Source organism: Balaenoptera physalus (genome assembly GCF_965194825.1).
Source record: "Balaenoptera physalus genome assembly, chromosome: 15".
Taxonomy (NCBI): domain Eukaryota; kingdom Metazoa; phylum Chordata; class Mammalia; order Artiodactyla; family Balaenopteridae; genus Balaenoptera; species Balaenoptera physalus.
Window position 1 is genome coordinate 38,072,611 of NC_138894.1, and position 144,179 is coordinate 38,216,789.

The window sequence follows — 144,179 nt, forward strand, 5'->3', positions numbered from 1 at the left end:
TCATTCTGCAAGGGCCATCCAATCCCCTTACAAGTCTCCCAGCTATGGCTTCCGAGGGTTTCACTTTTAAAAATCCCTCACCCCTTTCCCTCACTGAGAACACAATTTCAGTTTCAGCTGAGGGCTACGTATCCCCAGTTTGCAAACCTTGTGAACAATAAAGCTGTCTTTTTGCTTCAAGATAACCCTGATTCTTTTCTGGATGTTATTTCTAATTTAGGACAACACAGTTGTAACTTTAATACTTTATTAAAGTTTTTAATAAAGCTTTTAAAATAAATATAATATATAATAAAATAATAAAGTTTTAACAAACTTTTCAAAGCTTAAAAAAATACTTCTGCTATGTCCATAGGAAGGAATTTTATTTGGAAAAAAAAAAAAGGAATGAAGTATTTTCTTTTAATTTTGGTTGCGTTGGGTCTTCGTTGCTGCACGCGGGCTTTCCTTAGTTGCATCGAGCGAAGGCTACTCTTCGTTGGGTGCGCGGGCTTCTCACGGCAGTGGCTTCCCTTGTTCCGGAGCACGGGCTCTAGGCTTGCGGGCTTCAGTAGTTGTGGCACACGGGCTCAGTAGTTGTGGCTCGTGGGCTCTAGAGCACAGGCTCAGTAGTTGTGGTGCATGGGCTCAGTAGTTGTGGCCCACTGGCTTAGTTGCTCCACGGCATGTGGGATCTTCCTGGACCACGGCTCGAATCCGTGTCCCCTGCATTGGCAGGCGGATTCTCAACCACTGCGCCACCAGGGAAGCCCAGGAATGAAGTATTGAAACATGCTATAACATAGATGAACCATAAAAGCATAATGCTAAGTGAAATAAGCCTGTCACAAAGGACCGCATATTTTATTATTCTGTTTATACTGATGAAATAATATTATTTTTAAGGCAGGACAAGAAAAATTTTAAACATAAAATTCTCTCTCTGCCTGTTTGGGCTACTACCCCTCTTGCACTGTACATCTGTATGATCCATTAACCAGATCTCTTTAGCAGATGTAGGAATGCCTGCTCAACCATAAAAACAATTTTTTCCTGGTGCCAGCAAGGTAACTTCTTAGGATATAACATTTATTTTTTAATCTTGTAAGGGGTCACCAATTACCCACTTCTTGCCTTACACAAGGAGATCTGAACTACATAGACTGTCAATACATCATTTGATATATAACCTTTTGTCACCAAAATGTATATAACTGTGCTTTAACTTCTAAGGGGCAAAGCAGTCCTCAGAGCTTTCTGAAAGACTGTCTTCTATTGGCTCGAATAAAATTCTTTATTTCCTTCTTAGATTGACTACTAATAATTTTTCATAGACATTTGCATGGCATAGCCAGCAGGATATCAGAGATACCCATCAGAGGACAACTGGAGACTACCTGAACTGGTTGTTGTTCAGTACCAGCTCAGGTCCTTTGAGTTCCACTGGCTTCTCAGTACTTAGCAGGTGTTCCAGTGAGCTCTCCTGATATCCAGATCTTATTGTTTTAAGTGATGGTCCTACAAATTTTATTCAAGCTGATTTTACTTAAGACTTGGAGTCTTAAGGAGCACTGGTACATTTCTTAGGCAGGGACTTAGGGGTATCTGGGTGGGAGGCTCAGGGAAACCCAGATAGGTGGCCAGGTTTTTGTTAAATTTGGCTTAGTTGAAAAACAAGTAGATACATGGTCTGAACAAACGGCTAGTGAAATGAGAAGCTGAATTATTCCACTCCGAAGAAAAGGGACATTTGCTCCTTCTGGCCACAAGGTGTCCTCAGGCAACTGAGAACTTAGCGGAAATGCCTGAGGATTAATCCTGGTGACGTGGAGCAGTCTCACAGGGAATCCCAGTACAACTATTAAGTCATTTCTGCTCTTCCTGAGACACATGATGTAAAGACTGATCATCTAGTGCTCTGAGCAACCAAAGCAGTTTTAGACTATCAGAGGGAAAAACAGAGACATGTAAAGGAGTCAAACCAATCCAAGGTTAACTCTCTGAGGAGCTAGACTCAGAAGCAGCACGTAAGCGATCCACCACACTGTTCTCAGAAAGGTGTTGAATTAGGCTACCAAATTAATAATGGGAAATTGTTCCTCAAAGGCCAAACAGCTCCCTGACAGACAGGCACCTATGGGAACCCCAGCTGGGCTTATGTATCACACTTATGGAACTGATACCTGCAAGAGCTTACTTAGTTAGGAACTGTGGAAAGTCACGCCCTGAAAATGACCAAGATGCAGCTCTTTTTGACATTCCCAAACTGGCTTTGCATATGCAGTTATATAATGCCAGCTTGATAAACATCTTCTCAGAATTCGGACCCTAAGGGAACAAGATCTTCTAGGAGGGACTTGCTTTTCTCTCCCTATGCCTTGAGATGTAAATGTTCTACCAGGACTCTCAGGAACTCTTACCTTACTCTTATATAAACCATCTCCAATTCCTGAGACTGAGAGGAAAAAAGGTGGAAAAGAAGCCTTTTTAAACTCATGCAGATAAACTTAACTTACTCCAATTGTTATTTACAAACTAGTGAGTTTATATTGTAATACCTGATTCATGACTAGATTTGAAAATGAAGCTATGAGATCTTTGGTTGTGTCTGTCTATACGTGTGTACGTTATAGATATGATATATCTTTACTTTCAGATGGCTTTATCAAAATTAAAAGCCAATTAATGTAAATTAGCTCTATTTAATTGGCTTAAATAAAACTAAGCTCTTGTGTAAATACTCAGAAATATAAAAGAAACTAACCCAAATGAATTTCAGGTTCACATGATCTGTAAAATATTTAATGTTAAATTAATATTTGGTATCAAAATTAGTTTAAATTTTTTGGTTTAACTGATAACAGATATGTCTGTGGAACCATCAACATTAAGTACTAGGTTTACTAGAAGTCAAATAAGATCTTATAATCTCTGTTAAAAAATTTGCCAGCAAGAAAAAGAACTTGATTTGATGAAACCAAGTTTCTTTGTCAATTGCATTGTAATTAGATCTTTAACCATACCTTTTTTTTTTTTTTTTGTCTGTGTTGGGTCTTCGTTTCTGTGCGAGGGCTTTCTCTAGTTGTGGCGAGCGGGAGCCACTCTTCATCATGGTGCACGGGCCTCTCACTGTCGCGGCCTCTCTTGTTGCGGAGCACAGGCTACAGACACACAGGCTCAGCAGTTGTGGCTCACCGGCCCAGTTGCTCCGCGGCATATGGGATCTTCCCAGACCAGGGCTTGAACCCATGTCCCCTGCTTTGGCAGGCAGATTCTCAACCACTGCGCCACCAGGGAAGAACAAACCATACCTTTTAAAGTCTTTTTATCATTTACGGACAGCTATTGTTGTACTCCGATGCTTTTGAAAAAAAATGCTTCATCTTCAAGAATATTCATAGAAAGAACCTTTTGACAAGTACAGGTTTCTGATATCTTTCAAATCATACCACTAATCTGGGTAAGAAATTAGAGTTCTAATGGAAAACCAAATGGCTTCATAAACTGTTAACAGATGATCAAGATCAACAAGGATTAGCTACTTAGGACTGAGTGAACTGATGAATACGGTTATAATTTTTATGGCTTTTTGTCTGAAATATTTTTGGCTTTTAATCTTTGTTTTCCAGTTTTAAGGAAATCTTTCCTCTTAAGCTAATAATGACTTATAGCAACTTGGTAAGTTGTACGTTTTTAAGCAGAATTGAAATATTTATCCTTTCTCTCAACTTAATTACTCCAGAATTTGGAAAGTCTTAGTGAATATTCTTATTTTTAGGCAATACAGTTATTTGTATAAGTTCAATAAGAATCTGTTCTCCTTATAACAGGACATAATTGGAAACATTGGTTATATTACCATGGTTTTGACTGGAATGTTGTATTACAGAATATGATAGAATCAGATATGACCAAATAACTTTAAAGAACTAAGGTGAACTTTATGGAGCTATAAAGCCCCTTGGAAAACAACCTGGTACCCTGCTTTCAGTGTTCTCAGCAGCCTTACCAGGTAAATAAAGAAGTCCACCTGCTGGCCGGTGCAGGAATCTCAAGATATTTTGGGGACCTTGAGAAGAGAGGAATTCACCCAAATCTATAGATACCACAGGCAGAATCTGATAGCAAGCCCTTGATGTGGCTTGCCCACCCTTGACAGGCCTTTTAAAAGTTTAACCTGAGATTCCTTATGAAAACTTCCAGCAAAGCCAATTTAAAGAGCCTATATAATCAATTACACTTATGTAAATAATTAAGATGTTTATTGAAGCCAGGCTTATTTTGCAAACAAATTAGTCTTAATTTGGCTATATTTGGTGGAAATGAGGATAATTTTAGAGAGAAAAATTACTTGTGGATATTAAATTCTAGTGCTGTTCGTGCCTTTGGGGTTTTATATTTACTACCTAAGACTCACTTCCTGAAGGGCTCCTCATTACTATGTTATATTATTGTAAAGTTTAATTAAATTTTTAAAGGACATTCTAAGTTTCTTTCTGAAGCTTATCCCAGTAGTCTGTCTTTGGGCAAAGATCAGGTGCCCCATGACCTGCAACCAGGCAGATTATGCATACTGGGAAAGACATTATTTAAAGAGCCATCTCCAACCTAGATAGAAAGACCCTTACCAGGTACACTTGACTAGCTCATACACAGTAAAACTAAAGGAAATTGACTTTTGGATTCTTATTTCCCACTTTAGAAGGCCCCTGCACTGGGCTGGTCTATAGAGAAGACTGCTGACCTCAACTCACTTTAAAACAGTACTCAAATAGAAGAGAAACTACACCCACATTAGGACAAGAAGACAATGACATCAGAAGTAGACAGCTATCTTGAGATGCTGGACCTGACTTATATGATTATTTATAGTGTTTTATTGATTTCGTGGACTTTTGCATATATCAATTTTTTTCTATCATGGGCACAAAGCCTAAGTAGGGTTTAAAATTAATTCAATTGTTGGCTTTACAGTCAATAATCTACGACTGATTCTTCTGGGTGTACCTTGGTGGATTTCTTCTCTCCAAGACTCTAACTGGATGGCCCTTAGAAATTTTATTTTAGAAGAAAGATATGCTAGGACTGTGCCAGCTACCACTGATATCACTAAGTGGGAACCTCTTATTCAGCCAATTAATGACATTTGTTCAGAACCTGACTATAAATACTCCTTTTCACTAGATATTAAATATGTTACTTAGGGCTTCCCTGATGGCACAGTGGCTGGGGGTCCGCCTGCCAATGCAGAGGACACGAGTTTGAGCTCTGGTCCAGGAAGATTCCACATGCCGCGGAGCAGCTAAGCCTGTGAGCCACAACTACTGAGCCCACTTGCCACAACTACTGAGGCCCGTGCGCCTGGAGCCTGTGCTCCGCAGCGGGAGAGGCCACTGCAATGAGAAGCCCGTGCACCACAATGAGGCGTGGCCCCTGCTCCCCGCAACTAGAGAAAAGCCCGTGCTCAGCAACGAAGACCCAGTGCAGCCAAAAATATAATAAAAATAAAATTAATTAATTAAAAAAAGAGGTAATGGTTATAAATTTATATATATATATATATATATATATATATATATATATATATATATGTTACTTAGCGCCTACTAGGATCCAATGGATTTATCGAACAATTTTATGGCCTTGGCTCTCCCCAGGTTGGTTAGGAAGATGCACAATTGGTTTTACTCATGCGCAAGGTCACCTAGAGGTAGCCTTTGAAACTGTCCCTGCCAATTTGCCTTTAATGTGAACACACTGGGATCAATCAGTCTTCCACTGGTATGATCGTTTGGCCACAATATTTATCCCTTCACTTGGAATAGAAGATGTCATTATTCACAGAGGCTTTAACAAAATTCACCCAGCAAGCCTTAAATGATAGTAACCAAGCCATGAGCTTGCTCAATTTAGAAGTTTCCACGATGAGAAAAGAGGTCCTATAAAATCACATGGCCCTAGATATTTTAACTGCTTCCCAAGAGTCTTCTAATATAACCCATATTGTGACACATATGAAAACGCAAATTTCCACTCTAAATGATCTTCTTCCCAGTTTAGGAGTAATACTAGGAAAAAGGTTTGGTTTCGGGGGGGTCCTGCTTTAAATCTTTACTAATGGCATTCTTACTCCTGTTGGTAATTTTGACTACAGTTTGTGTAATTTATAAAGTGATGGTTTCTTGCATTTCGTGCTATGTATCACCAACTTCTACTAAAATAATATCTAAACTGCTTGAAACTATTGATTACATCTATAGTTCTCTATAAAATAATGAACATGCACAATGCACATGCAATGTAAAATTGACATAAGTCCTATTGGGCAACTTGGAATTCACTGTCAGTCCTTGACAGACATTACACCGGTACAATCTCCCTAAAAGGAAAGAAAGAACCAGGCTTTTAGAACTGGGAATGGAAGGACATGACAGACCCAGGGCAGGTAAGCAACCACAGGTGGCATCAGGGGACCAAATATTTGATCATCTAATGCTTTCTATCAAAACATTAATGATCAAAAGAGGGAATTGATGAAATAAAACTATTTTTAAGGCAGGACAAAAAAATTTTAAACATAAAACTTTCTCTCTGCTCATTTGGGCCAATGCTCCTTTTTAGTGTGCACTGTGCTTCTACAATTATACATAAACCAGATCTCCTTAAAAGACACAGGAATGCCTGCTTGATGGTAAAGAGCAATTCTTCCTGGCACCAGAAAGGTAATTCCTTAGGATATAACATGAGGGATCAGACATAACATGAGGGATGAGGCAGCATTGAACATGGGGGTGTTTTATTTCTTTTCCTTCTCAACTAAACAGGGTTTTCACTTCCAGCTCAAGTGTATTTTATTTTATTTTATTTTATTTATTGCTATTATTTTTTGGCTGCAGCACACAGCTTGCAGGATCTTAGTTCCCCGACCAGGGATTGGACACAGCCTGGGCAGTGAAAGTGCCGAGTCCTAACCACTGGACCGCCAGGGAATCCCCACATTCCTTTCTTAATCCTTAATCAAGATGACTCACTACTTGCCTTGTACATGCAGATCTGGACTATGTAAACTGTCAATACATCATTTGATATATAACTCTTTGTCTTCAAAATGCATATAACTGTGCATTTTCTCTCTCTTTTTTCAAAGTACAGACATCCCAGCAACAGCACATGGTAAGCTGTTGCTGAGGGCATAGGTCTTTTATTTATTTATTTATTTATTTATTTATTTATGCTGTGTTGGGTCTTCGTTTCTGTGCGAGGGCTTTCTCTAGTTGCGGCAAGTGGGGGCCACTCTTCATCGTGGTGCACGGGTCTCTCACTGTCGCGGCCTCTCTTGTTGCGGAGCCCAGGCTCCAGACGCGCAGGCTCAGCAATTGTGGCTCACGGGCCTAGTCACTCCGCGGCATGTGGGATCTTCCCAGGCCAGGGCTCGAACCCGTGTTCCCTGCATTGGCAGGCAGATTCTCAACCAATGCGCCACCAGAGAAGCCCCGGGCATTGGTCTTTATTGGAGGAGGGGTACAGGCAGGGCATGAGGAAGTTTCCCCCATTCTAAGAGGATGGGAACAGTCCTGTCTGCCCCACAGTGGGTTGTGGGGGGGTCTCTGGCCAGGCCACAGTCCACATGGGAAGACACCAATCAGTCACAAAGTCATGGGAATGCCACACAAGCCTGGCTGTAGGCCCAGGCACCATACAGGTGCCCGGGGCAGGTCCCCTGCACATTCATTGTTAAACTATACAGGATGAGGCTGTACATGAGTTAATTAAAAAAGAGTCATATTTACAAAAATCTGTACACACATTTGAAAAACTCACAAAATTGTCATCTATGTATTACAAGTTGCTAAATGAAAATAATTAAAAATGGAATAAAAGTATACATTTCTTTTCTCAATTCTTTTCAAAAGGATTAATATTTTTAAAGCACATATGCTACTTTCCTTAGCAAATTCCACAAAGAGACTGAGCAGCCCAGCCCTCCTTGAACCCCAGAGGACTTGAGCTATAAATGGGCCTGGCCAGGGGACACTGCCCAGAGTCGGGGAAGGGGAGCCAAGCCCACAGTGCAGAGCAGAATGCTGAAACACAAAAAAGGAGGAAGTTGTCTCTGGCTACAACTCTGGCATTAAATAAAAGAGGCAAACAGGATGGAAACATGCAGCCCTGCCAACCAGGTTGGGGCAGAGTAGGGGAACAGGCGGCCTTGAAGCCTGGCTCCAAGAGAGGTGGGAACCAGGTCTGGGCACGTACCTTGATGGGAGAAAGTTGTGTTTCAACCAGTTGGGTGTGCCTACTGGGCCTGGCAGGGAGTGCATGCATGAAAGAAACAGGGAAGGGCAGGTAGGCCACCTTGGCCACAGCCAGCTCATCCAGTAACTATAGTGGATGTAGTACAAAAGTTGCAACCAAGTACTATGGACATGCTGCCTGCTTGCCTTAAGGGTCATGTGGCAATGTTGGGCCAAAGGCAGGACCTTGTCCTTGTCCTGGGTGCCTGGGTCCTCAGCCACAGAAAGAGCCCCAAGTTTTCCCAATGTGTGTGGGTCAGGGGAGACAGACCACTCTCCCCTTACATGTTAGCCGAGAGCTCCTGGGTCCAGGTATCAAGGCTCAGAGTTTGTGCTTCTCTTTGCAGTCTGTGTCCCCTGTAGGCACCAGCAGGCTGAGAATGGACAGAGGAATATCTGGGCCTCTCACCCCATGGCAGAGCACCCAGCCTGAGCTCCAGCTCAAAATATCACAACAGCCCTTCCACACTGACAAGGTGTCCAAGAAAACCCACAGGGTGGCCTGCCGAATAGGATGCGATGCACAGTTCCATGGGGCAGAGGGGCATGGGTGGTGCTGATCCTAGGGGAGCTCCGTGGTCCTCAGGTGTGCACCAGTCCTGGGAGGGCCATAAATGATCACCGAGGCAATGTGGTTGTTCTGCATGACCTCAAAGATCACCCGCTGAAGACCAAAGCAGAATGTGGAGCCAAAGGGGCTGGTGTTGTCTGGGGAGGAGGACCTGTGCAGGGCAACAGGCTTCTCCACAGGATGGCCCAGAAGCTCTTGGATGTTGCCCCCCCTTGCTGTAGGTCATGCATGTTTCTGTCTGACCATCTGTGTTTTCTCTCTTTACAGTTAGTGGGATCTTGAACTCACAGTGGTGATAAATGTTAAAATTATAATGTCCGGGGTAATTGGCGTGTAGGACAAAGTTCTTCACTTTGAGTGTATTCGCGTCAAAGAGGATGTCCACTCCAAGAGTGAAGTAGTTAAAAAAGTAGTCATTGCACTTGGATGGAACTTGCTTATCAGGAGAAGGAGAATGAATCTTCATTTTGTCTTCTGACTTGTAGAAGACCTTGTGTGGAGAGCTAAGCATGCTAAGAACATCTTGGCAGGAATTGCCAAAATACACTAAGAATTCAAATACCCACATCTTGGCATCTGCTAATACGCTGGGTCCGCAACACGCGGCAAGTAGGCGAAGTCATAAACCTGAGGGTCCAGTTCCATCTCAAAGAACATCTATACTCTCAGCACACACATTGCCCAGGAAACAGCTCAGGGGCATCATGGGAACCTTGGTATCCTGTAGGCTGTTTCCACTGTAGATGTACATTCGTTTCACAATTGCTTCTTGGGTTGTCTGGAGAGAAGCCAGACCATGGGCAAAACTGGGTTCGTACTTGGGAGCCTCGGTCCATGAATCTAGCTGAAAAGAGAAAGACAGTCTTCTGAAGTTGAGGTGGAAGAGCTGCTCAGTGGAGTTGTACACTCCAGGATGGGTTGCACCGAAAAACTGGTCAATCTGCTCAGTGGTGGGAGCTATGGCTTGAGAATTGAAATGCACACCACAATATTTTAACTTTACTTTAGTCAAGTCATATATTTCAATCACCTTAAGTCTCTGATAGTTTGATCCCATCCTGAGCCAGGTTAGAGGTGAGGTGATGGCTTAGAGGAGACCAGTGCAAATTCCCATTGCTCGTTTCCCAGAGGACGCTGAGGCACCATCTCCACATCCAGCATTGGTTTGGTTCGCTGATCCGGCGGCCTCCCTGCCGCAGCGCAGACAGACCGGAGCTCACCTGACCGGCAGCAGCCTCGGGCGGCCCTGTGCGGCCCTGTGCATTAACTTCTAATGGGCAGAAAAGTCTTCAGAGCTTTCTGAAAGACTGTCTCCCGGGCTATAATCCTCAGGTTGGCTCAAATAAAATTCTCTATTTCTTTCTTAGATTGACTATTAATCAAATTTTTCATGGACAATATAATGTCCAGAATAGACAAATCTGTAGAGACAGAAGATTAGTGGGTTGTGGCGAGGGGTGGAATGGGGAACAGGAAATGACTTCTAATTGGTAAGTGTTTCATTTTTTGGGGGGTGAAAAATGTTCTAAAATTGATTATAGAGATGGTTGCACATCTCTGTGATTACACTAAAAAAACCACTGAACTGTACGTTCTATCTTTATACATTTTTTTCCTTTTTTTTTTTTTTTTGCTTTTTGGCTGCCAGCTTGGGGGATTTCAGTTCCGCGACCAGGGGTTGAACCCGGGCTGTGGTAATGAAAGCCCGGAATCCTAACCATTAGGCAACCAGGGAACTCCCAAACTGTATATTTTAAATGGAAGAAATGTATGTTATGTGAATTACATCTCAAAAAGTTGTTTTAAAATACTATCCCCTATTAACATTTGTCTTATTCATCCCCAAAAGACTAATATTTGATATCTTTGAATAAAATCCCAAGAATGTGCACCAGATTCTAAAGACAATTCTAAAAATGGTTATCCAAAAGTATCGAAGTCTAAAGGAACTAGTCCAAAGAAAACACCACATTTTGGGGCATGTACATTTTCCAATGTTTAAAAACTTTTACATAACTTATAAAATGCAATACAAAATACATAATGAGTATACTGAAGTACATTTCAGAGCCCTAATTTTTCTGCTTCCCTGGAAGAGGGCTGAAATTTGTATATATTCTGAGTCAGTTGGTTTTAGAATTCTTGGGACCTATTTGCATTAAATAACTATTTCTTAAATATTTTCCAGTATACGTTGAATATACCAAGGAAATTCAAATATAAAGAAAAATTCCGCTAAGATCTAGAAATACATTCCAGGCTCTCAAAAATTTGGTTAACACCAAGAAGACAAATTCTTTTAACATCTTTATTGGAGTATAATTGCTTTACAATGGTGTGTTACTTTCTGCTTTATAATAAAGTGAATCAGCTATACATATACATATATCCCCATATCTCTTCCCTCTTGCTTCTCCCTCTCTCCCGCCCTCCCTATCCCACCCCTCTAGGTGGTCACAAAACACCGAGCTGATCTCCCTGTGCTATGCGACTGCTTCCCACTAGCTATCGGTTTTACATTTGGTAGCGTATATATGAAGAAGACAAATTCTTAATGAAACTTTTTGTTTTTTGGCCACGCTGTGTGGCTTGCGGGTTTTATTTCCCTGATCAGGGATGGGACCCAAGCCCCCTGCAGTGGAAGCGCCGAGTCCCGCCACTGCACCTCCAGGGAAGTCCCTTGAAACTCTTTTAAGTTAAAAAAAAAAAAATTTTTTTAATGAGATTTTTTTCCGTACAGAAAAAGCAGGAACATCCATTCAACTGTATCGGAATGAGAGAAAAGAAATCATTTCTTATATGAAAAGTAACAGATTATATGGACTCTCAATTAACTTTTATTTTTAAATAAATAAACAAATCTTCCGGGAATAAACGTTTGCTTGTACGTAATCCTAAAGCATTTCAGCAACAGCAGTTTCCGTGAGCGCCGCTGGTGTAGTGGTATCATGCAAGATTCCCATTCTTGCGACCCGGGTTCGATTCCCGGGCGGCGCAGCCAACTTTTGTCCTTCCCTTAAATAATTTTTATAATCTTTCTTCTTCTGGAAACACTACTTTTCATTTCCATGAAGATTTATATTTCACTATAAATTACTGTTGACACATTCGAATCTGGAGGTGGAATTCAAAAAAGTTTACTCAAGTCATGAACTAGTTAACCTTTACGCCTGCGCAATCTGAGACATCCCCGAGCGTCGCTGGAAGAGCGGCTGCGCAACGAGTGAATATAAGGACTGAGGTGCAGCCTGGCGGCCAGAAGGTTGAAAGTGCAAGATTCTTCTGCGCCTGCGCGGCCCGGGTCACTTCGCTGGCTGCTCCAAGGCTCCCGGCTCGCCGCCATCTTGTGTTGGGGCTTCATTGTTCGCGCTGGGCCGGGTGGTTTAGTGTAATTGCCGCCGAAGCAGGGGGCGGAGTAACCTCTGGTCGGCCGAGAAACCCCGCTATTTCACAGACATAGCAGCTCGAAAGATTTGTGAGGTAGTAAAGGGTAGAGAGCTGGACCCGGAGGCGCCGCCGCGACAGCAGCAGCCATGGAGGACGAAATGCCTAAGACTCTGTGAGTCTGGGGCAGCGATGAGGGGGGCGGGATGGTGTTGGTCCCGGAGCGAAGCTTCGGCTCTGCGCCTCTCCCCAGCCTATTGTTCCCCGCGGACGCCGCGATATCATGGGTTCCTCTCCTTAGCGCTCACCGGGATGCCTAGGGACCGAGACCCGGGCTGTGAGGGGACGAGATGGACGGAGACGGGGCTCAGCCCTCTAAATTAGTCCCTACACCGTAACTACCCCACAGCGTGGCTTTTGGCCTCGTCCCGGGCCCTCTGTGGTCTTAGGCGTGGAGAAAAGATTTTCATTCAAACCCGTTTTTAGAACTCGGCTAGCCTTTTTGTTCTACGCTTTTCTTCTCTCCCCCCATCCCCCTCTCCCGCTTCTCGATTAACCTCTTTTGATTTTTACGGCCGTCTCCCTTTCACTTTACTTTCATTTTCTCTAGAAACTCTTTCTTTCATTGTCTTTCGTTGATAAGAATTTTTGTCTTGAAAATGCTTATACTGATTTTCAGGGACTTAAACTTTATTCTCGCAGTTGCCAACTGGAAAAAAGCCAAATGTTTCTTCTTGAACTTCTCTGTGGCTTTCCTTCTGTGGCACCCCCTCCCCCGATCAAAAAGCCCCAAATCGGACCCCTTAAGGATTTTGAAACTGCTTTTTAAAAATGGAACTCGACCCCGGAGGTATATATCAACTGAGGGGAAGTGGATATAATGCATTTTTGTCGTCGCTTGCTACTTTTCTGATTGACATGTCGTTGAAGGAGCGGGGAGTTTTTAATGAAGCAACAATTGATAAGTACCTTAACATATTTAGTCACCTCTGAGAGTTTTTAGACTTAGTGTTAAGTGATCTTAGTTTGGGATCTTTTCTTTGTCGTGTTGCTCTCCCCGCCCCCTCTCCTTTGTTTTTTTCGAAATATTATCCGCTGAGGTGATCCTGCCTTTGTTGCTTTTCTCGAAAAGAAGAAAAAGCCCGATGAGTTTTTGACGTAGCTTTTTTGTTTTTGTTCTTAGAATACTGGCAGTTTGAGAACTCAAGGCAATAAAAATACACTCTTAGGTTTCTTTTTGCAACTCTCTGGATATCACAGTTGTTACGAAGTACAACGTAATCAATTATTTTTTTCGCCACCAAAATAGTTTCAGTTTTGTAATCTATATGAGAAATATAGTCACTTGTTTTCTTAATGAATAGGTAAACTTTTGATAGTTTATCTCATAATGTTAGTTACATTATGTGTCTTTTTAATAGGATGCAGCAATTAGCGCATGACTTTTGTCTTTTGAAAGATTATATCTGTAGATGAATACTCCCTAAAAAATCAGCCCCATAGAGTTTATGGAAACCTTTTTTCCCTCTTGCCTCTTCGCTAGAAGTATGATAGCCAGCAGCATATTGGATTAAGAACTCATCTTTTGTAATGTCTTTAAGATTCTTATTTTGAAATTTTTAATTTCAGAAACTGCCAAAAATAATCTGAGAACTTAACCTTTTTAGTACGTTGATTTGGGAGTATCAAATAATGAAGACAACTTAAGCTTTCCCAGGCCAGTCTACAAAAGCAAGCAGTACTAGCTTGGGCACAGGGGACCAACCATTGCAGGAGAATTAATGAAGTTTTATTTATTTATTTATTTTAAATTATTTATTATTTATTTATTGACTACTTACCGTTTGCCATGTGTTCTCTGTTAAGTGCTTTATGAGCTTGTGTAATCCTCATCAGAATTCTGCAGTAAATGGGTCCATTTTACAGCTGAGGAAAAGCTAAGCTTAGAATTTAAGTAACTCATCCCAAGTCATATAGCCTTTTGTTCATCATCCTGCAACTCTGCTGTCCTCAACTCTTGACACTTACATTCATGACTAATTTTGCTTTGTATGCTTTACTAGAACACCCCATCCAAAAATCTTTTCCCCAAAGTAGTCCATGCTTCAACATTTCCTATTATCCCCTCCCTCGCTTCTACCTTTCTCAACCAAAACTCCCATTCTTCCAGTCAGACCAATCTTGATTAAATATGAGTAGGTGCTCATCCCTAATTTTTCCCAGCAATGTTTCTATTCTTAATATAAAATGTTTGTTTGAAAAACCTTGGGAGTCAGAGGCTTTTTTTTTTTTTTTTTAGTCAGAGGCTTTTAATATGTTCTTAGCAATGTCTGGTCCATGGTAAGTGATCAATAAATTTGTTTTAAAAACTGGTACAGTTTCAAGCAGTGAATCAAGATTTTACTCATTCTTGAGGGTAAGATACAGTCTGAATTTCAGTATTACCTGTGTACCTGAATGGCTCAGAGGAAGTGCCTTCCTTTGCCACAAATGAGTGTTCAGCAGTGCCTTGTTAGAGACTGCCAGTATTCAATTTCTTGTCAGCAGTACTCTGGAAATGTACAGTTGACCCTTGGACAATGCAAGGGTTAGGAGCTCCAGCCCTCAAGCAGTCAAAAATCCATGTATAACTTTTACAGTCAGACGTCTGCTTCTGTGGATTCAACCAACCGTGGATCATGTAGTACATATTTAGTGAAAAAATTCCATGTGTATAAGTGGATCCACGCAGTTCAAACCCATGTTGTTCAAGGGTCAACCGTATTGTGAGAAGTGGTTTGTTTCTGGAAATGTTTTGAAAATAGAGAATTGCCAGTGGTTTGGATGTTGAATATGAGAGTGAAGTCGGCAATAACTTTAATTTGCAAACGTGTAATTATCAGCCATCTAGAATGTTAGTTTGTTGTAAAATATAATTAAAAACGAGAACTGTCCTGAGAGCATGGATATCTTATTAATAAGTCTTCTGGGCATAGTGTTAGATACTTCCGTTCAGACTGGTTTATGTACAGTTGGCCCTCTGTATCCACTGAAGTGGAACCCTCAGATATGGTGGGCCAGTTGTAAGAAACCTGAGCATCCATGGGTTTTGGTAACCATGGGAGGGGGCAGGTCCAGGAACCAATCCCCTGGGAGTACCAAGAGTTGGCTGGCTGCATATGGTCTGATCTCCAAGTGAAGGAGGTGCTAGCTGATAAAATAAGAGGGTTTCAGCTGTCACGCAACAGAGTGTCCTTTGTGAAGAGTAGACAGTTGTTAAATAATAGTAAGGTTGGGGCTTCCCTGGTGGCGCAGTGGTTGAGAATCTGCCTGCCAGTGTAGGGGACACGGGTTTAAGCCCTGGTCTGGGAAGATCCCACATGCCGCGGAGCGACTAGGCCCGTGTGCCACAGTTACTGAGCCTGCGCTCCTGCTCTGGAGCCTGTGCTCCGCAACAAGAGAGGCCCGCGCACCGCGATGAAGAGGGGCCCCCACTTGCCGCAACTAGAGAAAACCGTCGCACAGAAACGAAGACCCAACACAGCCATAAATAAATAAATTAATTTAAAAAAAATAGTAAGGTTATGATGGTGGTATATAGTATTTGTATTATGTACAACAAGCATTTACTGTCATACATAATTTCTTTTTTTAAATTGAATATAGTTGATGTACAATGTTATATAAGTTACAGGTGTACAGTATAGTGATTCACAATTCTTAAAGGTTATACTCCATTTATAGTTATTTTAGAAAATATTGACTGTATTCCCTGTGACATATAATATACTCTTGTCATAATTTCATAATTAGTAGGAGACATACACCTTTTCCCCCTGAACTAGAGTGACTCAGGCAAAATGGGTTAATTCCCTAGCAAATTGCAAATGTTCAAAAGTAATTCTGAGAGAGTACAGTTACCTCTTTGACAAATATTTATAGAGCACTTAAATATTCCAGGCAGGGTTCTAGATAGTAGATATATAGTATGAATGAAAATAAAAATCTACTCTTACAAAATTTATCATTAGATTAAAATGTATTCATGTTTTTCACTCAGATTTTCAGAGGCCTCATATCAAAGTCTGCTTTTTTTTTTTTAAAGTCTGCATTTTTATACAACGATTGTGGCTCATAACAAACCCAATACAGCATTCTGCCTTGTAAATTTTTCTTTGTAGCTTAAATTTTCTAGAGCTGTACTAATCAAAATGAATATTTAAAATGTTTTGGATTCCAATGTTATAACTGTTTGAACTTAATATCAGCTTTTAAAATATATATTAAATTACATGAAATCCTATCCCAGAACTGTCAAGTTTTCACTAGCATTGATGACTTTTTCCATTGAATTTTCTCAGGAAGCTTTTTTTTAGATTTATTTATTTTTTATTTTTTATTTTGACTGTACGCGGGATCTTTGCTGTAGCATGTAGATTTCTTAGTTGCGGATGCATGTGGGATCTAGTTCCTCGACCAGGGATTGAACCCAGGGCCCCTGCATTGGGAGCACGGAGTCTTACCCACTGGACCACCAAGGAAGTCCCTCAGGAAGCTTTTTATTTTGAAAAATTTAAAACCTATGGAAAAGTAGCAAAAATAGTATGTTGTAGACTTAGATAACTTTCATGTGGCTTTACCAATTGCTAATAGTTAGCCAAATTTGCTGAACCATTTGAGAAGACATCATGACGCTTAGGGGCTAAATACGTCTAAGAATAGGGGCATTCTCTTATGTAACGGCAATATAATTTTCATATTAAGGAGACTACATATTAAGGAGTCAGCATTGTTAACTAATAACAGTTTATACTCATATTTTATCCAGTTGCCCAAGGAGGATGTTTACTTTCCAGTTCTGCACAAGATTGGTACATGATCTCAGAGGTGATATAATAAATATCAACATGGGATACTTCAGTCTATGCTGTTAACAAAAAGTTCATGGAACACATAGAAAGGGATATTTTAACGTTCTTGAATAAAAAGCATCTTGAAAAATTAAAACTACATAAATGTAAGAAATCTACATTTTTGTTTAGTAGTCCAGTTGACATTGTGACAGGGAATCTTGGCTTACAACTGCTCCAGTATCAATTTTTGTATCACTCAGAATTTTCTTAAACGCAAGCTGCAAAAAAATTCAGGCATAAAAGAAATTTGTTTAAAAAGATATTGGACACTCCCAGAATTTGCAGGAAGGTTATGGAACCTGGCTTAGAAAATGTTCAGTAAAGAGAGACAACTAACTGTCAGGCCTACAGTCCTAATCAAGCCACAGACCATCCCAGAAAGGATACTACTGCCACACCTACTGAGGACCTGATACTACAGCTTCCACTTTCACTGGGCGTGGAACTCTGCGGCTGTTTGCCACCAAAGTGGATTCTCTTCAGCCTCTGCTTCTTTCACCCCATCTTTGTCTTCTGTGTTCAGGACTGGTATCTGTAATTGAGATAGCCCAGATCACATGCAAGGGAGACTATATAACCATATTTAGCCTTTTCATCTTCTGAAGAGGAGTCAGGCTTTGCCACAGGGTGAGGATTTCTCTAAAAACAGGAAGATATTTGGCAGCCTAAAAAAAAAAAAAAATCTGTTACACAGGTAACTTAAATCCATGCTGTTAAGAGGAAATCCTTTCACTTCAGAAACAGAATAGTATGTGACAAAGTATGGGACAACTAAAGAAACATTTTTATATAAAAATGGGAATGAACTACAAGTATATATGTTACTTGTAGTTTATTGTAATGGTGTCGAAGGTTGAGAGCAAGTTGTGTAACTTCCTCTGAAGAGACTTTCTCTAAACAGCTGTGTGTAGAGTTAATTGATAAAGCCTCCTGGAACATATAGTATATAGCAGGCCACATTAAATAAACAAATATAAAGGCCATACAGACCTTAGTGCTTTTTGAAGTATCTTTTATTATTATTATTAGCTATCTTCAAACTACGTAAATCACTTAGAAAATATTTCTGAGAAAATCTTAAAGTTTTGCAAAGAGTAAATGATAGACTCCGGGTTCCCTAAATACTGTTCAACTTGTCACTAGATTATCTACCTTTAGCAAAGCAGATGTTAGAATTAAATTTTCAGAAGAGCCATTTTTTTCATTTAGACATATGCAATCCTTAGGATTTCTTATAGGCACAAGAGTCGGGTAAGAATAGATACAGAAGAGTTGCAGAGATAGTACAGAGTTCTCATTTGACCTTCACCCAGCTTCTCTTAATGTTAACATCTTACTTATATAACCATGATATAGTTATCACAACTAAGAAATTAACATTGGTACAGTACTGTTAACTACAAATTTTATTACCATTTCCCCATGCCACTAATGTCCTTTTTCTATTCCAGGATCTAATCCAAGATACCACATTGTGTTCAGTTGTCATGTCTCTTTCCTGTAATATGTAAGGAGATATCTTTCATTACTGTGGCACTTTTGAAGGGTACTGTTTCTCCACTGTACACTGACTACTATTTTTCTCGACATACTCTGTCAGTTAGAATTGAGTCACTAAGAGTAGCCGACCCTCAAGGAGAGGGAAATTAAGCTTCACTTCAGAGAGGGAGGTGTATCAAAGAATTCTTGCCAGTAGCGATTATTACTAAGGTGTTTTAATGGTGATTTCTCTCATTTCTTCTACATTTATTAATTAGAATTCTATAAGAAAAAGCTATTGCCCCCCCCAACCCTAATCTAGAATTCAGTCAAGGATTATTCATTGTATTAGGTTGTCAGTGTCTTTTAAGTCCCTCTTAATCAAAAACAGTCTTCCCCTCTTTTTACTTTTTTTTAGGACAATCTTTTGAAGATAATCAAATAAGTCGCCTTATATAATATCCCACATCTGGATTTGTGTAATTGTTTTATATGCCCAATATCCTGTAAACTTAGATCTAAGTTTAAGCTTAGCTAGAGTCAATTAGATATTTCTGATTTGAATACTTCATAGATGATGATATATAATTCATATTGTACACACAATGTCTCATTGTTTATCCATAAAATGATTTAAAGTTTGAACACTGGGTCAAAGTGGCCAAAAGCTCTCACTTTTAAGGTGGGTTTTCCGTTTGCAGTTGTTAAGTGATCTATGTGATAACTTAGGCACCTTGCAAATATCCATTTTCTTACCAACCTTTCACCTAATAGTTTTATATCCATTAATGGTTCATGCCTGAGTCAGTTTTTCAGTCGGGCTTACACATTGCTAATTTAATGCTCTCTGTCTACATTTATTGACTAGCATTTTTCTATAAAGGAATTGTTCATTGTTCCTTAAGACTCAGCACTTCTCCCTTTGCCATTTTAACCTATACCTGTGCCTTCACAGTAAGCATTCAATATTCTGTTGAATGGGTAAATGGAAGGAAGGAATTGAATCCACACTTTCTGGCATGTATAGATGTTTATTTTTCTGGGGAGAGAGGCCATACCTTTCATCACATTCCCGGAAGGATTCTTAGCAGAAGAATGAGAAACTACAGTTGTTGGGAGACAACATTCTCTGATTTCAGAAGTAATAAACCTCTAACTCTAACATGTCTGGAGGTAATCTCATTTTAAAATCCCATTATTTATAAACCCTTTAAATAAGGATCATCCCCCTTCCCCCAGAAAAAGTAAGGATCATCCCAGTCATGTGGTCTTATAATACATGATTTACACTAATTAAGTTTGTTAGTCACCACTTCATATTATCTGTTAAAAGTCTCTCCTAGACTCTTTCTACTCCCTTTCTATTATCACTGATCAGTGGAAGGTTTCCCATTGAAAGGTTTCCGATTCTTTTGTGAGCATGTACAACACCTGATAAGTGATTTATCCATGATTTTTCAAAAATATGTTTACTGTGTAAGCCAAAGTTTACCTAAATTGGACAGTTTTAGGGAAATCATGTGAATTAAAAATTGAAGAAAATTTAATGTTCTCAGTAATACTGTAGAAGTAGAAATAATTGCAAAGCTTTCCAGGATCGATTGTATAAAATGTTCTACATATTTAATGATTCATTTGAGAGATTTTAAGCATATCTTCCTAAGGTAAGCCTAGAAACTTAGAAACAAGCAACAGGTTTTATTTGTACAACCTTGAATAAAAACACAGACACACACTAGCTTCCCCTCTGCTAACAGTGTCTCATTAATATATTTGCAAGTAACATATCTTCCATATGTTTTGAAAGAGATTTTGAAGTTTTCACAAACTTTTAAAAAGTTCCCAAATAGTAGATCCCAAATAGTAGATCCCAAAGATCTACCTATTCCCCATATTCACTCTCCAGTAATCAACTTTAGGAACTGATAAAAAAGAAGCAAATTTAAAATGATGAATTGTTTTTCTTTGTGTTTCAGATATGTTGGTAACCTTTCCCGAGATGTGACAGAAGCTTTAATTCTCCAGCTCTTTAGCCAGATTGGACCTTGTAAAAACTGCAAAATGATTATGGATGTAAGGGTATTTTACTTAGTTAACTTTCTTTTTTTTCTTTTCTTTGAGGTTGTCCGTGATACATTATTTAAATCCATTACTTCCAGGAACTCTTAAATTGGTTTATACAGTCTAAATTCATAGGGGTTTTAGTAAATTTGTAATGAATCCGTTTTGGCCACAAAGTTTGTTTTAGTAAGTAAAGAAGAGAATGGTACTAATCATGTCTAAAGCAGATGACAACTATATGTGGGCTCTTGTTTTAAAGTGTATTGAGGCATCAGAATTGTTTGTTTTATATGTGGTATCAGTTGATTGGCTAAACTAGAAATTCAGTTATTACAATTAAAATGGGAAATTGGGTAAAAAAAATAATAGACTTTGATACTGTGAAAGTGTTTTTAACTTAATTTTGAAGGTCATGATGCAAGTTTTTCTTGTATTGTGGCAGTGCCCATCCATCAGACCTTAATGTATAGAAAAAACATAGAATTCACTCATCTAATTGGTATTATTCCTGAGTCATAATGTGTGTTAAAAGGCACCTTAAAATTCTTTTGATGAGAAAAACAGTGCTAAAGAGAAATCCTTTTATCCCTGGTCTCTCCTACCTTTAAACTTTTGGTTTTCTTTTCTCCAGGAAAGAAAATCATATGTGTCTGTATCTACTACTTTCTCTTCTATTGTATTTCAATTTAAGTTTTTTTTACTTGGTATTTTTAAAAATAATTATTTAGCCAGTTGGCTTTGGTTTGTTGTCTCAGATTTTAAAATGTCAAACCTTTCTCCTGGGATTTCCCTGGTGGTCCAGTGGTTAAGACTCTGCCTTCCAATGCCAGTTCGATCCCTGGTCAGGGAATTAAGATCTCATCTGGCGCAGGGTGCAGCCAAAAACCAAAAAAAAAAACTTTCTCCTAATGTGGTAGGGTCACCTACATATAATATAGATGGATTCAACAGATGTTTTTTGTCCTTTACACTCTTCTAAAGTGTTTTCTTATCACATTTAATATCTGTATGCCTTTAGATAAAGAAGAAAAGATTTCTGTACCCTTAGAGAAAGACAAGAGGGAGAGAGAGGGGACTATGATGGAGAATTTAAAACCAATCTTTCATCTGGGGCTCCTTCCTTATCTTAGTGATAGCATTTATGGAATGCCTACTGCCTGTTATTTTAATGCTGATGCCTTATCACAAATGCTCAATAGAAACATTACAAAGCAGATGTTATTCCTTTTTTTTATTATTTTATTTTATTCATTTACTTTTGGCTGCTTTGGTTCTTTGTTGCTGTGCACGGCTTTCTCTAGTTGAGGCAAGACGGGACTACTCTTCGTTGCAGTGTGCGGGCTTCTCATTGCGGTAGCTTCTCTTGTTGCGGAGCATGGGCTCTAGGCACACGGGCTTCAGTAGTTGTGGCTCACGGGCTCTAGAGCGCAGGCTCAGTAGTTGTGGCGCACATGCTCCGCGGCATGTGGGATCTTCCTGGACCAGGGCTCAAACCCATGTCCCCTGCATTGGCAGGCAGATTCTTAACCACTGCGCCACCAGGGAAGCCCTTCCTATTTAATATATACAGAAATGGGGCAAAGCAAGGATGTAAACCCAGATTGATCTATTCTCTCCATAGGTCTGTAGGCTGCTATTCTCTCTGTGTCTGGGTCTTTCTAGATATTTGCCTATTAAAGATCACTAGGCAAAATGTTAATGACTGCTGGACCTACAAAAAAGGCTAGCTAGGTTACCTCTGCCACTTTGTATAAATTTTGGATTTTGGTCACTCAAAGGCTTAGATTAACTATTCCTTCTCCTCCTCCTTATCATTATTTTATTATTATTAAAGTCTAAATTCCAGTCTATTCACACTGATGCACTGATGTTCATATTTAGGAATTTTATACTCCCTAGAGTATAAAGGCTGATAATGTATATGCTTAGAATTTTTTTTTAATCTAAAAAGTAGTTTTTTTTTTTTTCTGGGTACAAATTAAGTAAAATGAACATTCTTATTTATTTGATTGTCCTACTCTTAGGTGTAAGCCACTTTTCTAACCACATTCTGATGCCTGTCAACATTGATCTTGGTAATAGAATTCCCATTAAATATAGCATTAGTTTGATTATACAATTTTAAAAACATTTTTATATTCTCTAATGTTTTTAAAATAAAATAATGGATAGTTTCAATGTCATCAATTTTGTGGTTGCCTCCTTGCTCTAAAATTCTTTAAAATCATTGCCAGTGACTTTTTTTAACTGTTAATTGTGCTTGAAACAAAATGGCATATTTCTTTCTTCTGTTATCATCCTAGTCTTTTCAATTAGTTTCTTATTTTAACAGTTCTGCTTAGGAGATTATGGAAAGAATTAAAAAGTCATTTGGTATTTTGTACTGATGGGTGTAAAATATTGGGTGTTTTTTCTGCTTCTTTAATTTATCAGAAAACATCCAGGCTTCACCTGTCATCAGACCTCAACTACTTGGAACACCAGTAGAAAAGAGGAGAGAGGTTTTTTTTTTCTTTTTTGGCCGCATGGCGGCTTGTGGGATCTTAGTTCCCTGACCAGGGATTGAACCTGGGCCCCTTGCAGTGGAAGCGCAGAGTCCTAACCATTGGACTGCCAGGGAATTCCCGAGAATTTTTATTTTTTAAAAGATTTCTAAGCAGGCAAAAATTTTGATGTCAGAAAGTCCACATTCTAAAACCTATTCTAAAACTTTACTTACCAGAGAACCTCTTCAGTTTTCAGAGCCTGTTTACTTACATTTTAGTAACAGGTTTAAGAAGGTTAATTAGAACACTTAGTCATTAATAAAAGATTAAATTATATATAGTAGTATAGTATAAGCTGTTGAAGAAGATAGCTTTCTATAAAAATAGTTCATTTTTTAGTGTTTACTGCCTTATCGAAACATTTATTTGCAGAAAAGACCCTTCATTCTCCATGGCCTGATACTGAGATGTATAAAACTTTGTATAGTTTTAAGGTATTGGGAGTATAAAACTTAAAATTGGCTTTTGTGTTTCTTCTTCAACAGACAGCTGGAAATGATCCATATTGTTTTGTGGAGTTTTATGAGCATCGTCATGCAGCTGCAGCACTAGCTGCTATGAATGGGCGGAAGATAATGGGTAAGGTAAGCTGTCATAATTAAAGAAGGTGACTTGCACTGGAAAATTCTAAGTTGTATACGGTTTTGTTTCCTTTTTAGAAGCATTGTATTCGCTTTACAGAAAATGATCACATTAATATTAAGAAGCTGGGATAAAGCATTTAGAGGGTATGTTTATGTTAGTATTCTTCATGGTGCCTTGCACATGGTAAATACTAAGACATTTGTTGAATTATTCAAGCTTTGATGAAAGATCTAGGAACATTGGATACTAATGGGGAAGAATAAAAGAAAAAAAATTTATTGGTACTTTAGAAAGGTTAGTTGAATGTTAACAAAGAAGTATGTATAGTTAGGATTTGTTAACATTATTTGCATAAGTGTACGTTAAAAAATAACTATTGAAATTTTGACCAGAAAGTTTGAATGCTTCCTCTCAAACATATACCTATGTGTTCATAGATGCAAATCTTGTAATATCTGATTATTACCTTTATTTTTATGGAGTATAAATGTAGAAAAATTTTTTTAGGAAGTCAAAGTGAATTGGGCAACAACCCCCAGCAGTCAAAAGAAAGATACAAGCAGTAAGTATATTTTATACTCTTTGAACTTTTGTGTTTATTGTACATAGTAGTTTTATTGTAAAGCATATAAACATCATACATTTGCAGTAATGTTTTGATCGTTATCCTAAGATATGATTGAATGTGTTTGTGTTAATAAATTTAAGAACAAATCTAATCTTTGTCATCAGGTAGTACCGTTGTCAGCACACAGCGTTCACAAGGTAATTGTATCTTCTTAAACATAAAATGAAATCTCTTGAAAGGGTATTCACTAACCACCTGAAGTTTTTTTGTTTGATATTGGGGGGAGCGGGGAGGGAGGGGTCGTATTTCTATTTGTCTCTCTGGCAATATTTTTCCCCCTTTTTCCCACTGTTGACCAAGTGTGGTTTGTCCACTACTTTGGTGGTATTTTAAGTTCTCTGATCCCCATTGGTAGCAGCTGATGCCTTAGAAATACTTTCACCACTGAAGGGCAGGATACCCTGTTTCCTTGAGGTCATGATCTGTGCTTCATACCAGATCTTCTGATTGCTTGAGTTGCTCCTGAAACTGTGTTTCCCAAATGGCAACCCAATATGTTGCTTAAGGCCTGCCAAATAGGGGTAACTTTTCTTTCCAAATATACTTTGTCAGAATTGATATATATGTCCATTTAAAGTGTTGATCCAACTATTTTGTATTTTTAAAGTGTTTCTTTTTTTTTGAGCATTGTCTTTTTAAGAAAACTTCACATATGGGAACGTTTTTTTCTCTCCAGTGCTTTTTTAATGGCTCTGATATAAAGTGAAGGGATTACTGTTTTCATTCTGTTGCCTTCAGTCTTAGTTCACTTGCACATGGATTCACATAAACTGAATGGTGTAATGTCTGGGCAACCAAAACTGTTGGCTTTTGAGAAAACTGTCAAATACTTTAACATCAAACTGTTGCAATGCAAGGTATTTCTTTGATTGTTCTTCACAAAATATGGTTAAACCAAGTATATCACATAGGTAAACTGAATAAATGTAAATAAGTACTATTAGAATGGTAATGAAGTCATAAATATATATATATATTTTTTGCAAAACTTATTATTATTAGTTTATTTTCTTAGGCCAGTATAATAATTGGCTATAAGTAGAAATATAACTGTCAGTTTCCCATTAGATATATCACAGTCCTTAGGAGAATCTTTCCTGTATTGTCACCTTGATTCATTATGTTTAAAACTGATAGGATTTGTCTAGGTATAGAATAGTGTTATACTTTACTATAATCCATAAATTATTTTAAGAATACTTTACTGAATAGATTTTAGCATTTTTTAAAATTCTAAAATTATGTTTTTCTTTTCACTTCCCCTTCCTTCCCCTTATAAGATCATTTCCATGTCTTTGTTGGTGATCTCAGTCCAGAAATTACAACTGAAGACATAAAAGCTGCTTTTGCACCATTTGGAAGAATATCGTAAGTAACAGAAGATAAATTTTAAATGCTTTATATTAGAAACAATCTTACGTAGAAGTAATTTGAAAATCTATTGTGAATTTTGGACATTAATTTTAACACTTGAATGTGATGTATTAATATTCACTTGAATAAGTGTACTGTTTAGAGACTATTCAAGCAGTTAACAGCCAAAGATTTTTTTCCCATTGATAAATAAATCTTTGGTCTTCAATTATCTTAGAAGTCTTTTTCAATTAGCATTAGCTTTTAAGAGACAAATGTGCTGTTGTGCATATTGTTTCTTATATGAGTGTCTTGCTAGCTTGGTCATAATCTTTAGTGAACTTGTGCTATGACTAAGGAATTTAGACCCTTTGGCACTTCTATGATACCATGCATTTTCTGTTAATATATTTTAACAAAAAGAAACCTTAACAATTCAATCTAAAACGCAGTTATTAAATGTTAATTCCCAGGTATCTATCCTTTTGTTGTTGTTGTTGCTATTAACAATAATAATAATGCCTTTTAGTGTTTTGTGAAGCACTGTCTTGCTTGCATTTGTTATTAATTGTATAGTTTAGGCCTTTTATAAAAAGCTCACTCAAGGAGCATTCATTATAAAAGAACTTTATATTTTGAAAAGCATGCCTGTAATAGAGTAAGAATAATAAGTTGATGATTGCACGTTCTTAGAAGTAATCATTGAATTTAGAAAACAACATTTTTAGAGTTTCTCGTTGCTTTATTATTGTTATTCCAGCTAGAAGAGTAGGAAAAAGGAAATGTTAGCTTTGGTTTGGTTTGATGAACAGACCAACAGCAGAGATGAGAAGGAGACTGGACAGTAAAAGCTGGTGGTATTGGTGTTGAATTTTGGAAGTTTTCATTTGAATAGTTTTAGTTCATTGGTAGGAGGATGAAAATGCATAGTGACCAAGGAATGACCATAAGTAAGGGGCCAACTTTGAAGGCAGTCACACGATTAGGGTTTACAAGTGGACTCTTCTGTTAGGTGACATTTTTCTTTGTCTCTTAGAACTGACTTCAGGAAAATAAAGTTCTAATTTCTTGACTGTTCCTTTTAATCTGTTTTAGGGCTTTGATTATGGTTAGCTGGAGCTGGCTTTCTAGCTGGCTTTCAAATATCTAGATTGGAAAGGTCTTAACCTTTGGCCTCTCAAAGTTTCTATAAATCTCTGTATGCAAAATTTTATGCTTGTTTTCATTTTGGTGTGGAGTATTCTTTGTTAGTTTTATCCTATTTTCAGATTAGTCACAGGACCATAAAAGATAAAGAACTCTGATATAGATCTTTGCTGCTTCTTCCTTAGAGAATCCTTTCAGATATAAGTAAGAATTAAATATATTTCAAGGCTAACATTCCCTGAAACTTACCTTTAAAAAGAAAAGGCTTTTCTAACATTTTAACAGATTAAATGCTATTTTATTAAATGTTTCGATTTTGATTGCAGTAGCTTTTCTGAAAGCATGGGAATTTTAGTTTGGCATTAGATAAAGATTGTTTAACAATTGGTGAGTTTAAGTTAAATGACATTCAAATTTTAGTAATTTCATTACTTTTTAATCAAGGATCAATAATTTCTTTTTGTTAAATATGTTGGTATCATAATTATAGTCTGTAGATTTTCTTAGAGTCAACTATGATTACTGATGTATATATCATTTTTTCTTGGTAAGGCCTTTAAGTTTTATAATTTTCAGTCGAGATGGTGTCTAAGTTTTAGGCTACCCAAAGAGTTAGTGTTTCTAAATTTGAAGGAACCATTTTCAGTTGGTAGCATCATTTCCTGATTTTTTTCAATTAAAGGAGATAAGTTGATAACTATATATATTGAAAGGTTCTCATGATAGTCAGGTATTCCCTGTAGAGATCCTACAACAGTGCTTGATTTATAAAAGGTGTGTAGTAAATGTTGGCCTATTAAAATATTTAGTATATAAAATACAGTACTTTCTTTCCCTAATTTATATAGCTTAAACTTTTCCTGTTCCTTGAGTTTAGGGTAGTCTAACAAATTTTGCTATAGAAATGAATCAGCTACAAATTAAATGCATGTGTACCATACAGATAATTTTAATAAGTATTTTTACATATTGAGAAGTGGCTTGCATTAGTTTTCCCCTTTCACCTTCACCTCTTTGTCATTTTGACCCTAAACACTTAATAAATCACTCCTAAATTGATCAAAATATGCTTATGTATACTTTAATATAAAATTATATTGCATGGCTTTCTGACTTGGGTTTTTGTTGTAAAAGTGCCTGTTTTGTTCATGTGTCCTGAGAGAACAAGCATTGTGACATACCTGGCTAACTTAAAAGCAGATTGCCTGTGAAGCACAATTTGAGTCCAATTTTTTGAGGTATGGAGTTTTAGCTATCATGGCTGGGTTTTTTACTCAATCTCAAATAATAGGGCTCTGGTTATTTTGCAGAGTATCTCTGAAGAATGGACAGAATTGCCCTGGCTAACTACAAGCTACGGTTCACAGTGGATAAATGTTGGCGTGCTTTTTTACTTTCTGACTTTTTAAAATTTTGCTTTTATATCTTATAGTTTCCAATCAATCTTATATGATTGCTATTTTAGAATTTAGTATAAAATCTTCTCTTATATAGTATAAAACTAAAGTGTGTGTCTAGTATTTTTCTTCAATGATTTAACGTTTCTGAAAAGTCAAGTTCTCAAAATTTACCCTTAGTCCGGAATGGGGGTATGAACTGATCTGAGAAAATGAAAAAATTTAATTAATTTAGGGAATATACAACTTTTTCATTCTTTTAGTTTCCAGTTTTCTATTTTAATTTTTTAATGATTAGGTAGTAAGTATATAGTATCAAATAGCAAATTATAAATTGCATGGTTAAAGAAAGCCATTCATTTAGTGTGCCTGTGAACCCTATAAGTTAAGTAAAATTCATGTGAATAGCTGCTTTTACCATGCTTAATATTTAAAATTTAAAAAATTTTTTGAAGTGGGAGGCAGTTTCTGTACAATGTATACATGTATATTTAAGAAGTTATTGATTTGCATGTTTATAAAATTAAGCCTCATTTGCTAATACATGATAAATTTTATAGAATAAAAGGTGAATTTACATTAAAGGTTCGTTTTAATGAAGATGAAACATGAAAATGAGTTGTGTATGAAATTCTCACTTGATATCCAGAGGAGAGTTTGCAAACCTAAACTTGCGATTGTTTCTGATTTCAGAGATGCCCGAGTGGTAAAAGACATGGCAACAGGAAAGTCTAAGGGATATGGCTTTGTCTCCTTTTTCAACAAATGGGTGAGCTAAATAAAAAGTGCATGTGTAGTGCTTTAAGAGTAAAGGATAAAAATATTCATTCTGTTTCGATTGTTAATCATTTTCCTCATCTGCCATTTGTTCATTTCACTGATAATTAATACCCTTACTAGAGGATATCTTTTTTCTCCTGTTTGGTCATTTAGTCAGCATTTATTTAGCACCTGATGCATGCAAACTACTGATAAAATGTTTTCAGAATATAGAAAGTAGAGGTGTTTAAATCATCAGCCAAAGTTAGATATTGATAATCTCATTTATATATTTAATTCATTACGTCCCTGTTTCATATTCCCATGGTAATTCAAAAGTAGCTAATAAAATGTTCCAGTGGGTAGGAACCTTTCTTAAAATTGTATGTTAATGTATTTGAAAATGTCTCATCATTTCCTTCATTCAGTAAACATTACTGAACATGAATTTGCATGGACTTGAAATTTCTGGGTTTTGCAGAGAAAAGGAAGGATAGCGCATTTTGTCAAATGAGAGGTGAAAGGAAGGTATAAAGAAGGAAAAGGCTCATATGTAGTGTGACGGCTGGATAAAATCTTTGGTATGTTCTCCATACAATATAATACTGTGCTGTTGTTTACAAAAAAGAAAATGAATGAGGAAGCTCTGTAAGTACTGGTTATGGAAAGATTTCCATGGTATATTGTCAGGTGAAAAAGCTCTTTTGTGTAAAAAAGAAGGGAGTGTGTGTGTGTGTGTGATTTCTTTTCCCCCTTCAGGGATAATAAGAAACTTGTAGGGTTTCCTGTTTGGAGGGTAGGTAATGAGAGTTAGGCAGATGGGCAGCAGGGCAGGAGGCTTCTATCTGTATTGTACTGTTTGAAGTTTGAACCTTATAAATATTTACAAATTCAAATAAATAATTTTTTTAGTGTGATAACTCAAGGTTCCAAACAATTAAATGCAGAGATATCACATTTCTAAAAATACAGGGACGGATGGTAGGAGAATTTAATGCACTAATCTTGGAGTATACACTAAGGTTTCATTAACCTTAGATTTTATTGTATTGCCTCTATGTTACGACTGTTGTTTGCCAACAGTTACTACAAAAATATTGTACTTTCTGTGTAAGAGTACCTTAGAATGAGCCATTAAAATTTTTGATAATATAAAATGTATTTTAGAAAGGATTTTCTTACTTTAGTAAATGGAGTATTTGAAATAGATATCATTTCTTGATGACTTCAGGTCAAATTTACGAGCATCATTCTGAGTCTTTTAAAAATACACCCGTTCGCAGTTATGCCAAATAGTGTCAAATTGTCTTGTTTTTTTCTAGTTCCTGTGTCTGCTTACATTGAAACTGTTTGGTTATTCCTCCCTATGAACTCTTACTATCCAGATACTTGCTATAGCAGCCAGCTTGCAACTATTTTGCCCCAAATTTACTTTTCAAATAAAAAAATCTGCCCTAAAAATGTTTACATGGCTTGTAAGTTAAGGCAAAAGAGGGTAGAATGCACTGTAATGGTATGTCCGCTGTTTGCACAGTAACATCATATCTTGCAATCACATTGTTTAAATGTATAGCTATCATCTTCCTCTCATGAAGTGAAAATGTCTTCTAAGAAGTAGGTTAGCCTAAGAGGTCAGGAAAAATCTGTATATTAGAAGAAAACTTGCACATGGTAAAGCATATTGAGAGGTGAAGGGGTAAAAGCTCCGTCATGTATGTGTCCCATCTACCAAGTATAAGATGAGATAAGAAAATAAAAACTATGAGAATGTAGCTGGTTCTCAAAGCTTTACTGTTAATCACAGCATAATATTTAGGAAAGGTAGAAAAATACCTCATACAATGGATTGATAGCCACAATTAATATGAGTTCCTTAAAGGATTGATAAATAGGATATTAGTGTCTTGTGCTACTTGGGGAAATAGGTTGAGGGCTTTGGGTTGACTAAGAGCTCATTTTTTCCATTTGAGATTATGGAATATATACCCCTGCTGTATCAAAGTCACTATTTAATGCATATTTAGTATGAAAGTCAGATAGCAAACGATGTCTGTGTGTGGCCTCTGGAGTTAGCCAGAGATGGATTGTAATCCTGACAATCATCATATGATAGGTGTAACTTTGAGTAAGTGATTTAATGTGATCTTCCCAAATTTATATTTCAATTTCTGTACATTTGGGATATGTGATTGGTAGGCATTCTCAGTGCCACAGCGCTGACTGAAATTACCCCTGGCTCCCTTGCCTCTTCCTGTGTTGTGTGTGCTAGGCAAACTCCAGTACTGGTTGAACATAGCCTCTCTGCCTACTCTGAAGTAATTCAGTATTGCTAGAGAAAAACTGAGTCAATGGTTTTGCTTCTAATTTAATGGTCACACATTAGATGAGTACATGTTACTGTCTTTGCAAACCTGTATTTCTCTAGCAAATTTGATTTCCTGTTCTTTGATAACTATTTCATGCCCCCTCATTTCTCCTCGGATATTCCTCACTCTTTTCTCCATCACCACCCTGAGCTTCAGCTGAGAAAATAGAAGCTATCATACAGGAATTCCCTGAGCTTTCAACCACCAAACCTACATTAAATGCACTCACCTTCTCCCTCTTCCTCCTATTACAGTGGAGGAAAGGTCCTGTAAAAGACCAAATCACTTATGATTGGGGTCCCACCACTCCGTCCTTTTTAAGGACTTTGATCACGTGGTTATTCTGGTTTTTTTCCCGACTAAAGCTTTATTGAGATATAATTCACATACCATAAAATCCACTCATTTAAGGTATATGACTCATTGGTTTTTAGAATATTCACAAAGTTATGCAGCTATCACCACAATTTTAGAATATTTTCATGACCCTGAAAAGAAACTACATACTCATTAGCAGTCACTAGCTTTTTTCTTCTACACCCTCTCCCCTCAGCCTTGAGCAACTATTAAATCTGCCTTCTGTCTATATAGATTTCCCTGTTCCAAACATTTTTTATAAATGGAATTGTATAATATGTGCTCTGCTTGTTCTTTTGTCCTGTGTCATCAGTCTTTCCCTCTTCACTGAATCATTCCCATCAACCAAAAAACATGTTCTGATATCTCTTAATAAACTTAACCCCATATCCCTTCCTTATCTATATCCCCATTTCTCTTAATAATTCAGAATCCAACTTCTCAAAAGAGTTGTTTGCATATTCTTCCACTTCTTTGTCTCCCACTCACGATACACATACACCCCACAGAAAAAATTTTCCCTCTTCTGTGAGCAGGTAATTGTATTTGTTTTCTAGGGCTGCTGTATCAAAGTAGCTGAATGACTTAAAACAACAAAAATGTATTCTTTCAAAGTTCTGGAGGATAGAAGTCCAAAATCAAGTTGTCATCATGGCCATGTTCCATCAGAAGACTGTGGAAGAATCCTTCTTTCCGTCTTCTTAGTTTCTGGCAGTGACTGGCAGTCTTGGTATCCTTGGCTTGTAGCTGCATCACTCCAGTCTCTGCCTTGGTCTTTACATGGCCTTCTTCCCTCTGTGTGTGTCCACGTTAGCTTCTCCTCTTCTTACAACGGCCCTTCTTAAAGGGCCCACCCTAATTTGTATTGACCTCATCTTAACTAATACATCTGCAAAGACCCTATTTCCAAATAAGGTCACATTCACAGTTATGGGGCAGGGTAGATAGAACTTCATATAAATTTAAGGGACACAGTTCAACCCACAACAGTAATTAAACATTGTATGGAGTTCAGGCTTGTTAGTGTGGTAAGCAATATTTGTTTCTTTTTTAAGAATATGCATTTCCTTTTTGTGTCTCAAGAACAGCTTTTAGTTTGCCTGTTCTTTTGTGCTGGTTTAAGCTGACATTTGACATATGCAAACCAAAGCTGAATCCCATCTACTTTTCACTCTACTCTTTTTTTTAATAAGTTTATGTATTTTTTTGTATATTTATTTATTTTGGGCTGCGTTGGGTCTTTGTTGCTGTGTGCAGGCTTTCTCCAGTTGCAGCGAGCGGGGGCTACTCTTCGTTGCAGTGCACGGGCTTTTCATTGCGGTGGCTTCTCTTGTTGCACACCATGGGCTGTAGGTGCGCGGGCTCAGTAGTTGTGGCTTGCGGGCTCTAGGTGTGCAGGCTCTAGAGCGCAGCCTCAGTAGTTGTGGCGCACGGGCTTAGTTGCTCCGTGGCACGTGGGATCTTCCCGGACCAGGACTCGAACCCATGGCCCCTGCATTGGCAGGCAGATTCTTAACCACTGCGCCACCAGGGAAGTCCCTTTCAGTCTACTCTTAAGGTGGCTTTTGTTCTTACTCTATACCAGCACTACCCTTTTCAAGTTCACCTCTTGACTTCTGCTTGCTTGACTCTGACAGATTTTTGAGGGTTTCTTCCTTCATCACTGGCTATTCCTTCTTAGTCACCTTAGCTAGTGATCTCTCCTTTACCCAGATTTCAGATTTTGCTGTTTTTCAGGACTCTATCCCAGGATGCTTTCTTTTCTCTCTAGTCTTTCTTCATGACTCTGAATCTTATATCTCCAGCTCCGTTTACTTCACACTAACAAATGGTCTTCATTTGGATGTCTTACAGATATCTCAAACTTAATGTGTCTTAAATCGTCTTTGTTTCTTCCTCAAACTTGTTGCCCTCCTCCCTCCCAGGCTTCTCATTTCCATTAATGCTAGCACTATCCTCCCTACTGCCCAGGCAAAACCTAGGAATTATCTTTGATTCCTCCCCTTTGACTTACTGTGCACATCCCTCCCCACCAGTTCTCTTGACTCTTCCTTTAGATTACATCCACTGCTACTGCATTAGTCCTGGTCACCGACTTTTTTTTTAATCTGGATATTGCATTAGTCTCATAAAGTGTCTTTTTCCTTTTACTATCTCCCCAAACTGTTCTCCTTCTTAAAACATAAGAATGGCCTTCTTAAAACATAAATCGAATCATGATAATCTTTCTTAAAATAATCAGTTTTTTCCTCTGGCACTTTTCCTTTTTTGCACACTAGATTCCAGTAAAACTAGTCATCTTTCTCATGCTTCTTTAAGATGCGTACCAAATACTTTCCTGCCTTAACACACCTTGCAGTGCTTTTCCCTCTACCAGGAACACCCTGGTGTTTTGACTTTTCTAGCTCCTCTTCCTCTGTACTTCAGCTTAAATGTCATTTCAGAGACCTTCCCTAATCATGCTGCTCTAAAGTAGATTCCCATGCCTGTATCTCAGCATGGGATATTCTCTCTCTCAACCTTTTGTTTCTGTCATGGCATTTACCACACTCTGTAATTACTTTATTTGTCCCCCGCAAAAGAATGTAAGTTCTATGGCAGCAGAGACCATGTCTACCTCATTGACCAACGTTTCCCTAGCACTTAACCTGCTGTCTAGAACATGATAGCTGTTCAGTATTTACTTGTAAGATGAATGAGAAACCACTGTCATTAAAAGCATGTTGGATTGTATAAAGTGCAATTTTCATCCATAATAGTATGGGTTGTTCCATGAACTTTACAATGGCTACCTCATAAGGGCTTTTGGGCTCGAGTCTTTCAGGTGATTAACATTCCCAAAGTCTGATATCCAAGTAAAAGAAAGACAGTTTAAAAGCACCATTGTGTTTTAGGAAAGCTGTCATATATTGTGTATTTCACAAAGCATTTCATTAAAAAAACATTTGTGAAAAGCAACCATGAGTTTTCTCTATTGCTAACAATTGTTTAACGTCAACTAATAGTGGCTTCTTTGTCATTTCTAATGTTGTGTGGAACAGGATGCTGAAAACGCCATTCAACAGATGGGTGGCCAGTGGCTTGGTGGAAGACAAATCAGAACTAACTGGGCAACCCGAAAGCCTCCAGCTCCAAAGAGTACATATGAGTGTAGGTGAATTGGAGAAGAAAAGGAAATGTGGAATTTTGGAGGAAAATACACTAGATTTTAAATGTTAGAGCTGTTCCCGGAGACTTATTGCAGAAATAGATGAGAAGCAAATCAAGACTACTGTTCAAAAATGTACTTAGTTTTCATTTCTGTAATTATAAATAATAAATTATATCTCTAATGTCAAGTCTCCTATTAAATAGAGAATACTGAGTAATTTTTAGACATTCTTGGGGGAGGTTTAATCCTCAATCAAATGTAATATGTATTAAATAAGCATTTTGATCAAGGTAAATATTACCATTACAGTAGTGTAGTTAACGTTGCTTTACTCTTTCTGAACATTTTATTTAATGAATTAAAAATATTAAATTTTTCCTCCCCAGCAAACACCAAACAGCTATCATATGATGAGGTCGTAAATCAGTCTAGTCCAAGCAACTGTACTGTATATTGTGGAGGTGTCACTTCTGGGCTAACAGGTATGGGGGCTTTACCTATGTGGCATCTTGATATTAATTTTTAAACTAAAAGGCTTGGTATTTGTAGGATTTTAATGCAGGTTGTTTTTGTTTTTTGTCTAACAGAACAACTAATGCGTCAGACTTTTTCGCCATTTGGGCAAATAATGGAAATTCGAGTCTTTCCAGATAAAGGATATTCTTTTGTTCGGTAAGGGTGGTTTTTAAAAAAACGTTTCCCCCCAGATCATTTTTGAACATTTAACTTAGTGGTTTTCTTTAAAATTTACTTTGGTTATAAAGAAATAGAAATTTCTCTAGTGTTTATCATATTTGCCACTTTTTTAATAGCTCCCTCCTTCCAACACAAGGCAAATAAAACATTCTATTAAAAGAAGTTTCTCCAGAACTATAAGATCTTTGAAGGGGAAAAAAAAATGAAAATATTCCATTTTATTGATTCTTTTATATTAACTTCCTGTTATACTTCAGGCTCAGTTTGATTTTTAAAAATAGGTTTTATTCATAAGCACTTTAAACTATTTATTTTTAACATCTTAACATGTTGTGTTAACATCTTAACATGTTGTGTTAGTTTCTGCTGTATAACAAAGTGAATCAGCTATATGTATACTAAACAATTTATATTGGTAATTCTTAATATTATTTTCAATAGGTTCAATTCCCATGAAAGTGCAGCACATGCAATTGTTTCTGTTAACGGAACTACCATTGAAGGCCATGTTGTGAAATGCTACTGGGGCAAAGAAACTCTTGATATGATAAATCCCGTGCAACAGGTGAGAAGGTTCTTGACTTTGCAGAGTAATTGCTGGGCTAATAGGTATTTTTAAATGAAATTGTTGATAATCGTCGTTAATGCTTCTAGCTAAAATGATAGCATATAAGGGCTCTTCATGTATTATAGTTCCAGAGTAGTGGTTCATGGATGCAGGGGTGACATGATGAATGTGACCACCTCAATTGATTCATGCTCACACAGTGGATTTTAAAATGCTGCAACAAACTTAACAGGGTATTAAATTTTTTCTAATACTTAGTAGATTTATTTACATACTATTTGGAGAACTCACAAGCATGTTTTATTTATTTATTTATTTATTTATTTACCCATTTTTGGCTGCATTGGGTCCTTGTTGCTGCGCGTGGGCTTTCTCTAGTTGCGGCGAGCGGGGGCTACTCTTCGTTGCATGCACGGGCTTCTCACTGTGGTGGCTTCTCTTGTTGCAGAGCATGGGCTCTAGGCACGGGGACTTCAGTAGTTGTGGCACATGGGCTCAGTAGTTGTGGCTCACAGGCTCTAGAGCACAAGCTCACTAGTTGTGGCACATGGGCTTAGTTGCTCCGGGGCATGTGGGATCATCCCGGACCAGAGCTTGAACCCATGTCCCCTGCATTGGCAGGCGGATTCGTAACCACTGCGCCACCAGGGAAGTCCTCACAAGCATGTTTGATTCAGTTGAAACAAAAGCTATGAATATATTTAGGACGTTGGCATTTTCTTCCAGATTTTGCTGCCTTTGTTTTTCTGGGCAGTTCTAGTGGTTAAAACTTGATCCCACAAACATTTCTATGAGGAAATGGAGCATCAAGATAGGAGTAAGAAAATCCTAAAGTATATAACTTTGTTAAAGTAAACTGAATATAGGAATAAATAGTCTTTATCTTCCCTATCTTCCCTAGCTAAAGGAAACAGTCATATGGATAATTTACAAAACACCTAAACATTATCCTGAGTTTAATAACCCTAGCCCTAACCTACTGCCTTACAAAGAGTATGCCATTTAGAGCATCATTGTAGAGTTAAAGCAGTATAACCTCACTTTTTTTTTTTATTAGCCGTGACTTTATAAACTTTTCTTTGTCCTTCAGTGGTTTTTTTTAAAATATATATATAAGTTTATTTATTTTATTTATTTATTTTTGGTTGTGTTGGGTCTTTGTTGCTGCGCATGGGGTTTCTCTAGTTGCCGCAAGTGGGGGCTACTCTTTGTGGAGGTGCACGGGCTTCTCACTGTGGTGGCTTCTCTTGTTGCAGAGCATGGGCTCTAGGCACGCAGGCTTCAGTAGTTGCAGCACACGGGCTCAGTAGTTGCGGCTCACAGGCTCTAGAGCACAGGCTCAGTAGTTGTAGCGCCCAGGGCTTAGTTGCTCTGCAGCATGTGGGATCTTCCCAGACCAGGGATCGAGCCTGTGTCCCCTGCATTGGCAGGCGGGTTCTCAACCACTGCGCCACCAGGGAAGCCCTATCCTTGAGTTTTAATTGTAATGATGGCCCTATGTGTTATGGCTATGTATTTGTGGTATATTAGGACTGTATGTGCACCTATAACTTTAAATAATATTAAATTATCTGTTACAATTTTACTTAATAGCAGAATCAAATTGGATATCCACAAGCTTATGGCCAGTGGGGCCAGTGGTATGGGAATGCACAACAAATTGGCCAATATATGCCTAATGGTTGGCAAGTACCTGCATATGGAATGTATGGCCAGCCATGGAACCAGCAGGGATTTAAGTAAGCATACTTGTTCTTTTCCTTTATTATTAGCCTTTGAAAATGTCAAGAACTTGGGAAGAGATTTTAAGTAATTAGTAGGTAATGTGCCTTCTTTCTAAAGCATAGCCTTTGAAAGACTTAGAGAGGTTTTTACTTTATAGTTTTAAGTGTATATCTTTAAAATTTTGCCTAGAAATGTGTTGTCTTGATTTATAACCAGCGTTATGAGAATTTTGGTAATGCTTGGCAGTGAATCAACAAATATTTAAGTAAGGAAATAAGAACTTAATAGTTGCTAGGCTTATTGGATACAGTTATTTTGATCCTAGTTGCTTTATTCATTATGCTTTTTTTTTGTGCAAGAGGGTTTATTCATACATTGTTATATGAAAGCTTCTTTATACATCCTGAATTACAATTTTACTTAAATTTCTGAAAAACAAACTGGAAATTAAAACGCTTTGCCATTTTTATTAAAAGGAATCTTGTAATGTTGAAAAAATTTATGAGCTTACATATACTAATAATTATCTTAGTTTCTTCTTTGAGTAATATAAATGCAAGTCTGTATCATACCAAATGATCACGTTTCCTTCAGGTAGTGGCTTGTTCAACATATGTCAAACCCCCGATGGACAGTTTTCTGAGATTAGAGATGAGTTTTTCTGAGTTCAAGGGAATAAATGTTTATAGATAAAGGATATTTTCTTAGCTATAGTTAAACTAACAGAATTAAACTGTACAAATTAAAGCTACAAGGATGCTTGTTTTTAAAAGAAAAAACCTTTTGCCTTTGCTTTCTCTGGCATAACAATTATTCTTATATTTGGGCTTAAGAAAAAGGATATTTCCCACGTATGTGTTATTTATTCTTGGCATTACATTTTATTTTAACCAGTGGATTTCCCCTCCCCTCTGCTTCTTTCACGTTCTCCACCAGTCAGACACAGTCTTCTGCACCGTGGATGGGACCAAATTATGGAGTGCAGCCGCCTCCAGGACAGAATGGCAGCATGATGCCTAATCAGCCTGCAGGGTATCGAGTCGCAGGGTATGAAACCCAGTGAAAAAGGACTCCAGAATCTAAAGCCAGTGGCTTAAGGCTACAGGGAGTGTAGTAAAGCCGTTGTTTACTTAAAGATTTATCAAATCAGTCAGTGCAAATGTCAGATACAATGTATTTATTTAAAAGATTCATTTTTTAATCATGAAATTACTTACCATCCGCATTGTTTTAAAAAGAAACAATATGCTGGATGTCTGCCAATTTTTGCCTTCATTACCTTTTTTGATAAAGTTTCTCAAATCCTTGTTTCAAATACAAATGCAGGGATTGCTGCCACTTTTTTAAAATTGAGGCAGAAAATTGCACAATGTTGAACTTTTTTCCACTGAAGTAGTGTGCAGTTCTAGTTTGCATTCCTGATATGATTTAAAACATGTAATATAAAGATGTAAAAAAAAAAAGAAAAAAGGAAAACCAAAACTGTGCAGAGTCTAGAAGTTCTTTGTAATCTTCAGCTTATGCACAATTCTATTTTAGGTTTTTTTGAAATAGGCATTGTTTGAGCTGTCCCATCTCCACTGTTTTCCCTTTGGGGTTTTTAAATATAAGTTATTAGTTTACATCATTTTTGTATCTACATTTTTTTCACAAATTTGTCTTGCCTTATTAAAGTTCTATAAAGTATACTTAAATGGAAAAAAATGATCTTTAGATTGAAAACTTTTCTCAGATGGATTGATAATTGCATTCATCTTGTGTTTTATATGAGAAGGTGCCTCAAGAATTCCCTGTTGAATTTGTTTAAAAGGGTTTTTATCTTCTGTGATAAACTTTGCTGTGTACCAGGAAATATAAAAACAAAAACTTGTTACTAAAGAAAATCTCTGAAATGTGATAAGTTCTTATGAACCCATGTTAATTTCATGTGTCAACTTCTACATTTACATGTATCATTTCATTATGTAAAATGTTTTAGCAATTTAATATTTTGCACAGTTAGCAAACTTTGTATGTCATTTCCTCCTTAAAGGCATCATGCAGAGTTGACAGGAGATTTATAAGGTTTTGTTTGCATGTGAATATCAAATACACACTTTGGTAGTCTTTGAATACAAAGTCATCTGCTCTTGTTTTTCAAGAACTTTGAGACACAAAGTTGTATGTAAAGAAATACATTAATTTGCCATATTCTAGTTATATTTACTCAAAAAGAGTAAATCAACTTGATTTTAATATGTACAAATGATAGCTGTGAAACTGTAGAATATCCTTATGTCAGGCTTGGAGTTTCTTGTGAACTCCAAAATTAGCCTGAATGACCAGCCGGGCAAAGCATTTTTTAAATGTTCAGAGGCCAAAAGATAAACAAACAAAAAACCGTGAAATCCTACCTCCTTAAACAGCCTTCAAAGAGGAGAATCCTCAGTGCAATCATTACTTTGATTCTTTTGGTACCTGTTTTCCTGGAGTTCCCAATTTTATTATTTTGGGGTGGCTCCGAGCATTAAGAGGTTTAATCTTTGATGGCATTGTTCTAGTTTTGAAATTTCTAGTATATTTCAGTCTCTTAGAAGAATTGTGGGAGATTTTGTTTTGTTTTGTTTTCAGCGAAAGTCACAAACTCTCCTCTTCTTTGACTCACAAAGGGGAAGGGTCCCCAGTATACATATTTGGATGCTTCGTTGTTTTTAAGACCAGAGAGCTCCTGGTGTTTTATTTAGGAACAGAAAAGGCCCATGGAATCCTAAGAGTTCCCTGGCCTGTATCCTCCAGGTAGGAGCAGATGACTCGAAGCTGGTCTCTAAGCCAATACTCCTGTAAACCAGAGCCCAGGAAAGACAGCTCATAAATGTATAATTCTCTGGAGCTCAATTCTATGCAGTTGTACTGATGTTTCATCAAGTCACTGTGTATTTTCTAAGTGTTGATACATTAAAAGTTGCTTTATGGAAGATGAGTAAATTTTTTAAACACTTGGAAATTTTATTTCCTTGTTAATTAACCTTCTACAGATCAGGGCACGCAACCAAAAGCAGCTTAAATACTCAAAAAATAAAATAACAGGATGCTGTTTTTAGATTCTTCTGGTTTATGTTCCTATTTTAGGACCTTCACTTTTCTCTTATTCAAAAGTATTTTATGTCCTCTACATCTGTGGATTGCAGGGTAAATTATTTGGGCATAAATAATCCAAGTAAAAGTATAGTTTTTCTTTCATCTTGACTATCTCAAGAAATAACACTTTTTATTAGCCAATATTTTCTTATTGCACAATTCTAAAATGTACATTGACTACTTTTTGAGAAGAAAGTAGCATTACTCAAAGGCTTCTTACTACTGAACAAATTTGCAATTCAGGAACATTGCTAACTTTGCTTTAAATCTTACTCTCAGTGTTAAATCATTTAAAAAATTTACAGTCTAAAAATCATACTGGTATTAGTATCAGGTAAGGAAATTAAAGTTTTTTAAATGGATTCATTCTCTGCAATAAGCATTCAGATTTTACTTTAAAATACATCTGGTACTGTAAAGAACCTAAAGTGGTTCACACTTAATGGGTCATTAATCCAGTATTCTTTGCCCTGACTGTTTGGATATTAAAGTTCCTTTATGTTTTCTATAACCTTTGGGATCTTCTTGCAGTGATTATTGTGTGTGAGAGATTTTTTTTTTCTTTTTGGTCTAGTCATATTGTTATATTCACTCAGGTATTTGTTAGATTTCTTTTTAATCTTATTTCAGAAACCATGGTTTGCATTGGGTTACTGTTTGATACCACAAAGAATTGCTGTAGATTTAACTCACTATGAAATCAGGATCTCATTTTCCTTGTTAATATTCTCTCCCTGTTGAAAATGAGATTCACATTCTAGTTTTATTCTTCTCCTGTTTTGTCCCTGTGCTTACTCAGCTTCCTTTTGTATGTATTAGAGTTCTGTTACTTTTGAGAAGGCAGTTGATAAGGACTAGTTTGCATACACAGAGAGAGTTAAGTTTACCAAGAGCTACAGGGTGCTCTTGAGGTTACAGTTGAATTGGAAAAATAAAATGTGTTTGTAGGAAATAAAGAACAAACCCTTTCAATGAAAGAGTGATGATTTCTAAAAACAAAATCTTTTTGTAGGGGGTTGTTACGTTTTTTCCAGTCACTGCATTTTGACTATTTAGAACTTGAAGAACATACCTCCAAAACAACAAATTTTAATTTAAGAGCCTTGATAAAATGTATGTGAATGTTTCTGAGTTGAATAGGACTTTACGCTATGGTCTCTAAAGTTGAAGGCTGAAGTTATTCTGATAGTAATTCACCTAAGAAAGGGAAAAGTAGATTTCTGACTCAGGGTTAATAAGCTCGGGTGAGAGGCTGTGCAGAAAATAGTTATTAAGCAGTTTTATATACTAGATAAATGAGATCCCTAGCTCCTTATTTGTGTTCAGCTCTAGAAAACCAACAGCCACACTTAAACACACCAGGCAAGATTTGGAGGCTCCTACTGTGGAAAAACTAAGCAACTCTTGAGTGAAAAGACAGATGCTGACATTTGAGGGTCCCCTCCAAATAGTAACTGGCCAAGAGTCCCCTTACAGTGGAGCATACCAATCAGTAAGCCCTGCCCACGTACACAAACCTTCCAAACAGGTTTTTAGTGCTTCACTTCTAAATAAAGACAGCCAAAGATCACCAGAAATTGAGAAAAACTTTGATTGTAAAAGGTAGAGCTAAATAAAAGCAACTCTCAAGAATCAGAAAACTTCAACAGCTATCATATCCTCAAATAAGATACTGTACTCAAGAAATTAGAACAGAATACTAATAAAATGTCACAACAAGAAATTAGAATATGAATAAATTCAGTGAGAGTATTAAAAGATGATCATGTTCTATGACAAATCAAAAGTATAGGGAAAAAAATAAATATGGGTCAATTCAGGAGGTTTAATATTAAATCAATAGGAGTTCCAGGAAGAAAACAAAATAGAGGATTGGGTAGAATTTATTAAATAAAGGAAAATTTCCCTGATGAAATTTTGAGTTTCAAGGTTAAAAAAAAAGCTAATGTTGAATTTGCACAATAAATATAAAAGACCCATACGAAGCCATACCATTATGAAATTTTAGGATGCCAGACCTATAAAGAGAATATTCAAAAATTTACCAGATAGAAAAAGGATCGAGGAAAATACTCAATGGCAACATTGGAACCTAGGGATCAATGGGGTGCTGTCTTCAAAAGTTTGAATGGGGCTTCCCTGGTGGCGCAGTGGTTGAGAATCTGCCTGCCAATGCAGGGGACACGGGTTCGAGCCCTGGTCTGGGAAGATCCCACATGCCGCGGAGCAACTGGGCCCGTGAGCCACAACTACTGAGCCTGCGCGTCTGGAGCCTGTGCTCCGCAACAAGAGAGGCCACGACAGTAAGAGGCCCGCGCACCGCGATGAAGAATGGCCCCCGCTCGCCGCAACTAGAGAAAGCCCTCGCACAAAAACGAAGACCCAACACACCCCAAAATAAATAAATAAATTTAAAAAAAAAAAAAAAAAAAAAAAAAAAAGTTTGAATGAATTATGTCTTAGGTGACAATAGAAAAAAGACATTTTTAGACATGCAAGTTCTCAAAAGATTTTCTTCTTGTTCACTGATTCTCAGTTACTGGATAAACTCCATCAAAATAAGAGTAAATCAAAGAAAAAATATGATGTAGCGTCTAGAAACAGGATCAAACACAAGTGAGATAACGGGAAGTCCCAGGATTGCAGCTGTGAAGCGACCTGGCAGCCAATCCAGACTGATGGTCAGAGGGCTAGACTTAAGGTTATCTGAGACGCCAGCCTGTGTGTTGTGAGATGTTTTATGGAACTATGGAGCATGTGAAAAGACTAAATACTGGAAGAAAATCAGGCAAATGGAAAGAGACAATTGTCAGGGAAAGCATTCTATAAGAAAGGAAACATTCCCTGAGCCAAGTACAAGCATCAAGGTAATATTTCATGTTTTCCTGAATTATATTCACAAATATTTGTATCAATGCTATTCCACTGCTTTGGTTTTCTTTGGCAATTCCAATTGTGTGTTGGATTTCCTCTGCCTGACATCGGTTTCTATCATTTGTTCTTAATTATTTTTATCTTTTTGTTTGCTTTTTTCATTTCTAATCTCCGTTCCTTAATATGCTTCCTGTGGTATCCAGACTCACTTGTGTTCCTTTTAATGTAATCTTCATTTCTGAAAATAAATTTTTTTTCTGTTTTCTAAATTCCACCAATTTTTGTTTGACTTCAGGGATGTCTCTTCCCTGAATTCTTGTTTTTCTTAACTGCACTTACTTCATTATATTTTTAAAATTCATATTGGAATGTCTGTATTATTTTCAACTGCTTTGTGGGAACATTTTTCCTGTGAGTCTTCTCCAGGGAAACTCTAGGTAAGTTTTGCTGTCTTATTTTTAATTACAGTATCTTGGTACAAATGCTGTGCTTATTTCTATTTGTTCATATTTGAAACAGTTGGTTTTTCCTAGACCAAGTACCAGCAGGAGGATGAAGGGGAAAGACCTTGTCGAAGTTTCTCACCTCCCTCTGTGGCTACAATGAGTTGTCTCCCTAAAAGTGTAGCCATGGGTCTTCTCTGGGATGTGATCTTGTTCAGAAGTTCTGTGCCAGCTCTGAGCTCCCTTGGTTCCTTCATCTGCTACATTAAGGGACCTAACTCCTGTCTTCAAGGAGATCCCCTGACTTGCTTTCTGAAAGACATCACCTCTGCACCCCTTAGGCACTTCACACACCTTCCCTCCCTGCCTCTCCCACACTCATATGCTTGTTCAGTCCTCCCCACAGCAGGCTCCACTCAGGGTTTGGCTCTCTTCTCAGAGTGAATATTTGCGAGTGATTTCTGAGATCTGCCACCACCAGCCCCCTCCTCACTCCCTGTCCTTCCCCCATGGGACTCAGTTGGCCTCCCATCCAGTACCACGCTTCCACTCAATGTGGAATGTATAAGTTTTCTTTGCATCCCTAGTTTCACTTAAGATACTGTTTGTGGGAGTCAGTTGGTCATATGTTTTCCTTGTCGCTCCCTGTGGTTTCCAGGAGAAGTGGAAAGATCCAGAACCAGGCTGCTAACATTTCTACCAGAATCAGAAGACCAAAGGAATCTTTTAACAGATGTAAATCTGATCATGACACTCCCCTGCTTGAAAGTCGTTGTTTCAAATTATATTTAGCAGTAATCTAACATCTTTAATGTGGCCTGCAGAGCCTTCTAAAGTGCAATCTGTGCTTACCCAACTTCACAGCAAGCCATTCTCCAGTCTCCCATAAGCCCTTCCGCTCCACACTCATCTTTCAGTTTCCTGAATAAGTAAACACTTTATATCAGTTAAGGTCCAGTCCGGAGACAGAAGCCAACACTAAAATTTGAAAAGGCAGATTTTAATGTGAATAGTTGTTAAATAGTAAAAAGTGGTTAACTACTAAAAGGGATCCAGAAATTGCAGGTGCGAACAAAAGCAGCTACTATTTATGGACAGAGTGGACAATGCAGAAACGAAGGGTTTAGGAGAGCACTGAGTTTCTCACCTCTTCAAAGTGGGCTTGATTATCATAGGAACGCGCCGCCTGGTGAACAAACATGCCAGAGGGCGTGGGCCAGAGCTGGTCCTTAGAAGCTGCCTACCATTGGCCAGAGGTGGGTGGGCTGGAGATGGTCTTTAGAAATGGTCCACCAGGTGGGGGAGCTAGGGTTGCCAGATTCAGCAAGTGAAAGCACAATCGCAAATATTGCAAGAAACATACTAAAAGTTACTTGTTGTTTAACTGAAATCCAAGTTTAACTGGGTGTCCTGTATTTTATCTGTCAGTCCTCGAGAGGGTTGCAGCCAAAGCTGCCATGGAAACAGCTGCAGGTAAGGAAAGTGTGGCCTGAGGGTGCAGCCGGGGCAGGTCCAGAGAACCACTGACGGGAGGGCCACTGGGTCTTCTGTACACTGATCCATTGGCTTGCACACTGAATAAAAAGATAGAACCAGAACCCATAAGGAATGTGCCTTCCTGTCACCGTCACCTTGCCATGTTCCCCCAGTGCCCTCTATTGACAAAGCCTAACATTGAGCCAACTGGCAAAGAAGAAATGTTTCACAAAGCAAGGCCAAGAAGGGTGGATTGGGGACCAAGACTCCCATTGCAGAGCCCTGCCATGTGAATGCCTTTTGTCTGCTCTTTGTCTTCAGCTCTCCACTTAAATGTCCCTTCCTCTAAAATGCCTTCCTTTCTTTACCCACAATATAAATAGTAGCCTCTCAAGCCATCTTATGTTTACTTCTCCTTTATAGCATTTGTCATCATTTTAAATTACGTATTTGTGCGATTATATCTTTGAAACCTGTGTTGCCCACTAAAAGCTGGTGACTGTTCAGTGCTGTATATACCCAGTAGGTAGTAAATCAATCAATTAATTTAATTATCTCAATCTTGTTTTAACCAAATGGATTTCTACCATGTGCTGATAGTACTACCAGCTGGAGTACTGGGTATGAGGTGATAAGAGCTAAAACTAAAGGACCAAACCAGGGCCAATTCTTTATGCCATGCCAAGTAATTTGAACTTTTTTTTATCTTAAAGGTCCTAGGGAGCCATTGATCTAATTTGTTTTTAATCAAGATGTCTTCCAGGTTCCTGGCATGAGCAATTAGATGGATGGTTGGGGCTAGTTACTGGGGTAGGAAAAGGAAGAAGAGCAGTTTGTGAGGGTGAGTAAGGATAGATGCTAGTTAGAGGGCAGAAGATGAAAGCTAATGAGGTCTGCCTTTCAAAATGTGGCGCTTGGACATGTGTGACATTCAGGTAGAAATAGCCAGTAGGTAATGATATGGAATTTGGAAGGGAGATCCAGGCTGACATAGAGATGGGAGTCATCAGCATTTAGGTGGTAGTTCAACCCATGGAGTGGCAATCACCCAGAGAGACACTAGAGTGAGGACTGAGGACAGAACTCTTAGGTCTATCAGTATTGAAGGGGGCAGAGACAGAGAAGCTTGCAAAGGAGAATGAGGAAGAGCTGCCTGACAGGTGGGAGAAATACTGAGGGTCCATGATGTTGCAGAAATCAAGGAGGAAAACATTCAAGGAGTAGTCAAGAGTCAAATATGGCAGAGGGGAAAAATACAAGTTGTGAAAAAAAGTCACTGGATTTAGCAATGAGGAAGTAGTTGGTGACTTTAAAAATGAGCATTTTCAGTGAAGTAGTAGGAGCAAAATGTGGACTGTATTGGGTTAAGGAGTGGGAGGTGGGGGATAGTTAACTAGTGCAGACTGCCTTCCCGATTCAGTGGGCTATAGACGGAAGGAGAGAGGAAAGAGGAGATGGGTTTAAGAAAGCAATAATTTTTAAAAATCTCAATACAATAAACTATGAATAAATCACAAAGATAAGTGAATGACCACCAAAAAAAAACAACCCCACTCTTCACTCATTCGGAAATACACAACAAAAAACATTCACCTCCGTTTTATATAGAAAATCAGAACAGTTAAAGAATGCGTTTGTGTGCATGTGTGTACTGTTTAGGATACTCAGAATTGAATGATGGATTAAAGAATGTAAATTGTAAAAATTGTATGATATATGTTGTCAAATTATATTGGTACATTATAATGTACAGCTCTTTATAACGGTACAGCTCTTAAAAGCTGTACCATTTTACACTCCAACCAATAATGTCCGAAAGCACTCGTTTGCCCCCCTACTTTTACTAATGCTGATTGTTATTAAGCTTTTATTTTTGCCAATCTGATGCATGTAAAATGATCTCTTTTATTTCCCTGATTGTAAGTAAAGTTAGTGATTTGTTCCCATGATAGTTGGCTGTTTGTGTTTCTTTTCTGTGACCTGTCTGTGTCCTTTGTCCATTTGACCTCCAAGGACTTTTAGACATTATAATAATCACATGTTGAATATGTAATAACTATATTTCATATGTCTTTAGAAATAAAAGATGCAGTAAAAATATGAGCAAGGAAGAAGTGACTATTGAATGATTAGGCAGAATTTTTAAAGAAACTAATAGAACCTCTAGAAATTAAAAACACAAAAGCTAAAATTAAAAATTCAATGGACTGACAAAACCAAATTAGATACAGCTGAAGAAATCTGAATTGGAACAGTACAACAGTGCAGAGACAAAGAGGTAGAAAATATGAAGAGAGCATGGAGAATAGAATGGGAAATCTAAAATATATTTAAACTGGAGTTCCATAAAGAGAGAAAACAATTTGGGATGGGAAATATTCGAAGAGATATGGCTGAGAATTTTCCAGAATTATTGAAGGGTAGGAATTCTCAGACTCAAGATCCACAATGAATCCCAAGAAGGATAAATAAAATGAAGTCCATGCTTACATATATAGTCAAATTGCAGATTATCAAAGACAGAGAGATTTTAAAAGCAGCAGAGAGGGGGAGAAAAAAGAAGACTACTACAATGATATGACAATTAGATTGACATCAAATGTTTCAACAGCAAGACGATAGGCCAGAATTCAGAGGGATATCTTCAATGTGCTGAAAGAAACAACAACCTAAAGCAATCATACAAGAATGCGGTTGAAATAGAAAAAGAAAAGCCAAGAGAATTTGCCAACAATAAATCCAATACTAAATGAACTTCTAAAGCATATATTTCAGGGAGAAAAAAAATCCCAAAACAAACGTCTGAGCTGCAAAAAGAAGTGGTAAGCAAAGAAATTTATACATATGTAGTTTAATCTAAAGCAACAATAATAGTGCCTTCTTCTAAGGGAGAACTAAAATAAATACTGGATAATAACAATATATATGACAGGAGGTGATTAAAGTGTTCTAAGATCACTGTATTTTTTTCAGGAGAATAGCAGAAAAATGTATTAGCTTTGGCCTTGAGTTAAAATGTAAAGGATCATCACTAAAATAATAAAAACAGAGCATATAACTTCCAAAAAGAGGAGGTAACAAAAGAAATCCAAAAGAAGGCAGAAAAAGAAAAGAAACATAGAGAAAGCCAGACAAACCAATCTTAGGTGGTAGATGGTAGAAATAAAATTAGATGGTAGAAATAATTCCAAATGGATTAACATGCATAATAAATGTACTAAACTAATAAAAGAGATTGTTTAATTGGATTTTTAAAATCTAGATGCACTGCTTAGAAGCAACATCTAAAACAAAAGTATGCAGAAAGATATATACCAGGAAACCCTAAATGAAGCTGATGTAGCCAAATTAATAGCAAAGAAAATATATACACATCTGTTCTCAAGCACACATGGAATACTTAAGAAAATATTGGTTTTAAAAGGTCACAGGAGTTAGAAGGGTAAGGGAAGTTGACGAATAATTATTGCCAATTGGCAGAAATCAAAGAACTGTGAATATTTGTTCTAAGGTGCAAATACCACACAGATTCTTTTTATTGGAAATGCCTTTAAATATCAGAAGCTATTATTCATCTATTAACAAATAAATAAATAAAGCAGAGTTTCTATGAGATAAAAAAAGTAGCTTATCATGTTTTCTGACCATAAAGAAGTTAGGTTAGAAATCAAGTACGAAAACACATGTATAAATAACTTATGAGTCAAAGAAGATGCCATGGTGAAAATATAAAATTATTTAAAATTTAAAGAAAATAAAAATACTGTATATCAAAATTTGTGGACTGCAAGTAAAATGGCACTTTGAAAATAATGTATACCCTTAAATGCTTATATTAGAAAAGAAAGGTTAGAAATTAATGGGCAGGGACTTCCCTGGTGGTCCAGTGGTTAAGAATCCGCCTTCCAATGCAGGGGATGTGGGTTTGATCCCTGGTTGGGGAACTAAGATCCCACATGCCACGGGGCAACTGAGCCCGCACGCCACAAACTACAGAGCCCGCGCACTCTGGAGCCTGTGCGCCACTAGAGAGCCTGTGCACTGCAACTAAGACCCGACGCAGACAAAAATAAACTTTAAAAAAATAGTCTATATAAAATAAAAAAAAAACCAATGAGAGAATTAAGTAAAGTGACTGGGTAAATATTAACATACTGAAAATTAACATACCAAAATGGACCATAACTTGAGAATGTTGTGCAATTCTGAGAATCCTACTTATGAGAAGAGGGCTCAGAAAGGACTTCGATGATGGCAATGTTTCTTCAAAGGCACTTCTTTGAAGAAGGAATGGAAGAACCCTGAGTGTCTGGCTTGGAAGAAAGAAACCTCTTTTAGAATGGGGTTGCTTGATAGCTTCCTTTCTGACTGGAACAGATAATGTGTCTCAGCTGAAAACCCACAGATCTCTTAGGACACATTTGGGCAATTCCATTGAAAAAAATTTAAACACTCTCTCTTTACAACAGGGTCTCTCAATTGTGGCACTACTGACATTTTGGTCCAGATAATTCTTTGCTGTAAGGGCTGTCCTGTGCATTGCAGGATCTTCCATGGCATCTACTAGATGTGTAGCAGTGCTCCCAGTTGAGAACAACTGCTTTAGATAATCACTTGGTAATAATACAATCATAAACACAACCAGGCATTGAAACCCCACAGTATTATTAGGTGATCATCTAGATGATACAGGATATACTGATGATCATTTAAAACCTTATAATTGAAGTGGAAAGACAAAATTGGAAAAATTTCCTGGAAAAAAATGTGCCCTTCTTCCCCTACCTCCAGTTTAAGAAACAACATAGCAAACCTTAATCATGAAAGGGACCACTTCTCTTATTAACAGTTGAGAAGACTACGGTTCTGTCAGCTAAAGAATGTCACTCACCTTCTGGCTCAACAAGGATTAAGTCATTAGCCACTGCAGTCACTGACCTTCAATACACCCTGAAAGGAGTTCAGGGTGGAGATCAGAAATGGGGCACTCCATGCTCTGGGAAAACTGGCAGAATAGGACTTCATACAGATATTTTCGGGAGATTTTATGAACCTTCTTGCATCTTCCCATACTTAGAAAAACACTGAAATCATTATCTGTGCCTTGTGACCAGCAGCAATCTTCTACCAAGCTGTGTGCTTGATTGCACATACCCCTTCTCCAAAATCACAGATGTACTAACCTCTTGCCATACCTCTTCAGATCACTTCCTCAAAGCTATCTGAGAGGTTGTCTCCCTGACTATAGTCCTAAGTAAGTCCCTGAATAAAACTGAAACTCACAGCTCTCACATTTTTATTTTATTTTAAATATTTTTATTATTTCCGTTGACAGTTCTCAGGTGACCAGCCCACAGTGCCACCACTAATAAGTAGCAGGATGAAGGCTAAAGGTGCAGGAAATCTCATTCCAGAGTTTTCCAACACACACAGGCCTCACCCTTAACACATTTGTACTCAGGAGCACAAATTTATTTATTTGATTAGATTTATTTATTAGATTTATTCTGTGCGATTCCAAGGACCAAAACTAGGTCATACCAGAATCCAATTCCAACGCCTTACATGGGAAAACGTTCAAGTAATATGTCAGAGTATAATTAAGGGAGAAAAAGATAACTTGATGCAAACACACAAGTGATAGAAACAGCGAATACTTTGGTGGACAAGACCCCCTTGACAAAACACTAAATTGCAGCCGGCATCTGCTAATAATGTAGAAAATCTAAGGCGATTTTTGCATCAATGACCAATGGAATTCTACTCAGAAATAGGACTCACTCAGGCCTGAAACAGTCATGACCAGCCCTAGAGTTGTCTGTGCCTTCCAGTACCAGCAGGGTTGGCCAGAAGCACTCTTTCCACAGCAAAGAACCTAAGTAGTACAGCCGCCAGGTAGGCGCACATTCCACCACCGGATTCCCCAACAATTGTCAGCCGCCTCCCGGAGGAGGAAACTACAACTCCCGTCAGACAACGCGAGCTGAGGTGGGCGGGCTCTCGCCGCGCGTGGGCGGCTCTGACCAATAACGACTGTCGTTACAGCGAACAGTTTGGCCGCGTTTGTAAAAGGCCGTGGCAGGCGAAGAGAGAGGAGGTGAGGGCGGTTATCAGCTGGGGGCCTGGGACGGCGGGGTGGGGGGCGCAGGGCAGGTAAGGGGGCTGTGTTGACAGAAGGCGGGGGCGGCGATGGGACGAGGGCGTAGAGCTGGGAATCCCGGCGGACAGCGTTTCCCAAGAGCAGGGTGCCGGCCAGGTGATGCTTCTGCTTGGGCCTACTTAGGACCGGAAGTGAGCGGTCGCGCGGGGAGGATGCCGGGAAGCAGGTCCCCGGGTGGGTGCGTCCGGGGGCTGGCCGCATCCCGGAAGCTAGGTGGGAGGTGTGGGTCCCGCAGGCCGGATGACAGGGGTCTTGTCCGCATGGCCCCGGAGGCCTTTCTCCACTATTCCGAGGCAGTGCGGGGCAATGGAAGCACCCTGGACCTGGAGTTGAGAGTCCTGGCTTCTAGTCCTGCCCCTTCCTCTCACTTGTGGTTTGACGGAATCCAGCAGATTCCAAACTCACGTTAGATTATCTAGAGGCTGGCCGAGGGACATTAATCAAATCACTACTTTCTCTGAGCCAGTTTCTTCATCTCTAAGATAAAATAATACCTACTTCACAGGATCGTGGTGAGCATTACATGAGTAAATGCATGGGAAAAGCTTACTTGTACTCAGTAAACGTTAGCAAGTTTATGTTTTATTTATGGTGATCGTTCTCTTCACTTACTGTGCTTCACAAGCCTTAAACAGCATTCACCAAACTGTATATAGCTCTACAGCCGAATAGTACGGGGCTGAAAACACAGCACTACAGGGAGTGTTCGTAGGGTAGCTCTTCCAGCACCAGTCCGTTTACACCATCTGAGGAGGCTGTTTAGTAAACTTGCCAGGGAGAGGAGACCCTTTTTTAGGCAGGATTCAAATACAGGTTCTTTATGAAACTGCACTCCTTCTTGGGTGGGACCCAACCAAAACTCAGACCGGGGCTCCAACCCACCTGCACCTCACATTGGGAATTGAACCCACAATCCCTGACTTAGGAGGGGACTCGAACCCGCTGTCTTTTAGTTGAAACTGCTCACCTGGTGTCAGGACTTACTGAAGCTCAGAGAATTCAGCGTGAGGCAAAGTGGCAGGTGAAGAGTGAGTTTATTAGCATAGGAGGCTTGTGAGAGATACGAGCTGGACAGCAGGGGAGCACAGCCCTGACAACAAAGAGGGCTATAGTTTTATAATCAAAGAAAAAGTGGGGAGGGGAGAACACCACCTTCTTCCTCAGTCTTGGGCAGACGTCAAGGCTTACATCATCAGTTCCTCCTTTGACCCTATCTGGTCTAACCCGGACTGCCTTGGCGCTATTTAAATCATATGTATATTAGCAAAAAGGTGGTAAATTATACTAAAATATGGTAATTCATCTCAAGTTTTTGTATAATGTCCCCTCTCACCTAGTTTCTTTCCCCTTTCATCTATATTCCTGTCTTGGCTACATGCAGAAATGCTACTCTTCAAGGATCATTAACTCCCTGACTTCATGTAACAAGATTCAGACCCCATATCTATTGTCTTGTGTTGTAACTACCAGGATTTGTGGCTTGAGTATGTCTGGTGCTTGGATGCACCTGGTCTTCCTTCAAGATAGTGTAGATTGTTGCTAGGTTACTGGATTCTTTTCTTGAGTGGTCATTAGCTTACAACAGTCTCCCAAACTCCCTTAAAATTCCCTTTCTGTCTTTAATCCCCTAGTGGGATTTCTAAACTAAGTAATCCTACTCTATCCCTATCATTTACAAATTGTGTTACTTGTTTATATATGCTTTCAATATAGAATCTGTAATAAGTGATACTAGTACAAGTTTAAAATTCAAATCGTATGGAACAGTGAAATGTGTATCTCCCTCCCACTTTCTATTTCTCAAGTCCCCAGTCACTTCTTCTGAGGCAACATATTCTGTATGTGTGTATCTCCCCTGTCTTTTTTCTTTTTTAAACCAAGAGTATCACATCATACACGAAGTATTGTACCTTTTTTTACTCCACAGTATATCTTGATATTTGTTGCTTATCAATACATATAAATCTGATTCGTTTTAGTGGCTCTATAGTAGCATATTGTATGGTTACACCATGATTTATTTAGTTAGCTCTTAGGCTGCTTCTGTTCTTGTGCAGTTATGGACAGCCTTGCATGGAGTACCCCTGTACATATTTTGTGTTCATGTGAGACTAGAACTTGTGAAATCTTAAAAGTGGAATTCCTAAGTCAAAGTGTGTTTTAAGTTTATTTTATTTACATCCCTTTAAAGATGATATTGCAGTTTACACTCCCACAATAATGTACAGTGCCTATTTCTCCACATCTTCATGTGATAACATTTATCTTTTTTGTCACTTTGCTGAAGTCTTGTTTTAATTTGCCTCTTGCTTATTGTAAGGTTGAATTTTGGACGTTTAAAATCATTTTTCGGGAATTCCCTGGGAGTCCAGTGGTTAGGACTCAGTTCTTCCACTGCTGGGGGCCTGGGTTCGATCCCTGGTTGGGGAAGTAAGATCTCACAAGCCCCACCGCCAAAAAAAAAAAAAAAAAAAAAAATCATTTTTTTTTCTTTTTCATAAGCTGTCTTTTTGTACCCTTTGCTCATTTTTCTAGTGGGTTTGCTTCTTTTTTCTTATTGATTTGTAAAAATTCTTATTTTAGGAAATTAACCCTTTGTTATTTGTGTTCCAAATATTTTCCCTTTATTTTTAATGACAGATTTATTGAAACATAAATCACATAACATAAAATTCACCCTTTTAAAATGTTACAATTCAGCGATTTTAGTATATTCACAGAGTAGTGCAACCTTTCATTACCCCAGAAAGAAACGTCACACTCAATGGCAGTCACTCCCAGTCCCCCCTTTCAACCCTAGCAACCTTTCTATCTCTGTGCATTTGCTTATTCTAGATGTTTCATTTAAATGGAATGTAAGGCTTTTTATGTCTGGCTTCTTTCACTTCGCCTAATATATCAAGGCTCATTCATCCATGCTGTAGCATGTATCAGAACTTCATTCCCTTTTATGGCCAAATAATATTTCATTGTATGGATATATCACATTTTGTTTACCCATTCATCAGTTGATGGACATTTGGATTGATTCTACTTTCTGGCTTTTATGAATACTACTACAGTGAACACCAGTACAAATTTTTGTATGTTTTCAATTCCATTGGGCATATATAGATATAAATATAGATATAGATAGATAGATATAGATACAGATATAGATTCTCTTGGGAGTCATATGGTAACTCTCACATTTTGAAGAACGATCAATTTTCCAAAGTGGCTGCACCATTTTGTAATACCATCAACAATGTATGAAGGTTCCAGTTTTTCTATACCCTTGTTATTGTCTATCTTTTTTTAGTCATCTTAGTGGCTGTGAAGTGGCATCTCACTGACATTTTGATTTGCATTTCCTTAATGACGTGATATTGAACATCTTTTCATGTGTTTATTGGCTATTTGTATAACTTCTTTGGAGATGTATCCATTCAGATTATTGGCCCATTTTTATTTTTTTGAATTTTATTTATTTTATTATACAGCAGGTTCTTGTTAGTTATCCATTTTATACATATTACTGTATACATGTAAATCCCAGTCGCCCAATTCATCACACCACCACCACCACTCCCGCCACTTTTCCCCCTTGGTGTCCATAAGTTTGTTCTCTGCACCTGTGTCTCTATTTCTGTCCTGCAAACCGGTTCATCTGTACCATTTTTCTAGGTTCCACGTATATGCGTTAATATACGATATTTGCTTTTCTCTTTCTGACTTACTTCACTCTGTATGACAGTCTCTGGATCCATCCACGTCTCTACAAATGACCCAATTTCATTCCTTTTTATGGGTGAGTAATATTCCATTATATATATGTACCACATCTTCTTTATCCATTCATCTGTCATTGGGCATTTAGGTTGCTTCCATGACCTGGCTATGGTAAATAGTGCTGCAATGAACATTGGGGTGCATGTGTCTTTTTGAATTATGGTTTTCTCTGGGTATTTGCCCAGTAGTGGGACTGCTGGGTCATATGGTAATTCTATTTTTAGTTTTTTAAGGAACCTCCATACTGCTCTCCATAGTGGCTGTATCAATTTACATTCCCATCAACAGTGCAAGAGGGTTCCCTTTCCTCCACACCCTCTCCAACATTTGTGGTTTGTAGATTTTCTGATGATGCCCATTCTAACTGGTGTGAGGTAATACCTCATTGCAGTTTTGGTTTGCATTTCTCTAATAATTAGTGATGTTGAGCAGCTTTTCATGTGCTTCTTGGCCATCTGTATGTCTTCTTTGGAGAAATGTCTATTTAGGTCTTCTGCCCATTTTTGGATTGGGTTGTTTGTTTTCATAATATTGAGCTGCATGAGCTGTTTATATATTTTGGAGATTGATCCTTTGTCAGTTGCTTCATTTGCAAATATTTGGGGTCTTTTGTGTTTCCATACAAATTGTGAAATTTTTTTGTTCTAGTTCTGTGAAAAATGCCATTGGTAGTTCGATAGGGATTGCATTGAATCTGTAGATTGCTTTGGGTAGTATAGTCATTTTCACAATATTGATTCTTCCAATCCAAGAACATGGTACATCTCTCCACCTGTTTGTATCATCTTTAATTTCTTTCATCAGTGTCTTATAGTTTTCTGCATACAGGTCTTTTGTCTCCCTAGGTAGGTTTATTCCTAGGTATTTTATTCTTTTTGTTGCAATGGTAAATGGGAGTGTTTCCTTAATTTCTCTTTCAGATTTTTCATCATTAGTGTATAGGAATGCAAGAGATTTCTGTGCATTAATTTTGTATCCTGCAACTTTACCAAATTCATTGATTAGCTCTAGTAGTTTTCTGCTGGCATCTTTAGGATTCTCTATGTATAGTATCATGTCATCTGCAAACAGTGACCGTTTTACTTCTTCTTTTCCGATTTGTATTCCTTTTATTTCTTTTTCTTCTCTGATTGCCATGGCTAGGACTTCCAAAACTATGTTGAATAATAGTGGCGAGAGTGGACATCCTTGTCTTTTTCCTCATCTTAGAGGAAATGCTTTCAGTTTTTCACCATTGAGAATGATGTTTGCTGTGGGTTTGTCATATATGGCCTTTAAAATGTTGAGGTAGGTTCCCTCTGTGCCCACTTTCTAGAGAGTTTTTAATCATAAATGGGTGTTGAATTTTGTCAAAAGCTTTTTCTGCGTCTATTGAGATGATCATATGGTTTTTATTCTTCAATTTGTTAATATGGTATATCACATTGATTGATTTGTGTATATTGAAGAATCCTTGCATCCCTGGGATAAATCCCACTTGATCATGGTGTATGATCTTTTTAATGTGCTGTTGGATTCTGTTTGCTAGTATTTTGTTGAGGATTTTTGCGTCTATATTCATCAGTGATATTGGTCTGTAATTTTCTTTTTTTGTAGTATCTTTGTCTGGTTTTGGTATCAGGGTGATGGTGACCTCATAGAATGAGTCTGGGAGTGTTCCTTCCTCTGCAATTTTTTGGAAGAGTTTGAGAAGGGTGGGTGTTAGCTCTTCTCTAAACGTTTGATAAAATTCACCTGCAAAGGCATCTTGTCCTGGACTTTTGTTTGTTGGAAGATTTTTAATCACAATTTCAATTTCGTTACTTGTGATTGGTCTGTTCATATTTTCTATTTCTTCCTGGCTCAGTCTTGGAAGGTTATACCTTTCTAAGAATTTGTCCATTTCTTCCAGGTTGTCCATTTTATTGGCATAAAGTTGCTTGTAGAAGTCTCTTAGGATGCTTTGTATTTCTGCGGTGTCTGTTGTAACTTCTCCTTTTTCATTTCTAATTTTATTGATTTGAGTCCTCTCCCACTTTTTCTTGATGAGTCTGGCTAATGGCTTATCAATTTTGTTTATCTTCTCAAAGAACCAGCTTTTAGTTTTATTGATCTTTGCTATTGTTTTCTTTGTTTCTGTTTCATTTATTTCTGCTCTGATCTTTATGATTTCTTTCCTTCCACTAACTTTGGGTTTCATTTGTTCTTCTTTCTCTAGTTCCTTTAGGTGTAAGGTTAGATTGTTTATTTGAGATTTTTCTTGTTTCTTGAGGTAGGCTTGTATTGCTATAAACTTCCCTCTTGGAACTGCTTTTACTGCATGCCATAGGTTTTGGATCTTTGTGTTTTCGTTGTAATTTATCTCTAGGTATTTCTTGATTTCCTCTTTGATTTCTTCGGTGATCTCTTGGTTATTTAGAATGTACTGTTTAGCCTCCATGTATTTATGTTTTTCATGTTTTTCTCCCTGTAATTGATTTCTAATCTCATAACGTTGTGGTGAGAAAAGATGCTTGATATGATTTCAGTTTTCTTAAATTTACTGAGGCTTGATTTGTGACCCAAGATGTGATCTATCCTGGAGAATGTTCCGTGCGCGCTTGAGTAGAAAGTGTAATCTGCTGTTTTTGGATGGAATGTCCTATAGATATCAAATAAATCTATCTGGTCTATTGTGTCATTTAAAGCTTCTGTTTCTTTATTAATTTTCTGTTTGGATGATCTGTCCATTGGTGTAAGTGAGGTGTTAAAGTCCCCCACTATTATTATGTTACTGTCAATTTCCTCTTTTTAGCTGTTAGCTGTTGCCTTATGTATTGAGGTGCTCCTATGTTGGGTGCATATATATTTATAATTGTTATATCTTCTTCTTGGATTGATCCCTTGATCATTATGTAGTGTCCTTCCTTGTCTCTTGTAACATTCTTTATTTTAAAGTCTATTTTATCTGATATGAGTATTGCTACTCCAGCTTTCTTTTGATTTCCATTTGCATGGAATATCTTTTTCCATCCCCTCACTTTCAGTCTGTATGTGTTCCTAGGTCTGAAGTGGGTCTCTTGTAGACAGCATATATATGGGTCTTGTTTTTGTATCCATTCAGCGAGCCTGTGTCTTTTGGTTGGAGCATTTAATCCATTCACGTTTAAGGTAATTTTTTTTTTGAACATTTGTTATTTTTTTTAAATTTTATTTATTTATTTTTGGCTGTGTTGGGTCTTCATTTCTGTGTGAGGGCTTTCTCTAGTTGTGGCAAGCGGGGGCCACTCTTCATCGCGGTGCACGGGCCTCTCACTATCGCGGCCTCTCTTGTTGCGGAGCACAGGCTCCAGACGCGCAGGCTCAGTAATTGTGGCTCACGGGCCTAGTTGCTCCACGGCATGTGGGATCTTCCCAGACCAGGGCTCGATCCCGTGTCCCCTGCATTAGCAGGCAGATTCTCAACCACTGCACCACCAGGGAAGCCCTAAGGTAATTATTGATATGTATGTTCCTATTACCATTTTCTTCTTAATTGTTATGGGTTTGTTTTTGTAGGTCCTTTTCTTCTCTTGTGTTTCCCACTTAGAGAAGTTCCTTTAGCATTTGTTGTAGAGCTAGTTTGGTGGTGCTGTATTCTCTTAGCTTCTCTGTCGAATCTGAATGAGATCTTTGCCGGGTAGAGTAATCTTAGTTGTAGGTTCTTCCCTTTCATCACTTTAAATATATCATGCCACTCCCTTCTGGCTTGTAGAGTTTCTGCTGAGAAATCAGCTGTTAACCATATGGGAGTTCCCTTGTATGTTATTTGTTGTTTTTCCCTTGTTGCTTTCAATAATTTTTCTTTGTCTTTAATTTTTGTCAGTTTGATTACTATTTGTCTCGGCATGTTTCTCCTTGGATTTATCCTGCCTGGTACTCTCTGCACTTCCTGGACTTGGGTGGCTATTTCCTTTCCCATGTTAGGGAAATTTTCGACTATAATCTCTTCAAATATTTTCTCAGGTCCTTTCTCTCTCTCTTCTCCTTCTGGGACCCCTATAATGCGAATGTTGTTGCGTTTAATGTTGTCCCAGAGATCTCTTAGGCTGTCTTCATTTCTTTGCATTCTTTTTTCTTTATTCTGTTCCGTGGCAGTGAATTCCACCATTCTGTCTTCCAGTTCACTTATCCATTCTTCTGCCTCAGTTATTCTGCTATTGATTCCTTCTAGTGTAATTTTCATTTCAGTTATTGTATTGTTCATCTCTGTTTGTTTGTTCTTTAATTCTTCTGGTGTTTGTTCTTTAATTCTTCTAGGTCTTTGTTAAACATTTCTTGCATCTTCTCGTTCTTTGCGTCCCATTCTTTTTCCGAGGTCCGGGATCATCTTCACTATCATTATTCTGAATTCTTTTTCTTGAAGGTTGCCTATCTCCACTTCAATTAGCTGTTTTTCTGGGGTTTTGTCTTGTTCCTTCATCTGGTACATAGCCCTCTGCCTTTTCATCTTGTCTTTCTGTGAATGTGGGTTTTGTTCCACAGGCTGCAGGATTGTAGTTCTTCTTGCTTCTACTGTCTGCCCTCTGTTGGATGAAGCTATCTAAGAGGCTTGTGCAAGTTTCCTAATGGAAGGGACTGGTGGTGGGTAGAGCTGGGTGTTGCTCTGGTGGACAGAGCTCAGTAAAACTTTAATCCGCTTGTCTGCTAATAGGTGGGGCTGGGTTCACTCCCTGTTGGTTGTTTGGCCTGAGGCGACCCGACACTGGAGCCTACCTGGGCTCTTTGGTGGGGCTAATGGCAGACTCTGGGAGGGCTCACACCAAGGAGTACTTCCCAGAACTTCTGCTGCCAGTGTCCTTGTCCTCACGGTGAGCCACAGCCACCTCCCACCTCAGCAGGAGACCCTCCAACACTAGCAGGTAGGTCTGGTTCAGTCTCCTATGGGGTCACTGTTCCTTCCCGTGGGTACTGACGCTCACACTACTTTGTGTGTGCCCTCCAAGAGTGGAGTCTCTGTTTTCCCAGTCCTGTCAAAGTCCTGCAATCAAATCCCATTAGCCTTCAAAGTCTGATTCTCTAGGAATTCCTCCTCCCGTTGCCAGACTCCCTGGTTGGGAACCCTGACGTGGGGCTGAGAACCTTCACTCCAGTTGGTGGACTTCTGTGGTATAAGTGTTCTCCAGTTTGTGAGTCGCCCACCCAGCAGTTACGGGATTTGATTTTATTGTGATTGTGCCCCTCCTGCCGTCTCATTGTGGCTTCTCCTTTGTCTTTGGATGTGGGGTATCCTTTTTGGTGAGTTCCAGTGTCTTCCTGTCGATGATTGTTCAGCAGTTAGTTGTGAATCTGGTGCTCTCACAAGGGGGAGTCTCATTGGCCCATTTTTAAATTGGGTTATTTGTCTTTTTGTTGTTAACTTATAAGTCCCGTATCATATATATGACTGCAAATATTTTCTCCCATTCTGTAGGTTATCTTTTCAGTTTCCTTTTTTTTTTTTTAATTTTATTTATTTTTTGGTTGCCTTACGTCTTCATTACTGCGTGCGGGCTTTCTCTAGTTGTGGCGAGCAGGGGCTACTGTTTGTTGTCAATGCACAGGCTTCTCATTGCGGACACTTCTCTTGTTTTGGAGCATAGGCTCTAGGCACGCAGGCTTCAGTAATTGCAGCACACAGGCTCGGTAGTTGCGGCATGTGGGCCCTAGAGTGTGCGGGCTTCAGTAGTTGTGGTGCTTGTGCTCAGTAGTTGCGGCGCACGGGAGTAGTTGTTCCATGGCATGTGGGATCTTCCCAGACCAGGGATCAAACCCATGTCCCCTGCATTGGCAGGCAGATTCTTAACCACGGTGCCACCAGGGAAGTCCCTATCTTTTCACTTCCTTGATGTGTCCTTTGAAGCACAAATGTTTTTAATTTTGATGAAGACCAATTTTTCCATTTTTTTTCTTTTGTCACTTATGCTTTTGGTGTTATATCTAAGAGACCATTGCCTAATCCAAGGTCACAAGATTTATTTGTTTATTTATTTATATTTTTAAAAAATATTTATTTATTTGTTTATTTATTTTGGCTGCGCTGGGTGTCAGGTACGGCATGCAGGGTCTTCACTTTGGCATGCGGGATCTTTTAGTTGTGGCGCTGTTTTTAGTTGTGGCATGCGAACTCCCAGTTGTGGCATGTATGCAGGATCTAGTTCCCCAACCAGGGATTGAACCCAGGCCCCCCACATTGGGAGCGTGGAGTCCTCCCCACTGGATCACCAAGGAAGTCCCAGTCACGAAGATTTATGCCTGTGTTTCTTCCTAAGAGTTTTAGCTCTTACATTGATGTCTATGATCCACTTTGTTAATTTTTATATACAGTGTGAGGCAGGGGTCCAACTTCATTTTTTTGCAGGTGGCTATTCAGTTGTTCCAGCACCATTTGTTGATAGGACTGTCATTTTCCCTTAAATGATCTTGGCGTCCTTGTTGAACATCAACTGACCGTAAATGTGAGGGTTCACTTTTGAATTCTCAATTCTCTTTCACTGATTTGTATATCTGTATGTCTAAGTCACAATGTCTTTTTTTCCTCCAGCTTTTTTGAGATGTAATTGACATATAACATTGTGTAAGTTTAAAGTGTGATACACTTATATTGCAAAATGATTACCACCATAGCATTAGCTAACGCCTCCATCACATCACATAATTACCATTTCTTGTTTGTGGTAAGAACATTTAAGATCTACTCTTAGCAACTTTCAAGTATATAATGCAGTATTGCTAACTATAATAACTATGCTGTATTTTAGATCCCCAGAACTTATTCATCTTATAACTGGAAGAGTTTGTACCCTGTCACTAACATCTCCCCATTTCTCCAATCCCCTAGTCCCCTGGCAACTACCATTCTATTCTGCTTCTATGAGTTTGGCTTTTTTAGGTTCTACATATAAGTGATGCAATACAGTATTTGTCCTTCTCTGTCCACATTGTCTTAATTTGCTTTGTAGTAAATTTTGCAATCAGGAAGTGTAAGTCCTTCTACTTTGTTCTTTCTCAAGATTGTTCTGGCTCTTCCAGGTCCCTTGCATTTCCCTATGAATTTTAGGCTCATCTTGTCAATTTCTGCAAAAAAAAGGTATCTGGGATTTTGATAGGGATACATTACATTGTATCTGTAGATCAATTTGAGGAATAGCGCCTCTTAACAATATCAAGTCTTCTGGTTAATGAACATGAAAAGATGTCTTTCCATTTTTTAGGTCTTTAATTTCTTTCAATTATGGTTTGTAATTTTCATCATACAAGTCTTGCACTGCTTTTGTTGCTTAGTTTGTTTTCATCTTTGGACTTAGTTTAAGGTACTTCTTTCCATGCAGAAAAATTTCATTTTTAGGTAATCAAATATAATGAGTCATAGTTTTTAAATGGGCCAAATATTTGAATAGTTATTTCCCCAAAGAGATAGACATATGGCTAAGTAAGCACATGAAATTTTGCCAACATCATTATTCATTAGGGAAATGCAATAAAAACCAAGTGAGATACCACTTCACACCCACTATAATCAAATGGCTATAACCAAGGAGACAGTAACACATGTTGGCCAGGAAATGGAGAAAGGAACCCTCATATGTTGCTGGTGCAAATGTATAATGGCACAATCACTTTGGAAAACAGTTTGGCGGTTTCTTAAAAACTTATACGTAAACTTACCCTACCACCCAGTAATTCTAATTCTAGGTATCTACCCAAGAGAAATGAAGACATTTGTCTACACAAAGACTTGCATGTTAATGTTCTCGACAGTGTTCGTGATAGCCCTGAAGTGGAAACAATCCAAGTATCTATAAGGTGGTAAATGGATAAACAAAATGATATAACCATACAATGGAATACTGTTCAGCAATATAAAGGAATGCAGTACTGATATGTGCTACAATGTGGTCGCACCTTGAAAACATCATGTTGAATGAAAGAAGGCAGACATAAAAGGCCACATATCGTATGATTCCATCTATATGAAGTGTCCAGAAAAGGTAAATCTATAGCGACAGAAAGTAGATTAGTGATTGCGTAAGGGTGGGCATGGTGATTGACTCCAGAAGGCAAGAGGGATCTTTCTGGGGTGATGGAAGTGTTCCAAAACTTAATTGTAGTGATGAATACCTAACTCTATAAATTTTATAATATTATTGAATTGTACACTTAAAATGGGTGAATTTTATTGTATGTAAAATGTACCTCAATAAAGAAGTTTAAAAAAAAACCACTGAAATAAATAGGAAAATATTAATCATTTCTGGATTTAATATTTAATATTTTCTGGATTCTGGGTTTTGTGTCATTTAGGCCATCCTCAATCTGATATCCTTAAAAAATATATTTTTTTAATTTTTTATTTATTATTTATTTATTATTTTTATTTTTGGCTGTGTTTGGTCTTCATTTCTGTGCGAGGGCTTTCTCCAGTTGCGGCAAGTGGGGGCCACTCTTCATCGCGGTGCGCGGGCCTCTCACTATCGCGGCCTCTCTTGTTGCGGAGCAGAGGCTCCAGACGCTCAGGCTCAGTAGTTGTGGCTCACAGGCCCAGTTGCTCCGCGGCATGTGGGATCTTCCCAGACCAGGGCTCGAACCCATGTCCCCTGCACCGGCAGGCAGATTCTCAACCACTGCGCCACAAGGGAAGCCCCCTAAAAAATATTTTAAGAAAAATATTCTCTCCTTTTTTTATTCTACTGCGTTAGCAGTTCCATCTTTTGTATTTGAATGTTCTATCTGCCTGGAATGTATTTGAGTATAGAAAGTGAGATAAGATGAATAAGATATATTTAATGATGATAATATTTTTAGAAGTAGAACTTTTTTCTCCCAATAAAATCTTATTCTGTACCCAATAAATTAAGAAAACTAAAAACAATGTTCAGAATCTTTTCTACTGAAATATTTGCATCTATGTACTGAGGTCAGTGTTTAGGATGTTCATTGCAGCATTGTCTAGAACTAAAAACCCACTGGTAGAGCTGGTTCAACTATGGTCTATTCACACTACAGATTACTGTTCAGCAGCTAAAGATGGTGTTAAAGCCATTTGTGCTGACATGGGAAGAAATCTGTGGAAAAATGTTAAGAAGGCAAACTTCAGAAACAATGAGTATAATATAATTCAATTTTTCTAAAAACAAAAACCCACATCCGTACATATATGTATTTATTCATTTATAAAGAAAATAATCTGATGGATATATGGCAGCCTGTTAACTGTATTTACTCTTGAAAAGTGAGGATTTTGGGGGGCATGTGGGGATAGTGGTAGTGATAATAGTGGGGCATAAAAGGGTCTTTAGCTTTTTAGTTTGCTTTTACACTGTTATTTTGTAAGATGACTCTTGTCTTTTAACATTTTTTTCAATTTGCATTTTTGAAAAGATCATAGATTTACATGATTTATTATTTTTTATTATTATTATTTTTTTACAAATATTTTGTTTATTTTAATGAAGCTGGTACAGACAATGTCCATTGAAAACCCATATCCCAGGCCAAAAAGTACAAATAAAGTCAAAAAGAGCAGCGTTCTGCTGTATACACTTCTGCATGAATAACTTAACTGGTAATGAAAATTAGAACTTTTCTGGGATCTTCTGACAAGATTTTTCTCTCATCTTAAAATGCTTTCTCTTCAGTGAAGCCATCTTTGGAGTTAGTCATTATTTTCACCACCTCTGTCACCTTGACTCCAACCTGATATTCCTTTTCTTTTGGTCCAGACCCTCAGATTTTAAAAGTAGCTTCAAGTTAAGGAAAGGTCATTTTTTCCACAGTTCAGTTCTCTGAAAAACTTCCATCTCCCACTGAAAGTCACAGTCCAGGAGTGAAGTGATCACATGCTAGAACTTCAGGGCCAATTGGAAAGTCATTATGAACACTCTCATTAGTCAATCTTATTTATCACAAGCCTGTAAATGCACAATCCTGGAAAAGGCAGCCTCTCTGTGCACACACGTAATTTTTAAAAAGGAGAGGGCAATATGAATGGGGCTGAGGTTTGATCACCCAAAATCAGCACAATGAAAACAAACAATAATGAATAATGGGCACTAGAATTCAAATGACCAGATGCTCTAAAGAGATGGGGTGCCAGTTTTCAATTCTGTTTTGAACACCACATTACAAAAGAACTATTTTTAAAAATAAAAAAGGATTAAGGGAAAAGAAAAAAAAAAATCTAAATTGTTGAATGACCCCCTGTTTGTTCCTGATAAACTTCAATCACATCTTCCTCCATTCCCAGTTCTTTTGGAGTGTGATTATCAGCAATTCTTTGACCTTCAAAGAGAAACCTGAGTGAATTCATGGGAACTCCCTGTCTTTGACAGTATGATTCTTTGAGTTTCTTGAGTTGTGTTGTCATTTTCACTTTGAAGTGAATCTCACTGCCATCCTGTCCGATGACTTTGAGTTTAATATATTCTCCTTCCTTCTTATCCCCCAAGTCCTCAGTTGAAGGTTTTGCCTCCTGGCCAGACATGGTGACGGTGGTTTCCCCCAGGGTCTCCGCACAGCAGTGGCCTCGGGTAGGCAGAACCTCGCTCTGGGGTTTACAAATCCCTTCCCCACAGCACAACACCACGGCTCTACATGATTTATTTACAAAATAAACTATAACTGGCAAATAATTCCTCCCTTAGCGAGCAAAGTTGTTCTGTTTTTACACTTTAATAATATGACATCATCATCATCAGTGTAATTTAAAAATTGAATTATATGGGACTTCCCCCGTGGTCCAGTGGTAAAGAATCTGCCTTACAATGCAGGGGACGTGGCTTCGATCCCTGGTCGGTGAACTAAGATCCCACATGCCACCGGGCAACTAAGCCCACGCGCCACAACTACTGAGCTTGCGTGCCTCAACTACAGAGCCTGCTGTGCCGCAAACTACAGAGCCCGTGCACTTTGGAGCCCGCGCCACAACTTGAAAAGAGAAAACGCCATAACGAGAAAGAAGCCCGTGCGCCGCAATGAAAGATCCCACATGCCACAACGAAGATCCCATGTGCCACAACAAAGACCCGACTTGGCCAAAATAAAATAAATAAATATTAAAAATAAAAAATAAAAAAGGTTTTTAAAGAATTGATTTATATATAAAACAATCTGAAGCTCAGAAGTTAAAAGACTTGGTCACAGAGATAATTGACTTTGGAACATTTTCTCCTAAGAACCCATGTTTGGCTGAATGACAATACCTATCAAAGAAGTTTATTGACCTAAGAAGGAAATGCTGTGTAAACAGGCTAATGTCTCTAGGTCAGTGGTTTTTAACAGGTGATTTTGCCCCCAGGGGGACATTTAGCAATATCTGGAGACATTTTTGTTTTTTTACAACTTGGGGAAAGTGTGTTGACTGCTACTGGCATCTGGTGGTGGAGACCCGGGTTGCTACTAAACATCCTGTGATGCATAGGATAGCCCCCCGCAACAAAGAGTTACCCAGCCCTACACGTCTGTAGTGCCAAGGTGGAGAACCCTGCTGTAAATCATATTTCACAAAGCTTTATTCACTCAGCAGATATTACAGTTGGGGGATTAGTTCATAGCCAATGAGAAGATGGGCATTCTTAGGCTTCCTTTATTTGTACTTCCCAGTCTGTTAATCAGTGGACTATAGAAGATGTGAAGGGAGAGTCTTTTATCAAGACCATTCTTGGGACTTCCCTGGTGGCGCAGTGGTTAAGAATCTGCCTGCCAATGCAGGCGACACGGGTTCAAGCCCTGGTCTGGGAAGATCCCACATGCCGCGGAGCAACTAGGCCCGTGAGCCACAATTACTGAGCCTGCGCGTCTGGAGCCTGTGCTCCACAACAAGAGAGGCCGGGATAGTGAGAGGCCGCCGGCGCACCGCGATGAAGAGTGGCCCCCGCTTGCCGCAACTAGAGAAAAGCCCTCATACAGAAACGAAGACCCAACACAGCCAGGAAGGGAGGAAGGGAGGAAGGGAGGGAGGAAGGAAGGAAGGAAGGAAGGAAGGAAGGAAGGAAGGAAGGAAGGAAGGAAGGAAGGAAGGAAGGAAGGAAGGAAGGAAGGAAGGAAGGAAGGAAGGGAAAGAAAGAAAAAAAAAGAAAGAATCTGCCTGCCAATGCAGGGGACAAGGGTTTGATTCCTGGTCCGGGAAGATCCCACATGCTGCGGAGCAACTAAGCCCATGTGCCACAACTACTGAGGCTGCACTCTGGAGCCTGACGAGCCACGAGCCCACGTGCCACAACTACTGAAGCCCGCTCGCCTAGAGCCCGTGCTCCGCAACAAGAGAAGCCACCACAATGAGAAGCCCGCACACCGCAACAAAGAGTAGCCCCCACTCGCTGCAACTAGAGAAAGCCTGTGTGCAGCAACGAAGACCCAATGCGGCCATAAATAAATAAACAAACAAACAAATAAATAAATTAAAAAAAGAATCCGCCTGCCAATGCAGTTTCGAGCTCGGGTCCGGGAAGATCCCACATGCCGCGGAGCAACTAAGCCCGTGCACCACAGCTGCTGAGCCGGCGTGCTGCAACTAATGAAGCCCACACGCCTAGAGCCCATGCTCCGCAACGAGAGAAGCCACTGCAATGCGAAGCCTGCGCACCACTCTCCGCAACTAGAGAAAGCTCGCGTGCAACAACGAAGACCCAACTCAGCGAAAAAAAAAAAAAAAGACCATTCTTTGGGGTCAGGGAGGAAAAGCAAAGCTAACACCCTACTTCAAAATCACAAGCAGATTTACCTTTCTAAAAAGCATTAAAAATATTAAACTTTAGTTAATAATGTGCATGCTGATCTGATACCTGTAACTTACTTTGAAAGGCATTAAAATATGAAAGGGATTGATAGATGGAGAAAGGGATGGGTAGGTATGTAATAAAGCAAATATAGTAAAATGTTAATTGTAGAATCTAGTTGGTGGGTATATGAAGATTGACTGTATAATTCAATTTTTTTATATGTTTGAAAATTTTCATAATGGGGGAAATCAAAAACAGATTCGCACTCTTTTTAGCAGACTCTGGGTTAGTAGAAACCACATTGCTGATTTTGCTGGGTGGCCTCAGGCAAGTTACTTAACTTTTTGATTTTCATCTGAAGAACAATTGTTGTTTGGCTCAAATAAGATACTAATATGGTGAGGTTCAAATGAAATAGTGAATGTGAAATCACTTTGAAAAGCATAAAGTACTCTAAAAATGCAGTGCATTACTATTAGGAAGGATGAGTGTTCAACCAATTATATACCATGGCTCTAGGTGTTCTTGACAACTCCCTGTGTAATGACATTAACACTGTTTTACCTTCTTGAGATTCAAAGTATAAAGCAACCATAACAATTTCTATCAAATATTTCTCAAGTATTTGTGAAAGACTTAGATTCCTATTCTAGGATGAAAGAATCATTCTGTCTTTGTATAACTTTAATATTTTTTTCCTGTTTTACTTATAGACTGCCAAGGTCTCCACTTAGGGCAGTGGGAATCTTTGACTGTGGAACATTGGACATGAGCTTTGCCATTGGCTGGTTGAGAAGGAGAAGGCAGAATGTCTGCATTGTTACACCACAGAGCTCAAACTTCAGAAGACTTTTGAGTTAAGCAGTGTCATTTACTATGCACGTGATTATGTCTTCGTCTGTCCTATATGATCATCACAAACTAATGAAGCACCTTTTAGGTCTTATGAATTGAGGTTACACTTTTTCTGGATGCTCTGGCAACTGATAGAGGTAGGATTGGGCTGGGTTTTGTGGGGAATGGTGGAAGGGAAAGAACTCATCTTTCCCATTCTCCAGTCTTTGCTCAAGTCAAACATCTGTGCACGTAAAGATTAGGTTAACTAGGGAATTCCCTGGTTAGGACTCTGTGCTTTCACCACTGAGGATCCCCGCAAGACACGTGGCGTGGCCAAAAAAAGAAAAAAAGAAAAAGATGTAGGTTAACTAATCTAGGTTGTTGTATAGAATAGGATTGAATCTAGAAAAATGCTTCAGTTATTACATTAGGACTTAAAAAATATAGAGAGAGGGCTTCCCTGGTGGTCCAGTGGTTAAGACTCCGTGCTTCCACCGCAGGGGCAGCGCAAGTTCGATCCCTGGTCAGGAAAGTTCCGCATGCCATGAGATGCGGCCAAAAAATAAATTATATATATATATATATAGAGAGAGAGAGAGATGTGAAATGTGAAAAGCAAAGTTTCCTCCACTTTTTTTTTTTAAACATCTTTATTGGAGTATAATTGCTTTACAATGGTGTGTTAGTTTCTGCTTTATAACAGTGAATCAGCTATACATATACGTATATCCCCATATCTCCTCCCACTTTTATTTTGCTTGAGGGTTTAAGTGGATGTTCTCTTTGAGGGTACAATTTGAAAATAGTGGATAGCTTCTTACATTTTACTTTGTATACTAAATATCATAAGTGATTTTAACTTCGTGTGTGTGTGTGCATGTATACTCATGCTGATGTGCTTATTGCCTTTTCTAGGACCTGTGAAAAATGGAACCAAACTCTCTAAGGACAAAAGTCCCAGCTTTCTTATCTGATTTGGGGAAGGCCACATTGAGGGGAATCAGGAAGTGTCCCCGCTGTGGCACATACAATGGAACCCGGGGACTGAGCTGTAAGAACAAGACATGTGGAACCATCTTCCGGTATGGCGCGCGGAAGCAGCCTAGTGTTGAAGCTGTCAAAATCATAACAGGCTCTGATCTGCAAGTCTACTCGGTGCGGCAAAGAGACCGGGGCCCTGATTACCGATGCTTTGTGGAGCTAGGTGTTTCAGAGACGACCATCCAGACAGTGGATGGGACGATCATCACTCAGCTGAGCTCTGGACGGTGTTATGTCCCCGCATGCTTGAAAGCTGCCACCCAGGGTGTTGTGGAAAACCAGTGCCAGCACATCAAGCTGGCCGTGAACTGCCGGGCAGAGGCCACCCCTCTGACGCTAAAGAGCTCGGTCCTGAATGCAGTGCAGGCCTCCCCAGAAACCAAGCAAACCATCTGGCAGTTGGCCACGGAACCCACAGGTCCCCTTGTACAGAGGATTACTAAAAACATTTTGGTGGTGAAATGCAAGGCAAGCCAGAAGCATAGTTTGGGGTATTTGCATACATCGTTTGTGCAGAAAATCAGTGCCAAAAGCTTGCCTGAGCGCCGTTTCTTCTGCTCCTGCCAGACTCTGAAATCACAGAAGTCGAATGCCTCCAAGGATGAGGCGGTCCAGAGATGCATTCATTTCTTTGCTTGCATCTGTGCCTTTGCCAGTGACGAGACATTGGCTCAGGAATTCTCAGACTTCCTAAATTTTGATTCCAGCGGTAGGTGGTGTCGTTGACACAGTTACTCTGTTTTTCTAAAATGGCAATGAAAGTGTCCCACTGATGGCATTTGGAGATTGTCCTAGCAACCTTCAGAAGCAGTTGCTAGATAAATCAAATGAAAAGCATTCCTTCTTTTAATCCCAGTGAGCATACTTGCATAAAGTTTGGTTGGTTGGTTAGTTGAAATTAATGATCAAGAGACTACTTGTGCATTTTCATTGAAACAATGAATCTAGCAAAGTTAGCTTTGCTTTGATTTTTTTATTCCACAGATGCCCTATGTTAGTAAAAACAAAGAACAAACAAACAAACAAAATCCCTTTTATTTTGTCTTGCTTGCTTGTTTCTTATCTTTGAAGATGGGGAAAACTAGTACCTTGCTCAAAAGATCTTTAAATGTTTCTACATCATCTTATGTTTTTTACATTTTTATCTTGTAGATGCTTTTTATTTTCATTTCTGAACGATCTTTAGTTGGCAGCAGCTCCCAACTTTTTAGTTTTACATTTCTCTGTAGAGCCTTTTATCATATTAATGGTCTATGAACAAAAACATATGTTTGGGAGAGTTCTTTAAAGGAACTGATTTTAAAGAAGACGGTCACTCTATAATTTGTTTTGGGGATTTAGATTTTTAGAAATTAATTTTCTGTAGATAGGGACCCATACTTACTCTTGGGTAGTATTAATAATTCAGAAATTTGTTATATTTTAGGTCTAAAGGAGGTTATTGTGCCCCAGCTAGGTTGCCATTCAGAATCAACAGTATCAGCTTGTGAGTCTACTGCCTCTAAGCCAAAGAAGAGGAAAAAGGAGGAAGTATCTGGTGAGAAGCTGTTGGGTTGGTTTGTTTGGTGGTGTTACCTTTAGAGGTGGTTTTACTGTGTTTTATGTGTTTCACTGAATCTCAGCAAGTATAAGAAATAATGTTGTTGTTGTTTCCTGAAAAAAGTTTTACTCTCCCTTGATGATTCTTTCTCAAGTAAAGCTAAGAGTCGGTCCTACTGGCCAAGTATAAGATCTGACCAAACTCCACTTTTAGTTTTCTCATCCCTTAATCATTCAGACTAGTCTTACACCTTACTCTGCCTTAGGACAGTGTTACGAAATTTTCATCAATAGATATATTTTTTTTAATTTGTGACAATGGTTAATTATATTTTCCACGATAATTTAGCAATATAGTATGTTATGTGCATTTTCAGCAGGTGGCACCATATATGTATTTTTTTTCTTTTTAAATTCAAATATATCAGTGTCAGTTAAAGACTCATATAAATCAGTATGAAAATGCTGAAGTGTCCTAGTCGGTAAGCGTTAGAAGACCTAGGCTCTAGGGATTTCCCTGGTGGTCCAGTGGCTAAGGCTCCGTGCTCCCAATGCAGGGGCCCTGAGTTCGATCCCTGGTCAGGGAACTAGATCCCACATGCCTCAACTAAGAATTAGCATGCCACAACTAAAGATCCCACACGTGGCAACGAAGATCCCACATGCCACAACTAAGACCCAGCGCAGCCAAATAAATAAATCTTTTAAAAAATAATTTAACAAAAAAGACCTAGGCTGTAAACAAAAGGAAAATATTACTGGTCTGCACCTGAGGACCAAACTCCAAATGCACTAGTGAAGAGAGAAATGCAAACATTTTATAAATGCAGAATTCAAACAAGATACTTTGGGATACCAAATTAGCAAAGATATTTAAGCGACGAGACCACAGGCAAAGGTAAAATCAGTGTTCTTCAGCATGGCTAGTGTAGTGTAAGTTGCTTTAATCATTTGTAGTATCTGCTAAGAACCTTAAAAATGTTCCTACCCATAGAGGGAGTATTCCTGCAGGTGGGTCAGATGGTCAGGCACAGGCATTCAGGTGCTGGGAAGTTGGAGAAAGATGGAGAAACAAAGCGACATGGTTATTTCTGTGTTTTTGAGGGGTAATTCTGGCAGCAATATAGAGCAGAGATGGTGGTTAAATGTTTGATTATGGGTCTCTCCCAGGAAAACTTGAAATTAAAAAAAATTGTTTTTTACCCTCTATCTCAGTAATCCCACTTCTAAATAATCTTTTTTTAAGGAAATAATCCTTTGTACAGGAAAAGCATTTTGTCCAGAGATGCCTATTGTGTAGTTATTTATAATATTGAAAAATTAGAAACAACTAAGGGCCAACCACTGGGGATAGTTAAATGACCCATGATAAACCACTTGATAGAATACCAGGCAGCCATGAAAAATGACTATAAAGAGTTTGGAGAAATGTTAGCTCACTCGGGTAGCCAGATAGAGTACATAATGCTCAGTTCAATTTGAATTTCAGATAAACAGTGAATAATTTTTTGGTATAAGTACTTCCCATTCAATCATTGGAACATATTTATACTAAAAAATTATTTGTTTGTTTGAAGTTCAAAAAAAGTTTTTTTTTTTTGCTAAATCTGGCAATCCCGGTATAATTAGAGCTACTTAAAGCACAAAACCAGCAAAATAAACTATTTACAAAAAGGAAAATGGACAGTAGTTCACCAGAAAATTAATAGTCATCGTCTGAAAGGTGGGAACAAAGGGTGAATTTTTTTCTTCCTTTCACTTCTAGCCCCCCCACCGACTTCCTGTAAAGGGTGTGAGACACTTAAGATGTTATGTATAAAGGCTAATGCTCATTCTTTCTAGAAACTGAAGCTAACTTAGAAATTAGCAAAGACTTTTTATGTTTCAGACTTCAGAAATTAATATTGAATCGATTTATATTCTGTAGACATTTTATTAAACACTATAATGATTTGTGGTTTAGGTGCACAGACGAACAGTTCACTGCTGCCTCAAGATGCAGTGAGCAGTAATCTAAGGAAAAGTGGCCTGAAAAAGCCTGTGGTTGCTTCTTCATTAAAAAGGCAGGGTAAGTTTCTCTTCCCCAGGATAGGCTAAAGAGGTGGAAAATCATCCTGAAGAAGCCCAAAGAGGGGACTTCCCTGGTGGTCCAGTGGTTAAGACTCTGCGCTACCAATGCAAGGGACGTGGGTTGGATCCCTTGTCAGATCCCACAGGCTGAGCAGAGTGGCAAAAAAAAAAAAAAAAATGATGCCCAAAGCAATATAATCAAAAGAAATGCTGCATATTGTCCCCCTAGATAAATACTAGCAGGCACTGAGGCTAAGATCTGTGCTGTCGGTCCCACTGGTCTCAAATCAGGCTCAAAACCAAATTGTCTTTTTTTTTAAAGATTTATTTATTATTTGCTTCTTTATTTTATTTATTTTTGGCTGCATCGGGTCTTAGTTGCGGCACCTGGGATCTTCGTTGAGGCGTGAGGATCTTTCGTGGCGGCGCGCGGGCTCTTCGTTGTGGTATGCAGGCTTCTCTCTAGCTGTGGCGCACAGGCTCCAGGGCGCGTGGGCTCTGTAGTTGTGGCGTGCAGGTTCCAGAATGCACGGGCTCTGTAGTTTGCGGCACACGGGCTCCCTAGTTGACGCTCGCGAACTCAGTAGTTGTGGCACCTGGGCTTAGTTGCCCCGTGGCATGGGGGATCTTAGTTCCCCAACCAGGGATCAAACCTGCGTCCGCTCCATTGTAAGGTGGTTTCTTTACCACTGGACCACCAGGGAAGTCCCCCAAATTGTCTTTAAATAACAAATGCAACAAAAATTACTGACATGTTTTGGCAGCACATATTTTGTAAAATATTTTCCTTTTGTTGCTGATTACCCATATGCAATTTGGTACAGGGGTTCCAAATTGAAGAAGAAACATATCTTACAATTATACTGAAAATATTTGTTGAGGAAGACAAATATAGTCTGTTCTCCAAAGTTAGTGAACTTTGAAAACACCTAAAAGCAGTAGCATTTAAGAGACAGAATGACTTAATTTGAATATAACTTATAAATTTATATACGTCAATTTTCTACTCAGAATAGTTAATCTTGTATGTTTGGGGGTCGACATTTTCTTAACTCTCATATAATATGGCTGGGTGTTAAAAATTAGACATTATCCCTGCCCTCATACTCTGGTTTTGAAGACAAGACCGATACATAAATAGCAAACAATACAAAACCAAATATCTTAATTGACTAATTAATTAAGAACTTACACAGTCCAAGAATAAATGTTTTTGGAAGGTCAGGAAGTAAACAAATCAAAAGTATCTGGTAGCAGATTTTAAACAAATTTTTATCACTTTGGTGCAAAGAAAAAAGAAAATAGCTTTTAATCCAAATTATCACTATATGCATTTATGAGAATTGTAATTTAAATGAATAGTAGTTTTGGCATCATTATCTCTTTATAAAAGGGGATAGGGCTTCCCTGGTGGCACAGTAGTTAAGAATCCGCCTGCCAATGCAGGGGACACGGGTTCGAGCCCTGGTCTGGAAAGATCCCACATGTCGCGGAGCAGCTAAGCTTGTGTGCCACGACTACTGAGCCTGCGCTCTAGAGCCTGCGAGCCACAACTACTGAAGCCTCTGCGCCTAGAGCCTGTGCTCCGCAACAAGAGAGGCCCCCGCAGTGAGAAGCCCACGCACCACAACAAAGACCCAACGCAGCCAAAAATAAAATAAATAAATTTATTAAAAAAATAATAATAATAAAAGGGGATATATACTTCAGTCATATGAAAACATTTCAGGAGAAGAAATAGAATAGAATGGTAGGTCATTGGGTATATAGACATATTCATCAGGAATAGGGCCAATTATTGGCTCTAAAACAACCATTATACAAGGCCATCCTTCAATTTGCAGTTTGATGTTGAAAGGCTGCAAATTTTTTGTGGTTAATAATCTTAAACCCATTAGTCTCTCAGAGCTTTCTATTTCTTTTTTTTTCTAGTTGGATTATTTAAAAGAATCCTGCAATATTCCATTTCACTTATTGTATCTACTTTCTTTGAATTTCAGCTTGTTCCTCTTTTATGTATAAACTCCTTAGCTTTTTCAAACTTCAATTAACTGTTAAATTCTGTAAGAAAAAAGTTAATGAAGCGTTTTGCTTTGTTTTTCCCTAGGCTGTAGTCAGCTGTTAGATGAGGCACAAGTGACATTATCCTTCCAAGACTGGCTGGCCAGTGTCACAGAACGCATCCATCAAACCATGCACTATCAGTTTGATGGTAAGTATTGGTCATCCAACTGGGCTACTGCTGAAAGTAGGAGAAACTAAAGTAATTGTGTTATAGGTCTACTCTGTTTTGATAGAAAAAGTAATTGGGCTTTAGTCTAGAGGGCACTGGGCCTCAAGAGAGTAGAAATCTAAATGAAATGAAGGAATAATCACATAATCAAAATGCAGGACCAGCAAAATGAATTCAGAGATGGAAGAGAAAAACCACAGCAAATAATAAGTAAAGGTAGAGAGCCTTGGTCTTGGGGTATGCATGGGTGTGTGGTAAGGGAGATACCAAAACCTTAGAAGATCATTCTAACCCTCAAACTTAAAGCAAGGGAGGAAAAAGTTTAGAAAAAAATCTAAACCTGTGAGACTAAGATAGTCATATAAAATTACACAGACATGCTAAGGAAGATCGGAGAACACAAGCTGGACTTGGGCTGATCGTGATAGCCTCATAGAACCTCAGCAGTTTCAGAGGTGGACCATCCAACCGAGTCTTGCCCATTGCCTTAAAAGCATCCCTGATGGATGGTTTTCCAGGCTTTGTGCAGTGATGAGCAGCTCACTGCTTTTTAATACTTTTTTAAAAAAATCATTGTTGTTCTTTTTTTTTTTTTTAATTTATTATTTATTTTTGGCTGTGTTGGGTCTTCGTTGCTGCATGCGGGCTTTCTCTAGTTGTGGCAAGCGGGGACCACTCTTCATCGCGGTGCGCGGGCCTCTCACTATCGCAGCCTCTCTTGTTGCAGAGCACAGGCTCTAGACACGCAGGCTCAGTAGTTGTGGCGCACGGGCTTAATTGCTCCGCGGCATGTGGGATCCTCCCAGACCAGGGCTCGAACCCGTGTCCCCTGCACTAGCAGGCAGATTCTCAACCACTGCGCCACCAGGGAAGCCCCAGCTCACTGCTTTTTGAGGCAGCTCCTGACATTGTTAGACAGTGAGAACTGTGAGGAAGGTCTTCCTCATACTAAGTGGAAATGTTTGCTGATAATACTTCCTGTTGGTTCTAATTCTGTGCTCTAGTCACATGGAATAAGTCTGTTCCTGTTTTCAAATAACAGTCCCTGCCACTGCACACACCCTTTGCTCTGCCTGACAGGTCTTCTCTTTTCCAAGTGATACATCTCAGGTCTTCAAACACTCCTCATGGCATATTTACAAACCTCACATCATTTTGATGTTCTTTGCTGAACATGTTGAAGTTTATGAACATCATTTTAAAAATAAAGCACCCCAAACTGAATAGTAGCCCAACTGCAGACACTCAGTAGGAGGACATGAGTTTTGAAGGATTAGATCAGTTGTGGCTTCATGGTGAAGAAAGGGACAAGAATGGAGGTGTTGAAATACATGCTCAGTTTTATTTATATTAATTCAGAATAAATAAAACTTCAGAAGTTACTTTTTAGAAAAACAAAATAAGCTAGGGAAGGTTAAAGAGAAAGTCTATATTTTCCTTTTCTTTTAAAAATTTATTTATATATTGTTTTAAATAATATAATAAATACCTACTAACCCACCTCCCAGAACATTGACAATAACGTAAACTATAAACTGTGGTCCTTTTTCATCCCATTCCTTGTAACAGCCCCTCTCACCATCTCCATTACTACCACCTTTGTCAAAGTCACCGTCAGCTCTCTCCTGGACTGTGATTCCATGTCTTGTACAAGGACTTTTCAAGATTAATTTACCTAAACCCTAGCATCCCATCAGCTGAGTTGTGGTAAGTTAGCAGTTTTAGAGTTGTAATGATCTCTGCAGATAGCCCATAATCTAATTTCAAGATGAAAGATTTTAAAAACCTTTCTGTAGTGACTTCTCGAAACTGCCCAGATATTAATATTTTAGGGGCTTGGGACTTCCCTGGTGGTCCAGTGGTAAAGAATCTGCCTTCCAATGCAGGGGATGCTGGTTCGATCCCTGGTCAGGGAACTAAGAGCCCACATGCCGTGGGGCAACTAAGGCCCGAGCCCCTCAACTAGAGAGCCCACGCGCCCTGGATCCCGGGCGCCACAGCTACAGATCCCACGCACTCTGGAACCCATGTGCCACAACTAGAGAGAGAAAACCTGCACACTACAACTAGAGAGAAGCCTGCACACGGCAATGAAGAGCCCGCGTGCCGCAACAAAAGATCCTGCGTGCCGCAACTAAGACCCGATGCAGTCAAAAATAAATAAATAAAAATTTAAAAAAAAATTTTAGTGGCTCAGAAGCAGTGACAGTTTTGTCATTGGCATTCTGCATTCAATTAAGTAGGTAAAATCAATTGATAGAATGTAACACCTTAAAATGGAATTCTAGAAAACCTTTCATTTTCATTTTTCTTGGCTTGATCTTTATTTCAGAAAGGCAGCTGAACTGTCTTTAAGAACTACACCTTCTACAGGCAGGTGGAAGTTACATGTTAAGCCATGTGGTTCTGGATGTTTTCCCTCTGTTGGAGCTTGCTTCTTGGGCAGAGTTTTTAAGGAAAACTCTGAACTCTTTCACCCTCTCCCCTGAACACTCTTTCTGTTGACTTTTTGTTGACCTAGTGTCTTGCAACTTTTTAAAAGAGGTTTGTTACGTATTTTCAAACAGTTTGCCTGTCTTCACATCAGAGAGAAGACTGATGCTTATTGGATAAATTGTCCTAACTTTGCAGTCTCTGGCATTCACGGTCCTGGCCATCTGAGAAAATGAATGCAAACAGCAGGTGCCTGGGATAGTGAGCAGGAGTGAATCAAGTTTACCTTCTCAACTCAGCCTCAATGTTCTCATCTCATTTCATGTCCTCTTTAAAGGGAGAAGTCTGTGCTGTGGCAGTGTTTACAAAATTAGGGATTTGAAAAGTTATCTTTGGTAGATGACAAGGGTGTGCTGTATGTGTTATAATTGCAAGGGATCAAGAGTAGGGCAGGTGACAGTGCTTGACTCATAAAGGTCAATCAAAGCCTTCTTTTTGCCCCTGTATAAAGAAATCTCAGTGGTATTTTTAGTTATTACTACCCATCAATTCCATTTCTTCCACCTTCCCCTACACACCAGAAAGCCCACTGAGTTTCCTTAAATGAGCTTCTTCTTATTTCCTGTAGGCAAACCAGAGCCACTGGTGTTCCACATTCCTCAGTCCTTTTTTGATGCCCTGCAACAGAGAATATCCATAGGAAGTGCAAAAAAACGGCTTCCCAACTCTACCACAGGTATGGGATTTTTTCCTCAGGAATAGCAATAGATGTCTTGACCTTAGAGAATAATGTTTGGGGAAAATTGTGTGGAATTTTCATGATTAGGACTTCTAGTTACATGCTCAGAGCATGATGCCTTAGCCCATCAGCTCTTAGAATAATGATCACACTCTTCAAAGGCCCCATGCTTATGCTAGTAAGAGTTGATGGAAAGATTCCGAAAGCACAAGGTTGGTAAAAGAATCACCGATGAAGCACAATGAAGGTGCCCACCAAGAAGTTGGATATTTTCTGGATATGAACCAGTTTCAACAAAAGCATTGCAGGCTCCAATTGTTGTTTGCGCTGGCTTCTTGGAAGCATATTACAGTATGTGTCAAAAACGAAAACTTGTTTTTCATGATTCCCCATTTATGATAAAGAGAGATTTTATTTTTAGAGTGATTCTCAGGCTTGGAACATTTTATAATTACAGTATTCTGATACTTATTTCTTGGTTTTATATAATATCTTTCTACTAGAGATCTCAAGATACTTATTTGGTAGTATAAGGAAATAAGGGAGAGAAAAGGAGAAGGAAAAGGTTGCTCAGGGACAAATAGCCCAAGAGTAACTACAGCTAGAAATCAGAGCTATTTCTTCAGTAAATTGTTATTTGATGATGTGATAGGGACTGAAGTGTTTTTGTTTGTTTGTTTTTTGGCCAAGCCTTTCAGCATGCGGGATCTTAGTTCTTGACCAGGGATCGAACCTGTGCCCCTGCAGTGGAAGCTCAGAGTCCTAACCATGGAACTGCCAGGGAATTCCCAGGACTGATGTTTAATTCTGTCTTTGAATAGTACAAGCTGTGAATCTCTCTGTTTAGGGCCATAAAAATCTCTGTCTTTACACCTTATCTATCTGACTTTTGAGACAGTATTCTTTTTTTTAATAAATTTATTTATCTTTTTTTATTTTTATTTTTTGACCATGTTGGGTTTGCGTTGCTCCACACGGGCTTTCTCTAGTTGCGGCGAGCAGGGGCTGGTGGCTTCTCTTGTTGCCGAGCATAGGCTCTAGGCGCGTGGGCTTCATTTGCTGTGACACGTGGGCTCAGTAGTTGTGGCTCACAGGGTCTAGGGCACAGGTTCAGTAGTTGTGGCGCACGGGCTTAGTTGCTCCGCAGCATGTGGGATCTTCCTGGACCAGGGCTTGAACCCACGTCCCCTGCGTTGGCAGGCAGATTCTCAACCACTGTGCCACCAGGGAAGTCCCTTGAGACAGTGTTGATGCTTCCAGTTTAAACTTTAGGCCTGGAATTTCCTAGCAGTCCAGTGGTTAGGACTCCATACTTCCACTGAAGGGGGCATGGGTTCAATCCCTGGTCGGGGAACTAAGATTCCGCATGCTGAGTAGTGCAGCCAAAACAAAAACAAAAACAAACCATTTTAGGCCGGATACATTAATTTTAACCCATTGCTTAGATATTTTTGGGTCCTTCAGTGGAACCCCTTTATAATCTGGGAGGCAGGGCAATAGATTGGCAACCACGTGAGCAGGCTTAAACTCTATGTAGTTATTTTAAGGACTATGATTTGACCTCTGACTTGTCTAAAGTTGTAAGAGGCTGTTTTATAATAGAGTCCTCTGTGTATAGACTTACCAAACAAACAAGTTTCCAAGATGTCAAAAATAAGTAGTATCTCAAAAGAAGCATCAGAGACTTTTTATAGCAGAAATCCTTATCATTTGATTCATCACATTTCTGCCAAAACTCTATTATAGATTTGCTTCTAGAATTCCTTTTTTAGGGAATTCCCTGGTGGTCCAGTGGTTAGGACTCAGCACTTTCACTGCCGGGGCTAGGTTCGATCCCTGGTGGGGTAACTAAGATCCCTCAAGCTGCGCGGCAGGGACAAAAAATATATATATTGGATTGGCCAAAAAGTTCCTTCGGTTTTTAAATTAAAAGACACATTTTTCATTTTCACCAAGAACTTTATTGAACAACGTATTCACCCTTTTATTCCACTACCTTCTGCCATTTTTCAGGCAACTTCATAATCCCACATCTTCCCAAAACTTTTTATCTTTTTGATCAAAGAACTGTTATAGGTGTCTTTTACAGTCTTCCAGGGAATTGAAGTTTTTTCCATTAAAAGAATTCTGTCAAGACGGAAATAAATGGAAATCTGAAGGTGCAATGTCTGGTGAATACGGCAGATGAATCAGAACTTCCCAGCCAAGCTCTAACAGTTTTTGCCTGGTCATCAAAGAAACATGCGGTCTTGCGTCATTCTGATGGAAGATGAAGTGTTTTCTGTTGACTAATTCCAGACGCTTTTCATTGAGTGCTACTTTCAGTTGGTCTAATTGGGAGCAGTACTTGTTGGAATTAATCGTTTCGTTTTCTGGAAGGAGCTCATAATAGAGGACTCCCTTCCAATCCCACCATATACACAACATCACCTTCTTTGGATGAAGACTGGCCTTTGGTGTCGTTGGTGGTGGTTCATTTCTCTTGCCCCACGATCACTTCCCTTCCACATTATTGTACAGTATCCACTTTTCATTGCCTGTCACAATTTGTTTTAAAAACAGAACATTTTCATTACGTTTCAGTAGAGAATTGCATGAGGAAATACAGTCAAGAAGGGTTTTTTTATGTGGAACCCAAACATCAAAGCGATTAACATAACCAAGCTGCTGCAAATGATTTTCAACGCTTAATTTGGATATTTTGAGTATGTCGGCTATCTCCCGCGTGGTATAATGTTGATTGTTCTCAATTAATGTCTCGATTTGATCGCTATCGACTTCAACTGGTCTACCTGACTGTGGAGCATCGTCCAGTGAGAAATCTGCAGCACGAAACTCTGCAAACCACTTTTGACACGTTTGATCAGTCACAGCACCTTCTCCATACACTGCACAAATCTTTTTTTGTGTTTCAGTTGCGTGTTTACCTTTCTTGAAATAATAAAGCATAATATGCCGAAAATGTTGCTTTTTTTCTTCCATCTTCAATATTAAAATGGCTACACAAAAAGTCACCAATTTTGATAAGTTTTTTAAAAATGCAACTGATATGACAGTTGTCACAATACAATCTAACAAGATTGTTTCAAATGAAGTTAAAGACCACTAAGCAATACTAGAGCCATCTTATGGAAAAAAACGAACAAACCTTTTGGCCAACCCAAAACATATATGTGTGTGTGTGTGTGTGTGTGTGTATAAAATACCTTTTTTAGAGGGCTGAGATTCTATAAGGCAGGAATATCACTTCACTGAACTCTCCAGAAACTGGATAACAAATTCAGTGAAAGAGCATGTTATTTTTCGATAGTCTAATTTTACCCCCTTTTTACCTTGAAGCTTTTGTTCGCAAAGATGCTTTGCCACTGGGAACCTTTTCCAAGTATACCTGGCATATCACGAATATCCTGCAAGTTAAACAAATCTTAGATACCCCAGAGGTAAGAGTTTATTTCTACAGTAGTGGGAGGGCAGAGAGGGGAAGAGAGGGAAGCAAGTGCGGGAAGTATGTTTGCACCAGCTCCTTGAGTCATGGACACCAAAGAGAATTCCTTTTTTTCATACTAAGAAATTATTCAGAAATATTCATGGCTTTATTGTTCCAACTCTGATTTTAATAGGTATTCCCTGTAGCTTGAGGCTGTATTTTAAATTGGAGTATCCTTTTTTCTTTGCCTTTGGGATCAGAAAACAGGGATGCTTTTTCTTGTAAATTAAATAATGATCCCCTACTAGCCATGGTGAGCCCTAGGTTAACTGGCAAGCAGCTAGAAAGTATATATATAATTTGAGATGATATACTGTTTGTGAAGTCTGTGGGTCCAGCACAATTCAATGTTCCTCTCCAAACTGCAATTTAGTTCTCATTAGAGAAATGATTCTTAATTAGTTTGTGTTCTTTTTCACAGGGACAATATTAGACATTTTTAAACGTTTTTTTCAAGCAGATCCTAAAAATGTGAGGATTTTCCCTTCCTATGATAATGGAATAGTGTGGAAAACTCAGCATCATGTGATTTAAAACATTAAGATTAGCTGAATTGCGAGGCACTGTTATGTTCAGAAAAATAAATTGTTTGGTAACTATAGAACTTACATGGGAACTCTAGGAAAGGCCTATGTTCGCACTAAAGACACTTGAGGAACTTCTTTAAATGCAGGATGTCGCAGAAACAGCTTCTAACCTGAAAAGGGTGGGGTTCGGGGAGGCACTGCAGCAGCCCCAGAGCAAAGTCAAGTCGTGGAGCTTCTGTGTTGCACGTTACTTACCTGTATCACCCCATTCAGTCTCACAACCATGCACTGGTATTAACTGTATTTTGCAGATGAGAAACAGGCTATGAGAAGCTCAGCCTGCTGTTTAGTGGCAAAGGCAAAATTCAGTTCAAGCTCTGTCTGGCTTAGTCCCAAGGATGGTGGAAGCACACAGGATGTGAGGTCAGCTATAGGTGCCATTGGTAGGGTTTTTAGGAGAAGATTGCTGCTAGCAGAGCAGTAGGGAGGGAATAAAACTGATTTTAGAGCAGGTCTGTGCCAGTAGCAGTCATGTAGCCATGAAGGTATTAGGCGTTCAGTATGGTTTGGTTAGGGTTCAAGTGAAAGTTACAGAGAGAAAAAGGAAAGGCAGAACTGTTGAAAAAATTTACTTGAAAATACAAGGGGAAATTTTAGTTAATTTGAGTGTACTTAGCAGAAAAGAATGAATAAAATCTGTTGTCATCCAATGTTTGTCTACTTTGAAAGTTTTCTTTTCTCACCTTTCTTGGTATTGTCTCCATATGCAGATGCCTTTGGAAATCACCCGAAGTTTTATCCAGAACCGGGATGGGACTTACGAGCTGTTTAAATGCCCTAAAGTAGAAGTAGAGAGCATAGCAGAAACCTATGGTCGTATAGAAAAGCAACCAGTGCTGCGACCCTTGGAACTAAAAACTTTTCTCAAAGTTGGTAAGTAAATTGGTGGTTTCAATAGCACACCTTCCTTTGAGGGTCACCTGTGTGTGTATTACACTATCCTCGACTTTGGGGCTTGACCTTGAACAAAGAAGACACATTCACACATTTTGTAAAGGCAGTCATGGGATAAGGTGTTTTGTTTCATTTGAGCCAGTACTTTAAAAATAAAATTAGAGGGCTTCCCTGGTGGCACAGTGGTTAAGAATCTGCCTGCCAATGCAAGGGATATGGGTTCAAGCCCTGGCCTGGAAGATCCCACATGCCGCAGAGCAGCTAAGCCCGTGCGCCACAACTACTAAGCCTGAGCTCTAGAACCCACAAGCCACAACTATTGAGCCCATGTGCCACAACTACTGAAGCCTGCACACCTAAAGCCCATGCTCTGCAACAACAGAAGCCACGACAATGAGAAGCCCACGTGCCGCAACGAAGAGTAGCCCCCGCTCGCCGCAACTAGAGACAGCCTGCGCACAGCAACGAAGACCCAACACAGCCAAAAATAAATAAATAAATAAATTTATTTTTAAAAAAATAAAATTAAATAAAATTAGAGAAGTAATACCTGTTCATTATACAGAAATCATAGATTTAATTATAGAGCATAAAGGAGGAGAAAAATAAAAACCACCTGTAAACTCACCCACTGTAGATGACATCATCATTAAGATTTTGGTGTATACTCTTCCAGACTTTTTTTTCTGTGCATGAAAAGGGTTTCTAGGGACTTCCCTGGTGGCGCAGTGGTTAAGAATCTGCCTGCCAATGCAAGGGACCACGGGTTCGAGCCCTGGCCCTGGAAGATCCCACATGCTGCAGAGCAACTAAGCCCGTGCACCACAACTACTGAGCCTGCGCTCTAGAGCCCGCAAGCCACAACTGCTGAGCCCGTGCGCCACAACTGCTGAACCCTGTGTGCCTAGAGCCCGTGCTCCGCAACAAGAGAAGCCACGACAATGAGAAGCCCGCGCACCGCAACTAGAGGAGAGTAGCCCCTGCTCACCGCAGCTAGAGAAAGCCCGCCCACAGCAACGAAGACCCACTGCAGCCAAAAATAAAAACAAACAAATTAATTAATTAATTTTAAAAAAGGAGAAAAAGAAAAGGGTTTCTAAAACATGGGATCATATCTCAACAGCTTTTTTCACTTAAAAATATATCATGAACAGCTTTCCATGTCTGTCTTCAACATTATTTTTTTAACTTTTTTTATTATTATAAAACATGTAATATAAAACTTAACATTTTAACCATTTTTAAGCATAAGGTTTTATGGCCTTAAGTACTTTTGCATTGTTGTGCAACCATCACCACCATCCATCTCCAGAACTTTTTCATCTTTCTCAACTGAAACTACCCATTAAATACTAACTCTGCATTCCTGCCTCCCACCAGAGCTGGTTGCCATTCTACTTTCTGTCTGTATGAATTTGACTACTCAAATTAGAATCATACAGTCTTTGTCCTTTTGTGACTGGCTTATTTCACTTAGCATAATCTCTTCAAGGTTCATCCACGTTGTAGCATGTGACAAATTTTCTTTCCTTTCTATGGCTGAAAAATATTTCATTATATATATCTACTACATTTTGTGTATCCATTCATCTGTTTGGATACTTGGATTGCTTCAACCTTTTGGCTGTTGTGAATACAACATTTTTAAACAGCTTCATAAAATTCATTCATTAAGTTATCTCACTTAAATTCTCACTGAATTTAAGTTGTTTCAAACTTTTTGCTATTATGAATAATGCTTCCTTTTATAATTAACTTCCTTTTAGACAAACCTTTTATAGCCTTAATTATTTCCTAATTTATTTAGGATATCCTTTCAGGTAAATTCTTAAAAGTTAAACAGGAGGGTCAAAGGTTATATACATTTTTAGGACTTTTGATTGTTTTTGTCACACTGCCCTCCAGAAAGATTGTAATACTTCTACAGTTTACTCCTGCTAGCCATGCATGAAAGAGTTTTTTTTTATTTTTTTATTTTTTACTTTTGGCTGTGTTGGGTCTTCATTGCTGCCCATGTGCTTTCTCTAGCTGTGGCGAGAAAGGGGCTACTCTTCATTGCAGGGGGCTACTCTTCGTTGCGGTGCACGGGCTTATCATTGCAGTGGCTTCTCTTGTTGCAGAGCATGGGCTCTAGGTGCGCGGGCTTCAGTAGTTGTGGCATGTGGGCTCAGTAGTTGTGGTGCACGGGCTTAGTTGCTCCGTGGCATGTGGGATCTTCCCGGACCAGGGATCGAACCCATGTCCCCTGCATTGGCAGGCGGATTCTTAACCACTGCATCACCAGGGAAGTCCCCAAGAGTTTCTTTTTTTAATCTTTATTGATTTGATAGCCAAAAAATGTTCTATCATTCTTTTTATTTATTTATTTATTTATGGCTGTGTTGGGTCTTCGTTTCTGTGCGATGGCTTTCTCTAGTTGCGGCAAGTGGGGGCCACTCTTCATCGCGGTGCGCGGGCCTCTCACTATTGTGGCCCCTCTTGTTGCGGAGCACAGGCTCCAGACGCGCAGGCTCAGTAATTTGTGGCTCACGGGCCTAGTTGCTCCGCGGCATGTGGGATCTTCCCAGACCAGGGCTCGAACCTGTGTCCCCTGCATTGGCAGGCAGATTCTCAACCACTGCGCCACCAGGGAAGCCCTATCATTCTTTTAATTTGCATTGCCCTCAAATGTTAATGAGAGTAAATTTTCATATTAGTCATTTGTATTTGATGAATTGCTTTTTTGTCTATTTTTAACTTGGGTATAATAATTTAATAATAATAATGACAACTGTAACAAGTAGCACTTAATGAGCACCTACTCTGTGCCAGCTGTTATTTTAAGTTCTTTACCTAGATTAATCCATTTAATGCTCATCAGCCCACTCAGAGGTAGATTCTGTGATACCCATTTACAGATGAATAAACTGAGGTGAAGATAGGTGCAGTAAACTGCCCAGAGTTACACAGCTAGTAAAGTGGTGGAGCTGGTCCTCAACCCCAGGCAGTTTTGGACTCCAGAGCCTTCACTCCTAGCCATCCAACACTCACCTGTCTTTCCACTGACTAGGCTATAAGCAGTGTCAGGGCAGTGAACTATGTCACCAAGAAATTTAGAATTTATAATTATTTTGTCAAATTCTTGTGAAATATATTTTTGGCTGCTCTTGTGAATAAGATGTTTATCATGTGTCTAACTTGTTACTGCCAATGTATGGAAAGCTCTTGATTTTGATATAATTACTATCAAATTGCCCTCCTTAATGAGTTCCTAGTAGTGATGATAGTTGTTTACCTGTTGTTTCTGGGAAATCAATTATATCACTTGAAAAATAATGATAATTTTGTTTCCTTTCAAATGTTTATATCTCATTGTTTTTTTCTTGTTAAATTAGCTACAACTTCAAGAGCAACAGTGAATAATAGTAAAGCTAGCAGCTGAGATTTTCATTTTACTATAGTAAAACTATCATTTTTACTATAGTAAAAACTCCTCCAGCATAGCATTTTCCAACTCTATCTTGAAGAAGAGATAGTGATAAGTATGCTGTGAAAAAAGTGTTCCATGATCTGATAAGTTTGAGAAATGCTACATACTGTATTTCTTTGATTCTAAGACCCTTGACTGTAAGATGTTCAGTCAATTTTGTAATAACTTTTTTGGTGGGAAAAGAAGCTTTGCCACATGAGAAATTCCCTGGTTGTATGATATACTCAGATCTCAGAAAATGTTACAAGTGGAGTAGGGAGGCAGTAGGGAGTAGTGTCTTAGAATATAATGTATCTCTCTTAGTAACTCATCCTATAAATTTGCATATTAAAAAGATTCTGAAATTAAAATACCTGTTGAACTTTATTTAACTTAAGTTTTCCCCAGTTTATTTGACTGGTCAACACTTTTCAGGGGAATACCATTAGCATTTCATAGAATTTTTCTGGGAAAAGCTGCTCTGTGTTTCACTATTAAATAATGAACTATTGGTTATTGATTTCAGATAAAATTTTTTATTATAACAGCATATCATGTTCTTGGTTTATTAAGTATTTTTATTAGGAACTAGAATTGATTTTTTTAAATGTAGTTGTTTTTTAAATTATTTTTATTTATCTATGTATTATTTTTTGGCCTCACCACATGGCTTGCGGGAGTTCCCCAACCAGAGATTAAACCTGGGCCACAGCAGTGAAAGCACCAAATCCTAACCACTAGACCACCAGGGAACTCCCTAGAATTTAATTTTTTGAAATACCTTTTTTTTTTTTTTTTGGCCATACCCCGCAGCATGTGGCAACTTAGTTCCCCGACCAGGGATCAAACCTGTATCCCCTGCATTGGAAGGCGGAGTCTTAACCACTGGACCGTCGGGGAAGTCCCTTGAAATACCTTTTTACCATCTTTTGAGAAACCTCAAAAGATAAACGGTTTTGACCCAAGTGCAATGAAATTTATTTATTTTAAGTATAATTGATTTACAAAGTGAGTTTTATGAATAAATGTCTAATATTGAAGTAATCTTGCCTTTCTGGAATAAATCCTGTGTGGTCTTTTTTATTTTAATGTGTATGTAGATTCTATTTGCTAATACTTTCTTTAGGATTTTTTATTATCGATTCGTAAGTATTAACTGACTACAGTTTCTTTTTTGGAGGCTATCTTTTTTGGGTTTTTGTGATAGTTATATAGAAAATGATTTTAGAAAGCTTTGGACCAAATTAAATATCTTGGGGGGGAGGGTAAATTGGGATATTGAGATTGACATATACACACTACTATATATAAAATAGATAACTAATAAGAACCTACTGTTTGGCACAGGGAACTCTACTCAATTCTCTGTAATGACCTATATGGGAAAAGAATCTAAAAAAGAGTGGATATATGTATGTGTATAACTGATTCACTTTGCTGTACAGCAGAAGCTAACACAACACTGTAAATCAACTATGCTCCAATAAAAATTAATTTTAAAAAATAGCTTAGGAAATATCTGTTCCTTGAATGTTTGAAAGAATTTATTCTCTTGGACCTAACCTTTACTTGCAGGCAGTTCTCTAAAAACTTCTTTAATTTCTTCTGATTTATATTTGTACTCACAGTCTCTATCTCTTCTTTAGTCAATTTTAATTGTTTTTTTCCCAAAAAATTCTTCTATTTTCATTCAAAATTTAAATTGTGTACATTTTTATAATTTTTGGTATAGAGGATAATCACATAACTTTTACAACCTGGGTCTATAGTTATATACTCCAAGAATTTTTTGTCTTTTTCAAAGAACTGGCTCTTGTATTTATCTGAATGTCTGTTTTGAACTATTTTATGCTTTTGTCTGTAAAAATTTATCCTAACTCTTTTTTTTTTTTAAAGCATGAATTTTTTTTTATTAATTAATTAATGTATATTTATTTATTTATTTTTGGCTGTGTTGGGTCTTCGTTTCTGTGCGAGGGCTTTCTCTAGTCGTGGCAAGCGGGGGCCACTCTTCATCGCGATGCGCGGGCCTCTCACTATCGCGGCCTCTCTTGTTGCGGAGCACAGGCTCCAGACACGCAGGCTCAGTAGTTGTGGCTCACGGGCTCAGTTGCTCCGCGGCATGTGGGATCTTCCCAGACCAGGGCTCGAACCCATGTCCCCTGCATTAGCAGGCAGATTCTCAACCACTGCGCCACCAGGGAAGCCCCCTATCCTAACTCTTTAAAAATTTTTTCTAACATTTTCTTGGAATTTTTTAATTTGTATACCTTTTGGAATTATCAGTTAATTTTTAAAATTCATGTTCGATAATAAGAACATTTAAGGTTCTTCTTCTTATTTTTAATATCTAAATAGTCTCTAATCATAGTTTAGTTTCTCTGTGTCCCCAACACTTTGTTATTTAAAATTTCCAGTTGGTTGAGTTGGTTTGATTTTTATATTCTTAGGTTATCAATTTCTACTTTTATTATTTTGAGGTCAGAAGATGTGCCTTTTCAATTTCTATTTATTTTAGGGATTTAAAAATATTTTCTCACTAACCTAATGTATGATATTAATTTGTGCTAGCAAAGATGTTATTATTTATACAATGTAAAGTCTTGTGTAGCTTTAAGACTTATACAACTTAGCAGAGTTGTGAGACAATTTCCTACTACAGTTATGTTTCTCTAAATGTCTTCTGATATTGCAAAAAGGCTTTGAGTATTGTAATGCAGTGTTTTTGGTACATCAGAGTTATTGACAGATGTCAATGTAAATATATTGTCGTAGTCCATTTGGGCTGCTATAACAGAATACCATAAACTGGGTGGCTTACAAACAACAGAAATTTATTTCTCACAGTTCTGCAGGGTGGGAAATCCAAGATCAAGGCACCAACAGATCTGATGTCTGGTGACGGCCTGCTTCCCGGCTCAAAGACGGCCATCAGCAGTCTTCACTTTGTGTCCTCACATTACAGAAAGGGCAAGGATGTCTCTGGGGTCTAAAATAAGGGCACTCATCTCATTCATCTGCCCTCATGACCTAATCACCTCCCAAAGGCCCCACCTCCAAGTACTATCACATCGGGGATTAGGTTTTCAATTTATGAATCTTGGGAGGATACAAAATTTGGGAGAAATTTTGGGAGAATGTAGATTCAGTCTATAGCAATACTTTATCAATGTAAAAATAATATTTGCCCTAAATTCATCTTTGTTCAATATTACAACAGTGACACCAGCTTTCTTTTGTTTTACATTTTTCTGATGTTTGCCATCCTTTTAACTTTTTTGTGACACTTTGTTCTTATTGAATCTCTTATCAATATTATATTGTTGGTTTTGATTTTTGTCCAATTTCAATAGTTTATCCCCTTTATTATAATTGATATAGTTGGTCTTCTGTCTCGTTTTGTTCTTCTGTTTTTTGCTAAATGGACTATGTTTTCTATGCTTAATTGTCTCCATAGTTTTGAAGGTGATACCATATGCTTATTTTTAATTCTGCTAGTATTTTACATTTTTTCAAAAGCATTCTTTTCCTCTTCGTCTGGGCTCTCCTTATGATTCTTTTGGCCCTATTTTCATAAAAGCTGGGTCTTATTTTATTTGAGGATGCCAGACAGTTCCCTGAAACTTTGTTTTGGATAGATATAGCAATAATCACTTTTCCCTTCCCTTAATTCTTCTTGTTGCCCCCCCCTTTTTTTTTCCTCATATGTATATATATTTTTTAAACTTCTTTTTCATTTCCTTTTAAAATTTGTGAACAGGGTAAGATCTGTCCAGACTCAATTTTTTTTTAATTAATTAATTTATTTATTTATTTTTGGCTGCATTGGGTCTTTGTTGCTGCGCGCGGGCTCTCTCTAGTTGCAGCGAGTGGGGGCTACTCTTCATTGCAGTGCGCGGGCTTCTCTTGTGGCGGAACACGGGCTCTAGGCACACGGGCTTCAGTAGTTGTGGCACGTGGGCTTAAGTAGTTGTGGCACACAGGCTTAGTTGCTCCACATAATGTGGGACCTTCCCGGACCAGGGCTCGAACCCATGTCCCCTGCATTGGCAGGCAGATTCTTAACCACTGTGCCATCAGGGAAGTCCTGTCCAGACTCAAATTTATTTTGGAATTGTACTAATCAATCTTTTTTCTTTTCTTTTTTCTTCAGGCAACACTTCCCCAGATCAAAAGGAGCCAACACCTTTCATCATTGAGTGGATCCCAGATATTCTTCCCCAATCCAAGATTGGCGAGCTGCGGATCAAGTTTGAGTATGGTCACCACCGCAATGGGCATGTGGCGGAGTACCAAGAACAGCGGCCCCCCCTGGACCAGCCCTTGGAACTGGCCCCTCTGACCACCATCACTTTCCCTTGAGGCAAAACAAAAGAGTCTTTCGCTGCTAAATTTGCACATCCCCACCCTTTGACAACTTTAAATACTAGTTAGGCACTTAGATGGCTCTGTTCCTTACTGAACTACTCTTAGCTAAGATGCGGTTTCTCAACACATTCAAGTGGATTCTGTTGAAGAAAAACTCTTCTTGTACATAGCCCTTTTGGTGCTGCTGTGTATAGTCTTCATTATAAATTGGGTGGTATTCCTGGCTAGTTTTTAAAGGAACAAAAAGAAAACCAGCCCACATACCTTCTCGAAGAACTCACCTTTAGAGTTTGTTTCAACCTTTTCCTAATTCTCTAAGAAGTTCGCAGCACTTGCCTTACACCAGCAGTGTTGGAAAGTTAGTAATACCCTGGTTAGGGCAGAATGTTGAAGATCATCCTGGCAGAATTCCAGTCATGCCCTTTTATTCTCTTCTCAAAGCACAGTGTCACTAGTTTTTCCAAATTATATCTCATGTTGGCCTAATTATAAAATTATAAACCTTTTGGGAGATTTAGGTGATAGTAAAACAGGAAAAAGAGATCCAGGTGTCAAGGCAGTATTTGACATTTCAAACTAATGCTTGTAATTGCTTGTTTACTTGATTTTTATTTCCTTCTTTACTCTCCAAAAAGTTTAACAGGTGGTAAAATTCAATTCCTGTTTTTTAATTCTTTGATCACAGAATGGAGATACTGAAAGATACAGAATGAAAGCCTGCCTTTAAGGAGAAAAAAGGGAATCAACATTTCCTGTTTGCCTACTACATTCCAGGCATTTTCATTTAGATTCTCATTTGATAATTTTTCTCATTTAGTCCTCATCATTCTTTGAGTTTAGCCATCACCCCTTCTTTTATAAATTTAAACAGTCTCTTTGAGATTAAGTATCTTGCTGGAAACAGCATTAAAAATGTTTCATTTTATTCCAAAGTGCATGTTCTTTCCACTCTGTCATGTTGCTTTATAATATAAATTCCTTATAATTCATTGTCCTTGGGAAGACAAGAAAAGTCCTTAGGTAGGCTTTTTGTTTTGATTGCACATAACAAAAACCCAACTCTAACCAGCTCAGGCAAAAATGCGAATGAATGACCGGTTCATGGACATTAAAATAGGGCTGGCCAACCACCCTGGGGTGGAGCTGGGGTGTGGCTAGGCCTCTGAAGCCCTGCAGCCAGCGTCCATCTGACCCATCTCCACCTCTCCTGAGGCTTCACTCTCTCTCAGCACCGAGCATCTCCTTCTGGTAGGAATTCTGGCTCCTAATGCACCTGAAAGTATGGCTTTCACTTCCACACTAGAGCAGGACTGACTGCTCTACTCTCCCTGATCCAAAGTTCAAAATCCCCGAAAGAAAGGCTCTGCTGGGCCTAACTGGGGTGGGGGTGGGGGAGTCTGTGAGCATTTTAGTTACAAGGGGGAGCTGTGCCCCTACAAGAGGGGGATGGGTAGGCAAATTAAGGGTTGTCTATCTACGACTGAGGAGCTAGCTTGTGTGGAGAGCTCCCAAGTGCTTCTGACAATGGGGAAAATCCTTGAGGAGAATCCAGAGGTCCATGGAGAATTAGACCTTGTGCTGGGCTTTAAAGGAGAGGAAGGTGGGGATTCCCTGGCGGTCCAGTGGTTAGGACTCCACGCTTCCATTGCAGGGGGCATGGGTTTGATCCCTGGTCGGGGAACTAAGATCCCACAAATCGTGCCGCACGGACAAAATAAAATAAAATAAAATAAAATAAAATAAAGGAGAGGAAGGGCTTGGATAGGTATAGAGAAGAGGAGAAATTAAAACTAGGTGAGGCAGAGTGTCTGCCTGAAAAGCAAAAACATCCAAGGAAACACAGTGGTTGGCCTATTCTGAGAAGTCCTTCAACCTGAGTACTTTTGAGGACATCAGTCACAGCTTTTTGATCAAGCCAAACCTGTGAGTGACAGGCAAATCCTGGCTGGGTCTAGCAGTACCTGACTCCAACCACAGGGGCCAGAAGAACCACAGGAGCCGTAAAACACATGGCTGGGGCAAATAATTCACCCAAAGAGGCCCCCACTCAAGTGCTAAGGTCTTCCACCCAGGACCACCCCAGCCCACCAACACAGTTCATCAAAATCTGAAATGGGGTTCAGAGTTACATTGACCTTTTCTACATTGATACCCTCTCTACCAGGTCAAGCATGGTCCTAGGAGTACCAGTAGGGTCGCTGCACCCACTCCCAGCATCCAGACACCTTTGGGACACCATCAGTATTGACCTCATTTCAGACTTGCCCCATGCCAGAAGAGTAGAGTGGTCCTAGCTACTCCCATCAGTCCAGTGCTCTTCAAACCCTGCACCCACCCACACATACTCCCATCTGTACCATCCACTGCACACCCCCATTAGTTGTTGGAATCTCCCAGCTCTGAGGGTTGCCCACCTGCTGCTTTCCCAAGCTGCAGCCACTATTTGTGTTCTGAAGTGAGCAGCGCAAGACCCTCCAGGTCCACACAGCCTCCTGTCTACTGCACAGACAGACGGACCATCCTCAGACTGAGTGTATTGCTGGGTCTGAGATGGATGGCATCTTAACTCCTCCTCCAGGCAACATGGGGGGGGGGGCCCTAACATGATGGGCATCATGAGAACAGCTTGCTATTCCTACACCTAGAACACTTTGGTTCACACCTGCCTCTACCAGAACTGCTATCATCTCAACAGCTTGCTACTATTTAGAGGAGTGATAGGCCACTCAGAGACCTCCAGAAAATCTGACTCCAAGAAGCACCCACCTAAGTGAAGTTCTGTTGGCCTGCCACCTGGCTCTCTCAAGGTACCCGATGTCATCAGCTCTGTGACTTTCTGGGCCTAGCAATCTCCAGTCACATATGTCCACCCCATCTTTCACTGATTCCTGTCATGTCTGATCTGCCAATCACTTCCCTCCCCTCCAGCCCACATGTGCATACACATGCACCCACACCAGCCCCCAGGCCTGGCCACTTACAGAGTGCAACCTGTATATGTCATCCAAGAAGCACTCTGCTGTCACTGCCTGGTGTCCCATGTCAGAAACAGGCCAAAATTTGCCCTCCACTAGAATTCAGAGAAATCCCACTCTATGTGCTGAAGGTGAGGGAATGGGCAGGGGCTGCCCTCTTCCAGCCCTTCGAGTGAATGGACCCTCTCAGACATAAGTCACAGACAACACAGAAAAGTCAGTCACAGAGAACAGCCCTTGTGTCTATTTTTTTGGTGAATTTTCCCAAGATGGACCTGCTTCCCCCCTCAACATACTCCTTTTTTTAAAAAATCTCCCAGATTCCGATTTCCTAGTTTTCTTCCTTCACATCTTGTGATATTTGCTGATACTCCTTACTTGATCCTCTTTTTAGACCCCCTTACAGGGAGTTCCCTGGTGGCCTAGTGCTTAGGATTCCAGGCTTTCACTGCTGTGCCTTGGGTTCAATCCCTGGTCGGGGAACTGAGATCCCAAAGGGCACTCGGCGCAGCCAAAACAAAAAACCAAAACCTCCTTCCTGTCCCTGCCCTCCCACCATCCAGCTCCACAAGCTCCCTTCACATCTTTCTACCATCCCACCTGTATCACCAAGGGAGCAGGGTGACATGTTAACAACAGTTCTTTAGTGTGCATAGGAATCACCCAGGGATCTAGTTAGAAAGCATATTCTCATTCAGAAGTTCCAGGGTAGGGTCCAAGACTCCGCATTTGTAACATCAAGCTGAATGAAGAAAGTTGATGGACTGAAGAAACGCTGCCGGACTGCAAGCCTCACTTTGAGTTGCAGGACCTAATACCTGAGCAGGCGCTGACCCCCACCTTTCACTGGCAGTGCTGGGGTCAGTGACACTCCGCAACTAGTGGCCCTTGCATATAGCCAGGTGTTTCAAGGCAGCATATTAGTCTGGGCTGCTTTATGGCACGCTCCTGCAAACCTGATCCAACTGATGGAGGCAGTAGCCCTGTTCCTAGGAACTAGTTCCCATCCGACAGTTACAGAAGTACAAAGCCAGTCTGCTCCCATATATGTTCCCTGCCGTTTTTCGCCCTTCTCCCCAGACCACCATCTTAAGGTTCAGATTTTAACCCCTGGGTTCAAACCCCCACTCTGCTACCCGCTTATTAACGGTACAACCTTGGGCAAATTATTTAACTCTCTGAGCCCCAGTTTCCTCGTCTGGATGATGTGCAGAGTAAATAAGATAGTCTGTTAAACGCTTATTAAATACTATTACCCTTTTGTCTCGCCTATTGTTCTGCACTTCTCTCTTCTACCGTGTTTTCTTATTTATTTACTTTTGGCTGCGTTGGGTCTCCATTGCTGTGCGCAGGTTTTCTCTAGTCGTGGTGAGCGGGGTCTACTCTCTGTAGCCGTGCACAGGCTTCTCACTGCAGTGGCTTCTCTTGTTGCAGAGCACAGACTCTAGGTAAGGCAGGCTCAGTAGTTGTGGTTCGCAGGCTGTAGAGCGCAGGCTCAGTAGCTGTGGCGCACGGGCTTAGTTGCTCCGCGGCATGTGGTATCTTCCCGGATCAGGACTCGAACCCGTGTCCCCTGCACTGGCAGGCGGATTCTTAACCACTGCGCCACCAGGGAAGTCTCTACGGTGTTTTTCTAACTTAGCTCTGCTTTTTGTCCCTCCTTAAGAGCTTTTGTACTTACACTGCTATACAGCAAGATTAAAGTAAAAGAAAGTCTGGAAGTAAATATGAAAAGGGGTACTGTTATTCCTTATCTTCATATCTTTTCCTTTATTTTCCCCCCCAAATTTTCTATAGCAATATAACTTCTATTGATAAGTTAGAGAAAAGGCAAGGTTAAAACCTTAAAAGAAGGGGCATAATAATCAAGCTTCCACACTGTACTGAAAAAAAGAGGAAGAGAAAGGCTCCCGGCGCCGAGGGCGGGGGCTGGTCACGCGGCTGCCGCCCCCTCGGCTCCGCGAGCTGATGTCAGTCACGTTCTCCTCTCGCCCGCTCCGCCGCTTCCGGCGGGTTTGGTGCTTTTCTTCCACCAGGCGGCGCCGCAGGACGTTCTGTTGCGGACGTCTCTTGCGCAGCCGCATTAAACACCCGGACACGTCACCACCTTCGCGTCTTTTCTGGAGAGCGCGGGAAGGCGAGAGCTGGAGGACGGTGACGTCACCGGGGTTCCCCGCGTGGCTCGCGGGGGCGGGGCCGGGGACGTGGCGCGCGCCGGGCGGGGGCGGGCGGTGGCGCCGAGCGCTGGCCCCGCCAGGACTGACCGGGCCGCACCCGTCGATGATGCTCTGGCGCTGCCTCGTGACCCACTGTGGGGCCGGGGTGGGCCAGGGCGGCGGGCCGGGCTGCGGGAAAGGTGCTGACGAGGCGAGCTGGGAGGGGAGGGGTGCCGGGACCCGGCACGAGGCCTTCCGGAGGTCGTTAGTCGGCCGGGCTCCCAGGCGTGCCCCAGGTGCCTTCAGATCCGCTCTGAGGCTGGGCACCGACTTTCTGGCACCCTCGCGCGGGCGGGGCCGACCCTGGACTCCTGCCCACGGGTCCGCCGGGGCGGCGGGGCACGTGGGGCTGGGCCGCACCCTGAGCTGCAGACAGCGCGGCTCTGCGGGGAAGGAGCAGCTGCGTCCGGGGACCCGGGCCCCTCCCGTCTTCCCGGTATTGGCCGAGCCTCGCCCTGGCTGGCCTGCCAGGTGGGGAATGAGAGGGAGCGTGGGCTCTGGCCAGCCTGTTTGCCCTGAGCGAGTCGTTCATATCTCTGTCGGTTTTCTCCTTTGCAAAATACCCACTCCACAGACTCACTAGTCTGTGTCTAGCACGTGGTAGTCGGTCAGTCAAAATACAAAAATTGCTTTTCCACTTTTTCTCACCGGGTCCTTAGAGCTACTTTGCAGGGGCATTAATCCCAGGGTAGTCCTTAAAACAAAAGGCTTTGTGTGGTTCCCTGTACTGATTTTTAATGGACAGAAGCTTCCCTTTTCCTAGCATGAGCTCCACAGCCTGCCCAGTGGGTTTGGAGGAAAAGGCATAGGGTTCATCCATGATCTGATGAGTTGAACCTGGGGTCTGGTCAGAATTTAGGGAAGGGTGGTTAGGGGGATTTTCTCTGGGCCCAAGCATCTGTGATACTGCTGAAGTGAGAAGCCGCAGGATTTCCTGCTGGGAGTCCTGTCTAGGGCACACTCTGCCTTGTGGCACCCGTCAGCTGTCTTTCTCCTCTAGCTGCCCCTTCCTGGAATTTTTCATCTCATGTTACACTGCTATGGGCAAGACATCTTTCCTGGAATGGCCCGAGCCCTGGGGACAAGCTAGCCTCCAGTAGTTTATAGGAAGTTGGTCTGAGTAAACAGAATGCAAGACTATCTCCTGGAAAGAAGAAAACTGATATATCTTGGAGTGCTTATTTAGCATGCATCGGAGACTGTATTTGCCTTTTCACACAAGTTACCTCATTAGATTCCCACAGCTGGTCGTGTGAGCTAGGTGGAATTCTCCCTTTATATAGAGGAAGAAACTGGTTCAGCAGGGTAAATGGCGTGCATCACATCTTACAGCAAGAATATGGTAGACGAAGTGCTCTCAGAGGCCATACTGAAGTTCCACTGCAGGACTCTGGCAAGAAAGCGGCAGTACCTAGTCAGCCCTTTTCTGGGGTATGAGAAGCTCAGGACCATCTAGAAGGTATGAGTGAAGGCATATTACACTAAAGGCTTCCCCTCCGTATCCCCTGTCTCTTGGCCATCCCTGCCATTTGTGTCAAGGCAAAACCAGGTTAAGCGATGGATCACTTAAGGGTACCCTTTGAGACTCTAGAAACCCCAAAAGTCAGAGAAAGATCAACCCCACCCACATACTTTGCCTTGGTCATGGATGGGTTAATGGAAGGACTCTTGTGTATCACACTTGGGCCTTTTTTTAGCACCATCTGGCAGGAGCCACCTCTCCTGCACCTGCTCTATCTGCAAACCATTGCTCATTTGCCAGTCAACGGTGCGAAGGGCAGAAATGTGGTGCCTGTGTAAGTTAGATTCACTGTTACCTCCGGGGTGGGGGGGGTCTGTGTTCTCTGTATTATGTCCTGAGAATGGCAGCCCATACTCACTGCTAAGTTGTACGTGGAACTGCAAGAGACAAAAGAAAGGCAACAAACGCAGAAGTCCCCTCTCCACTTTCTTTTCTTTTCTTTCTTTTTGTAAATTCTTGAACTTGGCTAGAGCAAAAGGTAGAGAAATTCCCAAGATAAGGTAAACTAATAAGGGCCCAGGTATTTTGGAGTCATTCCTCAAAACCCAGGGCTTTGTAGGTAAATACTCCTTGGTTTTGAGCAAGGCAGATAGCTTTTGTGTTTTAGATCAAGAGAGCAGATGAGCCTCATTAGTTGACTCTGGGCCACTTTAAATGGAGGGTGAGTTTCTTTTCTTCCTCTTTGCTGCCAAAGCAGTCCTTTCTATACTGTCATAGGAACTTACTGAAATCTACAAGGCATGGGCCCTCAGGTGCTTATTTGGAGAAATGTCTTCTATTTTGTCAGTGTAGCTTGTATACCTAAGTGACAGGAAATAAGTTTGCTTTCAGACCAGTAAAACCCACATGTAATGGATGATTAGCTCTCCATGAAAGTAAACCTAGAAAGTGTCTGTAAATTTGTTGCCCAAATGTTTGAGGACACTCTGAACACTAATCAGATGTCTGGGAGCAATCTCAGGAAGGAAGGGCTGGAAGGTGGTTGTAATTTAGGTTAAGTTATAAAGCAGTTTGGAGAACTGAGCAGAAGGGACTTGGCCATCCTCTGAAGTAAAGAAGTGGGCCTGGTACTGCCTGAGGAAGGGCAGGTCTTGACTAAGGGGACTTGAGCGCTGTGATTGCCTTGGTCCGACTGCTCCTGTAGCAGGGAAGGGGGGCCCTGCCATAAAGGAGGGAGGTGACTTTAGGTCGGTTACTTTTGTTCTGAGTGCCTGTTTACCAAACACTCTTTAGCCCATGAGGAAAAGATCAGCTAGTCAGGCCAATTCAAGCATTCCAGTCCATAGAATGTCCACTGTTCCTTGGTATGCATCAGTACATTGGCATTTGGTTTATATGCCCTGCGACCTCTGTGTGAACTTGGTTAATAGGTGTTTGAGAGGTGGGTCCCTTCACATGGGCCAGCCTGAAAGTGTTAGGCCCAGATCTGGGTCCTTGTTCAGTTCAGCAAGATAAGCACTGCTAAGTGGGGATCTGTGGGAAAGAGGGTAGAAGGAAGGGGAGCAGGGGCAGGAAGCCAGCTTTGCCAAGGAAATACTACCCTTGTCTTATTGTTGACCTTCCTGTTGCAGTCACATTCAGGAAAATTATATTATCAGCATAAGGCAGGAGGTGCTAAATTCTAGATGAGTGATGCAGGCATTGAGTGCTGTGGTTTCAGAGGTAGGGGAGATTACTGTAGGAGGTTAAAGGATGGTGCCACCGAAGAGTTCGGTAGGACTTGACAAATGGATACGATTTCAATAGGTGGAGATGTTGGAGGTGGAGAAGAAATACCCACTGCCGTTTCAGTGAAGTTCCCCTCTAGAGCTGATGTAAAATACATGGTCATCTGATCTCTTAGCTGTTAGCCAAAGAAAAAACACTGTTGTGGCAGAAGAGGGAGTGGTAGGCTCCAGAGAAAAGGAAGGGAAATCAACTGTTCATTCAACAGTTTGTTCGTTTAACATTTATCGAGTTTCTACTATGTGCCAGGCACTGAGCTGTGTCCTAGGGATATAGAAATGAACAAAACAGACAAAAGCCCTACCCTCAAAAAGTTTACATTCTAGTGAGGAGAAAGAAAGACTATGAAAGGAAAGAAGGGGGGCTTCCCTGGTGGCGCAGTGGTTGAGAATCTGCCTGCTAATGCAGGGGAGACGGGTTCGAGCCCTGGTCTGGGAAGATCCCACATGCCGTGGAGCAACTAGGCCCGTGAGCCACAACTACTGAGCCTGCGCGTCTGGAGCCTGTGCTCCGCAACAAGAGAGGCCGCGATAGTGAGAGGCCCGCGCACCGCGATGAAGAGTGGCCCCCGCTTGCCACAACTAGAGAAAGCCCTCGCACAGAAACGAAGACCCAACGCAGCCAAAACTAAATAAATAAATAAATAAAAATTTTTTAAAAATGTATTAAAAAAAAAAAAGGAAGGAAGGAAAGAAGAGACTGAAGGAGGGAGGGAAAGAAGGAGGGTTAGATGAAGGGCTATACAGTATATCAGATGTGCTGTGGAGAAAATTAAAGCAAGGGGTGGGGAGGTTGGAGGATGTGCTGAGGTGTTTTTCTTCTAAATTTTTAATGAATTATGTGCAAGCTAATATAAAGGTAAAAGTACACATAGTCTTTGATCATTTTCTGTGAGTTGCGGGAGCTGACCAAGTTGTGACCGAGGAGATAAAATTTGTCTGTGAATATGACTCACTGCCTGGGGAAAAATAAGCCACGATCTATGAATGGAGCACTTCTTCTGAAAGCCAGAAAAACCAGGTGCAATGATAGAGGAAAACAGACTTGTACCCTAAACCCCTAAATATAAACATCATGGTTCTAAGAAAATAGGTGTTGACCTCGTGAGATGTGATAGAGCTAAGCGGGGAAGAGGAAAGAGCTAAAGAAGCACCTTCTATGCTCTTTTTCCTGCTCAGGGGGTGGGGGGGGGGAGGGGAGGAAGTCAGGTCTTGAGACAGGGTGGCTGTGGAATCTGCAGAGACCACATGTGTTTCCTCAGGAGGTTCCCTGTTCACAGATGGGGCTGTGAGGCTGGAGATACGAAGTTGAGGAGGGATCTCAGCCTGCCCACCTTGTGTGTCACAGCACTGTTTTCTGACCAAGGCTTTCAGAGCTATAACGTTTATCATACTCCTTCTTGGTGCCAGATGTGAAATTGGGACGAAAATATTGGCATTCTGAAGATGTTTTGATGGCTTATGAGCATGATAAGACAGAATAGTCAAAGAGGTAGAAGCTTGTGGTTGAGGAGGGAGAGATTAAAGGTGGATAGTGTGACTACGAGTGTTAACAGTACCCACTGGAACAAGGCTGAGGGATGTACAACAGGGCCTCAAAAGTCTACACTGACCTGCAAGTGTCAAAGTCAGTAGTCATCTCTGTTCTTTGAAGCTGGGGAAGTGGGTGTGGCCCGTAACTGAACTTGGCTCGGCTTACATTCCTGGCTTCACCTCTCCCCTCCTCCCCCCCCCCCTCTGTTAATGATAAGGTCGGGGGAGAGTTAAAGGACTTCCTCTGTTGGTGGGGGGGTGTTCTTGGCTATCTCTCTTCCTCTCTAGCTCTGGCCTTGGGCAAGTCTCTCTCCCTCTTGGAGTTCTGGCTTCCTCTTCTGTGCAAGAAGGACTTGAATTGATCCCTGTTGTTCCCTTAGACATTCTGTAAAGAGATGGGGGCCTCTTCATTTATAACCCAACCTGTTCATGTGGACAGAGGTTGGTCACTTAAAGATAATCAGGTGTCCTTCTTTTCTGAACAGTGTTTTCCCTTTTTGCTTCCTCTGCACAGAAGAGGCAATGGGTATAAGCACAAGAGAAGTTCTGTGGGGACCTGAGAAGTGGCATCTCGCCCAGACACAGTAATGGGCAGTGGAGACCACCAGCTTTATAGTCTCAGTCTCTGGTTTTGAAGAATCTTCAGGTTGACCAATAATTTCTGCATGTGGTCTGGCAGTGCCCATGAGACATGATAGATATATCCATACTCTTTGATCTAAAAATGGCAGCCCCCTCTCTCCTATATGATGTACCCATCCTGTGTCCACCCACTTCTTTCCACTCCCACTGGTACTACCTTAGTTCAGCCCATTTTCATCTCTTACCTCAATCACTGCAGGTGCCTCCATGGTCTTCCTGCCTCCACTCTAAGCCTCTTCAAGTCTTCCCCGGATATGCCTGTGTCCTGTGCAGACCTGGTCATGTTACTCCCCTGCTTAAAACCCATCAGTGGCCCCTCATTGTCTTCAGATATTTATTGGCAATTAATATGTATCTACCAGTGTCTCTGAGCCCCATGGGGGACAAAAACGAACATGAGACCCAGCCCCTGCCTAAGCATGACAACAAGAGCCTTGGTCACCTGGTTCTAATTTCCTCATCCACCCTCATCTCTTCCACCCCACCGTCTATTCTCCATCCGCACAGCCATGTCTACTCTCTCTCTTCTACCTTTGCGCATGTTGGTCTCACTGCCTGAACATTCTTTCCTTCCCCTGCTTCCCGTGGCTGGCTCGTGTTTACTCTTCAGGTGTTCAGCTGAAGCATCACAGTCTCTGATCACTCTTCCCTAACTCTCTTTGTGCCACCACGTTTGGAACAAGGCAGGCACACTCTGTGCGAACATCCACATACTGCCTTACTGTTAAGTGTTGGTGTTCTTGGCTCTCCACCATTTGACCGTAAACTTCTCAAAGACGGGGATCTGGGTCTTACGCACCTTTGCATTCCCAGTACCTAGCATAGTGCTTGCAACCTCAGAGGTGTTCTATGAATGTTTGTTGAATGAGTAAATGAGTAAATTAATTAATGTATGAGTGCTCTGTGTGATCCGGAGCTTGCCATGACAAACCTGGAGAACAGGGCCCTGGCCTGCACTCTCCTTTTAATGGGTCCTCTTTTATCTTGCAGTTCTCCCAGGGAGATGGCTTATAGTGTTCAATATGTAGCCTTGTACTGTTATGCTGAACTGAACTGTTCAATGCGGGTAGCAGAGTCCATGGGGCAATGGGGAATTCACAGGTGATCTTCAGAATCACAAGCAAAATGGGGCCTTCCGCCTTCCGCTGTAATGCTTGTACCCTGAGTTGGTCAAATCTTTTTTTTTTTTTTTGTAACAATTTCTTTTCTTTTTTTCTTTTTACTTTTTTGGCTGCATCGGGTCTTAGTTGCAGCACGCGGGATCTTCGTTGAGGCGTGCGGGATCTTTCGTTGTGGCGCACAGGCTTCTCTCTAGTTGTGGCATGTGGGCTTCAGGGCCCGTGGGATCAGTAGTTGTGGCGCTTGGGCTTGGTTGCCCCGCGGCATGTGGGATCTTAGTTCCCCGACCAGGGATCGAACCCACGTCCCCTGCATTGGAAGGCGGATTCTTTACCACTGGACCACCGGGGAAGTCCCCGAGTTTGTCAAATCTTATTGTAAATTTGGTCCAAGGCTGTTTAAGTCAGGGCCCTGGGAATTCCGTGGTGGTTCAGTGGTTGGGACTCTGCGCTTCCACTGTAGGGGGCGCAGGTTCGATTCCTGGTCGGGGAACTAAGATCCCAGAAGCCTTGAGGCACAGCCAAAAAGAAAAAACCGACAGGGCCCTGCTGCTCAGGATCCGTACATGGAACCTTCCCCAAGCCGCATTCCTTGAATCAATTCATACCCCCCATGTTCCCGTGTTCTTCTTTACCTGGAAGAAAATCTACCTGTTACTAATGGAAATGGGTTATTTTCATACCTGCTTTTGAGCTCTCTTCTGCAAGCTGACAGATTTCTGAGATTCTCAAGGACACAATCTGGCAGTTTCCCATCTGTCAATTAGCTTATATTTTTCAGTGACAAACTGTGTTTCAAGCCAGGATGTCCTGACAGGAAACCTGAGAAACACAACAGTCCTTCCTGCCAGTGTGTTTTGTATGTATCTGTGGAAGCCACAGTGGTGCAGTAGCTTCTGGCTGCTTCTTTCAGTCTGTGGTGTTCCTTATTCTCAATCCGGTTGGGGTTTTCCTCTGAGAATAAGCCAGTACAGAATGGACCTCATGGTATCATTCGTGGTGATGCTGTACACTGTGTAACAGGAGCGGGCCTGCAGTCTCCGTGGGGCCTTCTGCCCCGTGTTCCCAGCAAATTTAGCAGCGCTCGCTCGATGGCAGTGTTCTGGCCCAGCACCCTCAGGGGAGGTATATGGTATGGTTCTGGACACCTGAATCCCTGCCAAGCTCAGTGTCACTGAGAATGACTTGCTTTTAGACTCACATTTGATTTGAGCAGAACCTTTCATTGAATGCACCTGACGTATGTCTCAAAATTTCCTGCATATGAGCCAAGGAATTATAGCTAATGAAAGCTGAACGCTCTGACACTGTTACAACTAATTAACACCCTAAAAGGTTAGAGAATCTTGTGTGGATTACATTACCTAGAGTTTGAACTCTTGACTATGATCTTTGTAATGTAAAAGCTATTTCCCCAAAATCTTAAAAAAAGGGAGAGGCTGGAGAAAGCCATTCTTGTACATCATATTTCTGACACACAGCTAACCATGAAAATGTCCACAACTTAGTGATATACTTGTTACCTTGCAAATGGATTTAAAGAACAGAACGAATGAGTCCAGACACATTAATGAACTGAAGGTGCCCTAACAGGGTTATTAGTGATTGAGGGCTGGAGCTGAGTGTCATGTTTGTTTTTGTCCCCAGCCCAGGGCCTCAGACAGCCACGGATACATATTAGGTGTCGATTGACACTCACTGAATTACTAAATGGAAATTTACTGGGGCCCTCTGCTCTGCTAAACTCCACACTCAAATAGACCTGCCCCGTGGGATTCTTAGCAAGAGCAGATATTTTATGAGAGCTGTCACTCCGAGTTGATTGGATAGACAAAGTGAAACCAAGGGATTGTGTTTTTAAAACCAATTACATTTACTCTGCTAAATTTTACAACTGGGATGTTCTACTTTGGATGAAGTTGGACAAAATGACCTCTAACTTGAGGTTTGTAGGTTTAGGAAAATATAGTTGGGGTTTTTTTGTTTTTGTTTTTTTTTAAGACACTGAAATGAACCCAGCAGGCGAACTGGCAGGAAGTCAGACTGCGGTCCTTGCCTGAGAGGATGACACAGGCCAAAGGAGAGAAGGAAAACAACAAGGCAGCCAGAGCTAGTAAGTCCTTTTACGAAGTTTTGCAGAGCTTTCCAGGTTTTTCTGGAAAAAGGAAGAAAAGAAAGAGTAAAGGGCAGGAAGAGGATTGGTTAACAGCTGGCTACAGAAATGCTGATGAGTGGATTTGTGTATTGGTTTTGTTTTTCTAAGTCAGGGATAAGGAAAGAGGCTGTGCTTGGCTTGGCGCTGCTTGCTGGCCCGGCAATCTTCCTGGTCTGTGTGCTGACGCTGTTGTTCCAGCCACCGGAGGAGTCCAGAGGCCTGCTGCCCTGCGTGTCTCATTGAAAAGCGGATGCAGACTGCCTTCCAAAGATGTCTAAGGCATGTGGAAGAGCAGAAAGGACAGGAGTTTTTTAAAATTTTATTCTGCTTTTAAAATGTTTATACGTATTTACTTTTTTGGATTGGTAATTCATGTACATGGCTCAAAACTAGAATAGTATAAAAAGGTATATAGTGAAAAGTCTCTCTCCTGTTCCTGTGCCCCATCTGTCCATTTCCCCCACCCCAAATAGATAACCCTGTTGCTAGGTTTTTGTTTATCCCTCTAATGATATTTTTATGCATAGACAATCTAAAACAGGCATATACTCTTCTTTACTCCATTCTAACATAAATGGTGCCATGCTATGCATACCTGCTGCACCTTGTTGGGTTTCCCCCTGACTTAACACTATGTCTTGGAAACATTTCCTTATAAGTGTATAGAGAGCATTCTCATTTTTATTTTTATGGTTGCAGAGTTTTATATTGTATGAATGTACTGTAATTTAACTGGTTCACCTGATGGACAGTTAGGTTATTTCCAGTCTTTTGGTATTACAAATGACGGCATGGACCTTAAAAACAGACGTGCTGGGCTTCCCTGGTGGTGCAGTGGTTAAGGATCAGCCTGCCAATTCAGGGGACATGGGTTTGAGCCCTAGTCCGGGAAGATCCCACATGCCGCGAAGCAACTAAGCCAGTGCGCCACAGCTACTGAGCCTGCGCTCTAGAGCCCACGAGCCACAACTGCTGAGCTCGCGTGCCACAACTACTGAAGCCTGCGCACCTAGAGCCTGTGCTCCACAACAAGAGAAGCCACCACAATAAGAAGCCGCACACCTCAATGAAGAGTATCCCCTGCTCTCCGCAACTAGAGAAAGCCCGCGAGCAGCAACCAAGACCCAACGCAGGCAAAAATAAATTAATTAATAATTTAATTTAAAAAAAGCAAAAAACCCAAAAAAACAGATGTGCCTTCAAATCCTAGTCTGATGCTTGATTTTAGGCCTTCAATGCCTCATCCATAAAATGGGGATTATTTTATATTTTTATTACCTGTCCCATAACATTATTGTGAAAGATTAAATAATATACAAAGAACTTGAGAGATAGTAGGTGCTCAGTGAAAAAATATACCTTGCAACTGGGCATATTACAATTTAATCTTGAAAAAGAAGATACTTTGATTGTTCCTAATTAAATAATCACATAAATTTAAATACTTTTTTTCAGAACCAATGCACGTTTATTGTTTTAAAAAAATCCAGATGAGTAAAAAGAAGAAAATATAGATAGCCTATAATTGTACCATTGAAAAAAATTACTGCTAACTTTTGATCTGTCTTTCAAGTTATTTCTCTAACCAAATGTGCATATAATATAAAATTCTGAATGGAATGGTGCTGTACATGCTTTTTTGTTGCAATCATCTCTCCGTGTCATAAAATATTTTTCTCATTGTTTTAAATGACTGCCTAGTATGTCATCCTTTGGATTTACAATAATTTATTAAAAATTATCTCTGGGTAGATATTTTTACGCATAAATATTTAGTCTTTCTGGAATTAATGGTGATACATGGTATGAGGTAAGTAATCTAAATTATTATTATTTTTTTTACAAATGGGTAGTTAGCAAATTGCCCAACATCACATCCTTTACTGAACAAGCCACACTTACCCCACCAGTTTGAAATGCTATCTTAATCATATTCTGAATCCTTATATATGTATAGATGGATTTGACTTTAGACTTTATTCTATTCTGCGGATTGGCTTCTCTATTCTTATGCAGTAATCACAATTTCATTAACGTACGCTTAAATATCTACTGGTGTCAGTCCTTCTTCATTACAGTTCTTTTTTTCAAGAATGTATTGGCCATTTTAATTTTCTTATTCTCTCAGAATGTTAGAATAATTTTTCCAGATTCTAGAAAAATGGAATTGGATGAAAAATTGAATTATATTTAATTTATACATCCCTTTGAGGATGTATTTGTTTCCTATGTCTGCTATAACAAATTACCACAGACTTTATGGCTTAACAACAACGATGAGAAATTAATTCTCATCGTTCTGGAGGCCAGAAGTCTGAAATCAGTGTCACTGAGTAGAACTGAAGGTGTCAACAATGCCACACTCCACCTGGACGCTCTAGGGGAGAATCCATTCATTGCTTCTTGTTTCTGGTGGCTGCTGGCCTTCCTTGACTTTGAAGATACTTTGATTGCTCCTAATTAAATAGAGTAATCACATAAATTTAAATACTTTTTTTTAGAACCAATGCATGTTTATTGTTTTAAAAAAAATCCAGGTCAGTAAAAAGAAGAAAATATAGATAGCCCATATTCGTACCACTGCAAAACATTACTGCTAACTTTTGATCTGTCTTTCAAGTTATTTCTCTAACCAAATGTGCATATAACATAAAATTCTGCATCACCCTGATCTCCGTGGTCACGTCATCCCCTCCTCAGTACGTGTCAAATCTCCCTCTGCCTCTATGTCATAAGGGCACCTGTGATGGCATTTGGGGCTCACTTGGATAATCCAGAACAGTCCCCTCATCTCAGAATCCTTAATTTAATCACATCTGCAAGGACAGTTTTTCCAAATAAGGTACATTTACAAGTTCCAGAGATTAGGACGTGTATATCCTTTGAGGGCACCGTTTCTCAGTTTACCACAGAGAAAAATTGACATCTTTATAATTGGGTTATTGTGATTTATAATAAAAAAATAGATTTGTCTTCATCCCATTTCTAAAACCCTTGGAATTTTATTCTAAATGATAAGAGCAAAAAAGTGTCTTGTTATTCATAACAATCCCCTTTGAACCACACTGGAGTTTATGTGTATTTGTTTTTTTTTTTTTTTAAAGATTTTTTTGATGTGGACCATTTTTAAAGTCTTTATTGAATTTGTTACAATATTGCTTCTGTTTTATGTTTTGGTTTTTTTTTTTTTTTTTTTTTTGGCTGTGAGGCATGTGGGATCTTAGCTCCCAGACCAGGGATCGAACCCGCACCCCCTGCATTGGAAGGCGAAGCCTTAACCACTGGACTACTAGGGAAGTCCCCTGGAGTTTATGTTAATGAGATGACTTTTGGAAAGCATCTAAGGATGAGAGCTGGTTTCCAGGGGAACCAACCACGTTATTAGAAGGTTGGAACTTTCAGTCCCACCCACCAGGAAGGGGAGAGGGGCTGGAGGTTGAGTCAATCAACAATGGCCAATGATTTAATCAGTCATACCTATGTAATGAAACCTCCATAAAAAGTCCAAAAGGATGAGATTTAGAGAGCTTCCAGTTTGCTTAATCAGAATGTATCTATTTGCCAGGAGGGTGGCATATACCAAACTCCACGGGCACTGAAGTTTCTGTGTTCTGGACCCTTCCAAACCTTGCCCCATGCATCTCTTCATCTGACTGTTCATTCCTATCCTTTAATATCCTTTGTAATAAATTAGTAATCTAGTAAGTAAATTGTTTTCCTGCATTCTGTGACCCACTGTAGCAAACTAATTGAACCCAGGGAGGGGGTCATGAGAGCCTCCCAATTTATAGCTGGTCACTCAGAAGCACAGGTAACAACCTGGACTTGCAATTGGTGTCTGAAGTGGGAACAGCCTTGTGGGACTGAGCCCTTAACCTGTGGGATCTGACACCTCCTCCAGGAAGATAGTGTCAGAATTGAGTTAAATTATAGTCAGTGGCCACTAAGAATTAGAGAAGTATTTGGTGGTGTTGGAAACACACACATTGGAATAATATTTAGTTTTTCCATGCAAATCAGAATGTTTCTCTAGTTATTCTTCTAAGTCTTTAGGTAATGTTTGATAGTTTTCTTCACATAGGCTCTGCGTGTTTCTGAGGGTTTTTTTTTTTTTACCATTATATTTTCTAACTATATTATTGGCATATAGAAAATCTGTCACTTTTGTGTATGTTTATTTTGTAGATATTTTGTAATTGGGATATACATAATCAAGAATTTGCCTATTAATGCTAGTGGTTTTTCAGAAATTTTTCTAATATTTTCAGGTAAAGTAGTATATCATCTGCAAATATTGACACTTTTGTCTTCTTTCAAATATCTTCTTTTTCTAGTCTTACTGCAGTGGCTAGAATTTCTAGAACAATGTTTTAAAATAGTGAGCATTCTTTCCTTGTTCTAGCCTTTAAAGGAATAACTCTAGAGTTACTCCATTGAGTATAATCAAACTATTGGTTTGCAAACTTTTACAAGACAATTCTATGATCTTTTAGTCATAAAAAAAGAGGTCTTCTGTCAATGCCTTTGCTTCTAGATTTGAAATTAATTAGATCAGTGCTAAACAAACAAACCCAACTAATTCACTCTTTCCTGCTTTGTTACTGGATTGTAACAGATTGTAACTTTTAGAGCTTAGACTAAAGCAAGAAGTGCCTACTCTGTAGCCTGTACTTTAGAGGGCCCCATATATCACAAACACATAAAATAATAAATTATTTAAAGAACTCACAGGAATCTTTGTCACTCAGGATCTTGTATTCAGTTCCAGTCCAGTCCCTCTCACAACCCTGAACACCTACTCTTATGACTAACTGTATTCAGGCCTTTGGAAACACTCTTCTCCATCTGTTAACCTGTGTCCTCAACACAAGAGGGGACTGCATCCAGATGCTATGAAGGTTGTGGGTTGTGTGCCTCTGTGTTGGAGGATTGCTTTGGGGTTCAGGGAAGATATGAGGAACAGACCACTTTATTACGAGAAAAAACAAATTAATTGTTGGATCCTTCTCAGATAGCAGGAGTATTAGTTTCCTATTGCAGCTGTAACAAATTACCACAAGTTTAATGGCTTAAAACAATACAAGTTTATTATCCTACAGTTCTGGAGATCAGAAGTCCTAAAACTGAGGTGTCAGCAGGTCTCGGTTCCTTCTGGAAGCTCTAGAGGAGAATCTGGTTCCTTGCCTTTTCTAGCTTCTAAAGGCCACTTGTATTTCTTGGCTTATGGCCCCATCCTCCATATTCAAAGCCAGTGATGTAGAATCTTCCAATCTATCTTTCTCTCTCTGACCTTCCTGCCTTCTCCTCATAAGGACCCTTGTGATTACATTGGGCCCACAAAGATAATCCCCCCACTCAGGATCCTTACCTTAGCCACACTTGTAAAGTTTCTCTTGCCGTAAAAGGCAACATATTCACAAGTTCTGGGGATTAGGATAAGGCCTTCTCTACCATCAACATACCATAGCAGAGATACAACAGATTCTTGCAAAATAAAGTATGGTTTCCCAGTAGTGCAGATTATCAATTTTCTTTCTTTGTGTTCTAGTTCATGGTTACAGACATAGTCATGACTTACCAAATATTCACAGCATTGCATATGACACCTTAGGAAATGAACTTTTGCAATATTAAAAGACTCATATTACTCTTAAATTTACATAAATGTATTTGTTACATGCATAATTCTTTGTAAAGTCAATATATATATATTCCTAGAATTATAAATAGTTCTGGTTTTATAGAAATACGTCATTATGTTTAAACTTTTAAAAAATTAAGTAAAATTTTGAATTCATTTAAATAATTTTGATTTAAATGTTTGATATTAATTATAATTTATATTTTTCTTTTTAATTTTAATATTTTTCAATATCTTAGAATAAATATTTGTGAAAACATGAAAAATAATTTAATTTTTTAAATATTTTACATTAGTTTAAAATTTTATGAATTATTCAAATTTTATACACTTCAAATACATTTTAATTTTTAATCCTTAGGTCAGCACTATGCAACAGAAATATAACACAAGCTAAAAACATAACTTTAAATTTTCTGTAGCACATCTTAAAAAGTAAAAGATATAGGTGAAATTAATTTTAATAATATATTTTATTTAACACAATGTATCCAAAATATTATCATTTCAATATGTAATGAATACAAAAATTATCAATGAGATATTTTGCATTTCTTTTTTTTTTTTTGTAATGAGTCTTCAAAATCCATGTGTATTTTACACTTACAACACATCTTTAGAGGTTTTGCCAAAATGAGTACAAGAAAAATAATTTTATGGAACGTATGATAATTTAAGAATTAAGTTTCTGTTTATTACTTTATATTACCAGTCTATCAAAGTATACTTCAATATATGTAAAAGTAATTAAATTCAGTCGACTTTGGTGAGACTTTCAATTGTATAAAACCATAGTTTCACTCATATTTTGCAATTTTGTTGTCATGAAGGTATGTGGCATATGGTATATGGGCCTTCATTTACATGCTTGTCCCAAGCCCCACACATGCTAGGAGTGGGCCTGATGACTTTGTCTCCACCGTGTGACCAGGTGCAATCGGAGGGGAGAATCTTTAGGCAACTTAGTAGAAGCCCTCTATGATAGTGCTTACCACTGTGCTTTCTTATTCCTGAATATCTTCCCATGTTCCCTTTATGATTCTCCTTAACCTTTTCCCTTTCAATGAAATAAATATTGATATTATTGACTAAATAAATTCATGTAGGTTATTTTTGCTATCTATAAAGCCTTTCACATATATATCTACTTGATGTACAGTAAACCCCATGAGGTAGGAAATAGCAGATAAGGAAACAGGCTGAGAAAGATTAGGTGACGTGACCTAAGTTTAACAGTAACCAGGCCTTCTCATTGTAAGTTCTTGCTCTTTCTACTTCATTTTTTTGCTACTCTATATAAGGCTCTGTGCTAGGCCCTGGAAGATGCAGCCATGGGAAATCAACTCTTCTTGCCTCAGGATTATGCTTCATTAGGAGAGGTAAGACAAAACAAGATGAGTGGCTCTCAGGTACACATTGAGGGCTGTGATTCTTTAGAGAAGAAAAAGAAAATTCAACTATTTGGGAGAAAAAGTCTTCATGGAATAGGAAAGATCTGAGTTGGGCTTTGATTTGGACTGGGAGAAATAGGAGTTAGGAAAGCATGTTAAGTGGAACAAACAGTATGAGCAAAAAAAGAGAAAATAGTGGTTCAGTTTGGCTGAAGCTCAGGGCCTGTGTTGAGGAAAAGTAGAATATGTGGGAAAGGAGAGGGCTGTTTTGATGAGGCCTTGGATGCCAGGTTTGGGATTCTGCATTTTATTCTGGTGATAGTGGTGAACCCCTGAAGACTTTGCAGATAAGAAAAAGACTTGCTGGGAGCTCTGCATTAAAAAGAGGAAAAGTCAGAAGCATGGAAACCAGATAGATGGCTTTTTAGCAGTCCAGGAGAGACTCAGCCAGGGTGGAGGTGGGAATGAAAATAAAGAGACATCTGTGGGACACAGCCTGGCTGTACAATCTATAGAAAGTGACCACTGATTGGCTATGGAAGGGCAGGGCCATGGGTAATAAGTCAAACAAACCATACTTTTTATCCTGGGAAAGAGTGTTTATGCTCACACGAGCATTCAAGTCAGTAGGATAAGGTGGTCAGGAGGCACGAGGCAGGACGGGGTGGGAGCGATGGAAAGTTAGAGAATTGTTTTCTTGGACCATATTAATTGAGTTACTGTGGGACATCCAGGATAACTGGTCAGTTGTTGGAAAAATCAATTAATGTAAGCCAGGAGAGAGTTTTACACTGGGGGTAGGATTTCAGAGACTTTTGCACTGTGGTGGCATTGGACTTACGGGAGTGAAGGAAGGCATGCAGGAGAAAAGAAGAGGACCAAAGGAAAACGCCTCAGGAGATGTCATCTTTAAGCACTGAGAGGAAGAAGAGGAGGAAGTGGGGAGGTGGAAAAGTAGCCAGGGAAAGGGGAGATCCTTTGTGAGTGATGAACCTGAAGACAGACACCAGGAGTCTTACCTTTTGTCCCCATATCCATTACTATGCCTGGCATACAACAGGCACGATTGAGTGAATAAACGAATGAATGAACCAGAATAGAGATAATATATCCTCACCCCACCCCCTGAAAAAGAGGAAAAAGGCTTTTCAGAAGAAGATGGTTAATAATATAAATGCTGCCGACAGGAAAAGAGTGATGTTGACTAATAAGAAGCCCTCAACTTTCTCACTCTTTTTCTCAAAGCTCAAGTGGTCACAGGAACATGGTCCAGGTGGGGCAGAGGGTGACCATAACGACCAGACAGGAGGGAACTCTCCCAGGGAAGAGTTGAACCCTAAGGACACTGCAGGGTCGGGGGAGATGTCAGGAAGGACACCAAATGAGGCCAGCTTGGCGCTTTCCCGCCCCCCTCCTCCTGTCTTCCCCTTTGGTTCATGTAGTTGCCAGGGTTTGGGTGTTAGGCCCATCCCTCTGAGTCAGGAAAGAATCATTTCTCATCCTTTGGCTGACTAAAGTGAGGGACCTGCTTTGGTTTCTTTTAATGCTGGACTTCCAGGGAGTGGGGGAGGCAGGGAACACACACGTGTAGAAACTGGCTTTACGTGAAGTGGGACACGTTGGTCCCTAAACTGTAACTGAAGGCATCCTCAGCCCTGGCTTCCTACATAACTATCTTTTACTGAATGTACAGAAAGCTTTTCCCTCCAAAGTAGGGGCCTGGAAGTGCCTGAAGAGAGGCATCTTGTGATGCAATAAAACAGGATTTTAGCTAACCGTCCTCTCTCCTATTTGGGCCCCTGAACAGTCTAGGAACTTCCTAGAAGTGTGTGAAAGGAGACAGACTGGGGTCACCACCGTAAGACTGGCCGGCCATCCACAGAGATTCCCCGTGGTGTCAACTCACCTCAGAGCTTAGTCTGACTGGCCCTCAGCCTTGCCTGGCTCAAGACCTGATTTATTAACACGCGAAGAGTGGATCAGCTCTCTGGGGGCTGACTCATTAACCCAACTCTCAGACACTGATGATGCACAGGGATAATATTTTGACCTCCTAACCAACATATTTTTTTCTGTTTCCTGTTACCTTGTAACCCTCCCTCCCTTTGAGATGACTGCACCATGAGGCATCTTTCACCTCAGTGTACGGCTGTAGAGCAGAATGCAGAGAGCAAAGACCGACTTAGATCAGTCTGAGTTAGTTTCTTCCCCTACCAGAAGATCAAGTTTTCCCAGACTGAGAATGCAGGGCCCCAGGCACCTGTGAGGGTCTGCACTTGCCCCCTGAGTATTCCCATACCTGAGAGTGCAACAAAAAAATAGCAAATAAAAAACACCATAACAGGTTGAGAGAGAGACTGCAGAAGAAAGGGAAAAGCATTTTTTCCTTCTTTTATGAAAAAGAGGTCCCACGTTTTCATTTCAGACTGGGCCCCGCAAATATGTAGCTGAACCTGCTGGCAGATAAAGCATTCCTGAAGGAGTTAGCCAAAGCCTAAGAACATTCTGGGGGTTTTGTGGCTTAAGTAAGAATGTCAGTTAGCCCTGCCCAAATTTGGAACAATGTTGGGGCTATTTCAAGCCACGTGAAATGTCAACAACAGTGGTAAAGGACTATTAGCGAAGCAAATATGAAGTGACTGCACATGTGATAAAGAAACATAAATCAAACTTGCTAGAAGGTGTTTGTGGCTGTTCAGTTTCACCTGGAAGACGGAAAAGGTGGGTAGAAAAGGGTGTCTGGCTAGCACCCCCTTAAAGGCAGAACTCAGCTTGTTTACCCTGATAATCTAGGATCAGATCTGAGGATGGAAACTTCAGAAAATCTTGATTTGAATAGAGAGTTGATCTCCTCACACCGTCTTCAATATTAGGTGCCACCAAATTCTGGTTGTTGCCAATTTGTTACTGAACAATGGTATTATGTGTTTATTTTCATCCAGTCCCTAGGATAGTTGAACTTAACTTCAAATGGGTCTTCCTTTAAAAAAAAAACAAAAAAACTTCAGATGTTTGTGTCCTTTTTTGAATTCCCCAGTCATATTCCTCATTTTATTTATTTGCAAGCACTTCCTACATATCGAAAATAACATACTGCTTATCATATATGTTGCAAATAAGTTTTCCCAGTTTGTCCATTTCTTTTAACTTTGTCCCTCTGGACTGTCTCCAAAGCACACCATCTGATGGGAATGAATGAGGTCACACTAACAGTAATACCAAAATCTCATTAATTCAAATTAATAATCACCTAATTTACCACTAATAATAATCAACATTTACTGAGCACGTACTAAGTGCGTCATGTGCCATTAATCCTCACAATTACCCTATAGGGTGGGTACTGTTGTTAGTTCCATTTTATAGATGAAGAAACAGGTAAGAGAGAACAAGTAATTTGTGATTACACAGCCTTAGTAAGGGATGGAATATGGGTCTTGGTATCTGACACCCATCCCAGGTTCCAACCGTGCACTAGCCAGTACAGTAGCCATATGTGGCTATTGAGCACTTGAAATGTGGCCAGCCTAATTTTGAAGCCCAAGTATGAAAGAATGGGAGAGATCTCATGATTAATTTGTAAATTGATTATATGTTGAAATAATAATTTTTAATACATTGGGCTAAGTAAAATGTTTTACTGCTTAAACATTTTTTTTGATGTGGCTACTAGAAAATTTTATTTTATTTTATATGTATTTTTTTTGGCCACGCCACATGGCTTGCAGGATCTTAGTTCCCTGACCAGGGATCGAACCCGCGCCCTCGGCAGCGAAAGCACAGAGTCCTAACCACTGGACTGCCAGGGAATTCCCTATTTTATTTTTTTATTGTTTTCCTTTTTTTATTTTTAGAAAATTTTAAATATGAATCACTTTATATTTTTATTGACAGGACAGTTCTAACCATTTTCCTCCACTGCCATCCTTCACTTGGGTGAAGAGTCTTTGTGGTCCCTTGAGTCTTTTCCAGTCACATCACATTGTTGGCTTTTTTTTTTTTTTTTTGATGGTGTAAAAAACAAACTTACTTCTCACAGTTTTGGAGACTGAGAAATCCAAGATCAAGGTGCTAGCAGATTTACTGTCTAGTGACAACCCTTTTTCTGGCTTGCAGATGGCGAACCATCTTCTTGCTATGTCCTCAGGTGAAGGAAAGGGAGCCTGTTGTTGGCTTTTAAAAAATTTGTTGTTAACTTAAAACCTCCAGGGTTTTGAGGGTTTTTTTTAATGTCTGCCTTCCTTTTATTTATTTATTTTTAAAACATGAATTAAAATCATCCTAGGACCTCACTTTCTTGAATATTCTTAGTTTCCTCTACTCTTTCTTATATATGATTTCTCCTATGACCAGGTTTTTCATTCTCGTTAGCCACATCTGGATATTCTCCAGTGTATGGCTTTGTCCCCCTCAAACCCCCAAAGAGGGAACACGGGCAATTGCAGATACCCCACAAAGGTGATGGATGCCCTAAATTCACAGAGACTAATTAGAATGGTGGTTGCCAGGGGTTGGAGGACTTACTGTTTAATGGGTACATAGTTTCAGTTTGGGATGATGGAAGAGTACTGGAGATGGACAGTGACGACGGTTGCGCATCCATGTGAATGTACTTAGTGTCACTGAACCTTACACTTAAATTTGGTTAAAATGGTAAATTTCAGGTTATGTACACTTTACCGCAAAAAAATAAAATAAAATAAAAATTAAAAGGAATAAGGGGCTTCCCTGGTGGCGCAGTGGTTAAGAACCCGCCTGCCAATGCAGGGCACACGGGTTCGACCTCTGGTCTGGGAAGATCCCACATGCCACGGAGCAACTAAGCCCGCGTGCCACAACTACTGAGCCTGTGCCCTAGAGCCCGTGAGCCACAACTATTGAGCCCGCACCGCAACTACTTAAGACTGTGCGCCTAGAGCGCGTGCTCCAGGAGAGAAGCCACCGCAATGAAAAACCCGCGCACCCCATGGAAGAGTAGCCCCTGCTCGCCGCAACTAGAGAAAGTCCTGGCACAGCAACGAAGACCCAACACAGCCAAAAATAAATAAATAGATTTTAAAAAATAAAAATAAAAAATAAAAGGAATGAAATCCTCATATACGTTACAACATGAATCTTGAAAACATTATGCTAAGCAAAATAAACCTGACTCAAAGGGGGAATATTGTGCGATTCCTTACATGAGATACCTAGAACGGACAAATTTGTAGAGATGGAGAGAGTAGATAAGAGGTTACCGGGAGCTGAGGGGCGGAAGGGAGAGGAGATTTAAAAAAAAAAAAAAAAAAAAAAGTGGGTGCGGAGCAAAGGGCCGCTCGGAGGGGAGCGGGGCGGCGGGCGGCGGCAGGAAGAGGAGGACAGAGGGCCGGCGGAGGTGCATGCGGGGCCTCGGCACTCCGCGCCCGGCGCAGGCATCTTTGTCTGAGAAGGAGGCGGCAGCTGCCCGGCGGCGACGGGGCGCGGGGCGGCCCAGGCAGGGGAGCGCCGCCCGCGGGGAAACGCTAACCCGGGCACAGGGCCCGGCCGACGGACGGCGGGGCGAGGCCCGGCAGGGTCCCGGACCCCGCCCGCGCACCCTCCCCTGCCCTTCGCCGGGCGCTGGCGGCGCGGCACGCCCTCCCCTCTTCACGTCCTCCTTAACAAAGAGCAGGGAGGAAGCCGGCACCGACGCCCACGAATTGGAAAAGACGCTGCCGGGCGCTTCCACTGCTCTGCTGCTCCTCTGACTGCGCCCCGACCCTTGGCCTCAGGGTCTTTATCGCCGATCTCGGGACCTGGGTAGTTTCTGCTTTTGTTTTGCACTTGCTCCTTTTACTGTGTAAGTTGGAAGGATTTTCCCCCTCTCCCTTCCTCATCTTCCACTATCCCAATTTTAACCTATATACTTACGTGATTTTCCCCATGACCACGTAAAATCAGACACACGCACGCGCGCGCGCACACACACACACACACACACACACAGTACTTCCTTTTGTTTTCCAAAATGGCTTCATATAATCTGCACTACTCTGCGTCTTTCTTTTCTAGTACATCATGGAAACCCCAAATCCCAGTTCGGATTCACTCTAATAATGGCTGAATATTAATCCACGGCATGAAAGCACCTCGGTTTACTTAATAATTCTGTTGTTTAAGCTCTTCCCTTTGTTTCCTGTGTTTTACCACCATAAACGGTGCTGTCTTGAATATCCAGCCCCCAGAGCCGGAACAATTCCCGTTTTCACCAGTGAGGTCTGAGAGGTCGTTCTCCCCAGGCCCACGAGCGTTTTGCCGGCCCGCCGGGTGTCAGTGTCATTTCATCACGCCTGCTTTCTGAGATGGAATCCGCCGGCAACGTCCCCTCCATTTCCCTCCCTTCCACCCTGCTCCTCCTGAAGGTCTTTTCTCCTCCCTGGCAAGACTGACTTCCTCCTGGGCCTCGGAGCTCTCTCCTCCCACTCCACTCCCGGGCCCTTTTTCACCTCCCCCCTCCCCCTCCCCCTCCCATTTTCAATTTCATCTTCCGAAGGTGCTCAAGTCTCCCTTTCCTAAGGAAAAAAGAAGCTGTTACTCCTTTGTGTCCTACTTCTTTCCTTCCATTTTCTACACAACTTGAAAACCTTCTTCTAATTATTTTGCTGTTAGATATTACATGCCCATAGCTCATTGTCCAACGGTATAATCTAAAAGGGAGAGACAACAGACCCCTGTCTAACCACCCATTTTTCCCCCAAGGCCCCCGAGTGATACCACTTCCTTGCGTATTTTTCCAGAAGAATTATAGCAACATATGTATCTTTCACAAACAGTAGCCAGAGGTGCAGACTGCTCTACAATGCTGCAGGATTTCTTGGCAGTCTACCTATTCTCTCTGGCTCCTCACCTGACTTCTCACCCCCTCTCCGCTTCTGGTCCCCTCACACCACCGAAGCTGCCTTCTCTGAGGGGCTGGAAACTCAGGGCTAGTCCCTTCCTCTGGATTGCCTCCCTTATCAGATGAGGTGCTGGGTCCTGGCAGTGTGACCTTTGCAATATTTATTTCTCTGATCCCTCCTCTTTGTTCCTCCAACTCCTCCTTCTTCGGGCCTCATCGGTCACCCTGCCAGGCCACTGCAGTAGCCTCCTGGCCGTCTCCTCCCAAGCTCTGGTGCTGATCCCTCATCCTGCTGCGGGCCGTTGATCCATCGCAAAGACTATGCCAAGGAAATGGCCCCTTGGTTTCTGGAGATTAATAAAAGTCTCTTGCATGGAAGGAGCACTGGCCTAGGTGACCAGAGACCAGGGTAGAATCGAGATCCTGCCGTTTCCTTGCCTGTTACTGCCTTCAGCAAATTCCTCCCCATCTCTGATTTCCTCACCAGATGAGCTCCAAGGCCTTTCTGGCTCTAGCCTCTGTGAGGCTACAATTACCATTCCATTCCTTCCAGCCCCACCCCATCTCCCACTCCCTGTGCTGGTCCTTTTCCCAATCAGCCACACTTTCCTTTCCCTCTCACTGCGCCCCTGGAAAGCCCCCTTCTTATTCTAAATATCCAGATCCTAATCATCCTTGAAGACCTGACTTTCAGTCTTTTTTCTCTAAAAGCCTCTACAATGTCCCCCAGTGAGAGGAACCTCTTTGTTCTTCCAAGGCCACTGTTGGTAGCACTTTATCTGTATCTCATCAATGGCACTGACCAGTCTGCTTTGTACATTTGTTCCACACCTGTTCTTCTTCTACTGCTGTCTACCTCTCCCCCACGACCCCCAGCATAATACTTTGTACATCGTAGAGGATATGGTTTTAGGAGTCCCAAGACCTGGACCCAAGTCTCAGCTCTGACACTCAATAATTGTTATCTTGAACACGTCACATAGCCTTTCCGAGCGTCAGTTTCTCCAAATGTAAAGTGGGAATAACAACCTGTTTCATAGTGTTGGTGCGTCAATTAGATGACGTGTGAAAAAGTGCTTTGTGAACCGTAAAGCTATATACAGATCTAAATAATAATAGTAAAGATAATATTACTCAGATGCTGGCAAGAGTGATTGACTTCCAAAGCAGAAAAAAAAAAGTGGGGAAATCTTTGGAAAATGAGAGAGCTTTTCCTCTTGGTTGCATTCTCAAAATTTGGGGACGGCATTCTAATTCTTCCTTTTAGATCAAATATATGGTATTAAATATAGTAGTAAAAGCTAGGAATAATCTATATTTTATTTCTTTTTATTTATTTCTTTTTCATTTATTTTTTATTTCCCCCCCTCCCAGAATAATCTAAATTTTAAACAATGGGGGAATGACTAAAGGATGGTTAGGCAGTGGGAATAATATGTGGTCATCAAAATTATATTTCTGAAGAATGTTTAATGACATGGGAAACTAGTCACAATTTGACATGAAAGTTTAAAAAGCAGGATACTAAATAGTGCGTGTGGAGAAGAGGTGTAAGAGGGTAAGAAGCTTTCCCCACCTCTTTTCTTAGCTTTTTACTAGGCCTCCAAATTGGGCGCCTGGTGCCGGAGAACTTGGGATACATTCCAGGGCCAGAGTCTTACACAAATAGCTCACTCCCTGCCTCCCCAGAGTCAGGGATTCAGGACAGATGAACCCGGAGCCAAGTGCCTAAGGGGAGGCCACAGCCTGTCCCAGATCCAGGGCTGGCCTTCGGCCTGCCTGTTTCCCCCTGCTGATATTCCAGGTCATCTCTCCACCACTTCTTCCAGTTGGATTGTGGCCTCCAGACAAAGAGAACCCCTCAGGGCCTGCTTTCACAGCTTCCAGACTGGGTTTACAAGACCACTCCCTCTAGCCAAAACGCAGGCTCCGCGCACAAACACTAGAGAACTAAGCTCCAAGAGGAAGGGCCACGGGCCACAGGAATGGGCAAAAATTAGCCATCACAGGGGGTTGGGGAAGCTCAAGGGACTCCAGAGAGAAGGTAGCATTTATGTTGGTCGTGGAAGGGTGGTAGGAATTTGGCAAATGGAGGTATCATTAAAATAAAGCCCTATGGTTGTTATTTTACCCACATCTTATATCCCAGAGTGGGGGAAGAGAGATGTTTTGTTTAAAATATCTTTCCCCCTTATTACAACTTGTATTGTAGAAAATAAAGATTAAAAAAGAACAAAAGTCTCCTATAATCTATACCAACTTAGAGCATTGGTTTTCAACCCTGGTTAGAATCTCCTGGGGAACTTTCAAGAAATATCATGAACTATCTGCATGCAGACGATCTGATTCACTTGAGATGGGGGGGGGGGGTCCCAATGTAGACACACACACGCACACACAAACACACATAAGCCCACACGTCTCACCCCATCCATTAGCAAATCCTGCCAGTCTACCTTCAAAATATATCTAGGATATGAATACTTCTTAACACCTCCTCTGCCATCACCCTGGTCCAAGCCACTGCCTTCTGCCTGGGTTATTGCTGTAGCCTCCTAACTAGTCTTCAACTTCTATCTTTAGCCCTCACACCTGACCCCTAAGTCTATTAACTACATCGCATTCTCCAGAGCGATCCTTCAAAAGCGTAAGTCAGGTCATGTCCCTTCTCTACCCAAAATCCCACTGTAGCTCCCTGAGCTCACTCAGAGCAAAAGGCAAATCCTTAGAATGGCTACAATGTCCTACATGACCTGACCTGGCTACTTCTTCACTGACCTGTCTTCTCTCACTCTCCCCTTGGCTCACTGCACTCCAGCCATACTGCCTCTTTGCTGGTTCTCAAACACAGCAAGTGTGTTGCCGCCTCAGGGACTTTGCACTTGCTGTTCCCTCTGCCTAGACTCCTTTGGTAGTTCTCACCTGTCCTTCAGGTCTCTGACAAATGCCAACCCATCAGAGGGGTCTTCCCTGACCACCCTAAATAAACCTGCAAAGTCCCCCATCGCCCATACTCCCTGTACTCTCTTATCTGCTTTGCTTTTCTCCAGAAGAGTTTTCACCGCCACACCTATGATATCTTTTTCGTTCATCCCAGGCAACAGTTTAAAGTCTCACAAAGTCCCTCGTGAAAACAACTTTTCTGCTTCTGTCTCAAATCTCTCTTTCCATTGATATTCAACAGTCCCATTGTCTGCCTTTCCCGGCCCCCAATCCTGTGTTCCCCAAACTCCTCCTTCCTCCTGCCTTCACCTGTCAGCTCAGGAAAATGAACTCCCAGAGGAGTTACCAGCCTTCCAGCCCCACAAATGGCCCAAACTCTAAGCCCAGGCTGGGCTTAGCTAGGAGTCTCTGCTATGTGTGTGTGTGTGTGTGTGTGTGTGTGTGTGTGTGTGTGTGTGTGTGTGTATTTATTTATTTATTTATTTATTTATTATTTATTTATTTATTTCAATGTTTACACAAAGGAGATCATAACACTCCTATTATTGGACAGTTAGGGTGTTTTCCCAGTTTGTACTATTGTCGGTAACCTTGAACACACCCATGATTGTTTCCTTGAGATAAATTATTTGAAGAGGAATTACTGAGTCAAAGGGTACACGATTTTGAAGGCTTCTGGTGTGGCTTGCCAATTTTTCCTCCAGTTTATCTAATTATAGTCTCACCAGCTGTATGTGATGCCTTTTATATTCTTACATCTTTGACAAAACTGGGTATTTAAAAAAAACACTGGGAGGTGAAAAAAATGATATTTTGTTTTAATTAACATTATTGGTGAAGTTGTACATATTTTCATTTATTTCCCTTTTTTAAATGATTTGCCTCTGCCCTTTTTCCTTCTATTGGGTATTTAGACTTTTTTTTTTTTTGATTTATAATCATTTTTAAACATTTATTTTATTGCAGTATAGTTGATTTGCAATGTTGTGTTAGTATAGTCATTTTTATATTAAGAACATTTACTCTGAAATTTGTGTGCAAGTATTTTTTTTTCAGTTTGTTTTTTACCTTTCAATTCTGACCTTTTAGTGTAGAAAATTTAGAAATATTTTCAAAACCAAGTTTCTAAATCTTTTCTTTGCAGCTTTTGGTTTTGGTTTCATGCTTCTAGGTGGCAGGTTTTAAATAACCCCCATGATATTCCCTGACAGCTGAGACCTAGTATTAAGTGGAGAGGATTATAAACCTAGGCATTCCAGCTCAGTTCACCTAGCCAGTGGCTTTCAAACTTTTTTGTTTAACTGTGACTCGTAAAAAATAAATTTTACATTGCAAGCCACTACCCACAAAAATGTTTATTTTAAAAAATTATTTCAGTGAATTCCCTGACAGTCCAGTTGTTAGGACTTGGTGCTTTCACTGCTGGGGCCCAGGTTGGATCCCTGGTCGGGAAACTAAGATCCCGCAAGCCGCAAGTCACAGCCAAAAAAAAAAAATTAATTAATTAAAAAAAAATTGGTTTTTAAAAAATGTATGTATTTTAAAATGTTTCATGACACATTACTTACCCTGACTACGTGTGATATAGTCTATTTCCTGTTTGACTAATTCTATTCTGTTTCATTTAAAAAAGGTGTCAGTCTTGGCTCAGTAAATTGACTTAACCCATCAGTGGAGCCTGACCTAGAGTTTGCAATACACAGATCAGAACCATGAAGAGGCTGATTTTCACTCTCCCCAAATCGTACCAACTTCCATGCCACTTTCACTCATCTCCCACACCCAGGGGTGATGGAGAGGCCAGACAATCATCAATCCATAGAGAACACTGAAGACCTTGTGTTTAAGCACTGAAGCTGAACTAAGCTTTGATTGACATCTAACAGGCAAAAGCAAAAACTGGTTTTGGATTTCAATCCTGAGGTTTAGAATAAAGTTCTTTCTAGTTCCATGGTCCTGAAATCCTCACCCTAACTATACTCACTTTAATGTAGTCCTAGAAAACTCCTCTTGTCTACTGTGTAATCCGGGATTTGGCAACAAATGGTCAACAGGATCTGCTCCAGCTCAGCTGTTCTTGCAATTAGAGCCCAAGAAAAGGGTGACACTATTTTCTTGGGCAGAGAAACTAATCGGATGCATTCTTTAAAAGTACACTGGCATGGAGAAACCAGTCCCTCTGTGTAAAGGTGAAGAATCATTAGGTAACATGAAGTTAGAAGACCTGGTGTTAGAAGACCTGAATTCAAGACCTCATTCTATATGGAGTTTCCCAATATGCTGTTCTAGGGCCAAGTCAAAACTCCTCTGTGTCTCTGATTTTTCTCATCCATAAATAGTTGTAATAATAGCAGCTTTCTCAGGATTGTAGAGACGTGAAATTGAACTAGCAGTAAGGTGCTGTGCAATGGTAGTTGCTGCTGTGTATTCACATACAGGCCTTCCTGACTTTGAAAGGCTGGCTGAACTACTGGCCATTTAATGTGGTTAGTGGTTTGTGCCTATAAGCTGAACTTCAGTTAGAGCTAATGGTTTTAATAGCCTTAAATGAGTTTTAGAATTTAGGCCAGGCTTGGTTATTGCTTGATGAGACTGGCTGTGTGGGGCAGGTTTCTATGCAATGAGCCCAAACACACAGTTAAATGGAGTCAAATGCATGACATACATATTAATTGTCTCTTTCAGAGAGCCCTCGGGGGTTCCTGGACAGTGAGCACAGCCTGCCACCCAGGCAGCTCTGAGCTTTCTGGATTGTAGGCCTTCATTTCTTCCTGCCCTGAGCGGCCCTCTGACCCACTAAACCCCCTAGGGTTACTTTGGAAGGCAAGCTCCAGAGCAGCCACCTTGGCACAGGTGAGATGAATTTTAACACTTTAAGTCCGCTGAGGTCAAAATTGCGGATATGCTGTCAAAGTTTGTAACTCCGGATAACGATGAAACTGTGAATGGAACAATATGCAAAGCTTAGGCTGAATTTATAGCTCAGAGCATTTCCACAGGGGCCTCTCGGGGTGCCAGGGTACTCCTGTTGCCTTCTTCCCTCCCCCAGGAAATTTCCTTCTGAAGACACATCTGGGGGTCTGCCTGGCCCACAGGGACTCCCCCCCTTCTCTGAGAAGAGCCAACACCCAGGATGAGCCCCAGTGGCCAAGACTGGTGTCCAGTCCTCCACTTCCCTGGGCAGAGCTGATTAATAGGGCTGTAGACACCTAACCCAGGCAGGCAAACCGATTCTCCCTCCTGGGACTTTGAAATCTGAACAGAGAGTCTCTGAGCCCGGCAAGCTCAGGTGTACATCACATGAACTGCCACATTCTAGAGAGACGGTCCCCCAGCTGCCCGGTTTGCTAACTGTTCCTTCAGTTCTCTGAGCCCACAGTCTGCTTCCAATAAAGTCCCATTTGGAGCAGGTAGTCAAAGTTGTTTTGGGAAGACTCAAAACAAAAACAAAAAATAAAAACCACACAAACTACTATGTATAAAATAAATAAGCTACAAGGATATATTGTACAGGGAATGTAGCCAATATTTTATAATAACTTTATTTATTTATTTTATTTTTGGCTGTGTTGGGTCTTCGTTGCTGCACGCGGGCTTTCTCTAGTTGCCGCGAATGGGGGCTGCTGTTCATTGCCGTGCGCGGACTTCTCATTTCCGTGGCTTCTCTTCTTCCCGGATCAGGGATCGAACCCATGTCCCCTGAATTGGCAGGTGGATTCTTAACCACTGTGCCACCAGGGAAGTCCTTATGATAACTTTAAATGGAATCTAATCTGTAAACATTTTGAATCACTATGTTGTACACGTGAAACTAATATAATATTGTAAATCAACTATACCTCAATAAAAACGACACAAAACAAAACAAAAACCAAACCAAGCGAAACAAGGAAGACATTATAAATATTATAGCATCCAAGAAGTAGAGGCATGGTGAAGTAGAAAGAGCATGAACTTGGGGTTTTTTTCTTTTTAAAATCTTTCCACATCCAGAGTAGTCTTGAATCTTGGTTCTTTAACTGGCCAGCTGTATAAATGTAGGCAAGTTACCCTTTCTAAGCCCCAAGTTCCTTGATCATGAAGTGGAGATGATCGCCTACCTCATAAAATCGGTTCTTTAATTAGTCTAGTGACATTTACTGTGGTCACTCAGAGGCTATTTTTGCTTATTTCTTAGTCCTGGGCTCCGTGATAGATAGTTGAAGCTTCTGGAAATGTGTGATATTAGGGTACTTTGAGTATCACTGCATTTGAACATTTTATTAAACCAGGAATCCTCTCTTTCTCCATTTTCTTTAAGAATAAAGGTTTTGATACCTTTCCTACTCAAAGGGGTTTTTGTTTGATCACCTTGAAATCTCGCTAGACAGAAGGGCTAGGGGCATTGTGGTAGCAACTGAACACTCACAGAGGTCTTTTTTAAAAAGTGGTGGTGAAAAACACATAGCATAAAGTTTACTGTCTTAACCATTTTTAAGTGTACAGTTCAGTGGCATTAAGTACTTTCACGTTGTTATGCAACCATAGGACTTACTAAAAATTTTTATGATTTACTAAAAATAAACAAAAACTTTTAAACCCTTTGTCAGACCACTTGTCTCCATTTTTCTGGATTGGAAACTGCAGTGACTGTTAGTATGAACTGGGTCAAGTTCTAAGCAGTTTTGAGCTCGGCCCTGGGGAACAGTTCTCAGAAGCTAGTGCCAGAAGAGAATTTAGGAATTGTCCAGTACAAGGGCCTTAATTTACATGGTTGCTCATTTAGTTGGTCATTCAGGCATCAAACCTTAACTGAGCCCGTGTCCCAGGAACTGGGATGGGTGCTGGAGGATGGACACGGCCAGAGGGACCCAGCCACTGCCCTTCCTGGTGGAGCTCATGGCTGTCCAGAGGCGGATATGACACACAGGATGGTAGGGCAACAGGTTCAGTGGTCTGGAGAGCAGGAGAAAGGCGCAGATCTGCAGATGAGACAAAAAATGCATCCTGGGACCAGATTTTGAAGGGCTTCAAAGGACGTAGAGAAGAGTTTAGATTCTTTTTCCTACTGGTCATGGAGGCTGCGGGGTAGGAGTCGAGCTGGAGACTGATCCTAAACTAGGGAGGAACATGGTCAGATGTGCATTTCAGAGCGAGCGCTGGCAGCCGTGCAGACAGATGGTGGGCTGGAGGGACTCAGGGGCTCAGTGAGAGGCCTGTTGCACTTAGTAGCCTGGAAACATGAAACGTCTTTTTTTAATGATACAGTGAGAGAGCCAAGTCCGTAGCCCAGTCCCAGGTTCTTTCTGAGTGACTGATGTGAAGGATTTTTCAAATCTTTGCATATCAGAACTTGCTGATGTTTCCTTTCAAAGAAGACTCCCTCCTACCCTGTCCTTGTTCTTCCCTACATTCCATCACCAGTTTCCCCAGGGCCTTGCTGCAGGAAGGTCCCTCCTCTGAGAATACAGTAGCAGTGAAACTTGCTAGAAGAATGTGAAGCATTCCAAACCATGCCACCTCCACACCAGCATCAGACTTTGCAATGCTATCTTTGTGCCTTCAGATAAAGAGATCAAAGTTTCTCCAAGATCTGATTCCCCATGCTGATTTACATGAGGACGGTGGGAGTGGGGAGGGTGGGGATAAGCAAGATAGGATGCAGAAGGAAATTTCTTTTTCAAAAGTTAAGTTTCCGTCATGGCCAACAGCATTGGATCTGCACTAGCGAGGGAACCAGCCCTGTTCTCTAGCTGTGGAATCAGACACAAAATTTAAGGCAGAGTCTGACCTCAATCTAGAATTCTGCAGTGTCCATGTTGGAAGGGGCCTTAGGCCTGTCTAGGCCAACCTACCCATTTTACAGATGGGGACATTGAGATCTCTGAAGTGGCAGACTGGACCTGTTGACAAGTGCTCTTGGCTTTTTTTTTTCCCAACTGAAATATATTTGACATACAACACTGTGTAATTGTGTAAATTTAAGATACACAACATGTTGGGACCTCCCTGGTGGTCCAGTGGTTAAGACTCCACGCTCCCAATGCAGGGGACCCAGGTTCGATCCCTGGTCGGGGAAATAGATCCCGCATGCCACAACTAAGAGTTCGCATGCTGCAACTAAGAGGCCCACATGGGGCAACGAAGATCCCGCATGCCGCAACTAAGACCTGGCACAGCCAAAATAAATAAAAATAATAAATAAATATTTTAAAAAAAGAATAAAAGAAGTTAAAAAAAAAGATACACAACATGTTAATTTCATACCTTTATATATTGTAATATGATTGCCATTGTAGCAATAATTAGCACCTCTGTCATGATACATAACTATCCTTTCTTCTTAATGGTTGGACCATTCAATTCTAGTCTGTCAGTAGATTTGATGATTATAATACAGTATTGCTGTCTATATTCACTACGCTGTGCATTAAATCTCTAGGGCTTATTTACTACTCTTTGCAAGTGCTCTTGGCTTAACGTCCATCGTACTTTCCACAACCTGTTGATTTCATCCACTAGCATGTGTGTATGTGGGTATAGATTTTTTTTAAACATTTCATATTTTTAAATTTAATTTAATTTTATTTATAAATTTATTTATTTATTTTTGGCTGTGTTGGGTCTTTGTTGCTGCACGTGAGCTTTCTCTAGTTGTGGCGAGCGGGGGCTACTCTTCATTGCGGTGCGCGGGCTTCTCATTGGGGTGGCTTCTCTTGTTGCAGAGCACAGGCTCTAGGCGCACGGGCTTCAGTAGTTGTGGCACGTGGGCTCAGTATTTGTGGCTCACGGGCTCTAGAGCACAGGCTCTGTAGTTGTGGCGCACAAGCTTAGTTGCTCCGCGGCATGTGGGATCTTCCCGGATCAGGGCGCGAACCTGTGTCCCCTGCATTGGCAGGGGGATTCTTAACCACTGTGCCACCAGGGAAGTCCGGGTATAGATTTTTAAATAAATAAAACTTAAGAGATGAATTAAGTTTATTAACAGACTGAACAGACTATGCCCTAGAGTAGCTATATTTTAAAAATGCACACATTCAGAAAGAGCCCAAGTCAAAATGCTCAGCCTTTAAGAAGCTCTATGGTCGTGTCCCCTTCCTTGTACTGAGCTCTCTTCACCCCAGCAGCCCCTCGTAATGAGTTCGGGACATGAGCACACTTTCAGCTGGTCAGGTGGGCAGAATGAATCAGAAGAGAGCAAATGAGGGAGCCTGGGGCTGTGGGATCCAATCTCCATATGGACCAGTTAACTTTTTACTCCAGTGATTCTCATCCACGACTGCACATTAGAACCACCCCCTCCCTGGTTTAAAAGTCCCCAAACCCAGGCCCCAAACTAATTACTTCAGAATCTCTAAGGATGGGACCCAGGCATCAGCATTTCCCCAAGCTCCCCAGCTGATCACACAGTGCAGCCGAGGTGGAGGACCACTGTTCTCTCCCCAGGTCACATCCTGAACCTCAGAGGAACTGACCAGTATGTCAAAAAAGTCTGGCAATCTTTGTAAAAAATATTGGGAAAGAGAATGCAGATAGATGGTTGTGTGTTTCAATCATGTTAAAAAAACATTTAAAGTGTATGTGTTCCTGAGGGTGGGTTTTTAACTTGGGTGTTCGCGGCTTCACACAGCCCTTTTATTATTTCGGGGCAGGCATCTGTGATGCACCCCAACTATACCCCAAGGTCTTTGCCGCCAGGAAGGCAGTTTGGCCAATTGGTTAATAATGGGGGTTTGGGAAGCCAGTGTACTTTCTTAACTAGGGCAAGTTACTAAATCAGTGCAAAGTGCCTGGCAAGTAGTCAGCCTTATAAAAACTGGAGCCATTATTAATATTATATGGCTTCCTTGGGCAAAGTGGGTGTCCAATAAAAGTTCACTGGGTGAAGGGCATATGGCAACACTGTCCAACAGAAATATCGTGGAAGCCATAGATGTGATTTCAACTTTTCTAATAGCAACATTTTAAAAAGTAAAATGAAACAGGTGAAATTAATTTTAATAAAACAGTTTACTTCATATGTTCAAGTATTATAATTTCAATGTGTAGTCAGTATAAAAAAAAGTATCAATAAGTTATTAATGAGCTATTTTACACTTTTTTCTCCCCCTGTATTATATCTTTGAAATCTGTTGTGCTTTTTACATCTAATTCAGATCAGTCACGTTTCACGTGCTCACCAGCCACACGTGGCAAGGGGCTATGTGTTGGGTAGTTTCCTTCATGTCCCAAAACCTGCACATTGAAAATGTCCATTAAATGTGCTCCTCTAGGGACTTCCCTGGTGGCGCAGTGGTTAAGAATCCGCCCGTCAATGCAGGGGACACGGGTTTGATCCATGGACTGGGAAGATCCCACATGCCGCGGAGCAACTAAGCCCGTGTGCCACAACTACTGAGCCTGCGCTCTAGAGCCTGCGAGCCACGGCTACTGAGCCCGTGTGCCACAACTACTGAAGCCTGCGCGCCTTGAGCCCGTGCTCCACAACAAGAGAAGCCACCGCAATGAGAAGCCCGCACACCGCAACGAAGAGTAGCCCCTGCTCTCTGCAACCAGAGAAAGCCTGTGCACAGCAATGAAGACCCAATGCAGCCAAAAATAAATAAATAAATTTATTAAAAAAAAAAAAATGTGCTCCTCTGGGCAGTTTCTACCTCCTGACCCCTCCTCACAGGGGCATCCATGCCCTGCAGCCCTTCTCTTGTTCCATCCGGAGCCTGTTTTGAAAAAGGTCACAGTTTTCTGCCTAATATTGTAAACCCGACCCTTGTGCAAACATCCCAGGGCTTTGCAAGATCCACTGGCCTCATCCTTGCTTCAGCTTGTCTGCTTGCACCAGAAATTTGTGGCCATAAGCGGAAAGTTACATTTTCTGTCTTAATTTTTACAAAAATATTTGCTTGACCCAAAAGGCAGCCTGCCCAGGGGCAGGGTGGAAAGTTCACAGGAACTGCTGTACCTGCCACTCTTCCCACCCAGGCCCCACCCCACTGGGCGTGGCAGCCTCCTGGTCTCTGCAGCCAAGCAGCATGACTCATCCTGGTCACTTGTTCAACCTCCCCTCCAGTCTCAGAGCCGCTTTTGTATTTCAGTTGAATAGGACGCCTGAAACACACACACACATACAGGCACACACACTAGCAGTGAGCCAGGCCGAGGGCTTGGTTCTTAAGTGGGAAAGCGTATTGTTTGCCATAATTACTGTCATATTCCTCAACCTGGCCCTCCACTGCCATTCCAGGGCTCCCTGGGTCTCTCTGTCAGGGAAACTTTCTGTGGTTTAACTCAAGGCAAGAGGTTGGAGAGGAATTCAGATCCTGACCAAAGGGCAGAACAAGTCAGGAATCTGTCCTCTTGTCACTGGGGGGATGCCCACAGCCCCACAGGACATTGAGGTTCAGCCATGGTAGCTGAGCCTCTCCTTGTCCTCCCCGCTAGGCTTGGAGTCTCTATATGCACAAATGAATTTTTTTTTTTTTTTTTTGCCATGCCACGTGGCTTGCAGGATCTTAGTTCCCCGACTAGGGATTGAACGCTTGCCCCCTGCAATGGAAGTGCAGACTCCTAACCACTGGACTAACAGGGAATTCCCACAAATGTACTTTTTGACCCCAGCATTTCTCAACCATGGTTGCATGTTAGAATCACTGGAGCAGCTTTTTATTTTTAAGTTATTATTTTTCTTTTATTTATAAATATTTATTTTTAATTTTTATTCTATTGAAGTATAGGTGATTTACAATGTGCTAATTTCTGCTGTTCAGCAAAGTGACTCAATTATATATATATACTTTAAAATTTTTTTTAAATTTATTTTTGGCTACATTGGGTCTTCATTGCTGCACACGGGCTTTCTCTATTTGCAGCAAGCGGGGGCTACTCTTCGCTGCGGTGTGCAGGCTTCTCATTGCGGTGGCTTCTCTTGTTGCGGAGCACAGGCTCTAGGCGCGCAGGCTTCAGTAGTTGTGGTGCTCGGGCTCAGTAGTTGCGGCTCGCGGGCTGTAGAGGGCAGGCTCAGTAGTTGTGGCACATGGGCTCAGTAGTTGTGGTTCACGGGCTCTAGAGCACAGGCTCAGTAGCTGTGGTGCATGGGCTTAGTTGCTCCGTGGCATGTGGGATCTTTCTGGACCAGGGATCGAACCCATGTCCCCTGCATTGGCAGGCAGATTCTTAACCACTGCGCCACCAGGGAAGTCCCTATACTTTCTTTTTTATATTGTTTTCCATTATGGTTTATCTCAGGATATTGAATATAGCTCCCTGTGCTGTACAGTAGGACCTTGTTGTTTAACCGGGGCAGCTTTTTAAATTCTGATGCCCAGGCCCAAAACCAGACCAATTAAACTGGACTTTCTTGAAGCTTTTACTTTGTGACCAGGTGGGTTTATGATTTCCAGTTTGAGCTGGAACCCTAAGTTCTGCCCAGCAGCCCCTCAGGCCTCCCTAGTCAGTAGGCCCAGACCATGATTCCACACCTCCACTGCCCTCTGGACTCCCATTCTCCTTCCTCTGCCAGTCTAGGTGGGAAAGGACAGAGGTGGGAAGTTACTTTCTCGGGAGGCGCCAGTCCTCACCCATCTTATGTCCTTCCCACTTCAGAGGAAGCAGAGACCGAGGCTAACAGGGTCCCCACCACGGGAGTCCATCCCTTCCACACCTTCTGTGTTTTGCTCACCTATATTTTTCCTCTGTCTCTTTCTCAGACTTTTAGTCTGCCTCACCGTCTTTTCATTTGCAGCTTATGAACATCCTCGTGTCACTACCACCTGAAAAACTGGAATCCCTTCCTCAATTCTGTCTCCCTTTCAGTTTAGTACTCTATCTCTTTGTTCCTCTTCCTTGCTAAGCTTCTTGAAGAAGTCCTCATCCTCACGGTGGTCTGCACTTTCTCACTTCTCCCCAACCCCCCACAGGTGAGCTCAGCTCCATCACAATGCTGACACTCCTGACACTCGCTAAAGTCACAGGTGGCCTCCTAGACACTAAATCCTTGGCCGATTTTCTATCTTCCCCTCCTCACTCTTTGGCTGTGTTGATCACCTCCTCTCCCTTGAAATTCATCTTTGGTCTCCTGTGACTCCTTTACTGATTTCCTCTCGTCTCTTTGATGGTTTCCTGTTCCTCTACTCAGCCTTGAGATTGGTGTTCCCCAGTTCTATCCTTGACCTTCTCTCTATGTGAATTTATCTATCCCAAGGCTTCAGCTCCTACCTATATGATGTTAACTCCCAAATCTTTGTCGCTAGCACAGATTTCTTTCTTTTTTTTTTTTTTAAACTCTTTATTTTTTGGCCGTGCCGCACAGCATGTGGGATCTTAGTTCCCTGACCAGGGATCGAACCCGTGCCCCCTGCATTGGAAGGGCAGAGTCTTAACCACTGGATGGCCAGGGAAGTCCCTCTAACCCAGATTTTTTTTTTTTTTTTTTTTTGGCTGCATTGGATCTTTGTTGCTGCATGCGGGCTTTCTCTAGTTGCAGTGAGCGGGGGCTACTCTTCGTTGTGGGACGTGGGCTTCTCGTTGCGGTGGCTTCTCTCGTTGCAGAGCATGGGCCCTAGAATGTGCGGGCTTCCATAGTTGTGGCACGTGGGCTCAGTAGTTGCGGTGCGCGGGCTCTAAGGCATGTGGGCTTCAGTAGTTGTGGCACACGGGCTTAGTTGCTCCGTAGCATGTGGGATATTCCCAGACCAGGGATCGAACCTGTGTCCCCTGCATTGGCAGACAGATTCTTAACCACTGCACCACCAGGGAAGTCCCTAGCCCAGATTTCTTATATGTCCAGCTGTCTACTGGACATCTCCACACTAATACACCTCTGAACACGTCCAGAATGGGACCCGTTATATTCTTTCCATCAAACTTGCTTTTACTCTAGTCATCATACTTAACAGTGAAACACTAGAAGTATTACCATAAAAGTTAGGAACACAAAAAAGGTGCCCACTGCCATCACTATTATTTTGGATTGTTCTGAAAGAACAACAGAAACCTGAATAGAAAGATCTATTCAGTTCAATAAGTCTTAGAAGAAAAGTCAATAAGAACAATACATGTTGGAAAGAAAACAATTATCAATATTTGCAAATGTGGAAAATTCCAGAGAATCACTTGGAAAACAAAGCTAATCAATAATTCAGCAAAGTTGCCTGTTACAAATTAATGACACACTAAGACAATAGCATTGCTTTATGTTCACTTACTTAGAAACGTATAGAGCCTACAATGTGAAGCCACTGTTTCTTAAGCTGTAGGGCTACAGTTATGAACAAAAGATATGTAGTCTCTGCTCCCATGAAGCTTTCATTCTGGTAATAGGAAGTCACATATTGTATTAGAAAAAAGGTCTCACCACAAATATAAAATATCTAGGAATAAACTTAATCAGTAATGTGTAGGACTTAGAATAAAACTATTCAGAAACATAAAGGGAGTCTTTAAAAATGGAAAGAAATACTATGTACCTAGATTGGAAAATCTAACATGAATTTTAAGTTTTAATTAATTTATTTTGGAGGTACTTTGATTCAATAAACTTACAAGTTTAAATGAGAGAAAATATTCAAGAATGTGTTGCAAAGGGTGTAAGCCTTGTGCTACCAGTTATTACGGTTTAGTGCATAGAAGTAATAACCAAAGAGGGTGGAGAGGGCACAGGAAAAGACAGGCATATCGATAAGGCAGAAAGGAAAGTCTAGAATAAAAAAGAATGTATTTTCTAATAAAGGCCTCTCACATCAATGGGGAAGAGGAAGGATTAGTCTAGAGAATGATAGAGTTTCATCTTGATACCAAATGTCACAGGTAGGAGTAGGAGGTGGCTGCCTGAAGTTCTAGGAGGGCTGTGAGGCCTAGTCTAGGCTTAGCCAGGAGTTCTGCGTTTGATTAGAAATGTCTTCCAGGGGCCCAGGAACAGAAGACTACACTCAGGCCACATATTTGTCATTCCTGGATTATTCAAGAAATATCATTGGGACAACTAGCCAGCAATTTTGGGGAAAAAAAATGATTAGCTTTTCCTACCATATATACCAAAATAAATTTCAGATGGATTAGATTTCAACGTTAAAAAATGAAAACATAAAATACTAGAAGAAAAAAGAGGATTTTTTTTTTTTTTATAATTGTGGTGAGGAAAGGACTTCCCAAGCGTGACGCTAAAGACAGAAACCATAAAGTTAAAGATTGATAGATTTAGCTTCTTAGTCATTAGAAACTTCTGCAGAGCAGAAGCTGAAAGGAAACTGACCAATTGAGGGGGAAAATGCAGTATATATGATGAAGTGTTAATATTTTACTATATAATGAGCTCCTCAGTCAATAAGAAAAATATGAACACCCCCAACAGACAAAGGTGAAAAAAGTGTTACTAGGTAATTCACCAAAGGAGAAATGCAAACAGCTGAGAAACATATAATTTTTTTTTTTTTTTAACTCACCAGTAATCTAAGGAATGAAAATTAACACAATGCCATGACATTTGTTTTCACCTGCCAGATTGGCCAAGAAAAATCTCTAGTGTGCTTAAGAACATGGGAAACAACCCTGGGAAAATCCCTGCTCACAGGGCTTAGTCATCTTGGATGCGAAAATCCACTTTGTAATGCTTTCTGATTACCTTTTTCAGAGAGCAGTCAAGCTCTAGAAGGTAGCATGTGCTGGAGAGATTTGCAAAAAGTTGCGAAAGGAGATCTCTGTAGCTAAGCTATAATTCTGTAAATTTGTGGTTAGCTAGAATATCCTGTCAGACTGTTAAGTTCTAGTTTCCTTTTCTTATTTTCAAATGGCTCTTCCTAAGAAATGGGTCATGAGTGCTTTGGCTATTGTCCCCTGATAAAGCTTTAACTTCTGGAGACCCGAATCCCTTGCTAAATTTTTGGGTATAAATTGGCCCCATCTCAGGTACGTTGAGACAGCCCCCTGCTGGGCACCACAGCGTTGGCAGGAGGCCAGGAGCCCACCCGGATGGGCCACCTCCTCCCCTGGGGGGAGCAGGAGACTCACAAGTCTCCAGACTTCGGAGCAGGTGAGACCCACCTCATCAGACACGCAAACAACAAACCTTACTTCTGTCACCTTGTTCTGGGTAAGCAGGAATTTTCTCCCCAAGGACACTTGGTTGGGAGATGTCCTGGCATGATGACATCAAAGGTCATCTTCATTCTGGCTCAAATGTGATTTCACTTTCATTGTGTAATACCCACATAATCAATAGAATAAAAATAAGAAGATGTTATTAATACTATAAAAGTGCTAATCTGGTACTTCCGGATGCCTTCCTAGGCCAAACAGGCACATTCACACTGCTGGTGGGAAATTAAATTAGAGGACAATTTATTTGACTTTAGGTAGGGCAAAAGGAGAGGACAAAACCATGAAAAATACTGGTAGGTTTGCTTATATAAACAAAACAAAAAACTCATGCACATCAAAAACACATCCAACTTTCATGACAAGGGGCTAAAATCCTAAATATATAGAATGCTCTTACAATCATTGAGATAGAAGATGTTCATCTCAGGAAGAAAACGTGAAAAGGATATGAAAAGGCAATCTATAAAAGAAAAATATAAATTACAAAAATCATGAAAAAAGTTTCAGCATTATGAGAAATTACAGAATGCAAAGTCAAATCATAAAGAGAGCAGGCTTTTTGCTTAACAAATTAGCAAATGTTAAAAAAAAATGTGTAAAGCAATTATCCTCCAATAAAGATATTTTAAAAAATGATGTAAAATAGATAACTAACAAGGACCTACTGTATAGCATAAGGAACTCTACTCAATATTCTGTAATAACCTAAATGGGAAAAGGATTTGAAAAAGAATAGATACATGTATATGCATAACTGCATCAATCTCCTGTACACCTGAAACTAACACAAAAAATAAAAATTTAAAAAAGAATAAATAAAAATTAAAAAAAACATGATGATGCCCACTGTTGTTGGAGGTGCAGGGAAAAGGGTACAGTCATAAGAATATACTTTGGTAAAATCTTTCCACAGAGCAGCATTTCTCAAAGAGTGGTCAGGGACACCTAGGGCTCCTTGAGACTCTTTAGGGATCTAAGAGGTCAAAACTATTTTTATGATAATACTGAGATGTTATTTGCCCTTTTCATTCTCATTCTCTCATTAGTGTGAAGTGCAGTTTTCCAGAGGCTAGATGATGTGTGATATCTCAGCCAGCCTGATGCAGAAACAGATAATGAGACTCCAGCGTATTCTATTAAACCAGATGCTAAAAGGGTTTGCACAAATGTCAAACAGCCACTTTTCTCACTAAATATTTTTTGTTGTGGAAAATACTATTTTTAATAAAAAAAGTATCATTTATGTTAGCACTTAATGGGTTCATGATAGTTATTTTGAAATGAATATATAAATGTTTAAATTTGTTTAATGTTTTAATTTCTAAGACCGTTAATACGAATAGAATAACCCACACAAACAAAAGCCTGTTGGGAAGTGCAATAACTTTTGAGTGTAAAGGGATCCCCAGACCAAAAAGTTTGAGAACTGCTGCTCTAAAGTAAGGTGGTGGTATGCATCTAAAGCCTTGAAAATAAAGCTGCCCTTTAATCCAGCCTTTACTCTTTTGAATAATTTGTCCTAAGAAAATAATCAGAGATGTATCTCAAGATATTTTTCTAAGAATATTCACCACTTTATTATTTAAGACAGTAAAATGTAAAAACAATTTAAATGTCTGTAAATAGGAGATTAGTTAAATAAATTACATGAGTGTAATGGAGCACATATGGCTAATAAAAAAATACTACTACAAAATAATATTTATTGATTTATCACAGTGGAAAATAGTCACAGTTTATTAAGTTAAAAAATAGGATATAATGAAAAAGTTTTTCAACCAGTGGTGCCGGGACAACTGAATATCCACATGCAAAAGAATGAATTTGGATCCCTACTCAGACCATAAATAAGAATTAGTTCAAAAAATGGATCAAAGGCTTAAATCTAAGGCTATGAAGATTTATACTTATGTTTTAAGAGTTTTATAGTATAAGAGGTAGAACAAAAAATTCTTAGAAGAAAACATAAGTATAATTCTTTATGACCTTAGATTAAGCAATGGTTTCTTAGATATGACACCCAAGAGCACAACAAAGAAAAAAATAAACTAGACTTCATCAAAATTAGAAACTTTTTGGGAATTCCCTGGAGGTCCAGTGGTTAGGACTCGGAGCTTTCACTGCTAGGGCCTGGGTTCGAGCCCTGGAACTAAGATCCCACAAGCCGTGTGAGGTGCGGCCTAAAAAAAAAAAAAAATTAAAAACTTTTATGCTTCAAAGGACACTATCAAGAAAGTTAAGAGACAACCCACAGAATGGGAGAAAATATTTGTGGTCATCTATGAGATAAGATTCTAGTATACAGAATATATAAAGAACTCTTACGGGACTTCCCTGGTGGTGCAGTGGTTAAGAATCCGCCTGCCAATGCAGGGTACACGGGTTTGATCCCTGGTCCGGGAAGATCCCACATGCCGTGGAACAACTAAGCCCGTGCACTGCAACTACTGAAGCCCGAGCGCCTAGAGCCCGTGCTCCACAGCAAGCTTAGCCACCACAATGAGAAGCCCGCGCACCACAATGAAGAGTAGCCCCCGCTCTCCGCAACTAGAGAAAAGCCCGCGCACAGCAACAAAGACCCAACCCAAAGAACTCTTACAACTCAACAAGAAGATAACCTAAATTTTTAAATGCGCAAAGTATTTGAATAAACATTTCTCCAAAGAAGATATTCAAATGACTGATAAGCACAAGAAAAAATTCTCAGTGAAGGAAATGCAAATCATTAGGGAAATGCAAACCAAAATCACAATGAGGTATCACTTCATGTCCACTAGGATGACTCCAAAAAAAAAAAAAAAAGAAACTAACAAACATTAGCAAGAAGGTAGAAAAACAACTGGAACCCTCATACACTGCTGGTGGGAATGTAAAATGGTGCAGCCCCCATGTAAAACTATTTGGCAGTTCCTCAAAAAGTTAAACAGATTTACCACATAACCCAGCAGTTCTACTCCTAGGTATATAGTCAAGAGGAATGAAAACCTATGTCCACACAAAAACTTATACAGGAATGTTCATGACAGCATTATTCATAATAGCCAAAAAGTGGAAACAACTCAAATGTCTATCAGCTGATGAATGGATAAACAACTTGTGCTATAGCCATACAGTGGAATATATTCAGTCATAAAAAGGAACAAAGTATTGATATGTGTGACAACATGGATGAACCTTGAAATCATTATGCTAAGTGAAAGAAGCTAGACACAAAAGGTCACATATTATATAATTCTATTTATATGAAATGTCCAGAATAAGCAAATCCATAGACTCAGAAAGTAGATTACTGGTTGCCAAGGAATGGGGTAGACGGGGTGTGTGAGGAATGAGGAGTGACTGGTAACAGGTATGGGTTTCTTTTTGAGGTGGTGAAACGTCTGGCATAAGATAGTGGTGATGAATGCACAGCCTTGTGAATATACTAAAACCCACTAAGCTGTACACTTTAAAATGGTGAATTTTATGGTATACGAATGATATCGCAATTTAATAAAAAGGAAAATAGCATACAAGTTAGTGTGTAGAGTATATCCATTTTTTAAAGGGTAGTATATATATGCTACTTTTTTTTTTAATTTTTATTTTTTTAATAAATTTATTTATTTTTTGGCTGCGTTGGGTCTTCATTGCTGTGCGCGGGCTTTCTCTAATTGAGGTGAGCGGGGGCAACTCTTTGTTGCGGTGCACGGGCTTCTCATTGGGGTGGCTTCTCTTGTTGCAGAGCACAGGCTCTAGGCCCACGGGCTTCAGTAGTTGTGGCACGTGGGCTCAGTAGCTGTGGCTCGCGGGCTCTAGAGCGCAGGCTCAGCAGTTGTGGCACACGGGCTTAGTTGCTCCGCGGCATGTGGGATCTTCCTGGATCAGGGCTTGAACCCCTGCCCCCTGCATTGGCAGGCAGATTCTTAACCACTGAGCCACCAGGGAAGCCCTATATATGCTGCTTTAAAAGAGCAGTATGTAAAACAAAAGGCTAGAGGATGTTAACCTCTAGTTAGCAATACGTAACAAAATGGATTTTCATATGTATTATATATTTATGTATGTTCTACAAAAATATGTATTGCTGTCTTAACTGAAAAATTGGGCAATAAAAGTTATTAAAGACAAAATGAAACAATGTGCAGACTATCTGTCCATTTAGGCTCTCCCAGGGCAGTTTTTCTGGCCTAGTGGGACAGTCCAGAATGGTGGTTAGAAAGCAGCTTGGAAGCTACATTGCTTGTGCTCAAATACTGTCTCTGCCTCCCACTGGCTCTGTAAGCTCGGACAAGTCACCTCACTGCAGTGTGCCTCAGTTTTCTCACCTGTAAAATGGCATCAGAATAACTGTACCTCATAGGGCCCTGTGGATTCAAGGAGTTAATTCATTTAAAGTGCTTGGAACAGTGCTTTGCACATAGCAAGCTTTTGATAAATGTTAGCCAGTCCTGGAGATGTTGCTTGAGTGGCTCAGGTTGCAGGCTGGGGAATGACCACATCTGACCTCACTGACGTCCTGTCAGGAGCCAGTGGGAGAAGGTTCTCTTAAGGGCTCACTGAGCAAGCCCTGAAAATGTTTTCTGAAATAGAGGTAAACTAACAAATGAAGGCACGGGTTTTCATCTACATGGAGGCAGGTTTAAGAAAGTGCATCTGTCTCCTTGCTATGGTCGAATGGCTCAGGGAGTAAGCAATCTGGGGTCTTCCACCGCCTGAGTGACTAATTGGGGAATGTGTATGCTATCACTGAAGCAGAGTTAGTTGCCTCAACTCCCCACCACGGTGGACTCAGCCTCGTGGCAGATGTCTGGAGTCTTAATTGGCTGCTGGGAGGAGAAGGGGGCAGCTATAGTTACCCTCTCCCTACTTTAGTGCACATGGGTCCATGGGGCACTCAGGGGGGCCAGAGCCATCTCACAGAGCCCTCACTGTTAGGGCCTGAGAGCAGGGGAAGGAGGGGGAGGGGGCCTGGGTCTGCTTGGCGGCCTATCTCCGCCTGCCCGCATGTAAACCTTCTCTGGCATGCCCCCTTTACCTTTCCCTCTACTGCCCTCTCCTCTTCCCCAGAAAGTCTAAAGTGGACGGCACTTTCAGGGATATTCAGAGCAAATCTCTCTGGTAGCTCCTTTCTGCTTCCTCCTCAATCAAGCCCTGGTTGAATAGTTACCCAAAATGCCAAGCTGGGGCTTGCTGCTGCCAGTTTTTTGTTAACTTCCGTTTTTCTCTCTTAGAGTGTTTACAGAAGGCCTGTGTGTCAAAAGTCAGCCCTGTGGCAGGAGGCAGAAGCAGGGGTGGGTGCCCACGAAGGCAGTATTTCCCAAGCAGCCATGGATATTATCTTACCCAGTTAGCTCAGAGGGAGAACTGCGACCCGGGAAGGGGGAGCAATTTGTCCCAGATCACTTAGAGCCAAGACTAGAACTCAGGTCTCTGAACCTAGAACCCAGCAGAGTATAATCTTCCTTGCAGAATTTTGATGCTCCAGAGCAGGAACCCCAGAACCCCAGGCAGGTAACGAAGAAGAGGACAGCCAGGGTCAGAGTTACGAAGAAACAATGATTTCCCAAATGCAAGGATGCCCAAACAGAATGACTTTGGGGAACTGCAAGAGACTAGCAGTCTTTGCACTGGTGAGGCTGGTGGGAACAGATCCTGAAGGGTCTGGAAACTCTGCTGAGAAGTTTGGATTTTCTTTTGTAGACCACGGGTAGAGGTGAGACTTGATGGCCTTTAAGCAGGGGAGTGATGTGGTCAGATTGGAATCCTCAGGTGGCCAGGCCAAGCAAGGTGGCCAGAGGACTTGGCAGTGGACAGCTTCTCCGGTGGTGACTGCCTATTTATATGTTTGGCTGGGTGCTGCCTTTTCGCAGGAGATGACAGGCCCAGCAATGCTGGACCGTATGTGGTTCACTACTTGGGGTAGCCGGGGGCGGGGTGTGTGTGTGTGTGTGTGTGTGTATGTCTGAATCCACCTGTGTGAGGTGGATTCAGCTCACAGACCTCAAGCTTTTGGCAAACAGGTGACAGAGAATAAGTAACTGCTCTACGGGTGAACCCAAGAATGGTGACCCATTGCCCAAACTGCTGGCTGGGGTGGGGCATGTGGTGGTGATGTGTGTGTGTCTGTTGAGTGGGGCAAGGGAGGGGACTGGGGGTTGGGGGGAGACCAGCCTTCTAAATATGGGGGACAACTCCAGGGGCTATGACACCACAGGTGTTTGTCAACCTGTTTAAGTCTCCTCCAGACTGTGGCAGTGGCGGTGGCCTAACAGCTGGTGGCAGGAATGATAGGGCTGTGACAAGCAACTGCAGGGGGGGCTCATGCATTTCCAGTCCTCCATCCATTAGAGGATGAGACCTGCTCAAGCTGCCCCAAAGAGAAAGGGGAGGAGTCTTGAAGTGCACGTCCCCATAAGAGAGGGGACAAAGTGAATTTAACTCTAGTAGTCAGACTGGCCTGGCACCTGATGATAGTCACTGCTCCAATGCCCTCTTCTATTTACAGTCTTCTTAAACCTGTAGCTTTTATTTTTAGCTTTCTATTGCTTCCTTATTACTCTGCCTTTAGTGAGATTCCTTTCGAAAACAACAAAACAACAGAAAACCTTTCCCCCGGTTCTCCCCCCTCAAGTCACTGTGCTATTTCTTTCTCTCCTTTGTACCACGTATTTGAGCCATCTATACTCCTGTCTCCATTCCACAGCCCCCAGGCCCTCCCCTCCTGCTGCAGTCCGGCTTCTCCCCATATTTCTGAAATTCTGCTCCCTAAGGATACTCATGACATTGAAATTGCCTTCTCCAGTATCCCCTTTAATCTCTAAAATGAATGGGGGGAAAGGGAGTAAAAAAACCCTATTAGAAATTAGATTTGTTTGTTTTTATCTTAACTGTTAACATTTAAGTTTTTTGTATTTTCTAATATACATAATATTTAGAATTATGCTTGTATATAGTTTATAAAAAAGCATGACTATAGACATATACGTAATTTATAAATAAATGAGCATGTAATAAGGGTATAGGCTAAAGACTTTTTACAGAAGGGGTACACTTTAAGAAAATGTTTGGAGACGACTGGTTTTCAAGATAAAGCTCAAACCCTTATTTCGGCATTCAAAGCTGTTTATAATTTAGCCTCAAATGATTCTGCGGCTTCCTCCACCTCCCCTTCCCTCCCTTTACCAAGTAACATGCTCTAACTACGATGGGCTATTACACATCTCCCAACTGTACCAAAGCTTCAAGTTTTAGTTCAAATCTAT

At 40.5% G+C, this 144,179-nt stretch overlaps 2 protein-coding genes and 2 pseudogenes across 21 annotated transcripts; 2 read left to right on the plus strand and 2 right to left on the minus strand.

The window, feature by feature from the left end:
• Positions 1–2,812: 2,812 nt before the first annotated feature.
• On the minus strand, positions 2,813–11,990 carry LOC309643345 (phagosome assembly factor 1 pseudogene; annotated as a pseudogene). The gene has a single exon. The product of its transcript is annotated as a phagosome assembly factor 1 pseudogene (transcript).
• A 116-nt stretch (positions 11,991–12,106) lies between these two features.
• On the plus strand, positions 12,107–41,565 carry TIA1 (TIA1 cytotoxic granule associated RNA binding protein). 10 transcript variants are annotated; one of them, XM_082426061.1, is made up of 13 exons: positions 12,156–12,403; positions 20,576–20,672; positions 23,692–23,790; positions 24,299–24,353; positions 24,524–24,556; positions 25,700–25,787; positions 29,009–29,084; positions 34,839–34,947; positions 35,335–35,430; positions 35,536–35,620; positions 36,086–36,209; positions 37,809–37,951; positions 38,832–41,565. In XM_082426061.1, the coding sequence occupies exons 1-13, from the start codon at positions 12,378–12,380 to the stop codon at positions 38,998–39,000; spliced, it is 1,200 nt and encodes a 399-aa protein (XP_082282187.1). In that variant the 5' UTR covers positions 12,156–12,377; the 3' UTR covers positions 39,001–41,565. The 10 variants fall into 10 exon arrangements, 9 of the variants coding, with proteins under 9 accessions (XP_082282192.1, XP_082282186.1, XP_082282187.1 ...); XM_082426059.1 differs by having other exon boundaries at positions 12,162–12,403; positions 37,806–37,951; XM_082426065.1 differs by having other exon boundaries at positions 12,164–12,403; positions 38,874–41,565.
• Positions 41,566–43,497: 1,932 nt separating this feature from the next.
• LOC309643329 (uncharacterized protein C2orf42 homolog) lies at positions 43,498–93,081 on the plus strand. 9 transcript variants are annotated; one of them, XM_082426027.1, is made up of 11 exons: positions 43,498–51,944; positions 63,450–63,745; positions 69,187–69,465; positions 70,226–71,060; positions 71,778–71,888; positions 73,854–73,958; positions 76,068–76,172; positions 79,255–79,362; positions 82,705–82,805; positions 84,150–84,312; positions 91,935–93,081. In XM_082426027.1, the coding sequence occupies exons 4-11, from the start codon at positions 70,238–70,240 to the stop codon at positions 92,141–92,143; spliced, it is 1,725 nt and encodes a 574-aa protein (XP_082282153.1). In that variant the 5' UTR covers positions 43,498–51,944; positions 63,450–63,745; positions 69,187–69,465; positions 70,226–70,237; the 3' UTR covers positions 92,144–93,081. The 9 variants fall into 9 exon arrangements, with proteins under 9 accessions (XP_082282153.1, XP_082282155.1, XP_082282156.1 ...); XM_082426029.1 differs by having other exon boundaries at positions 63,516–63,745; XM_082426028.1 differs by lacking the exon at positions 43,498–51,944 and adding an exon at positions 60,430–60,637.
• Positions 63,758–67,519, minus strand: LOC309643375 (small ubiquitin-related modifier 1 pseudogene; annotated as a pseudogene). The gene has a single exon. The product of its transcript is annotated as a small ubiquitin-related modifier 1 pseudogene (transcript).
• Positions 93,082–144,179: the final 51,098 nt, after the last annotated feature.

What these genes read in the sequence shown, in the direction of transcription:
- LOC309643329 (XM_082426027.1), top strand. Translation starts at nt 70,238, where the DNA reads ATGGAACCAAACTCTCTAAGGACAAAAGTCCCAGCTTTCTTATCTGAT. An exon ending in GAAAAAGGAGGAAGTATCTG is followed by an intron (nt 71,889 to 73,853) that starts GTGAGAAGCTGT and finishes TTTGTGGTTTAG; the next exon opens with GTGCACAGACGAACAGTTCA. An exon ending in TTCTTCATTAAAAAGGCAGG is followed by an intron (nt 73,959 to 76,067) that starts GTAAGTTTCTCT and finishes GTTTTTCCCTAG; the next exon opens with GCTGTAGTCAGCTGTTAGAT.
- TIA1 (XM_082426059.1), top strand. Translation starts at nt 12,378, where the DNA reads ATGGAGGACGAAATGCCTAAGACTCT. An exon ending in GACGAAATGCCTAAGACTCT is followed by an intron (nt 12,404 to 20,575) that starts GTGAGTCTGGGG and finishes TTTGTGTTTCAG; the next exon opens with ATATGTTGGTAACCTTTCCC. An exon ending in ACTGCAAAATGATTATGGAT is followed by an intron (nt 20,673 to 23,691) that starts GTAAGGGTATTT and finishes CTTCTTCAACAG; the next exon opens with ACAGCTGGAAATGATCCATA.